The 144,179-nt window shown below is 49.1% G+C and overlaps 1 protein-coding gene across 1 annotated transcript; it reads left to right on the top strand.

Moving 5' to 3' along the window:
* The first annotated feature begins 101,628 nt into the window (after positions 1 to 101,628).
* Positions 101,629 to 142,334, top strand: LOC139229640 (apolipoprotein L3-like). Its single transcript, XM_070861161.1, has 4 exons — positions 101,629 to 101,686; positions 102,515 to 102,608; positions 130,565 to 130,586; positions 138,712 to 142,334. Exons 3-4 carry the CDS (start codon positions 130,576 to 130,578, stop codon positions 139,460 to 139,462), a joined length of 762 nt encoding a protein of 253 aa, XP_070717262.1. The 5' UTR covers positions 101,629 to 101,686; positions 102,515 to 102,608; positions 130,565 to 130,575; the 3' UTR covers positions 139,463 to 142,334.
* The last annotated feature ends 1,845 nt before the right edge of the window (positions 142,335 to 144,179 follow it).

Genomic DNA, 144,179 nt, shown 5'->3' with positions numbered 1-144,179 from the left:
AATGAATGAATGGGGGGATAATAGCAGAGGAATCAAACAAGATTGGCTCTAAGCATGACGAAATAAGGAATTTGAACATATTTCAAAATCCATGTGGGTATTGTCACAAGTTCTCAAGGCTCAATTTAAAACTGCTGACAGTAAGTAGCAAATTATGGAGCATGCATTGACAATCCGAGAGACGGTTTTTCCATAGTACGATGGGAAATCTGCCTTCATTTAAATACTTATGCATAACATGGTACTGATTAAATAACTGGTGCAGAACGTGTCGCGGTCTGTACCTCATCAAAAGTTATTCAGCTCTAAAGTACATCACAAACGCAAGATGTTTTCTGTGATCTAGATTCAACATCATATGTAAATTAATTATATCTCACACTGTTAAGGTCGTTCATTCCATAACACTATTCCATTTCCTCTTCTCAAAGAGCTTGTCAGACTTACCATTTAAATGAAATATTCACGTAGGGTGCCAGCTGATGCAATGGGTTAAAATCAGGCTTCCAGGAACAATTCAAACTCTTGAGGAAAGAAGCTTATCACTTTCCTGATTAGAAAGCTCCCACAAAAACAGAATTGGAGCAATTTCAATCAACTTCTTAGTGACTGACATTCTCGAATGCCTTTCCCACTCCTGGCGCCCTCCCCTGCAGCTAACCACTCTTCTCTGGCTTTGTGCGGCAGCGAGAGGTGGCGGCAGTCCGAGAGGCGGGAGTTTGTGGTGTCGGAGCGGCCTATAAAGGCTCAGCGGCAGCGAGAGGCGGCGGCAGTCCGAGAGGCGGGAGTGCGTGGTGTCGGAGCGGCCTATAAAGGCTCAGCGGCAGCGAGAGGCGGCGGCAGTCTGAGAGGCGGGAGTTTGTGGCGTTGGTGAGGCCTATAAAGGCTCAGCGGCTGCGAGAGGCGGCGGCAGTCTGAGAGGCGGGAGTTTGTGGTGTTGGTGAGGCCTATAAAGGCTCAGCGGCAGCGAGAGGCGGCGGCAGTCCGAGAGGCGGGAGTTTATGGCGTTGGTGAGGCCTATAAAGGCTCAGCGGCAGCGAGAGGCGGCGGCAGTCCGAGAGGCGGGAGTGCATGGCGTTGGTGAGGCCTATAAAGGCTCAGCGGCAGCGAGAGGCGGCGGCAGTCCGAGAGGCGGGAGTTTGTGGTGTCGGAGCGGCCTATAAAGGCTCAGCGGCAGCGAGAGGCGGCGGCAGTCCGAGAGGTGGGAGTTTGTGGCGTTGGTGAGGCCTATAAAGGCCCAGCGGCAGCGAGAGGCGGCGGCAGTCCGAGAGGCGGGAGTGCGTGGTGTCGGAGCGGCCTACAAAGGCCCAGCGGCAGCGAGAGGCGGCGGCAGTCCGAGAGGCGGGAGTTTGTGGCGTTGGTGAGGCCTATAAAGGCCCAGCGGCAGCGAGAGGCGGCGGCAGTCCGAGAGGCGAGAGTGCGTGGTGTCGGAGCGGCCTATAAAGGCCCAGCGGCAGCGAGAGGCGGCGGCAGTCCGAGAGGCGAGAGTTTGTGGCGTTGGTGAGGCCTATAAAGGCTCAGCAGCAGCGAGAGGCGGCGGGAGTCCGAGAGGCGGGAGTTTGTGGCGTTGGTGAGGCCTATAAAGGCCCAGCGGCAGCGAGAGGCGGCGGCAGTCCAAGAGGCGGGAGTTTATGGCGTTGGTGAGGCCTATAAAGGCGTGGCCGGTGCAGCTGCAGCGGGGAGAGAAGGCAAAAAAGAAGTAGAAAGAAACAGAAAGGTGATGTCACAGCCAAGGGGGTAAGTGATTGGCTGGTGATTGGTGAGTAGATTTTCTTTTTATTTTTTATAACAGTAAGTAACCTTTAACATTGTTGTTGCCAATTTAAGGGTATCTAAGGGTTAAGTCATGGCAGCAGAGCTCGGTCACGTGTTATGCTCCTCCTGTACTATGTGGGAATTCAGGGACACTTCCGGTGTCCCTGACGACTACGTGTGCGGGAAGTGTATCCGCCTCCAGCTCCTGACAGACCGCGTTGCAGAATTGGAGCTGAGGGTGGATTCACTCTGGAGCATCCACAATGCTGAGAATGACGTGAGTAGCACGTGTAGCGAGTTGGTCTTACCGCAGGTGAAGGGTCCACAGCCAGCTAGGGAATGGAAGACCAGCAGGAAGAGCAGTGCAAGGAAGGTAGTGCAGGGGTCCCTTGTGGTCATCTTCCTGCAAAACAGATACACTGCTTTGAGTACTGTTGAGGGGGGTAACTCATCAGGGGAGGGCAGCAGCAGCCAAGTTCATGGCACCGTGGCTGGCTCTGTTGCACAGCAGGGCAGGAAAAAGAATGGGAGAGCGATAGTGAGAGGGGATTCAATTGTAAGGGGAATAGATAGGCATTTCTGCGGCCGCAACTGAGACTCCAGGATAGTATGTTGCCTCCCTGGTGCAAGGGTCAAGGATGTCTCGGAGCGGGTGCAGGACATTCTAAAAAGGGAGGGAGAACAGCCAGTTGTCGTGGTGCACATTGGTACCAACGACATAGGTAAAAAAAGGATGAGGTCCTACGAGACGAATTTAAGGAGCTAGGAGCTAAATTAAAAAGTAGGACCTCAAAAGTAGTAATCTCGGGATTGATACCAGTGCCACGTGCTAGTCAGAGTAGGAATCGCAGGATAGCGCAGATGAATATGTGGCTTTAGGAGTGGTGCAGCAGGGAGGGATTCAAATTCTTGGGCATTGTAACCGGTTCTGGGGGAGGTGGGACCAGTATAAACCGGACGGTCTGCACCCGGAGGACCAGAACCAATGTCCTAGGGGAAGTGTTTGCTAGTGCTGTTGGGGAGGAGTTAAACTAATATGGCAGGGGGATGGGAACCAATGCAGGGAGACAGAGGGAAACAAAAAGGAGACAAAAGCAAAAGACAGAAAGGAGATGAGTAAAAGTGGAGGGCAGAGAAACCCAAGGCAAAAAACTAAAAGGGCCACTGAATATAAAGGGGCTGCAGGAGGGGTCAAAACTAAAAATCATGGTTTAAAAACTAGGATTAAAACACTCTACCTAAATGCACGCAGCATTCGAAATAAAGTAAATGAGTTGACGGCACAAATCATTACAAATGGGTATGATTTGGTGGCCATTACAGAAACATGGTTGCAGGGTGGCCAAGACTGGGAATTAAACATGCAGGGGTATCTGATGATTCGGAAAGATAGACAAGAAGGGAAAGGAGGTGGGTAGCTCTGTTAATAAAGGATGATATCAGGGCAGTTGTGAGAGACGATATTGGCTCTAACGAACAAAATGTTGAATCATTGTGGGTGGAGATTAGAGATAGTAACGGGAAAAAGTCACTGGTGGGCGTAGTTTATAGGCCCCCAAATAATAACTTCATGGTGGGGCGGGCAATAATCAAGGGAATAATGGAGGCATGTGAAAAAGGAACGGCAGTAGTCATGGGGGATTTTAACCTACATATTGATTGGTCAAATCAAATCGCACGGGGTAGCCTGGAGGAGGAATTCATAGAATGCATACGGGATTGTCGGAAAATGTAAGGTCATCCACCTTGGAAAAAAAACAGTAAAAGAGAATATTATTTGAATGGGGAGAAATTACAACATGCTGAGGTGCAGAGGGACCTGGGGGTCCTTGTGCATGAATCCCAAAAAGTTAGTTTGCAGGTGCAGCAGGTAATCAGGAAGACGAATGGAATGTTGGCCTTCATTACGAGAGGGATGGAGTACAAAAGCAGGGACGTCCTGCTGTAACTGTATAGGGTATTGGTGAGGCCGCACCTGGAGTACTGCGTGCAGTTTTGGTCACCTTACTTAAGGAAGGATATACTAGCTTTGGAGGGGGTACAGAGACGTTTCACTAGGCTGATTCCGGAGATGAGGGGGTTACCTTATGATGATAGATTGAGTATTCTGGGTCTTTACTCGTTGGAGTTCAGAAGGATGAGGGGTGATCTTATAGAAACATTTAAAATCGTGAAAGGGATAGACAAGATAGAGGCAGAGAGGTTGTTTCCACTGGTAGGGGAGACTAGAACTAGGGGGCACAGCCTCAAAATACGGGGGAGCCAATTTAAAAACGAGTTGAGAAGGAATTCTTCTCCCAGAGGGTTGTGAATCTGTGGAATTCTCTGCCCAAGGAAGCAGTTGAGGCTAGCTCATTGAGTGTATTCAAGTCACAGATAGATAGATTTTTAACCAATAAGGGAATTAAGGGTTACGGGGAGCGGGCGGGCAAGTGGAGCTGAGTCCACGGCCATATCAGCCATGATCTTATTGAATGGTGGAGCAGGCTCGAGGGGCTAGGTGGCCTACTTTTGTTCCTAATGCTTATGTTCTTATGTTCTTATGTTCCAGATGATGACTCAGACGGCCAGGGGCCTGCACATCGGCCTCCCACTGCGGGTGATGGTGGAGAGGACAAGTTGGTGGAGGATACCTCTCTGGAGGTGACCGACGATCCAGCAGTCTCACAGAGTGGGGCCAGCAGCTTTTAGTGAGAAGGCTTGGTCGGGGAGATGGAGTTGGGTGATACTCCGGGACCCAATGGCCTGCAGCAATGCCACGGGGGAGGGGAAATCCGGGGGCCAGCTCCCCAGAGGGTGAGTGCGTACCTGAGTGATGCTCAGCAGCACTCTGATGATGAGACCGACTTCGAGGATCTCGCCAGACAGTCATTGCAGATGCACAGCGATTGGCTGGGTGTTTTGTCAAGACCGAGAGTGTCGATGCACGATGCACTTGCTTTGAGTGTGGTGGAGGCTACCTCAATGATTTCATTTGTATCTCAGTGGACCATCGAGCCCATCCTTGTTAGATACCAATGGATGTTGGATGCAACAAGTGACCATAGGGTCCCAGACATGGTGGCATGGGCTATGGCTGATGTGGCAGTAGTCTTTGAGCAGCAGGCCGATGCTATGTTAGACCTGCAGACTGTCATGGTGTCAGTGCGTGGTAGCATCAATCAGCTCCGTGGTGTGCTGCAGTTGCAGTCTGCCCTGATACATAGCCAACTTGAATCCACGCAGGCACTGACCGCTCCCATCGTGTCTGGGGCCTCATCAGTTGCACGGGGAAGCACGGCTGCAATCTGTGCTCAGCCAGACAGCGCCAGATGCTGAGGCTCTGCCCTAGGGGAGTAGCAGTGTCTCGGGCCTGTTGGAACGTGATGTCCTCTCTCAGGATGACATCATTCCACCTTTGTCCTGGCCGCTCTCTGCAACCCATCCACCACAGAGTGGTCACGCCCATGCTGAGTGATGCAGTCTGCAGCCGGCCTTTCCAGGGATCAAGGTGGTGCGAAACGTACTGCTAGGCCATCAGCTGTGGCAGCGGCGCCAACACAGTGACCTACTACCAGTCTTGCTGCAGGCACTGAGACCCCATTGAGGAGGAGCAGCAGGCCTGGGAGCGGGGAGAAGGGAAGGGATGGGAAAGCACTGAGAAAGAGCCGGTAAAGATGTGCTTGCTCGTGGCCAGAAATGGTCACCTTGCTCTCATGTGAACTAATGTAAATATGTGCAGTTGGATGAGCCAATAAAGAATTGTGTGGTACTACCCGGAGATGCTGTCCTTGTTCTATGATGAAGTAATGTGAATAGTTGCACGTGCATGTAGGTGATAATGTTTCAAACGGATTGGTTTCTGCTGTGGATGATGGCGTCGTTTAGTGCTCTTGACAGCACACTATGGTGTTTTGTTTCAATAAAAATGTGATTAATTCGTCACAATCTTGTGCTGCCGTTTGTATGCACGGAGGCTTGGAGGGTGGGGCACGAAGTCTTCAGCAGATGGCCAGGTGAAGAGGTTAGCCAGGTGAGGTGGGGCCCGCACTACCAGATGAGTACAATCGAAGGATCCCTGAACCCTAGAAAAAGCCGTGATCAAGCCATGGGTGCACTCATCCATGACTGCGCTGGACATGCTGAACTTGATCTAGTTTATGTGTTTCTGTAGACAGCGTCGGTAACCTGGCGGATGCAGCAATGTACTGCAAACTGCAAGATGTTGCAGATATCGCCTACAGGCGACTGGAAGGAGCGGGTACATAAGAACATAAGAAATAGGAGCAGGAGTTGGCCATTTGGCTCCTCGAGCCTGCTCCACCATTTAATAAGATCACAGCTGATCTGATCATGGACTCAGCTCCACTTCCCTGCCTGTTTCCCATAACCCTTTATTCCCTCATCGCTCAAAAATCTATCTATCTCCGAGTTAAATATACTCAATGACCCAGCCTCCACAGCAGTCTGGGGCAAGAATTCCACAGATTTACAACCCTCTAAGAGAAGAAATTCCTCCTTATCTCAGTTTTATTCTGAGCCTATGCCCCCTAGTTTTAGTTTCCACTATGAATGGAAATATCCTCTCTGCATCCACCTTGGTGGGCCCCTCATTATCTTATGTGTTGCGATAAGATCACCTGACCTCCAATGAATATAGGCCCAACCTACTCAACCTATCTTCATAAGTCAACCCCGTCATTTCCGGAATCAACCTAATGAACCTTCTCTGAACAGCCTTCAATGCAAGTATATCCTTCCTTAAATACGGAAACCAAAACTGTTCGCATTACTCCAGGTGTGGCCTCACCAATACCCTGTACAGTTGTAGCAGGACTTCCCTGCTTTTATACTCTATCCCCCCTTGCAATAAAGGCCAACATTCCATTTGCCTTCCTGATTACTTGCTGTACCTGCATACTAACTTTATGTGTTTCATGCACAAGGACCCCCAGGACCCTCTGTACTGCAGCACTTTTGCAATTTTTCTCTATTTAAATTATAATTTGCTTTTCTATTTTTTTCTGCCAAAGTGGATAACCTCACATTTTCCCACATTATACACCATCTGCCAAATTGTTGCCCACTCACTTTGTTATGTATGCAATACCTTGTAACCAGCATTCTACCACCACCAGAGGGCACATCTGTTGGAGTTCCAAGAGATCCCAGCATCCTTTGGGAGCACTGTATATAAGCAGGCCTCCCATGATGTACCTGCACTCTGGAGTCAGAATAAAGAGACTAAGGTCACACTTACTCACGTCTACAGAACTCAGTCACATTGCTTTATTTGAGGCATAACAACTGGCGACGAGTAATAGATAACGAACCATCACGTGAAAATGCAGAGAACTTTTGGTATCCTGGAGAAATTCTCAGAAGGTGACGATTGGGAAGCCTTCGTGGAACGACTCGACCAATACTTTGTGGCCAACGAGCTGGAAGGGAATGAGAACACTGCCAAACGAACGGCGATCCTCCTCATCGTCTGCGGGGCAACAACCTATGGCCTCATGAAGAATCTTCTTGCTCCGGTGAAACCAACAACCAAATCGTATGAAGAACTGTGTACGCTGGTCCGGGAGCACCTAAATCCGAAGGAGAGCGTTCTGATGGCAAGGTATCGATTTTATACATGTCAACGGTCTGAAGGCCAGGAAGTGCGAGCTATGTTGCCGAACTAAAACAACTTGCAGGACATTGCGAATTCGGTGGCTTCCTGGAGCAAATGCTAAGAGACCTTTTTTTGCTTGGCATTGGCCATGAGGTAATCCTTCGCAAACTATTGACTGTTGAAACACCGAACCTGAGCAAAGCCATAACGATAGCACAGGCATTTATGTCTACCAGCGATAACACCAAACAAATTTTGCAGCATAAAGATGCAACGGCAAATACTGTACACAAAGTAACATCGTTTTCAGGCAGGAATGCATATGGCAAAACGTACACGCCTGCAGCTGCATGACCTCAGATGACTCAGAGTCTGCCATCAAGTTTGAATGCGAGGCAATTAACACTTTGTTGGCGTTGCAGAGGTGATCATTGAGCCCACCAATGCCGCTTCAAACACTATAGAAACATAGAAACATAGAAAATAGGTGCAGGAGTAGGCCATTCGGCCCTTCTAGCTTGCACCGCCATTCAATGAGTTCATGGCTGAACATGCAACTTCAGTAACCCATTCCTGCTTTCTCACCATACCCCTTGATCCCCCTAGTAGTAAGAACTACATCTAACTCCTTTTTGAATATATTTAGTGAATTGGCCTCAACAACTTTCTGTGGTAGAGAATTCCACAGGTTCACCACTCTCTGTGTGAAGAAGTTCCTCCTCATCTCGGTCCTAAATGGCTTACTCCTTATCCTTAGACTGTGACCCCTGGTTCTGGACTTCCCCAACATTGGGAACATTCTTCCTGCATCTAACCTGTCTAAACCCATCAGAATTTTAAACGTTCTATGAGGTCCCCTCTCATTCTTCTGAACTCCAGTGAATACAAGCCCAGTTGATCCAGTCTTTCTTGATAGTTCAGTCCCGCCATCCCGGGAATTAGTCTGGTGAACCTTCGCTGCACTCCCTCAATAGCAAGAATGTCCTTCCTCAGGTTAGGAGACCAAAACTGTACACAATACTCCAGGTGTGGCCTCACCAAGGCCCTGTACAACTGTAGCAACACATCCCTGCCCCTGTACTCAAATCCTCTCGCTATGAAATCCAACATGCCATTTGCTTTCTTAAGCGCCTGCTGTACCTGCATGCCAACCTTCAATGATTGATGTGTCATGACACGCAGGACTCGTTGCACCTCCCCTTTTCTTAATCTGTCACCATTCAGATAATAGTCTGTCTCTCTGTTTTTACCACCAAAGTGGATAACCTCACATTTATCCACATTATACTTCATCTGCCATGCATTTTCCCAGTCACCTAACCTATCCAAGTCGCTCTGCAGCCTCATAACATCCTCCTCGCAGCTCACACTGCCACCTAACTTCGTGTCATCCGCAAATTTGGAGATACTACATTTAATCCCCTCATCTAAATCATTAATGTACAGTGTAAACAGCTGGGGCGCCAGCACAGAACCTTGCGGTACCCCACAAGTCACTGCCTGCCATTCTGAAAAGTACCCATTTACTCCTGCTCTTTGCTTCCTGTCTGACAACCAGTTCTCAATCCATGTCAGCACACTACCCCCAATCTCATGTGCTTTAACTTTTCATATTAATCTCTTGTGTGGGACCTTGTCGAAAGCCTTCTGAAAGTCCAAATATACCACATCAACTGGTTCTCCCTTGTCCACTCTACTGGAAACATCCTCAAAAAATTCTAGAAGATTTGTCAAGCACGATTTCCTTTCACAAATCCATGCTGACTTGGACCTATCATGTCACCTCTTTCCAAATGCGCTGCTATGACATCCTTAATAATTGATTCCATCATCTTACCCACTACCGATGTCAGGCTGACCGCTCTATAATTCCCTGTTTTCTCTCTCCCTCCTTTTTTAAAAAGTGGGGTTACATTGGCTACCCTTCACTCCATAGGAACTGATCCAGAGTCAATGGAATGTTGGAAAATGACTGTCAATGCATCCGCTATTTCTAAGACCACCTCCTTAAGTACTCTGGGATGCAGTCCATCAGGCCCTGGGGATTTATCGGCCTTCAATCCTATTAATTTCCCCAACACAATTTTCCGACTAATAAGGATTTCCCTCAGTTCCTCCTCCTTACTAGACCCCCCGACCCCTTTTATATCCGGAAGGTTGTTTGTATCCTCCTTAGTGAATACCGAACCAAAGTACTTGTTCAATTGGTCCGGCATTTCTTTGTTCCCCGTTATGACTTCCCCTGATTCTGACTGCAGGGGACCTACGTTTGTCTTTACTAACCTTTTTCTCTTTACATATTTACAGAAACTTTTGCAATCCGTCTTAATGTTCCCTGCAAGCTTCTTCTCGTACTCCATTTTCCCTGCCCTAATCAAACCCTTTGTCCTCCTCTACTGAGTTCTAAATTTCTCCCAGTCTCCGGGTTCACTGCTATTTCTGGCCAATTTGTATGCAACTTCCTTGGCTTTAATACTGTCCCTGATTTCCCTTGATAGCCACGGTTGAGCCACCTTCCCTTTTTTATTTTTATGACAATTGTTGCAGTTCATCCATGCGATCTCTAAATGTCTGCCATTGCACATCCACAGTCAACCCCTTAAGTATCATTCGCCAATCTATCCTAGCCAATTCACGCCTCATACCTTCAAAGTTACCCTTCTTTAAGTTCTGGACCATGGTCTCTGAATTTACTGTTTCATTCTCCATCCTAATGCAGAATTCCACCATATTATGGTCACTCTTCCCCAAGGGGCCTCGCACAATGGGATTGCTAATTAATCCTCTCTCATTACACAACACCCAGTCTAAGATGGCCTTCCCCCTAGTTGGTTCCTCGACATATTGGTCTAGAAAACCATCCCTTATGCACTCCAGGAAATCCTCCTCCACCATATTGCTTCCAGTTTGGTTAGCCCAATCTATGTGCATATTAAGTCACCCATTATAACTGCTGCACCCTTATTGCATGCACCCCTAATTTCCTGTTTGATGCCCTCCCCAACATCACTACTACTGTTTGGAGGTCTGTACACAACTCCCACTAACGTTTTTTGCCCTTTGGTGTTCTGCAGCTCTACCCATATAGATTCCACATCATCCAAGCTAATGTCCTTCCGAACTATTGCCTTAATCTCCTCTTTAACCAGCAATGCTACCCCACCTCCTTTTCCTTTTATTCTATCCTTCCTGAATGTTGAATACCCCTGGATGTTGAGTTCCCAGCCCTGATCATCCTGGCGCCACGTCTCCGTAATCCCAATCACATCATATTTGTTAACATCTATTTGCACAGTTAATTCATCCACCTTATTAAGGACACTCCTTGCATTAAGACACAAAACCTTCAGGCTTGTTTTTTTAACACCCTTTGTCCTTTTAGAATTTTGCTACACAGTGGCCCTTTTTGTTTTTTGTCTTGGGTTTCTCTGCCCTCCACTTTTCCTCATCTCCTTTCTGTCTTTTGCTTTTGTCTCCTTTTTGTTTCCCTCTGTCTCCCTGCATTGGTTCCCATCCCCCTGCCATATTAGTTTAACTCCTCCCCAACAGCACTGCAAACACTCCCCCGAGGACATTGGTTCCGGTCCTGCCCAGGTGCAGACCGTCCGCTTTATACTGGCCCCACCTCCCCCAGAACCGGTTCCAATGCCCCAGGAATTTGAATCCCCCCCTGCTGCACCACTGCTTATGCAAGCAAAGGCTGTGGAACAATGGGACACCTCCAGTGAATGTGCAGGCGAGCTGCAAACCCTGCAAACCACCACGTTGCAGAGGAAGACCAATCCATGGCAGATCAAACTGAACTAGACACTCGAACCGAGGAGGGAGAAGTGTACGGGGTGCACACCTTCACCATGAAATGTCCACTGATCATGTTAAATGTTGAACTGAATGGAATTCCAGTATACATGGAATTGGACACGGGTGCGAGTCAGTCTATCATGAGCAAAAAGGCCTTCAAGAGGCTGTGGTGAACATAAGAACATAACATAAGAACATAAGAATTAGGAACAGGAGTAGGCCATCTAGCCCCTCGAGCCTGCTCCGCCATTCAACAAGATCATGGCTGATCTGGACGTGGACTCAGCTCCACTTACCCGCCCGCTTCCCATAACCCTTAATTCCCTTATTGGTTAAAAATCTATCTATCTGTGATTTGAATACTTTCAATGAGCTAGCCTCAACTGCTTCCTTGGGCAGAGAATTCCACAGATTCACAACCCTCTGGGAGAAGAAATTCCTTCTCAACTCGTTTTTAAATTGGCTCCCCCGTATTTTGAGGCTGTGCCCCCTAGTTCTAGTCACCCCGACCAGTGGAAACAACCTCTCTGCCTCTATCTTGTCTCTCCATTTCATTATTTTAAATGTTTCTTTAAGATCACCCCTCATCCTTCTGAACTCCAACGAGTAAAGACCCAGTCTACTCAATCTATCATCATAAGGTAACCCGCTCATCTCCGGAATCAACCTAGTGAATCGTCTCTGTACCCCCTCCAAAGCTAGTATATCCTTCCTTAAGTAAGGTGACCAAAACTGTACACAGTACTCCAGGTGCGGCCTCACCAATACCCTATACAGTTGCAGCAGAACCTCCCTGCTTTTGTACTCCATCTATCTCGCAATGAAGGCCAACATTCCATTCGCCTTCCTGATTACCTGCTGCACCTGCAAACTAACTTTTTGGGATTCATGCACAAGGACCCCCAGGTCCCTCTGCACCTCAGCATGTTGTAATTTCTCCCCATTCAAATAATATTCCCTTTTACTGTTTTATCCAAAGGTGGATGACCTCACAATTTCCGACATTGTATTCCATCTGCCAAACCTTAGCCCATTCGCTTAACCTATCTAAATCTCTTTGCAGCCTCTCTGTGTCCTCTACACAACCCGCATTCCCACTAATCTTTGTGTCATCTGCAAATTTTGTTTCACTATACTCTGTCCCTTCTTCCAGGTCATCTATGTATATTGTAAACAGTTGTGGTCCCAGCACCGCACCCTGTGGCACACCACTAACCACCGATTTCCAACCCGAAAAGGACCCATTTATCCCGACTCTCTGCTTTCTGTTTGCCAGCTAATTCTCTATCCATGCTAATACATCTCCTCTGACTCCGCGTACCTTTATCTTCTGCAGTAACCTTTTGTGTGGCACCTTATCGAATGGCTTTTGGAAATCTAAATACACCACATCCATCGGTACACCTCTATCACCATGCTCGTTATATCCTCAAAGAATTCCAGTAAATTAGTTAAACATGATTTCCCGTTCATGAATCCATGCTGCGTCTGCTTGATTGCACTATTCCTATCTAGATGTCCCGCTATTTCTTCCTTAATGATAGTTTCAAGCATTTTCCCCACTACAGATGTTAAACTAACCGGCCTATAGTTACCTGCCTTTTGTCTGCCCCTTTTTTTAAACAGAGGCGTTACATTACCTGCTTTCCAATCCGCTGGAACCTCCCCAGAGTCCAGAGAATTTTGGTAGATTATAACGAATGCATCTGCTATAACTTCCGCCATCTCTTTTAATACCCTGGGATGCATTTCATCAGGACATGGGGACTTTCTACCTTGAGTCCCATTAGCCTGTCCAGCACTACCCCCCTAGTGATAGTGATTGTCTCAAGGTCCTCCCTTCCCACATTCCTGTGACTAGCAATTTTTGGCATGGTTTTTGTGTCTTCCACTGTGAAGACCGAAGCAAAATAATTGTTTAAAGTCTCAGCCATTTCCACATTTCTCATTATTAAATCCCCCTTCTCATCTTCTAAGGGACCAACATTTACTTTAATCACTCTTTTCCGTTTGATATATCTGTAAAAGCTTTTACTATCTGTTTTTATGTTTTGCGCAAGTTTACCTTCGTAATCTACCTTTCCTTTCTTTATTGCTTTCTTAGTCATTCGTTGCTGGTGCAACAAGGCACAAAGGCCCAAACTGAGCCCTATTCATACCAAGCTGAGAACTTACACCAAAGAGCTGATCCCTGTAATTGGCAGTGCAGCAGTAAAAGTCTCCTATGATGGAGCAGTGCACGAACTCCCACTATGAATTGTACCAGGAGATGGCTCCACACTCTTCGGCAGAAGCTGGCTGGGAAAAATCCGCTGGAGCTGGGACAACATTCAAGTGCTTTCGTCAGTCGACGACGCCTCATGTGCCTAGGTTTTGAGCAAGTTCCCGTTGTTGTTTGAGCCAGGCATCGGAAATTTCTCTGGGGCGAAGGTGCAGACCCACTTGGTTCCCGGTACACGACCCACCCACCACAAGGCACATAGAGTGCTATACATGATGCGAGAGAAAGTGGAGATCGAGCTAGACAGGCTGCAACAATAGGGCATCATCGTGCCGGTTGAGTTCAACGAGTGGGCCAGTCCGATTGTTCTGGTTCTCAAGGGCGATGGCACGGTCAGAATTTGTGATGACTATAAACTAACGATTAACTGTTTTTCGCTGCAGGACCAGTACTCACTACCCAAAGCAGACGACCTATTTGCAACGCTGGCAGGAGGGAAGACGTTCACCAAGTTGGCCCTGACCTCGGCCTACATGACACAGGAGCTGGCGGAATCTTCGAAAGGCCTCACCTGCATCAACACGCACAAAGGTCTGTTCATCTACAATAGATGCCCGTTTGGGATTCGATCGGCCGCGGCCATTTTTCAAAGGAACATGGAGAATCTGCTAAAGTCGGTTCCGCGCACAGTGGTTTGCCAGGATGACATATTGATCACAGGTCGGGACACCATCAACACTTGCAGAACCTGGAAGAGGTTCTAAGTACGCTAGATCGTGCGGGACTCAGGTTGAAATGCTCGACGTGTGTTTTCCTTGCGCCAGAGATCGAGTTCTTAGGAAGAAGAGTCACGGCAGACGGCATCAGACCCACCGACGCCAAGACGGAGGCCATCAAGACCGCGCCGAGACCACAGAATGTGACGGATATAAGAATAAAAGAGTTTATTAATGATTAAAATTGATTATGTGTATGTATAAATGTTAAAAGTGTAGATTAACGGAAAGGCCTGTTTGTGTTGAGATAAAATGGAAGCCCACAGATTGCCAGCATGGGCTAAGTTTTATAAGAAACAAAATGAAAGCCCCAGAGCTGCCGCATGGGTTTTGTGTATTGGAAAGTCATTAAACTAATCAGAGATGGCTGAGCCAGACCAGACAGCCACATGTGTGAGGAGAGCCAATAAGGAGCTGCCCTGAAGCCAAGATCCAATCAGGAGGCTTTCTGAGCACAATGGCCTTGATGAATATAAAAAACGCAAGCTAGGAACTTTTCTCCTCCCTCTATTCTCTCTCTTGGATACACGGCACGAGACATCCCTGAAGACCAGCTAAAACAGCAAGCCGTATGTCCAAACAAGCCAGCAAATGGGACGTAACGTATATCACTCGTTATTATAACCTCATTGTAGCTCTGTTATAACATAATAGACAACTGTTGATAATGTGCATGTGTGTCTTTTTAAGATAACTGATTACTGTTGCTAATGTACACGTGAGTATGTTTTTAATAAACCCTTCCAATTGTTTTGAATGAATCGTCTCACTGTCAAATATAAGCCCAGAGAGATTCAGAAATCTTACAAAATTGGTGGAGAATGCGGGCAACTGGCGAGACAGCTTTTTGATGATTTTCTTTTGAACAATTGGAAATCTCGGGAGTTGCGATTCTAATCTGAGTTGCGATTATAATTGAAACAATTAAACGGATCGGGAGTTGCGTCTTAAGGGAGCAGTCATCTTGATAGTTGTAACTGTTTAAGTGAGTTGGGTTGGAACTGTTTAAGTGGGAACCCAACATTAGTTATATGCAAAAGACTTAGGATGAAGGGATCGGTTATGGACAGAAAGCCTGCAATAAAAAGTAAGGTTGAGCAAGTTTATCAGGAGAAGTTGTCCAAAAAGCTCCCGATACAAGATGTCTCAGAGAGGCTGCAGTTCATTTTGAAGGGGGAGGGTGAACAGCCAGTTGTCGTGGTGCATATAGATACCAACGATACAGGTAAAAAACGGGATGAGGTCCTACAAGACGAATTTAGAGAGCTAGGAGCTAAATTAAAAAGTAGGACCTCAAAAGTAGTAATCTCAGAATTGCTACCAGTGCCACGTGCTAGTCAGAGTAGGAATCGCAGGATAGCTCAGATGAATACGTGGCTTGAGGAGTGGTGCAGAAGGGAGGGATTCAAATTCCTGGGACATTGGAACCGGTTCTGGGGGAGGTGGGACCAGTATAAACCGGACAGTCTGCACCTGGGCAGGACCGGAACCAATGTCCTAGGGGGAGTGTTTGCTAGTGCTGTTGGGGAGGGTTAAATGAATATGGCAGGGGGATGGGAACCTATGCAGGGAGACAGAGGGAATGGGGGCAAAAGCAAAAGATAGAAAGAAGAAAAGTAAAAGTGGAGGCGGAGAAACCCAAGGCAAAAAGCAAAAAGGGCCACATTACAACAAAATTCTAAAGGGGCAAAGTGTGTGCCTCAATGCGAGGAGTATTCGTAATAAGGTGGACGAATTAACTGCGCCGATAGTAGTTAATGGAGATGATGTAATTGGCAGCACAGAGACATGGCTCCAGGGTGACCAAGGCTGGGAACTCAACATCCAGGGATATTCAACATTCAGGAAGGATAGACAGAAAGGAAAAGTAGGTGGGTTGGCGTTGTTGGTTAAAGAGGAAATTAACACAATAGTAAGGAAGAACATTAGCTTGGATGATGTGGAATCGGTATGGGTGGAGCTGCGGAATACCAAAGGGCAGAAAACGCTGGTGGGAGTTGTGTACAGACCACCAAACAGTAGTAGTGAGGTTGGGGACAGCATCAAACAAGAAATTAGGGAGCGAGCAATAAAGGTACAGCAGTTATCATGGGCGACTTTAATCTACATAATGATTGGGCTAACCAAACTGGTCGCAATGCGGTGGAGGAGGATTTCCTGGAGTGTATTAGGGATGTCGAGACCAATATGTCGAGGAGCCAACTAGAGGGTTGGCCATCCGAGACTGGGTGATGTGTAATGAGAAAGGACTAATTAGCAATCTTGTTGTGCGAGGACCCTTGGGGAAGAGTGACCATAATATGGTAGAATTCTTTATTAAGATGGAGAATGAAACAGTTAATTCATAGACTAGGGTCCTGAACTTAAGGAAAGGTAACTTCGATGGTATGAGAATGAATTGGCTAGAATAGACTGGCGAGTGATTGTTAAAGGATCGACGGTGGATAGGCAATGGCAAACATTTAAAGATCACATGGATGAACTTCAACAATTGTACATCCCGTCTGGAATAAAAATAAAACGGGGAAAGTGGCTCAACCGTGGCTAACAAGGGAAATTAAGGATAGTGTTAAATCCAAGGAAGAGGGCATATAAATTGGTCAGAAAAAGCAGCAAACCTGAGGACTAGGGGGAATTTTATATTACAGCAGAGGAGGACAAAGGATTTAATTAGGAGGGTGAAAATAGAGTATGAGAGGAAGCTTGCTGGGAACATAAAAACTGACTGCAAAAACTTCTACAAATATGTGAAGAGAAAAAGATTAGTGAAAACAAACGTGGGTCCCTTGCAGTCAGATTCAGGTGAATTTATAATGGCGAATAAAGAAATGGCGGACCAGTTAAACAAATACGATGGTTCTGTCTTCACGAAGGAAAACACAAATAACCTTCCGAAAATACTAGGGGACCGAGGGTCTAGTGAGAAGGAAGAACTGAAGGAAATCCTTATTAGGCAGGAAATTGTGTTAGGGAAATTGTTGGGATTGAAGGCCGATAAATCCCCAGGGCCTGATAGTCTGCATCCCAGAGTACTCAAGGAAGTAAGCCGAGAAATAGTGGATGCATTGGTGGTCATTTTCCAACAGTGTATCGACTCTGGATCAGTTCCTATGGAACACCACTTTTTAAGAAAGGAAGGAGAGAGAAAATGGGTAATTATTGAGCGGTTAGCCTGACATCAGTAGTGGGGAAAATGTTGGAATCAATTATTAAAGATGAAATAGCAGCGCATTTGGAATGCAGTGACAGGATCGGTCCAATCAGCATTCATTTATGAAATCATGCTTGACAAATCTTCTAGAACTTTTTGAGGATGTAACTGGTAGAGTGGACAAGGGAGAACCAGTGGATGTGGTGCATTTGGACTTTCAAAAGGCTTTTGACAAGGTCCCACACAAGAGATTGATGTGCAAAATTAAAGCACATTGTATTGGGAGTAATGTACTGATGTGTATAGAGAACTGGTTGGCAGAATGGCAGGCAGTGACTAGTGGGGTGCCACAGGGCTCAGTACTGGGACCCCAACTATTTACAATATATATTAATGATTTTGATGAAGGAATTGAGTGTAATATCTCCAAGTTTGCAGATGACACTAAGCTGAGTGGCAGTGTGAGCTGTGAGGAGGAAGCTAAGAGGCTGCAGGGTGACTTGGACAGGTTAGCTGAGTGAGCAAACGCATGGCAGATGCAGTATAATGTGGACAAATGTGAGGTTATCCACTTTGGGGGCAAAAACACGAAGGCAGAATATTATCTGAATGGCGACAGATTAGGAAAAGAGAAGGTGCAACGAGACCTGGGTGCCAATGTACATCAGTCATTGAAAGTTGGCAGGCAAGTACAGCAGGCGGTGAAGAAGGCAAATGGTATGTTGGCCTAGGGGATTTGAGTGTTGGAGTAGGGAGGTCTTACTGCAGTTGTACAGGGCCTTGGTGAGGCCTCACCTGGAATATTATGTTCAATTTTGGTCTCCTAATCTGAGGAAGGACGTTCTTGCTATTGAGGGAGTGCAGCGAAGGTTCACCAGACTGATTCCCGGGATGGCTGGACTGACATATGAGGAGTAACATGGGGAGCCATAACAGAGACAGCAGCAGGAGACAAGGGGGAGCCAGCTTGGGAAGAGGAAGGAAGTCAGTGTAATCCCCAGGAGAGTAGTGTAGAATGGGATACCTTGGAGACACAAGAGCCAATCGTAACCGTAGTAACTGCTTCTTCACGACGTAATGTGCATGGCAACATTACCTGTAACTATACCGACTCGTGGCCCATATCTGATGCTGACGCCATGGTGTGTAGCCACGAGTTAGGGCCCATTAATGATGGGGATGACCCACTGGAAGTTACTAGGAGGTGGGCAAATTTCAGGAGGGGTCACCCCGAGTTGGAAGAGAGAGACTTAACACGAGTCCTCTTCTTGGCCTGTTCCACTTCCCTAAAAGATAATCTGCCAAACGCAGTCCTCCAGCCTGCCGCAGTGGCCGATGTACTCATGACCGAGTTTCCTAAACCATTTAGGGATCCGAAACATGAACTTAGTGGCTCTGCTTAATCAGACCAAGCAGCGCCCAGAAGAGACCACTCGAGCCTTCAGTAATTGCCTGTATGATATCTATCAACGTAAGCAGAACCAGGCACCCACAAATGCTACAGCAGAAAAGAATCAGGAACAATTTAAATCGATGTTCCTGACACAACTCCACCCATTAGGTAAAACCACCCTTGGAATAGCCATGAGGCCCACCAATCAGTGGACAGATATCGAGACCAACGCTCAAATTGCCTGGGAGATGGTAAAAGACCAATTAAAGGGGAAGTCAACACCCACTGCAAATAATCCAGTGTCAATGGTGGAGAGATCTCAAAACTACCCCTTTAAGGGACAGTGTTTTAATTGTAAGAAGGTAGGCCACTTAGCAAAAGACTGCAGCAGACCCAGACCAGCACCGAACCATGAAGCAATGCATAGATACCTCCCGAGGGGCGAATCCAAGCCCTCTGGGGCAGATCAATGATTGGATAAATTATCCCTTATACAAACCCAAATTGCCACAGGGAGGATGGAATCGCCGATGCACACTCATTAGAGAGACCCATTCCAGGATCGACTCTATGACAGAGTTTAGCCCCCAAAGATTGGTCTGAAGTGGGGTTCCGACTTGATGGTAGCGGGAGACCAGTAGTCTGTGTTGTCTTAAAAGGGGGCAGGCACCAGATTATGCTTATTGATACTGGCTCAGCCGTTACCATCATCCAGCTCCCATACCTCACGCCATGGGGTATATGACCCTTAAAGGGTTTAACGGTGATACAACCATCGCGTATACAGGGAAGGCCACTGAACTTCAGTTGGGAGGCCTCACCGGTAAGGTCCCAGCACCTACGCTGATGACCACCCCCTGACGGAAGGGGAATTTTAGGGACTGATGTGTTGGATCAGTATAGCGTGATGATAGATTATAATCAGGACTGTGCTTAGATGGGATTGCGAGATAAGGCAGAAGTGATAAAAATTTCAGATGCTCCCTCAGTTTTTGCTATTAAAAAACCATCTGAGTATGACGCACCAGGGAGCGAAAATGAAGCTGTGGCAAAATTAATTCAGGAACACCTAGCGGTGTTTGCCACGTGCAAGTGTGACTGTGGAAAAATGGCAGGCGAGGAATCTATTGAGGGACTCCCCCCCCATTCACTAAACAGTTAAACAGTACCCCATTCCAAGGGAGAATCCCCCTTACATCCAAGACACCATAAAATCCATAGTCGAACAGGGTGTTCTTAGGACAGGCACTTTCACGACCAATTCATCCGCTTGGCCGGTTAAAAAGCCTGATAGCAGCTGGCGACTGACTATTGACTACAGAAAGTTAAATTCTGTAACACCAGCCTGCTCACCGGCAGTAAGAGAAACTCCTACCATATAATCTCAAATTCCTGCTGGTTCCAAGTACTTCTCGATCCTCGACATCGCCAATGGATTCTGGAGTATCCCTGTAACGGGGAAGACCATTACAAATTTGCGTTCACATTTGAGGACCAGAGCTACACCTGGACATGCTTGCCTCAGAGCTTCCACAATGCCCCCACAATATTCCACAAAAGAATGGCTGCAATTTTAAAAGACTTTTCCCGCCTTACCTGCTTGCTGCAGTACATAGATGACCTACTGCTGGCAACCGACAGCATGGAGGAGCATCTGTCCCTTTTGCACAAACTTTTGACATTGTTGGCTCAGACGAGATTAAAGGTGAATCCCCGTGAGGCTCAATTGGTAAACGAACGGGTCACCTTTCCAGGAGTGTCCATTTCTCCAGAGGGATCATCCCCCGACTCTCAAAAGGTGGAGATAATACAGCGACTGCCATTACCCACTTCGAAAACAGCCCTACAATCATTCTTGAGTTTGGTGGTGTACCAAACTTTATCCCAGGCTTTGCAGAGTGTGCAACGCCCCTGTATGATTTAATAAAACTGCAGGGTGATGGCATGGACTGATACCCACACCCAGTCTGTGGCTAAATTAAAAACTGCAGTGATACAGGCCGCATATCTGATCCCTCCTGATTCCACGCAGCCCTTCCATTTGGAGGTCGGGGCCATAGAGCAAAACCTCACTGCAGTTCTGTGCCAAACGCAAGCTGATCAACTGTAGCCCATTGCATATGGGTCTCGAATCCTGCAAGGGGCAGAAAAGATGTATTCCGCATGCGAGCACCACCTACTGGCCGTCTTCTGGTCGGTACATCACTTTAACTTTATTACTGGGTTACAGGCTACAATCCTGCACAGCGGACACACACCTCTGAAACTACTGATGAAACCTGGAGATTCGCCAGTTTCCTCGCAGCGCCTCAGCAAATGGATATTGGAATTTATGGAAAGAGACATTGATACCATTTTCAAACCCACCACCTTGCTGCCACAATTTCTGATCTATGAGGGGGACCCCCATGAATGTCCGTTACCCCTGATTAACTTTGAGACCCATCCTGTGCAGAAAGAGCCCATACAGGATGCCCCAGATGTCTACATCGATGGATCTTCATATCACTTTGAAGGATCCCATCACACCGGATATACTGTGGTATTGCCAGAAAGAACCATTCATCGAAGATGCAACAGACAGTCTTCACAATGTGCAGAAATCGGCACACTTCTAACTGCTGTAAAGGAAACCTCATAGACCCGTGAATATTTGGTCCGATAGTGTCTATGCTATAAACACCTCAAAGTTAGTAATCTCTGGATTTCTACCAGTGCCATGTGCTAATCAGAGTAGAGGGAGCAGGATAGTTAGAATAAATACGTGGCTTGAGCAGTGGTGCAAGAGGGAGGGACTCAAATTCCTGGGACATTGGAACCAGTTCTTGGGGAAGTGGGACCTGTACAAAAGGGACAGTTTGCACTTGGGCAGGACTGGAACTGATGTCCTGGGGGTAACATTTGCTAATGCAGTTCGGGAGTGTTTAAACTAATATGGCAGGGGGATGGGAACCTATGCAGCGAGACAGGACGAAGTAATATGGAGTCAGAAACAGATGGTAGAAAGGTAAAAAGTAATAGTGGAAAGCCGAGTAACAAAGGCAAGAAACAAAAAGGGCCACACTACATCATAATTCTAAAAGGACAAAGGGTGTTAAAAACACAAGCCTGAAGGTTTTCTGTCTTAATGCAAGGAGTATCCGTAATAAGGTGGATGAATTAACTGTGCAAATAGATGTTAACAGATATGATGTGATTGGGATTACGGAGACGTGGCGCCAGGATGATCAGGGCTGGGAACTCAACATCCAAGGGTATTCAACATTCAGGAAGGATAGAATAAAAGGAAAAGGAGGTGGGGTAGCATTGCTGGTTAAAGAGGAGATTAATGCAATAGTTAGGAAGGACATTAGCTTGGATGATGTGGAATCTATATGGATAGAGCTGCAGAACATCAAAGGACAAAAAACGTTAGTGGGAGTTGTGTACAGACCTCCAAACAGTAATAGTGATGTTGGGAAGAGCATCAAACAGGAAATTAGGGGTGCATGCAATAAAAGTGCAGCAGTTATCATGGGTGACTTTAATATGCACATAGATTGGGCTAACCAAACTGGAACCAATACGGTGGAGGGGGATTTCCTGGAGTGCATAAGGGATGGTTTTCTAGACCAATATGTCGAGGAACCAACTATGGGGGAGGCCATCTTAGACTGGGTGCTGTGTAATGAGAGAGGATTAATTAGCAATCTCGTTGTGCGAGGCCCCTTGGGGAAGAGTGACCATAATATGGTCGAATTCTACATTACGATGGAGAATGAAACAGTTAATTCAGAGACCATGGTCCAGAACTTAAAGAAGGGTAACTTTGAAGGTATGAGGCGTGAATTGGCTCGGATAGATTGGCGAATGATACTTAAGGGGTTGACAGTGGATGGGCAATGGCAGACATTTAGAGACAGCATGGATGAACTACAACAATTGTACATCCCTGTCTGCCGTAAAAATAAAAAAGGGAAGGTGGCTCAACCGTGGCTATCAAGGGAAATCAGGGATAGTATTAAAGCCAAGGAATGGCATACAAATTGGCCAGAAGTAGCAGTGAACCCGGGGACTGGGAGAAATTTAGAACTCAACAGAGGAGGACAAAGGGTTTGATAAGGGCAGGGAAATTAGAGTACGAGAGGAAGCTTGCAGGGAACATTAAGACGGATTGCAAAAGCTTCTATAGATATGTAAAGAGAAAAAGGTTAGTAAAGACAAACGTAGGACCCCTGCAGTCAGAACCAGCGCTGCTTCATAGGAAAGGTAGCAGCCCATAGAAAAGGAGGTCCACATAGTGAGTGAAATTCCAGAGCAGACAAGGATTCTGCGATTGATGGGGAGATTGAGGATATAGTAGTTGAGCCCTGCAATGCTGTTAGCAAGGCTTCCCCAACAGATCACCTAGATTTAAAATCCCTGCAGCAGCAATACTGGTCTTATGCTGTTGTAAGCACCTGACACGAGGAAGGCAGACCCCTTCCTCAACCAACATCCTGGGCTCCCAATACCATACTAGGCACTGCCCCTGGCTCAGATGAGCAGTTGCTGATGTTCAAAAGAAAGCCAAACACCTGCCCGGTGGTGTGTGTTCCACCAGAGATGGGTCAGGAACTGCTCTCCCTCTTTCACTCCCACCCCACAACAGAGCACTATTCGGCCCTGGTAACCTTCTACAAGGTAGCATCCACAGCTTGGTGGCCTTCCATGACGGAAACAATCGACCAATATGTGGCACGATTCCTACCGTGCCTGCAACACAATCCTCCCGCATGCACTAACCGAGCCTTGCTTCAAAGCGCACCCCTATCTCAAGGGCCATGGACTCACCGCCAGATAGACTTCATTGGGCCACTTCCACATGCGCAAGGCAATTTTCAGCATGGTCTAGTGGTGGTGGATCAATTCACTAAATGGATCGAAGCATTCCCCTGCCGCTCCAACACTGCAATCACAGCAGCCAAAACAAATTGAATCATGTATTTTGTAGGTGGGGAGTACCAGTACAAGTGGACAGCGATCAAGGTTCACACTTTACTGGTAACATTTTTTGGGGATAAAACACAAATTACATATTGCTCACCACCCCCAGTTATCCGGAGGGGTCGAAAGGGGGAACAGGACCCTCATGTTAATGTTGAAAAAATTGTGCAGACCACCCCACTCAATGGGCTAACATGCTGCCAATGTGCTTAATGGCAATGAGATCCACACCTCATAGAACAACAGGGGTCTCCCCATATCAGGCCATGATGGGGAGGCTCAGGAGAACACCAGGCCAGCTAACACTAACAGGGATGAGTCCTCTGACAATGAAAACATGTAGTTCCAAGTGGCTGGAACAAGTGATAGGTTACACCGATCAGATCAATCGATTTATGGCCACTAAATTGGGGAAGTCAAAAAGACAAATTAAAAGGTACTTTGAGAAAAAAGTACGTCCCTTTGAATACGAGGTGGGAGACTCAGTAATGATTCCAAATTATGGGAAAAGGAAGCTGCCTTTGAGCTCGGGTGGTGGGGACCGCATACAATTATAGACCGATTGAACCCCGCGGTTTATTTGATTCAGTTACCTGGGAAAAAGGGCGTTAAGTACAAGAATTGGTTGCACATTAATCAGTTAAAAACTGCCAAAGAGTAAAGACTGCACTGATCTCGTTTCCCACAGACCATGTTACGGATCCTCACGGTTGTCAGGACGATACCAGTCACAACCGAGGCCGAGGGAAGATGGAGAAGCGTGACTCACGGACATCGTCAATCATCAATGTGCTTCAAGAAGCGATAGTGCGCTGAGGATACGGGAAGGGGAGAGTCTCTGCTGGAGATGTTATCGGACTGTTATTAAATCCTCTGCACCTTACGAGGTGGGGACCAAGTCAGGCCATCCACCTTTCTCTGTCTCCTTCTCAATGTCTATATGTGATCCCTGAGGAGATAAGCCATATGAGGGGTCAATAAGGATATTTCTCCTTCAAGATGGGGAGTTTGTAAGAATAAAAGTGTTTATTAATGATTAAAATTGATTATGTGTATGTATAAATGTTAAAAGTGTAGCTTACCGGAAAGGCCTGTTTGTGTTGAGATAAAATGGAAGCCCACAGATTGCCAGCATGGGCTAAATTTTGTAAGAAACGAAATGAAAGCCCCCAGAGCTGCTGCATGGGTTTTGTGTATTGGAAAGCCATTTAAACTAATTAGAGATGGCTGAGCCAGACCAGACAGCCACATGTGTGAGGAGAGCCAATAAGGAGCTGCCCTGAAACCAAGATCCAATCGTGAGGCTTTCTGAGGACAATGGCCTTGAGGAATATAAAAAACACAAGCTAGGAACTTTTCTCCTCTCTCTCTTGGACACACGGCACGAGACATCCCTGAAGACTAGCTAAAACAGCAAGCCGTATGTCCAAACAAGCCAGCAAAAGGGACGTAACGTATATCACTCGTTATTATAACCTCATTGTAGCTCAGTTATAACAAAATTGACAACTGTTGGTAATGTGTATGTGTTTTAAGATAACTGATCAGTGCTGCTAATGTGCACTTGTGTATGTTTTTAATAAACCCTTCCAATTGTTTTGAACAAATCTTCTCACTGTCAAATATAAGCCCAGAGAGATTCAAAAATCTTACATGGAGCTGCGGTCGTTCCTGGGACTCCTCAATTATTTTTGTAATTTCCTACATTTGTTAAGCACCTTGCTAGAACCTCTACATGTGTTGCTATACAAGAGAGATAATTGGATATGGGGGAAAACACAAGGGACTGCTTTTGAGAAAGCCAAAAATCTGTTATGTTCCAACAAACTGCTTGTTCTGTATGACCCATGTAAACGTTTAGTGCTAGCTTGTGATGCGTCTTCGTATGGGGTTGGGTGTGTGTTACGACAAGCAAACTGTTGTGTATGGAGAAAGAGTTAGACTGAACACTGTGAGGTCAAAGTAAAGTGTGACCTTAGTCTTTTATTGCAGGTCTCCAGAGTGCCTCTCCAACCTGTGAAGCCTCCTTGAATACCTGTGCTCCCAAGGGATTATGGGATTCCTTGGGACTCCAGGGGGTGAGCCCTCTGGTGACTGTACAGAGTAAATACAAGTCCACATATATAACAACACTCCCCCCCCCCCAGGGCTGCCTGGTGTGTTGGGCCCTGCAGGGCTGCTGTTGATGATGGGTTCTGCTTCGTGGTCAACCGTGGTGTCGGTTGCCACTGGTGTGTATGTTGGGGGATAAAAAAAGGTGGGTTGCTCAGGATAGTCCGTGAATCTGAGTTTGATTTGGTCCAAGTGTTTCCGGTGAATGAGTCCATTTGAAAGTTTGACCTGAAACACCCTGCTCTCCTCTTTGGCCACAACAATGCCGGCAAGCCATTTGGGACCTTGTCCATAATTTAATACAAATACAGGATCATTGATTTCAATCTCGCGTGACACATTTGCGCTATCATGATATGCACTTTGTTGAAGCCGCCTGCTCTCTACCTGTTCATGGAGATCAGGGTGAACTAACAAGAGCCTTGTCTTAAGTGTTCTTTTCATGAGCAGTTCAGCAGGTGGGATCCCAGTGAGTGAGTGGGGTCTCATGCAGTAGCTAACCAAGACTCGGGATAGGCGAGTCTGCAGTGAGCCTTCAGTTACCCTCTTCAAGCCTTGATGGTTTTCACTGCACTCTCTGCCTGACCATTGGACGCTGGTTTAAACAGGGCAGATGTGACATGTTTGTTCCCGTTACGGGTCATGAATTCTTTGAACTCAGCACTGGTAAAACATGGCCCGTTGTCGGTCACCAGAACATCGGGTAAGCTGTGTGTGGCAAACATGGCCTGCAGGCTTTCAGTAGTGGCAGTGGACGTGCTAGCTAACATTATCTCACATTCAATCCACTTGGAGTATGCGTCTACAACCACAAGGAACATTTTACCCAAGAACGGGCCTGCATAGTCGACGTGTACCCTAGACCACGGTTTGGAGGGCCAAGACCATAAACTTAGCGGCGCCTCGCTGGGTACATTGCTTAACTGCGAGCATGTATTACATCTGTGAATGCAGGACTCTAAATCAGCATCGATACCGGGCCACCACACGTGGGATCTGGCTATTGCTTTCATCATTACGATGCCTGGGTGGGTACTGTCAAGATAATTGATGAAGGTGTCTCTGTCCTTCTTGGGGACCACTACTCGATTGCCCCACAGAAGGCAGTCTGCCTGTATAGACATTTCATCTTTGCACCGCTGGAACGGCTTTATCTCTTCCTGCATTTCCATTGGGATACTGCACCAGCTCCCGTAAAGCACACAGCTTTTGTCTAGAGATAATAAGGGGTCCTGGCTTGTCCAGGTTTTGATCTACCAGGCAGTGACGGGTAATTGCTCACTCTCAAATGCTTCCATAACCGTGGCTAGAACTGCCGGCTGCGCCATTTCCACCCCCGTGGTGGACAATGCCAGCCTACTGAGAGCATCGGCGCAGTTTTGTGTGCCTGGCCTGTGGCGGATGGCGTAGTTGTGAGCGCCCACCTCTGGATGTGGGCCGATGCGTTGGTGTTTATCCCTTTACTCTCAGAAAACAGGGATATAAGTGGCTTATGGTCAGTTTCCAATTCAAATTTTAGCCCAAACAGGTATTGATGCATTTTCTTTACTCCATCGACGACACAAGCTCACGCTTCTTTTTCAATCATGTTGTAGGCTCTCTCAGCCTTAGACAGACTCATGGATGCATAAGCAACTGGTTGCAGTTTCCCGAAATCATTAGCTTGTTGCAATACACACCCGACGCCATATGACGACACATCACATGCTCGTACCAAACGCTTATAGATCATACAACACATGCAATTTGTTTGAGCATAACAATTTTCTCACTTTTACAAAGGCATTTTCTTGGCTTTTGCCCCAAACCTATTCACCCCCTTTTCATAGTAAGACATGTAGTGGTTCTAGCAGTGTGCTGAGACCCGGTAAGAAGTTACCAAAGTAGTTCAGGAGTCCCAGAAATGACCGCAGCTCCGTCATGTGATGTGGCCTCGGTACGATCTCAATTGCCTCTGTCTTTGCATTGGTGGACCTGATGCCGTCCGGCGCAATCCTCCTTCCCAAGAAGTCCACTTCAGGTGCCAGGAAAACACACTTTGAGCGTTTTAACCTGAGCCCCACGCGGTTGAGTCGACTAAGAAACTCCTCCAGGTTCTGCAGATGCTCGACTGTGTTCCAACCTGTGACCAAGATATCGTCCTGGAAGACCAGGGTATACGGGACCAACTTCAGTAAACTTTCCATGTTTCTCTGGAATATCACCACCGCTGATCGGATTCCAAACGGGCATCTGTTATAAACAAAAAGGCCCTTGTGCGTGTTGATGCAGGTGAGAGCCTTCGATGATTCCACCAGTTCCTGCGTCATGTAGGCTGAAGTCAGATCCAGCTTTGTGAACGTCTTTCCTCTCACCAGCGTTGCAAAGAGGTAGTCGGCCTTTGGTAGTAGGTATTGGTCCTGCAGGGAGAAGCGATTGATAGTTACTTTGTAATCGCCACAGATTCTGACAGTGCCATCTCCCTTGAGGACTGGGACAATAGGACTGGCCCATTCGCTGAACTCGATCGGTAAAATGATGCCCTCTCTTTGTAGCCAGTCTAGCTCGATCTCTACCATCTCATCGTGTACGGTACTGCTCTCGCCTTGTGATGGATGAGGCGCGCCCCCGGAATTAGTTGGATCAGCACTTTTGCTCCTTGGAATTTCCCGATGCCTGGTTCGAACAGCGAAGGAAATTTGTTTAAGACCTGGGGACACGTAGCGCTCGGACATCATCCCAGTTCCAGCGTATCTTTCCCAGCCAGCTCCTGCCGAGCAGCGTGGGACCATCGCCCGGTACTACCCAGAGTGGTAGCTTGTGCACCGCTCCATCGTAGGAGACCTTTACAGTAGCACTGCCGATTACAGGAATCAGTTTTTTCGTGTAAGTTCTTAGGTTCATGCGAATTGGAGTTAAGACTGGCCTTGAGGCCTTGTTGCACCACAACCGTTTGAAAACATTTTTGCCCATGATGGACTGGCTTGCACCTGTGTCCAGCTCCATTGACACCGGGAGTCCATTTAGTTCAAATTTCAGCATTATCGGGGGACAATTCGTGGTGAATGTGTGCACCCCATGTACCTCTGCCTCCTTGATCTGAGGCTCTGATTCGTCGTGATCCTTTGTGGATCTGCCCTCCTTTGCAACATGGTGGTTTGCAGGTTTAACAGGCTTAGCAGCTCACCTGCACACTCGTTGGAGGTGTCCCATTGTTCCACAGCCCTTGCAAACGTACTCTTTGAAACGATGATCACCCCTGAAGCGCCAACAAAGTGTTAATGGCCTTGCATTTATCACCCTTGATGGTGGACTCCGAGTCATCTGCAGACGTGTAGCTGCAGGTATGTGTGACCTGCCCTGTACGTTACGATTCGAAAACAACATCACTTTGTTCACAGTAATTGTAGCAGCATTTGTGTGCTAAGAGATTTGCTTTGTATTGTTACTGGTGGCAATGAACGCCTGGGCTATCGCTATGGCCTTACTCAAGGTTGGGGTCTCTACAGCGAAATGTTTGCGAGGTATGGTTTTGTGGCCAATGCCATGTACGAAAAGTCTCTGAGCATGTGCTCCAAATGTCCTTCAAATTCACAATGTCATTCAAGGCGTCTTAGCTCGGCAACATAACTCGCCACTTCCTGGCCTTCAGACCTTTTGTAGGTGTAGAACTGGTACCTCACACAGAGAACTGAGCTGATGCTCTCAGTCAGCTACCATTTCCCACCACCGGGTTGGAAATGGCACAGCCTGCAGACTTGCTCTTGGTGATAGATGCATTTGAAAACAAAAGGTCACCCGTTGCGGCCCGCCAGATCAGGACCTGGACCAGCCAGGATCCTTTACTGTCCATTGTAAAAAAACTGTGTCCTCCATGGGAGCTGGTCCAGTGTCCCAGCGGAGATACATGAAGAGATCAAGTGGGGCAAAGATGAAATGTCCATAAGGCGGACTGTCTTTTGTGGGGTAATCGTGTGGTGTTGCCTAAGAAAGGCAGGGAATCATTCATATGCGACCTACACAGTACCCACCCAGACATAGTAATGATGAAAACTATAGCCAGATCCCATGTGTGGTGGCCCGGCATCGACTCAGATTTGGAGTCTTGCGTGCGCCAATGCAACACTTGCTCTCAACTGAGCAATGCACCCAGGGAGGCACCGCTAAGTTTGTGATCATGGCCCTCCAAACCATGGACTAGGATCCATGTTGACTTCGCTGGCCCGTTTCTCGGCAAAATGTTTCTGGTTGTTGTGAATGTTTATTCAAAATGGATTGAGTGTGTAATAATGTCTGTAAGCACGTCCACTGCCACCATCGAAAGCCTACGAACCATGTTTTCCATGCACGGCCTGCCTGATGTCCTTGTCATCGACAATGGGCCGTGCTTCACCAGCGCTGAATTCAAGGAATTCATGACCCGCAATGGCATCAAGCACGTCACATCTGCCCTGTTCAAGTCCACATCTAACAGCCAGGCAGAACGAGCAGTCCAAACCATCAAGCAAAGCTTGAAACGTGTGTCGGAAGGCTCCCTGCAGACCTGCCTGTCCCGAGTCCTGCTTAGCCACCGCACAAGACCCCACTCGCTCACCGGGGAACCCCCTGCCGAACAGCTCATGAAAAGGTCACTAAAAACAAAGCTCTCTCTAGTCCACCCTGTTCTCCGTGATCATGTTGCGGGCAGGCGGCATCAACAAAGCATGTACCATGATCGCACAAATTTGTTACGCGATATTGAAGTCAATTACCCTGTATTTGTACTCAATTATGGACATGGTCCCAAATAGCTTGCTGGCACTGTCGTAGCCAAAGAAGGGAGTAGGGTGTTTGAGGTCAAACTTGCAGAAAGCATTTGGACCAAACCAAACTGCGATTCACAGACAGCCACGAGCAACCTGAAGAGGACACCACCAACTTCGACCCTCCGATACACACACAATGGCAACCGACATCACGGTTGACCACGAAGCTGAACTCATCATTCCCAGCAGCCCAGCAAGGCCAGCTGTGCAGCAGCCCAGCGAAGGCCCAACCAACTCACCTGCACCTGTGTTTGTACCGAGACGATCGACTAGGGAGCGGAAAGCTCCAGATCGTCTCACCCTGTAAATAACTGTACTATTGACTTTGGTGGGGGCAGCGGGCGAGTGATGTTATGTATGCAACACCTTGTAACCAGCATTCTACCGCCACCAGAGGGCGCATCTGTTGGAGTCACAAGGGATCCCAGCATCCCTTGGGAGCACTGCATATAAGCAGGCCTCCAATGCTGCGCCAGCACTCTGGAGAAGAATAAAGAGACTAAGGTCACACTTACTCAAGTCTACAGTACTCAATCACATTGCTTTATTTGAGACATAACACACACAGCCTGTCTATATCCTTTTGCAGATTTCTTGTGTCCTCACAATTTGCTTTCCCACCCAGCTTTGTATCATCAGCAAACTTGGCTACATTACACTCGGTCCCTTCATCCAAACTATTAATATAGATTGTAAATAGTTGAGGCCCCAGCACTGATCCCTGCGGCACCCCACTAGTTACTGATTGCCAACTGGAAAATGACCCATTTATCCCGACTCTTTGTTTTCTGTTAGTTAGCCAATCCTCTATCCATGCTAATATATTACCCCCAAAACTGTGAGATTTTATCTTGTGCAGTAACCTCTTATCGAGGGGTGCCATAGAAGTTGAGTGCTGCTGTCACTTTCACTGCCACTGACAGTGAACTCCTGGTGCCGATGTCATTTTCCAGGTATGTCTGCAGAAGGTTGAAAAGCTCCGTGACCACCTCCTTGAGGAACCTCAGCCTTCTTAAGCAGTTCCCCTCGGATATCTCAAGATAAGGGTAATGCGCACGGTAAAGCCTGTGTCTGTACAGTCTCCTGCCCCTCTACCTGGTGTGCCTGCTCTGGGGAGGATCCATATTTGCCCTAAGCTGTCTGCAGCCGGAACCTCTCAAGTCATTGCTGCAGGATGACATAGTGTGCAATCACTACCCCCATAACTTTGCAGAGGTCACAGCGAAATCCAACATTCATTATTTTCCGATATTGAACCCAGTAATGTGTCCGAGATACGAATAATCAATCTGATGAGTCAGCAGCAGGACGAAGCCAACACCCTACTGTCTGTGCGAGGATTAAACGCAGCACTTGTCATGTATCCTACTTGGTTACTGCTAGTACTATTATAAGGTGTGCCACCAGAGGGCAATGCAGTGGGAGACTTGTAGGTTACCTGTACAGGTGTGCCTGGCCTAGTATAAAAGGCAGGCCACCAGATGTGATCCACACTCTGGAGTTATCAATAAAGGACTAAGGTCACTACAGTTCAAGTACAACACATTGCCTCATGCAGTCATTATCAGGGCACCTTAAGACATAACTGTTGAGTATGGAGAAAGAGTCAGACTGAACGTTGTGAGCTCAAAGTAAACTGTGACCTTAGTCTCCAGAGTGCCTCTCCAACCTGTGAAGCCTCCTTAAATACCTGTGCTCCCAAGGGATTATGGGATCCCTTGGGACTCCAGGGGATGAGCCCTCTGGTGGCTGTACAGAGTAAATACAAGTCAACATATATAACAACACTCCCCCCCCACCCCCCAAAGTCAATAGTGTAACTATTTACAATGTGAGTCGATCTGGGGCCCTTCTTGCCCTGGTTGATCATCTCGGTGTGAAAGGTGGTGTTGTTGAATCATTTGTTGGGCCCTCGCTGGGCTGCTGTGCAGCTGGCCTTGCTGGGCTGCCTGGTGTGTTGGGCCCTGCAGGGCTGCTGTGGATGATGGGTTTTGCTTCGTGGTCAATCGTGGTGCCAGTTGCCACTGCTGTGTATGTTGGGGGATCAAAAAAGGTAGGGTCCAAGGTGGGTTGCTCAGGGTAGTCCGTGAATCTGAGTTTGATTTGGTCCAAGTGTTTCCGGTGAATGAGTCCATTTGAAAGTTTGACCTGAAACACCCTGCTCCCCTCTTTGGCCACAACAGTGCCGGCAAGCCACTTGGGACCTTGTCCATAATTTAATACAAATACAGGATCATTGATTTCAATCTCGCGTGATACATTTGCGCTATCATGGTCTGCACTTTGTTCAAGCCACCTGCTCTCTACCTGCTCATGTAGATCAGGGTGAACTAACAATAGCCTTGTTTTAAGTGCTCTTTTCATGAGCAGTTCAGAAGGTGGGATCCCAGTGAGTGAGTGGGGTCTTGTGTGGTAACTAAGCAGGACTCGGGATAGGCGAGTCTGCAGTGAACCTTCAGTTACCCTCTTCAAGCCTTGCTTGATAGAAACATAGAAACATAGAAAATAGGTGCAGGAGTAGGCCATTCGGCCCTTCTAGCCTGCACCGCCATTCAATGAGTTCATGGCTGAACATTCAACTTCAGTACCCCATTCCTGCTTTCTCGCCATACCCCTTGATCCCCCTAGTAGTAAGGACCTCATCTAACTCCTTTTTGAATATATGGTTTGAATGATGGTTTGCACTGCTCTCTCTGCCTGACCATTGGACGCTGGTTTAAACGGGCCTGATGTGACATGTTTGATCCCGTTTGTAGGGGGTTTTATTATGACCTTTGAGCCCCCACAGCTTATGCCTGGCCTGTGGGAACTTCTCTGAGCAGTTTCGAAGTGCTCCTAACCCCTGGTTCTAGACACTGGACTTATCACAGAAGTAATAAAGCAAAAGGCAGACAAGTGTGTGTTTGGATTGAGTCTAAGGTATTTATTAGAAAATTGAAGGCACCAAAACTTTATTTCAGACAAGTGAAAACTACCAAACTTTAATGCAATGTAACAATCACGGTCAGGTAGAGCTAGAAGGGAGGAAAAAGAACAGTGTATCAGTCTAAACCAAAAACCCACCTCCCAACTACCAAACCTTACTGTCTAGGTCTATGTTTTTAAGGTCAGAATTATACTTGCCAATGCAGCTTTACATGTTGTCTTCAGGGCTTTGTTTTCCAGCGACGGGAGAGTTGTTTTATTGTCGTTGGGGACCCCGGTTGATTCGACCACTCGTAGCGGGTGGGTGGTCGGCTCGATCGCCGCTGGTTGGCCCCTGGTAATCTGGTGGCAGGTTCTTCTGTTGGTTTTGATGAGCCCACTTGGGTTTTAATCCCAAGCTGGACCTTGGTGGAGTTCGGGGCCTGGTTGCGGCTGACCGAGCTGAGTGGCACGCTCCTGGTTGCGGCTTTTACTTGGCCCCCTTTTGGTTGGAGCGAGGTTGCTTGTTGGTCCTTTGCTGTTCAGCAAATCTTTGGGCACCCTGTGCGGAGGGGAGCGGGTAGGTCCGAGGGCCTCCTCGTAGGACTGCTCCTGGGCACGGCCAAGGGTGCCATCAGCCGGTCCAGGCAGCGGGCGGTCGAGGGGGTCGTTCAGCCTGACTGCCTGCCTCTCTTCCGCGCCTACATCCGGGCCAGGGTGTCCCTAGAGATGGAGCACGCAGTGTCCACCAGTACGCTCGCGTCCTTCCGCGAGAGGTGGGCGCCGGAGGGACTGGAGTGCATCATCACGCCCGGCAAACAAATTTTAATTTGATTTTATGTTTTAAAGTTTAATTTGTTTTAATTGCCGGGGTTTTTAGTGTCCCCCTCCCCTTTTATAGGGGGCACTTGTAAAATTTATGATTTTATTGCCCCCAAAAAAATCACAAAAAAAACAAAAAAAAAGTCCAGAAAAAAACAAAAAAAGGGCAGTTGAAAAATGTTTGGAGTGTCCCCCAGATCGAGGGGCACTTGATTTAATGTTTATTTTGTCTCCCTCAAAAAGAGTTGTGTTCTTTTACCCTGTCCCTCCTGTTCAGGCTTTTTGCAGTCTTTTCCAGAAAAATCCACAGAATATACCGATAAGACCACAAAGTCCTCTAAATCTTTCACAAGAATCTCCAGACAGTCCAGCACAAAGGTTCTTCAAGGCCAAGTCTCAAGGTCCCAAAACTTAGTCCAGGTTTCCACACAAGGTGTACACACACATGCTGTTTTCGGGGCTCCAGGCTTCAGATCCTGAACAGGGGTTTTAAACTGGCACAGTCCGAGACCAAGATGGATTCCCCAAACCATGGAATTTTGGTCAATCCTTACAGTCCCCCAACTGGTACAATAATCACCACTATCACAATAATCAACATTCCATAGACTCTGGATCAGTTCCTATCAAGTGGAGGGTCGCCAATGTAACCCCACTTTTTAAAAAAAGGAGGGAGAGAGAAAACAGGGAATTATAGACCGGTCAGCCTGACATCAGTAGTGGGTAAAATGATGGAATCATTTATTAAGGATGTCATAGCAGCGCATTTGGAAAGAGGTGACATGATAGGTCCAAGTCAGCATGGATTTGTGAAATCATGCTTGACAAATCTTCTGGAATTTTTTGAGGATGTTTCCAGTAGAGTGGACAAGGGAGAACCAGTTGATGTGGTATATTTGGACTTTCAGAAGGCTTTCGACAAGGTCCCACACAAGAGATTAATGTGCAAAGTTAAAGCACATGGGATTAGGGGTAGTGTGCTGACATGGATTGAGAACTGGTTGTCAGACAGGAAGCAAAGAGTAGGAGTAAATGGGTACTTTCCAGAATGGCAGGCAGTGACTAGTGGGGTACCTCAAGATCCTGTGCTGGGGCCCCAGCTGTTTACATTGTACATTAATGATTTGGACGAGGGGATTAAATGTAGTATCTCCAAATTTGCGGATGACACTAAGTTGGGTGGCAGTGTGAGCTGTGAGGAGGATGCTATGAGGCTACAGAGTGACTTGGATAGGTTAGGTGAGTGGGCAAATGCATGGCAGATGAAGTATAATGTGGATAAATGTGAGGTTATCCACTTTGGTGGTAAAAACAGAGAGACAGACTATTATCTGAATGGTGACAGATGAGGAAAAGGGGAGGTGCAACGAAACCTGGGTGACATGGTACATCAGTCATTGAAGGTTGGCATGCAGGTACAGCAGGCGGTTAAGAAAGCAAATGGCATGTTGGCCTTCATAGCGAGGGGATTTGAGTACAGGGGCAGGGAGGTATTGTTACAGTTGTACAGGGCCTTGGTGAGGCCACACCTGGAGTATTGTGTACAGTTTTGGTCTCCTAACTTGAGGAAGGACATTCTTGCTATTGAGGGAGCACAGCGAAGATTCACCAGACTGATTCCCGGGATGGCGGGACTGACATATCAAGAAAGATTGGATCAACTGGGCTTGTATTCACTGGAGTTCAGAAGAATGAGAGGGGATCTCATAGAAACGTTTAAAATTCTGACGGGTTTAGACAGGTTAGATGCAGGAAGAATGTTCCCAATGTTGGGGAAGTCCAGAACCAGGGGTCACTGTCTAAGGATAAGGGGTAAGCCATTTAGGACTGAGATGAGGAGAAACTTCTTCACCCAGAGAGTGTTGAACCTGTGGAATTCTCTACCACAGAAAGTTGTTGAGGCCAATTCAGTAAATATATTCAAAAAGGAGTTAGATATAGTCCTTTCTACTAGGGGGATCAAGGGGTATGGCGAGAAAGCAGGAATGGGGTACTGAGGTTGCATGTTCAGCCACGAACTCATCGAGCCTGCACCGCCATTCAAAGGGCCGAATGGCCTACTCCTGCACCTATTTTCTATGTTTCTATGTTTCTATGTTTCTATGGTGTCATGGTACATGAAGCAAAATTCTGACCCTAAAGTAAAACCTTCCCCAAATGATCAAGCTAAACCCAGAAACACTTCTTTCCCCCTTCAACAAGAAAAATTACACAGTGTCTGAGTTGATAATTTGGGCCTTACTGCAACACATCCTTTCCTGGGCTTCCATGGGCTCTGACCCCCATTGCCAGGAAATATACTTTAAAACAACAGAACAGATACATTTATGCATGCATTTTAAACTTTATAGGTTGCATGCAGGCTCTTAACTTAAAGCACTTTATACCACAACTATATACATGGATAAAGTCTCCTGTAGAATTGCAGGAGAAGTGACCTGGTTATTTTACAAAGTATTGCACATTTCTTTCCATCCAAACATTCCCATGCTTCCCCTTAGAGAAATGCAGAAAACTTAGCAGGGTTACAAAGGTCTAGGGTTCCTGGTATGCCCTAGAATGTCGTCTGCAATGCCTCCTATGCCTCATTCTGCACCCTGTGTACAGGAGGTACAGGACAATTATTAACTGGCATAAAACCAACACATGAGACCCAATCGTGATCCAAGGGGGGATTTCAACACTCAAGCCCAAGTCCCACCAAGAGGGGGCTTCTATCTGAGAGATCTCTGTCCCCACCTCAACTGTCTTTTGCTCCAAGATGTAAAAATGCTTTTGTGATAATTGTGTTGCCTTCAGTAACTCCGTCAACTGTTCTGGGAGTGGGGGTATTTCATAACCAAAGTGTGCAACATAATCTTGCAAATATGACATGTTATTTTGCACAGTGATATGAATGGTAGAAGTTCAGGGATGGGGGGATTCCAGCCTACACGGGTGCACAGTCCCGCACTCCCCACTCCCAATTAGCACCACCGAACTAAGAGCACACATTAAGAAACCCCTACCCACGACCCCGCCAATACTCACAGCCATAGAAAGGTGTCCTACCACCACAAAGGGACCTGGGAACGGATTAGTATTGGTACCGACTGAAAAGGTGTTATACCAGGGGGTACCTTATGCAGTAGCTTCAGTAATTTTAAACCTTACCGAGGTACACCTACCTGCATGGTGCCCGAAGAAAATAGAGCTGCTATACCAGGCCCTACTTAGAGAAATGTTCAAGAAATTTTATGAGTTAGACTTTGGAAATGTAGACAAAGCAGACCTATACACCCTAAACGCTAGGGACACCATGGGTTCGGGGAGACCTAGAAGTTGAATCATAAATGATGTTTTCACTGCCTACAATACAGGATCCTCTGTAATAAATAGCCTAGATGACATAGAACTGCAAACACAGATAAATGGTTTAAAGAACCAATTGAGGAAAATCCTGAAACAAGAGAACACAGTAGTAGGCTCAGAACTACACAAGGACCAGGCTATGACTGTCCGTTTGAAAGAAATAGTGGCTGAGCTGGAAAAACATGCACAGACAGTGAATGCACTCATACGGGAGGATAGAAACGCTTCTGACCAGGCTGCACAGAACAAGGGTGTGCATATTGTCTGAGGCATGGTTGTTGGGCGAGGGCCGCAACAACCTGGAGGATTTAAAACAAGGTTTAGTCCCCTCCTGGATCAGTAACAAGCACCTCGCAGCCCTCCACCCATACAGCAATTCACTAAGCCCGTGCCAGCTCCGCCTAGCCTCTGAAGCCTACCCTGTCCCAGTAGACTGTGGGAAATCTAACCACACCATTATGGGAATAGTATTAAGGATGCTGGTCATGGGTGGGACAGCCCGACCCGCACCGGTATACCGGGTGGAGAACATTGGAGTTATTCAGGGAGGTGCACACATTCGTTTCGCAGCGGTCCCACCCTATGTCATATAGTGGGAGCACGCTGTAACGGGTACTGACCTCTCCGGGTACCAGAGCCGGGTTGCACACGTAATACTGTGTCCCCAGTACTTGAGTACCCCATTCAAAGTCACAGTGTGGGTTTAAAGCTGCTGGTGCATAGCCTATTAACTGCACCATGGAAGTAATGGCAGAAGACCATGTCCCTCCACAGGTAGCATACCAGTGTGCCCCACTACCAACATGGACACTTCTGGTGTCCGGTAAATGACAGCAGTTTTTGCTTCAAACCTGAGGCATCAGTTCAAGTGGCCCAGGAACGGACTGTCCCCATTCCTGAACCCTCCACTGTCCACCTCACTGTGAAAGAAAACATTACAAACCTGCAGGGTTATGTTGTACATTTTGGCTATGCAATTCCCCCTCTACCCGAACATCTTACTGCTCTGCTAAAAGCTGCAATTATCTCACAAAAACACTTCTACACTCTAGAACAGAAAACAATTGAGATGGGGAAAAAGATTCTCGAGATCACCATTCCGCCTTGGTGGGACCTTTTCAGAAATATAGAAGTTCCAGTCTGGATCCGAATTGCTTCCCACACTTTAGGAAACAGATTTAGAAGAGCAACCCACCTAAAACATATTAACTTTTAACGAGCCCGCCAAAATATTACAAAGCAATGTCAAGCCCGCCAAATTTAAACAACGAATTCTGGACTGATTTGGTGCGAAGATTAGGACAACTCAAACAGTATAATTGGCCCCCTGTTTTAACAAAGGGTATGCCATACTGCGACTATGCCATCGAGAAGGGAGAGAAACCAATGCGGCAGTTGAAAACCAACTTCTCCAGCCTCAAAGTCCTGAAGTCCAAAAAGGAAGGAAGAACATCATCATCGCGGCAGCAACCAACCACAGCCAACGTGGCACCTACAAAACCACCGCGATCGACCAAACTCGAAATAAAACTCCAACAGAAAGAAACCGAAGAATTGAAAGTTTCCACTCTACAAGCTGTTCCTGAGCTACCAATGGGTAAAATATTACCTAAAGAACTGTAAAAACCTACTTCTAACGAAAGAAAACGGGTATTTACCCCACAAATCCAAAACGCGCTTTACCGCATCAGCGGACTCAACCCAACTGAAGATTGCGCAGTAAGAAGTCTCCTCCGACATTCGGGGTACAGCAAGCAGAACCCACAGAATTCAACGAACCCCGAAATCGCGAACTACCGCTAACTGACCAGAAAGGATTGGTAAGCATAGTCCCTGCCTGCCCTGGAGTCTAACCTAGCTAGGATTAGGTATTGGGAGGTAGGAGGTGTAATTTTTACTGTAACCCCCTTTAAATGTGTAATGTATTGTTCTTTATTAGAGTGATTATAAGTTTGACATTGTACTTTCTTGTCTGTAATAAAATCAAAGTTCTTTTGCATCAGACCAGTGTCCTTTGCACTTTATCACACCCCACAAATAAATCCAGAGTCTAGAACCCAAGGGAGTGGGAGCGATTCGAACCGTTCAAGTAGGTCAGAGGTGAACCTGACCCCCCAGGACTACCCCTTACACGTTACTGGTCATGAATTCTTTGAACTCAGCACTGGTAAAACATGGTCCATTGTTGCTCACCAGGACATTGGCAAAGCTGTGTGTGGCAAACGTGGCCCGCAGGCTTTCAGTAGTGGCAGCGGACGTGCTTGCCGACATTCAATCCACTTGGAGTATGCGTCGACAACCACAAGAAACATTTTACCCAACAACGGGCCTGCATAGTCGACGTGTACCCTAGACCACGGTTTGAAGGGCCAAGACCTTAAACTTAGCGGCGCCTCCCTGGGTACATTGATTAACTGCGAGCATATATTACATCTGTGAACGCGGAACTAAGTCCGCATCGATACTGGGCCACCACACGTGGGATCTGGCTATCACTTTCATCATTACGATGCCTGGTGGGTACTGTGGAGATAATTGATGAAGGTGTCTCTGCCCTTCTTGGGGACCACTACTCGATTGTCCCACAGAAGGCAGTCTGCCTGTACAGATATTTCATCTTTGAGCCACTGGAACGGCTTTATCTCTTCCTGCATTTCCACTGGGACACTGGACCAGCTCCCATGAAGCACACAGCTTTTGATTAGAGATAATAATGGGTCCTGGCTTGTCCAGGTTTTGATCTGCCAGGCAGTGATGGGTGATTGATCACTCTCAAATGCTTCCATAACCATGGCTAGATCTGCGGGCTGCACCATTTCCACCCCCGTGGTGGGCAATGGCAGCCTATGGAGAGCATCGGCGCAGTTTTCTGTGCCTGGCCTGTGGTGGATGGCGTAGTTGTATGTGGACAACGTGAGCGCCCATCTCTGGATGCGGGCCGATGCGTTGTTATTTATCCCTTTACTCTCAGAAAACAGGGATATAAGTGGCTTATGGTCAGTTTCCAATTCGAATTTTAGCCCAAACAGGTATTGATGCATTTTCTTTACCCCATAGACACATGCTAACGCTTCTTTTTCAATCATGCTGTAGGATCTCTCAGCCTTAGACAGACTCCTGGATGCATAAGCAACCGGTTGCAGTTTCCCAAAATCATTAGCTTGTTGGATGGATTGGCTCGCACCCGTGTCCAGTTCCATTGACACCGGGAGTCAATTTAGTTCAACGTTCAGCATTATCGGGGGACAATTCATGGCGAATGTGTGCACCCCATGTACCTCTGCCTCCTCGATCTGAGGCTCTGGTTCGTCATGATCCTCCATGGATCTGTCCTCCTCTGCAACATGGTAGTTTGCAGGTTTAACAGGCTTTGCAGCTCGCCTGCACACTCGTTGGAGGGGTCCTATTGTTCCACAGCCCTTGCAAACTTACGCTTTGAATCGGCATGAATGGAAACGATGATCACCCCCGCAGCGCCAACAAGGTGTTAATGGCCTTGCATTCTTCACCCTTGATGCTGGATTCTGAGTCATCTGTGGACATGCAGCTGCAGGTATGTGTGACCTGCCCTGTACATTACGATTCAAAAACAACATCACTTTGTTCATAGTACTTGCAGCAGCACTTGTGTGCTGAGAGATTTGCTTCGTATTGTCACTAGTGGCAATGAACGCCTGGGCTATCGCTATGGCCTTACTCAAGGTTGGGGTTTCTACCGTCAAAGGTTTGTGAAGTATGGTTTCGTGGCCAATGCCAAGTACGAAAAAATCTCTGAGCATGTGCTCCAAATGTCCTTCAAATTTGCAATGTCCTGCAAGGCGTCTTAGCTCGGCGACATAACTCGCCACTTCCTGGCCTTCAGATCTTTTGTAGGTGTAGAACCGGTACCTCGCCATCAGAACGCTTTCCTTCGGGTTCAAATGCTCTCGGACCAATGTGCACAAATCGTCATACGATTTCTCCATGGGTTTCACTGGAGTGAGCAGATTCTTCATGAGGCCATATGTTGGTGCCCCACAGACGGTGAGGAGGATCGCCCTTAGTTTGGCAGCTCTCTCTTCCCCATCTAGCTCGTTGGCCACGAAGTATTGGTCGAGTCGCTCCACAAAAGTCTCCCAATCATCTCCTTCTGAAAATTTCTCCAGGATGCCCACTGTTCTCTGCATCTTTGGATTCGCTATCTGTATCTCGTCGCCAGTTGTTGAGTATGGAGAAAGAGTCAGACTGAACACTGTGAGCTCAAAGTAAAGTGTGACCTTAGTCTTTTATTGCAGGTCTCCAGAGTGCGTCTCAAACCTGTGAAGCCTCCTTAAATACCTGTGCTCCCAATGGATTATGGGATCCCTTGGGACTCCAGGGGATGAGCCCTCTTGTGGCTGTACAGAGTAAATACAAGTCCATATATATAATAATAACAATTGGCGACGAGATTACGGACTTTCATGCGAAAATGGCTACCCTTGGTACGATGCAACAGTTCGGCGATGGTGATGATTGGAACGCCTTTGTGGAGAGACTTGACCACTTCTTCACAGCAAATGACTTGGCAGGCGATAATCCAGCCACACTGGCTGATAAGCGCAGAGCTATCCTGCTAACCAGTTGTGGGCCAATTGTCTATGGCCTCGTCAGGGACTTGCTGGCACCAGCAAAGACAACGACCAAGATGTACGAAGAGCTTGTAACGCTGATCCAAGAGCAACTCAAGCCCAAAGAGCGCATCCTCACAGCCAGACACCAATTCTACACACATCGACAGCCAGGAAATCACAAAATATGCTGCAGACCTCAGGAGGCTGGTGGCACCATGTGATTTCGGCAACCACCACACCGAAATGCTGCGGGATAGCTTCGTCATTGGAAATGGCCATGAAGGCCTTCTTCATAAGTCACGCTGCAGAAGGCCATCTCCATGAGCCAAGCATTTATGACCTCGACCTGCGGCTCGAGGCAAGGCAAACGACTCATCCTTAGGACTCAAACCTGGTCAAGTACTGTGCACAGAGTGGCGCCTTTTAGATGCTGGACTTTAGAATGTGAACCTTCAGGGAAGAGAGAACAGGCCCCCGAGTCCTTTAACTCAGAGTCCGCCAAGGGGGGGCTACTCGAGTAGCTCCATGCCGGCGTTGCGGAGGGAATCACAGGGCTCATCAGTGCCGCTTTAAAGATTGTGTAAAGGCTGCAGCACAAAGGGTCACCTCCAGTGAATGTGTAAAAGAAATGTGACTCACTGTGTTGATGAATCCAGCATGGATTATGAAACGATAGGCAGAGAGGTAGCTCAGCCCCACAATGAGGAATACAGCATGTTTACCTGCACCACCGACTGTTCCCCGTTGAGGATGGAAGTCAAGATAAATGGTGTTCCAGACTTCATGGAAGTGGACATGGGGACGAGCCAGTCAGTAATGAATCAGGAAGCCTTTGAGAGGCTATGGGACAATCAGGCTGAATGACCCAAGTTGGTCCCGGTTCAGGCAAAGCTGCGCACCTACACCGATGAACTTATCCCAGTCGATGGTAGTGCGGATGTAAAGGCACTCCATCATGGCGCGGTGTACAAGTTACCTCTGTGGATTGTTGCAGGTGATGGACCAACACTACTCAGAAGAAGATGGATGGAGAAGATCCTTTGGAGTTGGGAAGACTTCATCCCTCCAACGATTGACGTCCTCCGTGCTCAGAGGCAAAGCAAGCCTCACCTGAGGGTGGACCCGGCACCAGAGAGCACAACACCCGAGGCACAGACCACCCAGCATGACTGCATGGAGATGAGTCAGCTGAGATGACCCGAACGCACCTTCCGGGCTCTAGTGGCAGGACTCCGGAGGAAGAAAATCAGATCCAAAGGCCACTTCCCAGTTTCGGTGGGAGAACCCGGGGAGAAGAGAATCACCGCAGTCGACATCGTGGATGGAGGAAAGATGGCGGCCAAACCACGAGGTGATGCCCTGATGGAGCAACACGTGGCACCAAACAGAGAAGAGGATTGGGGTAAAGATGGCAAGGCTCTCTTAAAGGAGGCCTGCAACCCACCACACTTAAAGGGACAGTTCCACATTTTCAATCAATGTAAGAGCAACTGTGAGCTAGATGTAAAATGTGCAATTGATGATCAGAATTGTGTATGTGCAATAAGCAAAGAAAAGTCTCAATGTAATAGCAATTGTGAATTAGATGTAAGATGTGTAACTGATGAGCAGTGTTGTGTACATGCAATAAGCAAAGAAAAGACACGTGATCGCGATCGGAGCCACAGGATATTTACAATGAGTAATGGCACGTTGTGCGATGTAGGATTTCAACTGCATTCAGTCAATGCAGCGGGCAGACACCCATCTGGGGTGCACAGGTCCAGCGAGCTATCCAATGTAGTAGCCTGTGTCCCTGGGACCAGAGTTATGCACCATGGAGTGTGGCCACAAGCAGCCAATACATATAGCTGCAGAGCAAGCGATCTCAGGAGGGCAACGGCACCAGTATCGATACCCTGCCCCTGAAAGAACAAACTGTGCCAAGACGCAGCCCCCAGATCCTATCTGAGGGGCCAGCATTGTGAGAGGAGTGGCACGGGAGGATAAAGGACGGCGGCAGCGACTGAGAACAGCGGCAGTCCGAGGGGCCAGCTGGTGCAGAGGCCGAAGGTAAAACAAAGAAGTAAAAAGAAATCGAAAGGTGATGTCACAGCCAAGCGAGTAAGTGATTGGCTCGTGGATTGGTGAGTATTTAATCTTTTTTTATCTTCATTATCTTCATTTTATTTCCTTATCAGTAGGTAACCTTTGACATTGTTGCCAAATTAAGTTAATCTAAGGGTTAAGTCATGGCAGAAGAGTGTCATGCTCCTCCTGTGCTATGTGGGAAGTCAGGGACGCTCCCAATGTCCCTGACTGCTATGTGTGCAGGAAGTGCATCCAGCTGCAGCTCCTGACAGACCGCATTGCGGCACTGGAGCAGTGCATGGATTCACTCTGGAGCATCCGCGATGCTGAGGATGTCGTGAATAGCACATTTAGTGAGCTGGTCACACTGCAGGTAAAGGTTACTCAGGCAAATAGGGAATGGGTGACCATCAGGCAAAGCAGCGGAAGGAAGGTAGTGCAGAGATCCCCTGTGTGCATCCCCCGCCAAAACATATACACCACCTTGGGTGCTGTTGGGAGGGATGACTCATCAGGGGAGGTCAGCAGCAGCCAAGTTCATGGCACCATGGGTGCCTCTGCTGCACAGGAGGGCAGGAAAAAGAGTGGGATAGCTATAGTGTTAGGGGATTCTATTGTAAGGGGAATAGATAGGCGTTTCTGCGGCCTCAATCGAGACTCCAGGATGGTATGTTGCCTCCTGGTGCAAGGGTCAAGGATGTCTCGGAGCGGCTGCAGGACATTTTGGAGGGGGAGGGTGAACAGCCAGTAGTCGTGGTGCATATAGGTACCAACGATATAGGTAAAAAATGGGATGAGGTCCTACAAGCTGAATTTAGGAAGCTAGGAATTAAATTAAAAAGCAGGACATCAAAAGTAGTAATCTCAGGATTGCTACCAGTACCACATGCTAGTCAGGGTAGAAATAGCAGAATAGCTAAGATGAATACGTGGCTTGAGGAGTGGTGCAGGAGAGAGAGATTTAAATTCCTGGGACATTGGAATCAGTTCTGGGGGACGTGGGACCAGTACAAATTCGACGGTCTGCACCTGGTCAGGACCAGAACCAATGTCCAAGGGGAGTGTTTGCTAGTGCTGTTGGGGAGGGGTTAAACTAATATGGCAGGGGGATCGGAACCTATGTATGGAGACAGAGGGAAGTAAAATGGGGGCAGAAGCAAAAGATAGAAAGGAGAATAGTAAAAGTGGAGGGCAGAGAGATCTAAGGCAAAAATCAAAAAGGGCCATTTTAAGCAAAATTCTAAAGGGACAAAATGTGTTAAAAAGACAAGCCTGAAGGCTCCTTGCCTCAATGCGAGGAGTATTCATAATAAGGTGGCCAAATTAACTGCGCAGGCAGCTATTAATGAATGTGATATAATTGGGATTACGGTGACATGGCTCCAGGGTGACCAAGGCTGGGAACTCAACATCCAGGAGTATTCAACATTCAGGAAGAATAGGCAGAAAGAAAAAGGAGGTAGGTAGTGTTGCTGGTTAAAGAGGAAAGTAACACAACAGTAAGGAAGGACATTAGCTTGGATGATGTGAAATCTGTATGGGTAGAGCTGCGGAATACCAAAGGGCAGAAAACGCTAGTGGGAGTTGTGTACAGACCACAAAACAGTAGTAGTGAGGTTGGGGACAGCATCAAACAAGAAATTAGGAATGCGTGCAATAAAGATACAGCAGTTATCATGGGCTACTTTAATCTACATTTAGATTGGGCAAACCAAACTGGTAGCAATATGGTGGAGGAGGATTTCCTGGAGTGTATTAGGGATGGTTTTCTAGACCAATATATCGAGAAACCAACTAGAGGGCTGGCCATCCTAGACTGGGTGATGTGTAATGAGAAAGGACTAATTAGCAATCTTGTTGTGCGAGGCCCCTTGGGGAAGAGTGACCATAATATGGTAGAATTCTTTATTAAGAGAGTGACACAGTTAATTCAGAGACGAGGGTCCTGAACTTAAGGAAAGGTAACTTCGATTGTATGAGGCGTGAATTGGTTCAAATAGACTGGTAAATGATAGTTAAAGGGTTGACGATGGATAGGCAATCACAGACATTTAAAGATCACATGGATATATTTCAACAATTGTACATCTCTGTCTGGAGTAAAAATAAAACGGGGAAGGTGGCTCAATCGTGGCTAACAAGGGATAGTGTTAAATCCTAGGAAGAGGCATATAAATTGGCCAGAAAAAGCAGCAAACCTGAGGACTGGGAGAAATTTAGAATTCAGCAGAGGAGGACAAAGGGTTTAATTAGGAAGGAGAAAATAGAGTATGAGAGTAAGCTTGCTGGGAACATAAAAACTGACTGCGAAAGCTTCTATAGATATGAGAAGAGAAAAAGATTAGTGAAGGCAAATGTAGGTCCCTTGCAGTCAGAATCAGGTGAATTTATAATGGGAAACAAAGAAATGGCAGACCAATTGAACAAATACTTTGGTTCTGTCTTCACGAAGGAAGACACAAATAACCTTTTGGAAATACTAGGGGACCGAGTGTCTAGCGAGAAGGAGGAACTGAAGGAAATCCTTATTAGTCAGGAAATTGTGTTAGTGAAATTGATGGGATTGAAGGCCGATAAATCCCCAGGGCCTGATAGTCTGCATCCCGGAGTACTTAAGGAGGTGGCCCTAGAAATAGTGGATGCATTGATGGTCATTTTCCAACAATCTATCGACTCTGGATCAGTTCCTATGGACTGGAGAGTAGTTAATGTAACACTTTAAAAAAGGAGGGAGAGAGAAAACAGGGATTTATAGACCGGTTAGCCTGACATCGGTAGTGGGAAACATAGAAACATAGAAAATAGGTGCAGGAGTAGACCATTCGGCCCTTCGAGCCTGCACCGCCATTCAATGAGTTCATGGCTGAACATGCAACTTCAGTAACCCATTCCTGCTTTCTCACCATACCCCTTGATTCCCCTAGTAGTAAGGACTTCATCTAACTCCTTTTTGAATATATTTAGTGAATTGGCCTCAACAACTTTCTGTGGTAGAAAATTCCACAGGTTCACCACTCTCTGGGTAAAGAAATTCCTCCTCATCTCGGTCCTAAATGGCTTACCCCTTATCCTTAGACTGTGTCCCCTGGTTCTGGACTTCCCCAACATTGGAAACATTCTTCCTGCATCTAACCTGTCTAACCCCGTCAGAATTTTAAACGTTTCTATGAGGTCCCCTCTCATTCTTCTGAACTCCAGTGAATACAAGCCCAGTTGATCCAGTCTTTCTTGATAGGTCAGTCCCGCCATCCCGGGAATCAGTCTGGTGAACCTTCGCTGCACTCCCTCAATAGCAAGAATGTCCTTCCTCAGGTTAGGCGATCAAAACTGTACACAATACTCCAGGTGTGGCCTCACCAAGGCCCTGAACAACTGTAGCAACACCTCCCTGCCCCTGTACTCAAATCCCCTCGCTATGAAGGCTAACATGCCATTTGCTTTCTTAACCGCCTGCTGTACCTGCATGCCAACCTTCAATGACTGATGTACCATGACACCCAGGTCTCTTTGCACCTCCCCTTTTCCTAATCTGTCACCATTCAGATAATAGTCTGTCTCTCTGTTTTTACCACCAAAGTGGATAACCTCACATTTATCCACATTATACTTCATCTGCCATGCATTTGCCCACTCACCTAACCTATCCAAGTCACTCTGCAGCCTCATAGCATCCTTCTCGCAGCTCACACTGCCACCCAACTTAGTGTCATCCGCAAATTTGGAGATACTACATTTAATCCCCTCGTCTAAATCATTAATGTACAGTGTAAACAGCTGGGGCCCCAGCACAGAACCTTGCGGTACCCCACTAGTCACTGCCTGCCATTCTGAAAAGTCCCCATTTACTCCTACTCTTTGCTTCCTGTCTGACAACCAGTTCTCAATCCATGTCAGCACACTACCACCAATCCCATGTGCTTTAACTTTGCACATTAATCTCTTGTGTGGGACCTTGTCGAAAGCCTTCTGAAAGTCCAAATATACCACATCAACTGGTTCTCCCTTGTCCACTCTACTGGAAACATCCTCAAAAAATTCCAGAAGATTTGTCAAGCATGATTTCCCTTTCACAAATCCATGCTGACTTGGACCTATCATGTCAGCTCTTTCCAAATGCGCTGCTATCACATCCTTAATAATTGATTCCATCATTTTACCCACTACTAATGTCAGGCTGACCTATCTATAATTCCCTGTTATCTCTCTCCCTCCTTTTTTAAAAAGTGGGGTTACATTGGCTACCCTTCACTCCATAGGAACTGATCCAGAGTCAATGGAATGTTGGAAAATGACTGTCAATGCATCCACTATTTCCAAGGCCACCTCCTTAAGTACTCTGGGATGCAGTCCATCAGGCCCTGGGGATTTATCGGCCTTCAATCCCATCAATTTCCCCAACACAATTTCCCGACTAATAAAGATTTCCCTCAGTTCCCCCTCCTTACTAGACCCTCCGACCCCTTTTATATCCGGAAGGTTGTTTGTGTCCTCTTTAGTGAATACCGAACCAAAGTACTTGTTCAATTGGTCCGCCATTTCTTTGTTCCCCGTTATGACTTCCCCTGATTCTGACTGCAGGGGACCTACGTTTGTATTGACTAACCTTTTTCTCTTTACATATCTATAGAAACTTTTGAAATCCGTCTTAATGTTCCCTGCAAGCTTCTTCTCGTACTCCATTTTCCCTGCCCTAATCAAACCCTTTGTCCTCCTCTGCTGAGTTCTAAATCTCTCCCAGTCCCTGGGTTCGCTGCTATTTCTGGCCAATTTGTATGCCATTTCCTTGGCTTTAATACTATCCCTGATTTCCCTAGATAGCCACGGTTGAGCCACCTTCCCTTTTTTATTTTTACGCCAGACAGGAATGTACAATTGTTGTAGTTCATCCATGCAGTCTCTAAATATCTGCCATTGCCCATCCACAGTCAACCCCTTAAGTATCATTCGCCAATCTATCCTAGCCAATTCACGCCTCATACCTTCAAAGTTACCCTTCTTTAAGTTCTGGACCATGGTCTCTGAATTAACTGTTTCATTCTCCATCCTAATGCAGAATTCCACCATATTATGGTCACTCTTTCCCAAGGGGCCTTGCACAACAAGATTGCTAATTAATCCGCTCTCATTACACAACACCCAATCTAAGATGGCCTCCCCCCTAGTTGGTTCCTCGACATATTGGTCTAGAAAACCATCCCTTATGCACTCCAGGAAATCCTCCTCCACCGTATTGCTTCCAGTTTGGTTAACCCAATCTATGTGCATATTAAAGTCACCCATTATAACTGCTGCACCTTTATTGCACACACCCCTAATTTCATGTTTGATGCCCTCCCCAACATCACTACTACTGTTTCGAGGTCTGTACACAACTCCCACTAACGTTTTTTGCCTTTTGGTGTTCTGCAGCTCGACCCATATAGATTCCACATCATCCAAGCTAATGTCCTTCTGAACTATTGCCTTAATTTCCTCCTTAACCAGCAATGCTACCCCACCTTCTTTTCCTTTTATTCTATCTTTCCTGAATTGTTTGAGGATGTAAATAGTCGAGTGGACAAGGGAGAACCAGTGTGTGTGGTGTATTTGGACTTTCAAAAGGCTTTTGACAAGATCCAACACAAGAGATTGGTGCACAAAATTAAAGCACATGGTATTGGGGATAATGTATTGATGTGGATAGAGAACTGGTTGGCAGACAGGAAGCAGAGAGTCGGGATAAACGGGTCCTTTTCAGAATGGCAGGCAGTGACTAGTGGGGTGCCGCAGGGCTCAGTGCTGGGACCCCAGCTATTTATAAGATACATTACTGATTTCGATGAAGGAATTGAGTGTAATATCTCCAAGTTTGCGGATGACACTAAACTGGGTGGCGGTGTGAGCTGTGAGGAGGATGCTAAGAGGCTGCAGGGTGACTTGGACAGGTTAGGTTGTTGAGTTCACATATCCACAAGGTGAGTGGGCAAATGCATGGCAGATGCAGTATAATGTGGATAAATGCGAAGTTATCCACTTTGGTGGTAAAAACACGAAGGCAGAATATTATCTGAATGGCGACAGATTAGGAAAAGAGGAGGTGCAACAAGATCTGGGCGTCATGGTACATCAGTCATTGAAAGTTGGCATGCAGGTACAGCAGGCGGTGAAGAAGGCAAATGGTATGTTGGCCTTCATAGCTAGGGGATTTGAGTATAGGAGCAGGGAGGTCTTACTGCAGCTGTACAGGGCAGTTGGTGAGATGTCACCTGGAACATTGTGTTCAGTTTTGGTCTCCTAATCTGAGGAAGGACGTTTTTGCTATTGAGGGAGTGCAGCGAAGGTTCACCAGGCTGATTCCCGGGATGGCAGGACTGACATATGAAGAGAGACTGGATCGACTGGGCCTGTGTTCACTGGAGTTTAGAAGAATGAGAGGGGATCTCATAGAAACATATAAAATTCTGACGGGACTGGACAGGTTAGATGCAGGAAGAATGTTCCCGATGTTGGGGAAGTCCAGAACCAGGAGTCACAGTCTAAGGATAAGGGGTAAGCCATTTAGGACTGAGATGAGGAGAAACTTCTTCACTCAGAGAATGGTTAACCTGTGGAATTATTTACCGCAGAGAGTTGTTGCTACCAGTTTGTTGGATATATTGAAGAGGGACTTAGATATGGCCCTTATGGCTAAAGGGATCAAGGGGTTTGGAGACAAAGCAGGAAAGGGGTACTGAGATGAATGATCAGCCATGATCTTATTGAATGGTGGCGCAGGCTCGAAGAGCCGAATGGCCTCCTCCTGCATCTTTTTTCTATGTTTCTATGTTTCTATCGCCACCAAGGCCATACCCGGGAATGAAGGGTCACCCGCAACAGTTCTCCCAAATGGGACCAGCCAGGATCCCAAACCAAACAATGCCCAGGCAAGCGAGTCAGCAGTTCCCTGTGCACTGCTAGACAACGGCTCCTCAGGGAACAGCAGCGACCCAGGGCGCAAGGAAAGGACAGGGAGCTCACAGGCGTCTGTGAACCTGCCCGATGCTAGGAGTAACGGCAAAAGCCCCAAGAGCAGTCAACTCGAGCCAACCGGGTTCCCACTGCCAGCACTGGGCACATCGCCACCACCAGACTACCTGGACACCATCCAGCAGTTCTGGAACTAGCTTGTCCTCATGCACCGGTGCTGACACCTGCACCGATTCCTAGTATGTATCAAGAATGTATCTCACCAGTCGAATGTACTTGCCTCACAACTGAACCAAAAATGTGATGATGTTAGTGGAAAAAACATTTCTGTACTTGAATGTATATGAATGTAATGAGCCTCCGGCATAATCTATATGTGGCAGATGGTGCAGGGGAGAGAATGGAGTGGTCATGGACACACAAACAGAAACCACCAGCAGTCTAATGCCAATGAAACACCCTCCACTCACCCAAGATAGAAACGACCTGCCAAGGGTCAACTAGATAGAGCTAAGCCCAGAGAACAGTCAATGCAGAGGCAATTTGCTCTAAAGGCTTGGTAGAGAGTGATGTCATGTACCTACATGGTTACTGCTAGTACTATTATAAAGTGTGCCACCAGAGGGCACCACAGTGGGAGACTTGTAGGTTACCTGTACAGGTGTGCCTGGCCTAGTATAAAAGGCAGGCCACTATGTGTGATCCTCACTCAAGTTATCAATAAAGGACTAAGGTCACTACAGTTCAAGTATAACACATTGCCTCGTGGAGTCATTATCAGAGCATCTAAAGACATAATAGCACTGACCGAGACCTCTGAGCCCCAGCTGCAATTCCCTTTAAATAATGCCCCGGATTCCTTTTCCGGCTTGTGCAGTCCAACTTTATCAGGCATTATGGACGCCAGCCGTTAAGTCAGGCGGCAAAAGTGAATGTAGCGAGAAGGGCGCGAAGGAAGCGTTGCACGCAAACTGACGTCATGATTTCCATGGCATTAGCTGGCGGGAGGTTACATTCTTATGCACCTAAAAAATTTCAAGCAAATTTTGCATCAGGCTTGAAGAGCACCGAGCGCTACTCCCAGACTCCTAACTCCCAGTTAACACCTAACACCGGCGTTATCAGTATTCATTATCAACCGAATTTTGACTGCTCTGTTTGTTCCCTTGAGTAGTAACTAAATCAGTCTTCTGGTTATATTCATTTTATTCTTTTCCATCAGCATTAAAAGCATCTTACAAGTGGAGTATAGTCACAGATAGAACATGTGAACCTAGGCACGGGTCTTTTTGTGCTGCTTGACCAAAGGAAATAGCTTATATTTAAACACTGTTTTCTTATTAAACTAGAGCAGGCGTTGCCGAGTTATGTTAGTCTCTGGCTACTGCATAATTCAGAGACACAAGTCTACATTTTCATCAACATATGTCAACAACATAAAGGGCAATATAAAGAAAAAAAGGGAAGCTTATGACAGATACCAAGAACTCAACACTCCAGAAATTCTGGAGGAGTATAAAAAGTGCAGGGGTGCAATTAAAAAAGATATCAGGAAAGCAAAGAGAAAACATGAAAGAATGTTGGCAAGTAAAATTAGGGGAAACCCAAAGATGTTTTATAAATACATTAAGAACAAGAGGATAACTAGAGAAAGAGTAGGGCCCATGAGAGACCATGGGCCCAATTTTGGCCAATCTGTTTTTTTGGCTCACTGACCCTTTATGTGTCGACTTTGTGCGCTGGAAAGGGCACCAAAAAACGTATTTAATATCCTGGCCCCTCTGTCGAGTGTCCCGGGTCCTGGCACAGTGTCCATGGTGAAGTGGTGGGGGGGGTGCAGCTACAGCCCTGCGCTGAAAATACTGCCGGCAGCTGTCTCACGCGCAGTGGAGTCTGCACGCATGCTCCTCGCCCTCCCAGTGTGTCCTGCAAGCTGTCAGCAGGACCCGATGTTCGGCGTCCCTAGTTGTAGCCGAATGGTGGTCCACGTCTGTATGCAGCCCAGGCTGCTAGAACCCTACCCGAGATGACGCCGAGCCCAGCCTTTCCTCTCCCTCTCCCGCTCCCGCTCCCGGTGAGCCCAGCCTTTCCTCTCCCTCTCCCGCTCCCGCTCCCGGTGAGCCCAGCCTTTCCTCTCCCTCTCCCGCTCCCGCTCCCGGTGAGCCCAGCCTTTCCTCTCCCTCCCCCCTCTTCTGATGCTGTCCCCCGATAACGGTGAGCCCAGCCTTTCCTCTCCCTCTCCCGCTCCCGGTGAGCCCAGCCTTTCCTCTCCCTCCCCCCTCTTCTGATGCTGTCCCCCGATAACGGTGAGCCCAGCCTTTCCTCTCCCTCCCCCCTCCCGATGCCATCCCCCGATGATGCCAAACCGAGCCTTTCCTCTCCCTCCCCCCTCCCGATAACGGTGAGCCCAGCCTTTCCTCTCCCTCCCCCCTCCCGATGCCGTCCCCCGATGACGGTGAGCCCAGCCTTTCCTCTCCCTCCCCCCTCCCGATGACGGTGAGCCCAGCCTTTCCTCTCCCTCCCCCCTCCCGATGCCGTCCCCCGATGACGGTGAGCCCAGCCTTTCCTCTCCCTCCCCCCTCCCGATGACGGTGAAACCAGCCTTTCCTCTCCCTCCCCCCTCCCGATGACGGTGAGCCCAGCCTTTCCTCTCCCTCCCCCCTCCCGATGACGGTGAGCCCAGCCTTTCCTCTCCCTCACCCCTCCCGATAACAGTGAGCCCAGCCTTTCCTCTCCCTCCCCCCTCCCGATGACGGTGAGCCCAGCCTTTCCTCTCCCTCCCCCCTCCCGATAACGGTGAGCCCAGCCTTTCCTCTCCCTCCCCCCTCCCGATGCCGTCCCCCGATGACGGTGAGCCCAGCCTTTCCTCTCCCTCCCCCCTCCCGATGACGGTGAGCCCAGCCTTTCCTCTCCCTCCCCCCTCCCGATGACGGTGAGCCCAGCCTTTCCTCTCCCTCCCCCCTCCCGATGACGGTGAGCCCAGCCTTTCCTCTCCCTCCCCCCTCCCGATGACGGTGAGCCCAGCCTTTCCTCTCCCTCCCCCCTCCCGATGACGGTGAGCCCAGCCTTTCCTCTCCCTCCCCCCTCCCCCCTCCCGATGCCGTCCCCCGATGACGGTGAGCCCAGCCTTTCCTCTCCCTCCCCCCTCCCGAGAAACGGTGAGCCCAGCCTTTCCTCTCCCTCCCCCCTCCCGATAACGGTGAGCCCAGCCTTTCTTCTCCCTCCCCCTTCCCGATAACGGTGAGCCCAGCCTTTCCTCTCCCTCCCCCTTCCCGATAACGGTGAGCCCAGCCTTTCCTCTCCCTCCCCCCTCCCGATGACGGTGAGCCCAGCCTTTCCTCTCCCTCCCCCCTCCCGATGCCGTCCCCCGATGACGGTGAGCCCAGCCTTTCCTCTCCCTCCCCCCTCCCGATGACGGTGAGCCCAGCCTTTCCTCTCCCTCCCCCTTCCCGATGCCGTCCCCCGATGATGCCAAACCCAGCCTTTCCTCTCCCTCCCTCCGCCTCCTCCCCACCCCAAGCCTCCTGATGCGTCTTTGCCGGCCCCCCCTATCCCATGCCGAATAGCCTCCTGTACAGGCCGGCCCGCAGCCTTCCCCGGCCCAAGGTAGGATTTACTTCAAATATTTAATTGTTAATCAATTGTTTACCTGAGTTCTTTATTTTTATTTAGTTATTTTAACTTTTACTTGGAATGTTTGGTGCTTGGTGCGTGGGTGCAGGTCCTTACTTACTTACCTGTGCCGATTTCTTACTGCCCACAATGTTTTTCAGAGCTGGCCACATACACTGACCGAAGTGGATTTGGAGTAAGTTTTAGCTGGCCAAAGTGGCATAAATGGCCAAAACTGGCGTAAGTGTCTGGGAACGGCCCTTTGAAAAAAAAAAGAAAAAAAAATCATACCTAACTGACTTACTCTGGAGCAAGTTTATTGGGGAAAATGAGTTTTTTTAAACTTACGTCAGAAAAACCAACTTACTCCAAAAAAATTGATGCAAGTCATGGCCAAAATTGGGCCCTAAAAAGAAAATCTGTTTGTGGAGGCAGAAGATGTGGGTAGGATTCTTAATCAATACTTTGCATCTGTTTTCACAAAAGGGAGGGGTGATGCAGACTTTGCAATGAGAAAGCAGAAGTGTGAAATATTAGACAAGATAATCATAGTAAGAGAGGAAGTATTATGGGGCTTAGCAGCTTTGAAAGTGGATAAATTCGATGAAATGTATCCCAGGCTGTTAAGAGAAGCAAAAGAGGAAATAGCAGAGCTCTGACCATCATTGTTGTCATGTATTCAACTATCATTGTAACCCATGTATAAGCTGACCTAAGTTGTACACCTTGAGAACATTGACCACAAGGGAGTGAACTTGTGGGAGACACTCCTAACCTGGACTTTCCAGGTATAAAAGGGGAAGCTCCACCCACCTTCATCACTTGAGGTCTTGGTAATAAAGGTAACTGGTCACAGAGTGCATTCTCTCAAGTATGGGCTTCGTGTGCATTTATACTGCATAGTAAGGACATATCATTGGCGACGAGAAGCTGGGATTTAAACCATGCGAGCATGGCCACTAGCAGCACAGAAGAGAGGTACTGTGTTGGTGATGATTGGGACGATTTTATTGAGAGACTACAGCAAAGTTTTGTCACTAAGGAATGGTTGGGATAGGATTCGGCCGACAAACGCAGGGCTCATCTCCTGACGGTTTGTGGATCCAGAACGTACTCCATGATGAAGGACCTTCTAGCGCCAGAGAAGCCAGTGGACAAGACGTTCGAAGAGCTCAGTAAGTTGATCGGGGAACACCTTAAACCTGCGAGCAGCATGCACATGGCGAGACACCGGTTTTACACGCACCGGCGGCGGGAAGGGCAAAGCATTTCCAGACTTCGTGGCAGATCTCCGGCGATTGGCGAGCCTATGTAAGTTCACAGATGCATGCAGAGCGGAGATGCTGTGAGACTTTTTTATTGAGGGCATCGGGCACGCTGGGGTTTTCAGGAAACTGACTGAGACCAAAGACTTGATCTTGGAAGAGGTGGCTCTGATAGCCCAGACATTTATCTCAGGGGAGGAAGAGACCAGAATGATGTATGACAAAAATCTTGGCTCAAATGCGGCAAACAACCAGGGAGTCAACATTGTTAATGCGGCACACAGTTCTCTAGGCAGACAAGGGCAATCAGACATGCCCCAGCATGTAGTCAAACCCAAAGGGGGAATTCAACAGAGACAATGGCTAGCTGAACGGCGACTCATGCCATCGCAATGGACAATGCAGCCAGTAATGGGGCCATCAACACCTGTTAATGGTGCGCTTAAGGACAGTTACAGAGACAGTCAGAGACGATCGACTGGTAATGGACCTTTTGTTTCCAACAACGGGGCCTCCAGCTCATGCTGGAGGTGTGGAGGCAAACACCCAGCCAGAGCTTGCAGGTATCAGCAATATACCTGCAGAAACTGCAACGTCAGCGGTCACTTGACGCATATATGCAGGAAGCCTGCAGCCAGGTTGATGTATGAGGAGGACGGGCCCGATGTAAGGCCTACGAGGCCAAATGAATACTGGGGGAAATTGCTGGAAGCTGAAGTTCAGCGAGTTCATGTGGAGCCCATATACAGTTCATATACCAGGACACCAGCGATAATGATGAAAGTGCTCCTCAATGGCATCCCAGTATCAATGGAGCTAGACACGGGGGCCAGCTCAGTATCAATGGAGCTCGACACGGGGGCCAGCCAGTCCCTGATGAGTATCAAACAGTTCTGGGTGTCCAAGGCCAGGAGGCCAAAATTATTGCTGATTGACGCACAGCTACGGACATATACAAAGGAGATCATTCCGGTGCTAGGCAGCCCCACGGTAGTCGTGACCCACAAAGATTGCCACACTGGGTTGTCCCAGGGGACGGTCCCGCACTACTGGGGAGGAATTGGCTTGCTGTCATGTACTGGAAATGGGGCGATGCCAATGCAATTTCCTCTGTGGAGCGAGCTCACAGTTCCTGGACAAATTTGACTCATTATTTCAACCCGGCATCGGCACTTTCATGGGGGCCAAGATAGTGATTCACATAAACCCAGACGCCAGGCCACTACACCACAAGGCCAGAACGGTGCCGTACGTGATGCGGGAAAAGATAGAATGCGAATTGGACCGCCTACTGAGGGAAGGCATCATCTCGCCAGTCGAATTCAGTGATGGGGCGAGCCCGATCGTGCCGGTACTCAAGGCGGATGGGTCGGTCAGGATATGTAGCGATTACAAGGCCACCATCAATCGGGTGTCTCTCCAAGACCAGTACCCGCTACCGAGAGCGGAGGACCTCTTTGCGACGCTATCCGGTGGCAAACTTTTTTCAAAATTGGACCTGACCTCAGCTTACATGATCCAGGAGCTGGCGAGTGAGTCAAAGAAGCTGACCACCATCACGACACACAAGAGGTTGTTTGAGTTTAACAGATGTCCGTTTGGGATTCGTTCGACCGCCGCGATCTTTCAGCGAAATATGGAAAGCCTCCTCAAGTCGATTCCAAGGACGGTGGTTTTTCAAGACGACATCCTCATCACGGGTCGTGATACTGAAGAACACCTCCACAACCTGGAGGAGGTGCTACACAGATTGGACCGGGTAGGGCTGCGACTGAAAAAGGCGAAGTGCGTCTTCTTAGCTCCAGAGGTAGAATTCCTGGGGAGGAGGGTAGCAGCAGACGGGATCAGACCTACTGCGTCCAAAACGGAAGCGATCCAGAGAGCACCCAGACCCCGTAACACGACGGAGCTGCGTTCGTTCCTGGGGCTCCTGAACTAGTTTGGTAACTTTCTTCCAAAATTGAGCACGCTGTTAGTGCCACTACACGTGTTCCTAGGCAAAGGTCGCGATTGGGTCTGGGGGGACAGCCAGGAAAGGGCTTTTGATAGAGCACGCAATTTGTTATGCTCCAAAGAACTGTTAACGTTATATGACCCATGTAGGAAACTTGTTCTAATGTGCGATGCATCGTCCTATGGGGTCGGGTGTGTGTTGCAGCATGTGAATGCCAATGGTCAATTGCAGCCGGTAGCTTATGCCTCCAGAAGTCTGTCCCAGGCAAAAGAGGCTACGGGATGGTATAAAAGGAAGCGCTAGCATGTGTATATGCAGTAAAAAAAATGCACCAGTACCTGTTTGGTAGGAAATTTGAGCTGGAGACAGATCACAAACCCCTAACGTCTCTTTTGGCCGACAACAAGGCCATAAATGCGAATGCATCGGCTCGCATACAGAGGTGGACACTCACGTTAGCTGCCTATGACTACACAATTCGGCACAGACAGGGCACTGAAAACTGCGCCGATGCACTCAGCAGGCTCCCACTAGCCACCACTGAGCGGGAAACTGAGCGTGATGCTGAGATGGTCATGGCTGTTGAAGCTTTCGAAAGCGAAGGCTCAGCTGTGACAGCCCACCAGATTAACGTCTCGATAAATAAAGACCTGCTACTGTCTTTAATTAAGAAATGTGTCCTGAATGGGGACTGGGCAGCCACGCACGGGGCATGCCCTGAGGAATTTAAACCGTTTCATAAGCGCAAGGATGAACTCTCGATTCAGGCCGATTGCCTACTGTGGGGAAACCGAGTAGTCATGCCCCAGATGGGCAGAGAGGTGTTTATCAGAGAACTTCACAATGAGCACCCGGGCATTGTCATGATGAAGGCAATTGCCAGGTCACACGTTTGGTGGCCAGGGATAAATGCAGACCTGGAACTTTATGTTCGCAGGTGCAACACGTGTGCTCAGCCGGGCAACGCACCCAGGGAAGTCCCACTTAGCCCCTGGTCCTGGCCCGCCAAGCCATGGTCACGCATCCATGTGGACTACGCAGGTCCTTTCATGGGAAAAATGTTTTTGGTTGCAGTAGACGCCTCCTCCAAATGGATTGGGTGTGCCATTTTTTAAATTCAAGCACATCCTGTGCCACGGTAGAAATTCTACGGGCAATGTTCGCCGTCCATGGTATACCAGATGTCTTGGTCAGCGACAATGGCCCGTGCTTCACAAGCACTGAATTCCAGGACTTCATGGCAGGCAATGAAATCAACCATGTCAGAACGGCACCATTCAAGCCGGCCTCAAACGGCAAGGTGGAACGAGCAGTGCAGATAATCAAACAGGGGATGCTCAGAATCCAAGTGGGTTCCTTACAAAGCCGCTTATCACGCCTCCTGTTGGCCAATAGATCCCGACCACACTCGCTCACAGGGGTTCCACCCACAGAGAGTCCTTAATTACGCTGCAGGGCCCAAATAGCTTGCAGGCACTGTGATTGCCAAAGAGGGGAATAGGGTTTTGGTAGTTAAACTTACCAATGGTCAACTCTGCCGCAAACACATGGATGAAGGTGGGTGGAGCTTCCCCTGTTATACCTGAAAGTCCAAGTGCTGATGAAAAGGACGCTCAAAACCAGGTTATCCCTTATACACCCTACTATGAAAGAAATTGTTGAGAGCAGGAGTCAGTCACAATGTGACGACCATGACAGGAATACGAGGGCGCGATGTATTGATGTCAATGACCCTGTTTTTGTCCTTAATTACGCTGCAGGGCCCAAATGGCTTGCAGGCACTGTGATTGCCAAAGAGGGGAATAGGGTTTTGGTAGTTAAACTTACCAATGGTCAAATCTGCTGCAAAAACGTGGATCAAACTAAAAGGAGGTTCAGCAACCCCATAGAAGAAGCAGAGGAAGAACACGACGTAGAGTTTACTCCACCACAGGTGACCGAACACCGGAACCAAGTGGAGGAGAGCCCAGTCACTGTGGGCAGTCCGGACAGGCCTGAGGCACCGCAAACAGCAGACAATCAGGCCAGCGCCCAACAACCGGAGCCCCAACTCAGGCGCTCTACAAGGGAGCATAAACCACCAGAGAGACTTAACCTGTGATCCCAATAAGACTTGGGGGGGGGAGGTGATGTCATGTATTCAACTATCATTGTAACCCATGTATAAGTTGACCTAAATTGTCCAACTTGAGAACATTGACCACAAGGGGGTGAACTTGTGGGAGACACTCCTAACGGGGACTTTCAGGTATAACAGGGGAAGCTCCACCCACCGTCATCACTTGAGGTCTTGGTAATAAAGGTAACTTGTCACAGAGTGACATTCTCTCAAGTATGGGCCTCGTGTGCATTTATACTGTAAAGTAAGGACATATCAATTGTGTTTGTTATAGGTCGACAATGCTTACAGTAAAACAAATGTGTAAACATAGAAACATAGAAAATAGGTGCAGGAAGTAGGCCATTCGGCCCTTCGAACCTGCACCACCATTCAATGAGTTCATGGCTGAACATGCAACTTCAGTATCCCATTCCTGCTTTCTCGCCATACCTCTTGATGTGGATAACCTCACATTTATCCATATTATACTTCATATGCCATGTATTTGCCCACTCACCTAACCTATCCAAGTCACTCTGCAGCCTCATAGCTTCCTCCTCACAGCTCACACTGCCACCCAACTTAGTGTCATCCGCAAATTTGGAGAAACTACATTTAATCCCCTCGTCCAAATCATTAATGTACAATGTAAACAGCTGGGGCCCCAGCACAGAACCTTGCGGTACCCCACTAGTCACTGCCTGCCATTCTGAAAAGTACCCATTTACTCTTACGCTCTGCTTCCTGTCTGACAACCAGTTCACAATCCATGTCAGCACACTACCCCCAATCCCATGTGCTTTAACTTTGCACATTAATCTCTTGTGTGGGACCTTGTCGAAAGCCTTCTGAAAGTCCAAATACACCACATCAACTGGTTCTCCCTTGTCCACTCGACTGGAAACATCCTCAAAAAATTCCAGAAGATTTGTCAAGCATGATTTCCCTTTCACAAATCCATGCTGACTTGGACCTATCATGTCACCTTTTTCCAAATGCGCTGCTATTACATCCTTAATAATTGATTCCATCATTTTACCCACTACTAATGTCAGGCTGACCGGTCTATAATTCCCTGTTTTTTCTCACTCTCCGTTTTTAAAAAGTGGGGTTACATTGGCTACCCTCCACTCCATAGGAACTGATCCAGAGTCTATGGAATGTTGGAAAATGACTGTCAATGCATCCGCTATTTCCAAGGCCACCTCCTTAAGTACTCTGGGATGAGTCCATCAGGCCCTGGGGATTTATCGGCCTTCAATCCCATCAATTTCCCCAACACAATTTCCCGACTAATAAGGATTTCCCTCAGTTCCTCCTCCTTACTAGACCCTCTGACCCCTTTTGTTTGTGTCCTCCTTAGTGAATACCGAACCAAAGTACTTGTTCAATTGGTCTGCCATTTCTTTGTTCCCCGTTATGACTTCCCCTGATTCTGACTGCAGGGGACCTATGTTTGTCTTTACTAACCTTTTTCTCTTTACATATCTATAGAAACTTTTGCAGTCCGTCTTAATGTTCCCTGCAAGCTTCCTCTCGTACTCTATTTTCCCTGCCCTAATCAAACCCTTTGTCCTCCTCTGCTGAGTTCTAAATTTCTCCCAGTCCCCAGGTTCACTGCTATTTCTGGCCAATTTGTATGCCATTTCCTTGGCTTTAATACTATCCCTGATTTCCCTTGACAGCCACGGTTGTCCCTTTTTTATTTTTACGCCAGACAGGGATGTACAATTGTTGTAGTTCATCCATGCGGTCTCTAAATGTCTGCCATTGCCCATCCACAGTCAACCCCTTAAGTATCATTCGCCAATCTATCCGAGCCAATTCACGCCTCATACCTTCAAAGTTACCCTTCTTTATGTTCTGGACCATGGTCTCTGAATTAACTGTTTCATTCTCCATCCTAATATAGAATTCCACCATATTATGGTCACTCTTCCCCAAGGGGCCTCGCACAATGAGATTGCTAATTAATCCTCTCTCATTACACAAAACCCAGTCGAAGATGGCCTCCCCCCTAGTTGGTTCCTCGACATATTGGTCTTGAAAACCATCCCTTATGCACTCCAGGAAATCCTCTTCCACCGTATTGCTTCCAGTTTGGTTATCCCAATCTATATGCATATTAAAGTCACCCATGATAACTGCTGCACCTTTATTGCATTCACCCCTAATTTCCTGTTTGATGCCCTCCCCAACATCACTACTACTATTTGGAGGTCTGTACACAACTCCCACTAACGTTTTTTGCCCTTTGGTGTTCTGCAGCTCTAGATTCCACATCATCCAAGCTAATGTCCTTCCAAACTATTGCATTTATCTCCTCTTTAACCAGCAATGCTACCCCACTTCCTTTTCCTTTTATTCTATCCTTCCTGAATGTTGAATACCCATGGATGTTGAGTTCCCAGCCCTGATCATCCTGGAGCCACGTCTCCGTAATCCCAATCACATCATATCCGTTAACATCTATTTGCACAGTTAATTCATCCACCTTATTATGGATACTCCTTGCATTAAGACACAAAGCCTTCAGACTTGTTTTTTTAACACCCTTTGTCCTTTTAGAATTATGATGTAGTGTGGCCCTTTTTGTTTCTTGCCTTTGTTTACTCGGCCTTCCACTATTGCTTTTTACCTTTCTACCATCTGTTTCTGGCTCCATATTTCTTCGCCCTATCTCGCTGCATAGGTTGCCATCCCCCTGCCAAATTAGTTTAAACACTCCCAAACTGCACTCGCAAATGTTACCCCTAGGACATCAGTTCCAGTCCTGCCTAAGTGCAGACCGTCCCTTTTGTACAGGTCCCACTTCCCCCAGAACTGTTTCCAATGTTCCAGGAATTTGAATCCCTCCCTCTTGCACCACTGCTCAAGCCACATATTTATTCTAACTAGCCTGCTCCCTCTACTCTGATTAGCACGTGGCACTGGGAGCAATCCAGAGATTACTACCTTTGAGGTCCTACTTTTTAATTTAACTCTGAGCTCCCTAAATTCAGCTTGTAGGACCTCTTCCCGTTTCTTCCCTTTATCGTTGGTACCTACATGTACCACGACAACTGGCTGTTCACCATCCCTCTCCAGATCTGTAAGTTCTGATATATAGAAAGAGAACAGTTTGTTGCTTATATAAAGCATACAATTAACTTGAAAATAATGTACTGCTGAAAAATAATAAGGAAAAGAACCTTGAGGATCGTTAAAAATGACCAATAAAGGAAGAGAGCATAGTAAAGCAAGTGAGTTATAAAAGTTTGAAATAAATAGCATTACCTTTGCTGAATTCCTCACCATCAACATTCAAGGGTTCACTATTGACCAGAAACTTAACTGGACCAGTCACATAACTGCCGTGGTTACTAGTGCAGGTCAGAGGCTGGCTATTCTGTGGTGAGTACATCATCACCATCATCATCGGCGAAAATATTCACCGCACCTCCGCCACAATCTCTCTCCTCTCCTCCACCAGATTTCTTGCCGCTTTTCCACCACAAAACATTCGCCGCACCTCCGCCACAATCTCTCACCTCTCCTCCACCACCATCTCTCACCGCTCCTCCGCCACAAAACATTCACTGCACCTCCGCCACAATCTCTCACCTCTGCTCCACCACGTTCTCTCACCGCTCCTCCGCCACAAAACATTCATCGCACCTCCACCACGATCTCTCACCGCACCTTCGCACTAAACATTTGCTGCACCTCCGCCACGATCATTCGCCGAATCTCAGCCACGATCCCACACCGCTCCTCCACCTCAATCATCTGCCGCTCTCCTCTACGATCCCTTGTCACTCATCCGCCTCGACCTTCCTGCTCCTCTGTTGTACCTGGGCCCCGTCAATGTTCCTGCCCACGCTTCAAACGGCGACCTGGTTTTGATGATGTCACCCAGTCGCCCACCAGGAAGTCATCACACACTTGGAGCAGCTCGCGCTGGAAGTTGTAGTAGTACGCTCCAGTTATTTTATCCTCCCGACCAGTGGTGGTGTCCTCTTGCAGGACGGGGTGGCTCACTGTGGTGAGTTACTAACCTGCTGACTCTCAAATTCTGTTTACTACCAACAAGGCACAAGTCAGGAGTGTGATGGAATACTCTCCAAATAGGTGCAGATGCAATAACACTCAAGCAGCTCAACACAGTGTAGGACAAGGCAGTCCACTTGATCAGCACATCATCCACTAAATATCCACCCCCACCATCAGCAGTGTACAGTGAGTGCAGTATGCACTCTCTATAGTATATACAGCAGCAACTCACTAAGGCTTCTTTAATGGTACCTTTCAAACCCGCACTCTCCAACACCTAGAACGGCAAGGGTAGCAGGATTCCCTCCAAGTGCTATACCATCCTGATTTGGCTGTTCCTTTATTGTCACTGGGTCAAAATCCTGGAATTCCCTACGTAACAGCACTGTGGGATCAGCTTCACCACATGGACTGTAGCGGTTGAAGAAGGCAGCCCACCACCACCTTCTCATGGCAACTAGGGATGGGCAATAAATGCCGGCCTTGCCAGCAACGTCCACATCCCGAGAATGAATTACAAGAAAAGGTGAAAATGCTACCATGCAAGAGGAGCCAGTGATAGGCCAGGATTGTCAAACACAGGTTAAACAGTTGGTGCAAAAACTCATGGATGGAGAATAAGATGGAGTAATAGCTCATTCGGGCAAAGAGATACAACTTCTCTCGCAGCAAGGCAAGCAGAAGGATGTATATAATTTACTGTGAAACAATGATGAATAAATTCAAAAGCAAAAGCAGTTACAGTTTCTGTCTCCTTCTGTTCCTGAGTAATTTCGAAACCTAAATAAGCTACCGAAAATTTCACAGCTGTTTTTGCAACGTATTTCTGCAGACTGTCAAACGATAGTTATTGATTGTTTAGGTTAGTGCAACCAGATGTCTGACAGAACACCCCAACCCTGCATTGTATTTTACAGATAATACCAATACTTCCACTCTGCCCTCTTATCAAAAAAGATTTTACACTAGGAATCTCATCTTGCAACATTTATCCTTTCGTCTTTTACTTTAACAATATGTTACTGTTGTAAGATTTTTAAAATGTAATTATTTGAATGAAAAACATTTTATTTTTTGATCGCAAGATGCAATGAAGTAAATTCAGAACATCTGGGTGCATCACAGAAATATAGAAACGTACAACACAAAAACATAGAAACATAGAAAATAGGTGCAGGAGTAAGCCATTCGGCCCTTCGAGCCTGCACCACCATTCAATATGATCATGGCTGATCATTCACCTCAGTATCCCTGTCCTGCTTTCTCTCCATACCCCTTGATCCCTTTAGTCGTAAGGGCCATATCTAACTCTCTCTTGAATATATCCAATGAACTGGCATCAACAACTCTCTGCAGTAGGGAATTCCACAGGTTAACAACTCTCTGAGTGAAGAAGTTTCTCCTCATCTCAGTCCTAAATGGCTTACTCCTTATCCTTAGACTATGTCCCCTTTTTCTGGACTTCTCCAACACCGGGAACATTCTTCCCGCATCTAACCTGTCCAGTCCCGTCAGAATTTTATATGTTCCTATGAGATCCACTCTCATCCTTCTAAACTCCAGTGTATAAAGTCCCAGTTGATCCAGTCTCTCCTCATATGACAGTCCAGCCATCCCTGGAATCAGTCTGATGAACCTTCGCTGCACTCCCTCAATAGCAAGAACATCCTTCCTCAGGTTAGGAGACCAAAACTGAACACAATATTCCAGGTGAGGCCTCACTAAGGCCCTGTTCAACTGCAGTAAGACCTCCCTGCTCCTATACTCAAATCCCATAGCTATGAAGGCCAACAGGCGTCGCAGTGGCTCAGTGACCTACCGTTGAGGTTTCAATGACTAAACTGTCACTATTGCCTTGTTAATGTGTCGTTCTTTGCACTGCAAGGAAACTACTTCATAAAATCTGTTCTGATTCATCACAAAAGACCTGTACCCAGCGTGCCTTATCGTGGTGATGGATATAAGTCAATTCTGAGAGATGTAATTAATCTGACACATTGAATGACCCACACATGACGTTAAAATCAGACACTGACCAAGAGAGGTTACAATATGAGTGTACTTACAAGTGCGCAATAACAAAGGTTACATAACATTATTACATTTACAAATATTTACACCGCCAACACTCCTCTACCTGGCACCGTCACCTCTCTTTCCCGCCCCCCCTCACCCCTTGAAGCCATGCCCAAGCTCCTCTTCCTTGCCCAGCCTACACCACGGCGTCCCGCTCCACTGCCCCTCTCTGCCTCTGGTTGACGAGCTTGTGCAGGAGGGCAGCGGGATGTCTGCAGATGTGTGCATCTTGGTGAGAAGGTAGGGGGCATGACCGAAGGCGCTGGGATCTCCTGCTCCTCCAGACCTGTCTGCCTTGAGGGTGTGGGCTCGGGGGCTTGCACTATGCGTCCAGAAGCCATCTCTTGCCTCATCGCCTCACATTCTCTCGGTCGTGTGCTCCAACACAGCGATGAGCTGGTCCACCTTGTCATCGTTCTGCTGGGTGAAGGTGGCCATGCTGCCAGCTATCCCAGTCATGGTCTGGAGCATATCGCAACCTACCTGCACGCTCATCTGTGATAGCTGGACCATCTCCTGAATTGCAGAGAGCCGTGGTGGATCCTCAGGTGGTTGCTTGCTCCTGGTGGGTTTTAGCGCCTTGCTTGCCTTCGCACCGTGGCCTTGGCACTTGATTGAGCTTGCCAGTGTGGAGTCCGTCCCAGGAACTCGGAGGCCGACACTGAGGTTCTGCTGACACCTGGCTCACATGGTAGGAGGCTGCTGTCATCCTGTTCCAGCTCCTCGAGCTCAAGGGGCTCAAAGATGGGTCCTTCTCCCCCCTCTCTCTCCTCTTCTTTGTGGCTCAGGGTGGCGGAGATGAGAGCCGTGGAAATGGGTGATCTGGGGGGCAGGGGGGTGGAGGAGGGATCTGCTGGTCTTGGGCTGGAGGCGACGTCGGCGTGGGAGACTTTGGGTCTGACGGCTTCTCTGAAGGTCAGAGGTCGATCCGTGCTGTCCGAGTCAACATCTGCAAGTAGAGGATGACATTTCAGTCTGTAGGGGGTGGGTTGGGATGGTGTGGTGGTGTTGGTCAACCTGAGATGTGAGCCGTGTCATCTCACATTCTGCCTGCAAGGAGTTGCATCTCCACATGGGCACACCAATACTCAGCAACAAAGTGTGCGTTAAACCGCGATTGCCTTAACATTGCATGACCTTTCATGCCATCAGCATGGCTCAGACCGTAGATTACTATAACCTTACCATGCTTGTGGTTGCACATAGAAACATAGAAACATAGAAAATAGGTGCAGGAGTAGGCCATTCGGCCCTTCTAGCCTGCACCGCCATTCAATGAGTTCATGGCTGAACATGCAACTTCAGTACCCCATTCCTGCTTTCTCGCCATACCCCTTGATCCCCCTAGTAGTAAGGACTTCATCTAACTCTCTTTTGAATATATTTAGTGAATTGGCCTCAACTACTTTCTGTGGTAGAGAATTCCACAGGTTCACCACTCTCTGGGTGAAGAAGTTTCTCCTCATCTCAGTCCTAAATGGCTTACCCCTTATCCTTGGACTGTGACCCCTGGTTCTGGACTTCCCCAACATTGGAAACATTCTTCCTACATCCAACCTGTCTGAACCCGTCAGAATTTTAAACGTTTCTGTGAGGTCCCCTCTCATTCTTCTGAACTCTAGTGAATACAAGCCCAGTTGATCCAGTCTTTCTTGATAGGTCAGTCCCACCATCCCGGGAATCAGTCTGGTGAACCTTCGCTGCACTCCCTCAATAGCAAGAATGTCCTTCCTCAAGTTAGGAGACCAAAACTGTACACAATACTCCAGGTGTGGCCTCACCAAGGCCCTGTACAACTGTAGCAACACCTCCCTGCCCCTGTACTCAAATCCCCTCGCTATGAAGGCCAACATGCCATTTGCTTTCTTAACCGCCTGCTGTACCTGCATGCCAACCTTCAATGACTGATGTACCATGACACCCAGGTCTCGTTGCACCTCCCCTTCACGGCGGCAGTCACCCACCAATGCCAGCGCACACTCCACCAGCCTACTCAATTCGACCACCTCTGCTGGTCCCCCTCCCATCCCACGCAGGCTTGCTGCCTTGGATGCATTTTTCTTCTGCACAAAGAAACGTTGCAGCCTTTAGCCCCTTTGCTGATACACATACTCCCACACACACACACATCTGGCGCATAACCCTTTTGGCGTTGGAGAGGAGAGGACAAATAAATTTTTTACTCGCTCTTTGCTGCCGCCACAAATTGTTCCTATGTTTCCAGCATTGGTCTCCATCTCACGCAACATTACCCATTGCGGACACAATCTCAACGATCTCCCTCCAGATGTGTCGGTGTTGGGGTGATGGAGGTGGGAGCCGTGGGAATGGGTGATCTGGGGTGGGGCGGGGGGGGGGGGGGAAAGAGGGGGGTGGAGGAGGGATCTGCTGTCCACTCATGACCATCCCAGGTGAGGTCTTTGTACCTGCGCTCCACCTCCATTACTAGCTCCTCCAATTCCTCCTCATTAAACCATGGAACTCTGGGCCTGGTTTTGCCAGTCTTCATTGTTGGTTTTTGGCCACTTATCGTCAATGATGAAACAAATGAGTGCTCAACAGTTTGTGTGTCTCAATTTATCCAACTCTCTCTCCTCTCCAACCTTCAAGTCTCTCCTCCACAGCCTTCAACTCTATCTCCTTTACAACCTCCTATTCTCTCCTCTCACATGCCACCTCTAATTGTCCTCTCCAATCTCCACCTTTCTCTTTTCGAATGCCACCTTTCTCCTCTCAAATGTCAACTTTGTCCTCTCAAATGCCAACTCTCCCCTCTCCCCTCTCCCACTCACAGGTGGAATAAAGTGGTGTGCCTTTATGCACATGTGCAGTACAGCAATCAGCCTCAAACGGCCCCGAAATGACGGCACGTCTGAAGAGAAAAACTACAAAAAAAATTGCGAAGTATCCCGCATGTGCATTGGAGGCCCTCCGAAGATCCCTGAGTGGAGAGGCCTCCAACTGCTGCACACTGATGACGCCGGCTGCCCACTCCCTCCCGCTGCCTGCCACTGCCGCTGCCACCCACACAACGGAGCTGAAAGTGACTCCCGACGGCACCCGGCAGTAGCGGGTGGCAAAAAGGTAGGTGCCGTCCAGGGGGCCGACGAGAAATGGGCAGCGCCCAAATTCAGCCCCCATATCTCTCTAAATTTAGAGATTCATTTCCTCATGCTTGCAGCAAGTTGGATATTAAACTGCGCCCCTTCTGGATTTAAAGCTCTCGATAGCATTCAAAGAAGAACATGCAGTTTCATTTGTATCCTGACCAACGTTCATGCCTGAATTCAACAACATGAAAAAAATAATTAAATAGTTATTGCTTTCATTACTGTTTGTGGGAACTTGCTGCGAACAAAAGGACTCATACAATTACATAGAAGGTACAGCACGAAACAGGCCATTCGGCCCAACCAGTCCATGCCAGCGTTTATGCTTCACTCAAGCCTCCCCTCATTCTTCCTTATCTAACTCTATCAGCATAACCCTCGATTCCCTTCTCTCACACATGATTATCTAGCTTCCCGTTAAATACATAAGAACTTAAGAGCATAGGAACAAGGGTAAGTCATTTAGCCCCGCTGAGCCTGTTTAGCCATTCAATATCTTGGCTGATATTACTCGCTAACTCGCCTATACTATTCACCTCAAATACTCCCTATGGTAGCAAGTTCCACATTCTCACCACGCTCTAGATAAAGAAACTTCTTCTGAATTCCCTATTTAATTTCTTGATGGCCTCTAGTTTTGCTCTTCACCACAATTGGAAACACTCTGTATCCACTCTATCAAAACCTTTTCGAATTTTAAAGACCTCTATTAGGTCACCCCTCAGCCTTCTCTTTTCAAGAGAAAAGAGACGCAGCCTGTTCATCCTTTCCTGTTAGGCATAACCTCGCAGTTATCCTCATAAATCTTTTTTGTATCCTCTCCAGTGCCTCTATATCCTTTCTTTAATATGGCGACCGAACTGTACACAGCACTCCAAGTGCGGTCTAACCAAGGTTCGATACAAGTTTAGCATAACTTCTCTACTTTTCAATTCTATCCCTCTAGATATAACCCCGAGTGCTTGTTTTGCCTTTTCTATGGCATTAATCTTTTATTGATTTGTGTATTTGTACACCCTGATTCCTTTGCTCCTTTACCCCATTTAAAAATCTTAATTTCTAAGTAATATGTGACCTCCTTATTTTTTTTACCAAAATGTAATACCTCACACTTGTCTATGAATAGATTTATTTACAAGTTTCTGCAAGTTTATTAATGTCTTCTTGTTATTTATTGCAGTCCTCCTCAGTATTGACTATGCCCCCCAATATGGTGACATCTGCAAATTTAGAAATTGTGTTTTTGATTCCAAAGTCTAAATCATTAATGTAAATTATGAATAACAGTGGTTCCAGCACTGATCCTTGTGGAACACCACCACCCACCTTCTGTCACTCTGAATAGCTACCTTTTATCCCTACTCTCTGCTTTCTGTCTTCATCATCATCATAGGCAGTCCCTCAAAATCGAGGAAGACTTGCTTCTGCTCTAGAAGTGAGTTCTCAGGTGACTGAACAGTCCAATACAGGAATTACAGTCTCTGTCACAGGTGGGACAGACAGTGGTTGAAGGAAACGGTGGGCGGGGAGCCTGGTTTGCTGCTCGCTCCTTCCGCTGCCTGCGCTTGTTTTCTGCATGCTCTTGGCGACGAGACTCGAGGTGCTCAAGCCCTCCCAGATGCTCTTCCTCCACTTAGGGCAATCTTGGGCCAGGGACTCCCAGGTGTTGGTGGAGGGTGTCCGTGAAACGTTTCCTCTGCCTACCTGGGGCTCGCTTGCCGTGTAGGAGTTCCGAGTAGAGCGCTTGCTTTGGGAGTCTTGTGTCAGGCATGCGAACAATGTGGCCCTCCCAGCAGAGCTGGTCGAGTGTGGTCAGTGCTTCGATGCTGGGGATGCTGGCCTGATCGAGGACGCGAATGTTGGTGCGTCTATCTTCCTAGGGGATTTGCAGGATCTTGCGATGGCATCGTTGGTGATATTTCTCCAACGATTTGAGGTGTCTACTGTATATGGTCCACGTCTCTGAGCCATACAGGGGGGTGGGTATCACTACAGCCCTGTAGACCTTGCAGCCAGCTAGCTATCCATTCTATTACTTTTCTCCTGACTCCACATTCCCTGACTTGAGACCTTTTGGAAATCTAGATATATTACATCTACTCTCTCTGTTACCTCTTCAAAGAATTTAATGAGGTTGGCTAAGCAAGTCTTTCCCTTTTGAAATCCATGCTGACTATTCATTATTATATTTTTAGTTTCTCGGTGCACAATTTTCCCCAAAGCTGTTTCTTGGCATACTTGAAGAGTTACACCCATTTTTTGGGGCCCAAGTATGCCCCAAAAAAATCTTCCCAGTTTCCCCGTTTGATTTCTTCATTTTGGTGCTGTCTGGCCTGTTGTTTAGTTTTGGGGGTGGAGCCTTGATCTGTGCCAAAAGGATTGGGTTGCCACAGTAACCAGGGGCACAATGCTGGCTGGAAAGTGACACTTAGGTCCAAGTCAGCATGGATTTGTGAAAGGGAAATCATGCTTGACAAATCTTCTGGAATTTTTTGAGGATGTTTCCAGTAGAGTGGACAAGGGAGAACCAGTCGATGTGGTATATTTGGACTTTCAGAAGGCTTTCGACAAGGTCCCACACAAGAGATTAATGTGCAAAGTTAAAGCACATGGGATTGGGGGTAGTGTGCTGACATGGATTGAGAACTGGTTGTCAGACAGGAAGCAAAGAGTAGGAGTAAATGGGGACTTTTCAGAATGGCAGGCAGTGACTAGTGGGGTACCGCAAGGTTCTGTGCTGGGGCCCCAGCTGTTTACACTGTACATTAATGATTTAGACGAGGGGATTAAATGTAGTATCTCCAAATTTGCGGATGACACTAAGTTGGGTGGCAGTGTGAGCTGCAAGGAGGATTCTATGAGGCTGCAGAGCGACTTGGATAGGTTAGGTGAGTGGGCAAATGCATGGCAGATGAAGTATAATGTGGATAAATGTGAGGTTATCCACTTTGGTGGTAAAAACAGAGAGACAGACTATTATCTGAATGGTGACAGATTAGGAAAAGGAGAGGTGCAACGAGACCTGGGTGTCATGGTACATCAGTCATTGAAGGTTGGCATGCAGGTACAGCAGGCGGTTAAGAAAGCAAATGGCATGTTGGCCTTCATAGCGAGGGGAGTTGAGTACAAGGGCAGGGAGGTGTTGCTACAATTGTACAGGGCCTTGGTGAGGCCACACCTGGAGTATTGTGTACAGTTTTGGTCTCCTAACCTGAGGAAGGACATTCTTGCTATTGAGGGAGTGCAGCGAAGGTTCACCAGACTGATTCCCGGGATGGCGGGACTGACCTATCAAGAAAGACTGGATCAACTGGGCTTGTATTCACTGGAGTTCAGAAGAATGAGAGGGGACCTCATAGAAACGTTTAAAATTCTGACGGGGTTAGACAGGTTAGATGCAGGAAGAATGTTCCCAATGTTGGGGAAGTCCAGAACCAGGGGACACAGTCTAAGGATAAGGGGGAAGCCATTTAGGACTGAGATGAGGAGGAATTTCTTCACCCAGAGAGTGGTGAACCTGTGGAATTCTCTACCACAGAATGTTGTTGAGGCCAATTCACTAAATATATTCAAAAAGGAGTTAGATGAAGTCCTTACTACTAGGGGAATCAAGGAGTATGGTGAGAAAGCAGGAAGGGGGTACTGAAGTTGCATGTTCAGCCATGAACTCATTGAATGGCGGTGCAGGCTAGAAGGGCCGAATAGCCTACTCCTGCACCTATTTTCTATGTTTCTATGTTTCTATGTTTCTTACAACCAGCTCATAGCAACCAAGCACAAATACATTACAGCAACCGGTGCCGGTCCCCGCATCTATCCCTGGCCAAATGGCCTCCTCCCTCCGGGTCCTCAATCCTATCCCTGGCCGAATGGCCCCTCCCTCCCGTTCCCCGCACCTATCCCTGGCCGAATGGCCCCCTCCCTTCCAGTGCCCGCACCTATCCCAGGCTGAATGGCCTCCTCCCTCCCGGTCCTCACCCCTATCCCTGGCCCCCTCCCTCCCGTTCCCCGCATCTATCCCAGGCCAAATGGCCCCCTCCCTCCCGGTCCCCGCACCTATCCCTGGCCGAATGGCCCCCTCCCTCCCGGTCCCCGCACCTCTCCCTGGCCGAATGGCTTCCTGCCTCCTGGTCCCCGCGCCTAACTATACCCCAAAGGCTACCCCCTCTCTCTCACACTCTTACCTCTCCTACTGCTGCTGTCTCAGCATCTGCTGCGCTGATCTACTTACCTGTGCCGATTTTCTTAACTCACCTGAAGGTTTGTTCTACAGAGGCCACATACGCCGGCCTAAGAGGAACTGGTGTAACTCTGAGCTGGCCAAACTTGCCTAACTGGCTAGAATTAGCACAGGTGGCAGGTTGCACCCTGTTTGACTAAAAAAAAACCTTAAAAAAAACGGAGTTACGCTGGTGCAAATTGATTGGGGAAACTTGCATTTTTTAAACTTAGGCCAAAAAAAACGGCACAAATCACTGGGGAAAATTGAGCCCTACCTAGGTGCCCAAAATTGCACACATTATTGCAGCTGAGGCCTTACAGTGATTTGCAAATGTTTAGCATAACTTCCTTGCCTATGTCCTTGCAAGAGGATAACCCCAGAGAACAAGCAGAACACGATTAACCTAGGGCCATTCACTATGTTGCGTTATATTTGTGCTGCCTGCTGTTTGAAATGATTGCTGTGTGCAGCCAGCTTTACCTGTTTTGGCAGGGGCCCCAATATTGCGGGTGGCTAGCGCTACTTAAAGGCAGCATGCACCTTTAAAGGGGGTGTGCATTGTGGCTGGAAGAAATGGTGTGAGTTCTTTGTTAACTGAATCTGTGCTGTGAAAAATTGAAGAATGACTGAACATTCACCAAAGTTTTCTGAGAATGCACTGGAGATCTTGGTGCAAGATGTGAAGAGAATGAGAGACATCCTGTATCCACAGGGTATCCTGTATTGTGGAGGCCCGAAACACACATGTTGAGGAGATAGTGGGAAGAAGTAATGATAGAGGTCAATGGCAGGAGAGTAGCTCCAAAAATATGTGCAAGGAGAATGTTAACAATCTGACATGAGTTGTCAAGGTGAATGAGTTTAATCTTCAAATGGCAAATCCTACCAACTGCACCATTAACCTCATCCACTACTCAATTCACTACACGCACAGCACCCACCGACCAACAATCTCGATCAATCAGTACTCAACCCTTTAACTGGGTTGAATATATTTCAATACGGTTCACCTCACCCTCACACACATAGCACTGTCGCAAGTCTTGCATCTACAACTCACAGCTCGCACACACTGACAGCCATTCAACCATGATAGCCACATCACCCAATCATATTACAGGGCACTCACTGACATACTTCCCTCTTTCTTGCAGGAGAAGGTGGCACACAACATGAGGCAGCATGAACGAACTAGAGGAGGACAAGCCCGCTTGCATGGTTTAACCCCCATGGAGGCGACCGTGCTGGCCATCATGGGAAGGAGCATCACTGAGGCCGTGGCCACTGGTAGCGCTGGACAAATCGATGGTGAGGGTATTTGCATAGCAAACCTTCCTTCTCTCACCTCATCATCATCATAGGCAGTCTCTCGAAATCAAGGAAGTCTTGCTTTCACTCTAAAAGTGAGTTCCCAGGTGACTGTACAGTCCAATGCAGGAATTACAGTCTCTGTCACGGGTGGGGCAAACAGTGGTTGGAGGAAAGGGTGGGTGGGGAGTCTGGTTTGCCGCACGCTCCTTCCGCTGTCTGCGATTGGTTTCTGCATGCTCTCGGCGGGGAGATTCGAGGTGCTCAGCCTCCACTTGGGCCAGGGACTCCCAGGTGTCGGTGGGGATGTTGCACTTTATCAAGGAGGCTTTGAGGGTGTCCTTGAAACGCTTCCTCTGCCCACCTGGGGCTTGCTTGCCGTGTCGGAGCTCAGAGTAGAGCGCTTGCTTTGGGACTTTCCAATTCTCCCTCATCCCACAATCTCTTCTCACTCACAAGCCGCAGATGGTTTATGCATTCACTTGTTACTTTATCCTCTCCTCTCACCACAACCCAACCCAACCCTTGTCCCTTTTTCATTTCAGATACCCAAGAACCGAAGCCTTCTCAGTCAGAGGAGGAAGAGCAAGAAGACAGCGAAGATGAAGAGATACCATCACTCGGTCTTACCAGCTCAGAGACTGACACTGCACCTTTTTTTTTGAAGAGGCGAGGCTAGAGGAGGGTTCTGCACATGGTGAGACACTGAGCACAAGTGTGCAGCAGCCAGGACTGGGGGCTGGGGATACGGGGAAACAAAAGTCAGCTGCCAGCTTGCTGGAGGGTGAGGTAGCAGACTAGTTTTGCTGCAGAGGAGTCAGATGAAACTTCGATGGGCCCGGCTACAGAAGAAGATTGATAGGTGTACATACCCAAATGCTTGGTGCACTGGAAAGCCTGTCAGATAGCCTGAGCACAATGTCAAGGAGGATGGAGGAGTCCAGCTTCAACTTGGCACAGGGCTTTGCGCAGAACTTGGAACGGATGATCACCTCCATCAGCACACCTGTGGAACGTACCTTGATGCGGCGTCCATTGCAGCACAAACACCTTGCAACAAAGTTGCTGCAGTGGACTCTCAGACTGCTGCCATCATGGCTCTGGACACCACTGTTAGAAACATAGAAACATAGAAAATAGGTGCAGGAGCAGGCCATTCAGCCCTTCTAGCCTGCACCGCCATTCAATGAGTTCATGGCTGAACATGAAACTTCAGTACCCCCTTCCTGCTTTCTCGCCATAACCCTTGATCCCCCGAGTAGTAAGGACTACATCTAACTCCCTTTTGAATATATTTAGTGAATTGGCCTCAACAACTTTCTGTGGTAGAGAATTCCACAGGTTCACCACTCTCTGGGTGAAGAAGTTTCTCCTCATCTCGGTCCTAAATGGCTTACCCCTTATCCTCAGACTGTGACCCCTGGTTCTGGACTTCCCCAACATTGGGAACATTCTTCCTGCATCTAACCTGTCTAAACCCGTCAGAATTTTAAACGTTTCTATGAGGTCCCCTCTCATTCTTCTGAACTCCAGTGAATATAAGCCCAGTTGATCCAGTCTTTCTTGATAGGTCAGTCCCGCCATCCCTGGAATCAGTCTGGTGAATCTTCGCTGCACTCCCTCAATAGCAAGAATGTCCTTCCTCAAGTTAGGAGACCAAAACTGTACACAATACTCCAGGTGTGGTCTCACCAAGGCCCTGTACAACTGTAGCAACACCTCCCTGCCCCTGTATTCAAATCCCCTCGCTATGAAGGCCAACATGCCATTTGCTTTCTTAACCGCCTGCTGTACCTGCATGCTAACCTTCAATGACTGATGTACCATGACACCCAGGTCTCGTTGCACCTTCCCTTTTCCTAATCTGTCACCATTCAGATAATAGTCTGTCTCTCTGGTTTTACCACCAAAGTGGATAACCTCACATTTATCCACATTATACTTCATCTGCCATGCATTTGCCCACTCACCTAACCTATCCAAGTCACTCTGCAGCCTAATAGCATCCTCCTCGCAGCTCACACTGCCACCCAACTTAGTGTCATCCGCAAATTTGGAGATACTACATTTAATCCCCTCGTCTAAATCATTAATGTACAATGTAAACAGCTGGGGCCCCAGCACAGAACCTTGCGGCACCCCACTAGTCACTGCCTGCCATTCTGAAAAGTACCCGTTTACTCCTACTCTTTGCTTCCTGTCTGACAACCAGTTCTCAATCCACGTCAGCACACTACCCCCAATCCCATGTGCTATAACTTTGCACATTAATCTCTTGTGTGGGACCTTGTCGAAAGCCTTCTGAAAGTCCAAATATACCACATCAACTGGTTCTGCTTTGTCCACTTTACTGGAAACATCCTCAAAAAATTCCAGAAGATTTGTCAAGCATGATTTCCCTTTCACAAATCCATGCTGACTTGGACCTATCATGTCACCATTTTCCAGATGCACTGCTATGACATCCTTAATAATTGATTCCATCATTTTACCCACTACTGAGGTCAGGCTGACCGGTCTATAATTCTCTGTTTTCTCTCTCCCTCCTTTTTTAAAAAGTGGGGTTACATTGGCTACCCTCCACTCCACAGGAACTGATCCAGAGTCAATGGAATGTTGGAAAATGACTGTCAATGCATCCGCTATTTCCAAGGCCACCTCCTTAAGTACTCTGGGATGCAGTCCATCAGGCCCTGGGGATTTATCGGCCTTCAATCCCATCAATTTCCCCAACACAATTTTCCGACTAATAAAGATTTCCCTCAGTTCCCCCTCCTTACTAGACCCTCTGACCCCTTTTATATCCGGAAGGTTATTTGTATCCTCCTTAGTGAATACCGAACCAAAGTACTTGTTCAATTGGTCTGCCATTTCTTTGTTCCCCGTTATGACTTCCCCTGATTCTGACTGCAGGGGACCTACGTTTGTCTTTACTAACCTTTTTCTCTTTACATACCTGTAGAAACTTTTGCAATCCACCTTAATGTTCCCTGCAAGCTTCTTCTCGTACTCCATTTTCCCTGCCCTAATCAAACCCTTTGTCCTCCTCTGCTGAGTTCTAAATTTCTCCCAGTCCCCAGGTTCGCTGCTATTTCTGGCCAATTTGTATGCCACTTGGGGCTTCCTGGGTACCATAGCAGTCGATCAATCTGTTCTCCAACAGATCAGCAGGATTACGGAGACACCGTCCCAGGAGAGTGGATCACGAACTTGCTGTCCGCTCTCAGGATGTCGGCATTCCTGCTCCCACTCCTGCCTCTCTGTCAGTGCCCTTGCTGTTGCCTGTCAGCCAGCCAGCTCAGACTGCCGCAGCCCAGACCAAGGTGGTGCAGTTGGAAGCAGGGCCTTCTAGGCCCAGAGCTGCCTGAGGTCATCCTCCAAGGCCATCTGCAGTGTCCTCAAGGTCAGAATGTCAGCACCCTTCCCCACCCATGCTGCAGCCACTGGGGAAGTACCTCATAGGAGCACTAAGATAAGGAAAGCCACACAGAAGACAGGCACTAAGAAAATATACAAGGGTGATTAGTTTCATTTTATATGCATTATTTAATGATTGAATTTTTAAAATTGAATTTGAATTTTCATTTTATTTTTGTGTTGCCAGTCAGAGGACCATGTGATGATCAGTGACAGAGGAAACGTGGAACTGTTGGTGAATGGGGGGTTGTCGTCGAGGTTACTGTTACTGCTCAAGAATAATTTAATCCCATAGAGCCCTGACAGAAATGGGCTTTCGTCTGCCCGATGAGCTGCCTGTGGCTGTCAACCAGCTGCTCATTGATGGAGCGGAATCCCTTTCAGTTGATGAAAATGGACAAGTTCAGATGAGGGGCATGCAAGGCAATGTGTGTGCAGTCAATGGCTTCCTGCACCTTTGGGAAGCCTGCAGTCCATGCAAACCCTTGTGCTTGCTCTGCCTACTTGTCTCTGCCGAGAAGAAATTAGATGAAGCTGTCTCCCTTGGTATAGAGAGCAGCAAACTGCAAGATGTTGCTTATATCTCCAGCCGCAGCCGTTCTCTCAGGATCTCACTCAGGATCTCTTTTGTGAAACAAAGGCTCCTCGTGCATTGGTCCTCGCTGAAGTTGAGGTAACAGAATTGCTTGCCTCATTGAAGACCCTCGGCAAATATGGCCTCCTGCTGTTAGCCCTTCTCGCCAACCCCCTCCCCCCTCCTCCTTCTCCTTCTTCTAGCAGTATGTTCTGCTCTGCGTGGCCACTCTTTACTCTCCCAGTCATGTACAATTCCCAGGAAGTAGTCCTACCAGGCCACCCAGTTCTGAAAACAACTTCTGTCAGCACAATATTTTATATGACCAAAAAGGTACTTCAAGACCAGCCAGACCACTCCCTGTCGACTATTTGAATTTTAGACAAGTATAGGAAACCTCAAAAAAAAACGTCAAGTTGTACCAGCAGCTAGAAGAAATAACCCAGTAACTAATCTGTAAGTACTTCATGATTAGATTTGGCAGATGGAATACAATGTCGGAAAATGTGAGGTCATCCACCTTGGAAAAAAAAAACAATAAAAGGGAATATTATTTGAATGGGGAGAAATTACAACATGCTGCGGTGCAGAGGGACCTGGGGGAAACTCTTTTGGGGTTTACCTGAAAAACATAAACATTAATCCGTGCCCCTCGACCTGGATGACACACCAGACATTTACAAGGCCCTTTTTTTTTGTGTTTTTCTTTTTTTTGGGGCACTAATATCACATTTTTTTCCAGTGCCCCCTATAAAAGGGGAGGGGGACACTAAAAGCACCGGCAATTAAGACAAATTAAACTTTAAAACGTAAAATCAAATTAAAATTTGGTTGCCGGGCGTGATGATGCACTCCAGTCCCTCCGGTGCCCACCTCTCGAGGAAGGCCACGAGCGTACCGGTGGACACCGCGTGCTCCATCTCCAAGGACACCCTGGACCGGATGTAAGAGCGGAAGAGAGGCAGGCAGTCAGGTTGAACGACCCCCTCAACCGCCCGCTGCCTGAACCGGTTGATGGCACCCTTGGCCGTGACCAGGAGCAGTCCTACGAGGAGGCCCTCGGACCTACCCGCTCCCCTCCGCACAGGGTGCCCAAAGATCAGGAGAGTGGGACTGAAGTGCAGCCAGAATTTCAGGAGCAGCCCCTTTAAATAATAAAACAGGGGCTGCAACCTTGTGCACTCAATAAAAACATGGAACACGGACTCCTCCAGACCACAGAAATTGCAGGCGGCCTGGGAGTCCGTGAACCGGCTTAAAAATTTGTTGCACGGCACTGCTCCGTGCACCACCCTCCAGGCCAAGTCCCCGATGAATAGTGGGAGGACTCCCGCATAGAGTGCCCTCCATCGGGGACCCCCGCCTCCTCCGGACGGCAAGATGGTACGCCATGGCGTGTCCGGACGGCCGGCGAGGATGGCAAAGTTGAGAGTGTGCAGGAGCAGCCCGTACAGGAAATCCCTCCGCGCGGGTGGTGGTCCGAACACGGCACCGGTCGCATGGAGGCCGCCGGGACGCAGGAAACGTGCGCCCGAGACACGTAAAGGCGGTCAACTCTGGACCATCCTACTCCAGGCCTCACCCAAGTAAAGGCGCTGGAGTCGGGGTGGAGATTTCGCCAGACGTCCACCAAGTCGAAGGACCCGACCAGGTCCCTCAACTTCTCGATCGCCGTCATGCTCTGCGGGGCACCAGAGCGGTCCCTCGCCTCGAGGGTGCAGTTAAAATCCCCCCCGAGGACAATGCAGTCGCCGACGTCGACGGAGCCAAGAAGACCGGACACTTCTTCGAAGAAGCGCGCTTGCTGCGGGCCAGGCTGAGGGGCGTACACGTTCACGAGATGGAGCGGCACGTCCCCCAGGCGAACCGTTAAGTGCAGCAAGCGGCCTGGCATGGGCTCCTCGACCCCCAAGAACTCCGGCTGAAAATGCGGGCCCAGCAAGATGGCCACCCCACTAGAAGTGGCGGTGAGGTGGCTCATGCGGACCTCTCCTTGCCATTCCAGGAGCCACGTGGCTTCGTCTCCCGGAACGGTGTGTGTTTCTTGCAGGAAGCACACCGCATATTTCCCCTCCCGCAGGAGCGAAAAATTGTCAAATCTACGACGTGCCCCTCTGCCGCCGTTGATGTTGAGGCTGACTATGGTTATCTTCATGGCAAAAGCATAGTGCAACCTCTACCTTAACCTATTGCGGGGGAGGGAGCGGAGTCTTTTGTTGAACTCCACTCCCTCCGCAGCCCAGCGAAGAGTCCCTCGAACTCGCGCTGCTCAAGGTATTGCGCCTTTGTCAAGGGCCCGCCCGCGGCCAAGGTTTTAGCGGCGGCGCGGACGGACCCCTTGATCAGCTCTGGCTCGGACCATTTTTCCAGGGCCAGATGGGCTCGGTTGCGGCGACCCTGGCTCTGGGCCAAAAGGTCCCGGAGTTCCTTTGCAGGAATGAGGAGGGTCTCAGCGGCGATCGCGAGCAGATCACCACCTCACTGACGGTGGACTCTAGATCTTCTCCCGCGTCCCCCACCGAGTCTCCGTCCTCCTCCAGGAGGTGGCCGCCAGCAGCCGGCCCATCGACCGCACAAGGTATGGCAAACGACCCGGCCGCTCCAAACGGCCCAGGCTCTGCCCCGATCCCACCCCCAGGATCATCAGCAGAGGAGTCCCCACTGGGCTCTTTAAAAATTGGTGCTGGGTCGGGAAACGACAGCGGAAGGGGTTCCCCCTCCGCCCCAGGAACCGGGGAACAAGGAGAGACCCGGCCATAGGAAATCCCCAGGCCCTCCAAGTGCTCCAGCTCCAAAGTAGGGGGCGAGGGTGGGGGTTCCTCCCCCTCCCCGCTGCCACCCTCCGGCCCAGCGTGTACGGTTTCTTCAAAACTAAAATTTAAATTAAAGTTAACGTGTTCATTTTCAGCCGGGTCGAGCAAATCCCGGGAGAAGTTGGATATTGGCTGGGCGGGCTCAGGTACGGCCTTTCCAGCCCCGCCCGCCTCAGTCCCCGGGACGCTCGACCCGGCGGTAACGCATTCCTCCGCCGACCCCACGTCCCCCGCGACAGGCAGTTCTTCCACTCCAACCCCGGGAGGCAGAGGCTGGGCAGCCTCGACTGTCTCACCCTCCCCGGGGACAGACTCCTCTCGCCTTCGGCACAATTTGGGGGCGCTGGTGGGGGACGCAGGATGCGCGGCGGGCACCGACTCCTCCGCGGGGGGGTGATGTTCCTCCTCCTCCTCATTGGAGCGGCGCCTCCTTTTGTTACTGGGGAAGCGCGGAGGCAGGGAGACCTCCATGTCTGCCGAGGCCTCCCGCTCCACTCCCCCCTTTTCCTTTTCTTGCCCACGCCCGAGCCCCTCTACGGTGTTGTTCAAAGGCTCGGCACGGGCTCAGGGCACCCCGCGCTCGCCGATGACAAGGTTGGGCCGAGCGCGGTGATCGAGTTGTCTGGCGCACCGAGGGGGCCCGCCTTGAGTTGTTTCGCTTTTCCCCGCGCCTTCTTTCCGGTCGGACGCTCTCCCTTCCCCCCGCCGGAGGCCATGAATTCAAAGGCCTCCGACGATGCCCGCGCACCTACGGCATCCGGTACTCGGTCGCGACTAGGGAGAGGGGTGGCGGCGGCGGCGCCAGCCTTTGCCGCCTTCGGTGGTTTGGCGGCCTTGGAGGCGGGGCAGTTCTTGCGGACGTGCCCCACCTCCCTACACGCATGGCACCGCACACCGTCCGATGTCCAAAAGACGCGGTAGGCAGTCCCCTCGTGCGCCACATCAAAGTGGCCCTCTGTCGTCTCCTCCCGCTCCAGCCGGACAAGAAACTGGCGGCGGAAGGAGGACACGTGGCGCAGGCGGCTCTCCCTTAGGCCGAGCGGTATGGGGTTGATCCCCGACCTTACCTCCCCCAGTTGTTGTATGTGAGGGAGGAGGAGCTCAGCGGGAACAAAGGGCGGGACGTTCGACAGAACGACCCTCTGCGCGGTGGCCTCGAGAGGGTCGACCGGCAGGAACGCTCCACTCACCGTGAGCCCCTTCTCGATGGCCAGGGACACCGCCCGCTCCGACCCCAGGAAGAACACCGCCTTCCCAGACATCTTGGAGGCCGCGACAATGGCCGAGGGGCCGACCACCCCAGCCATCGCCCGCACGCACTCCTCGATGCTCATTGTGGGGTGAGTGTAGCTCTTGACCCCGTGCTTTATCGTTATTAATCTGAAAGGTGGCAGGGCAGCAGGAGGCACAGGAGGCACCGTGGTTGCGGATGCCGCCTGCGCATACGTCCTTGCTGGCCCTGCCACCGACGTGGATGGGGTCGCCATCGCGGGGTCCCTTTAAGAACTACACCCACCCCAAAGTCTCAGGCCTTACTGGTCTTTAATGGCCTCGTTCAAAAGACTGAGCAGAGGAGCTCTTAACGAGGCACAATTCTCCCCTAGTTGACAATTGGGGAGGGGCCTTGCTCCCTCTGCTCAGTTGTCTTAATTGTTTTTGTAATTTAAGAATAAAGCGGCTCTCAGAGAGAGAGGGGAGAAACAGAGAGTAACAGAGAAAGTGAGTGGGGGTGGGAAGGGGGGAAACTGCGAGGGCAGGTCTCCCCTTGCAGCTGTGGGTGGGTGCAATCCCCAGATGGCAAACAAAAATCGTCTTTGGGGTGGTCTTCAGGTGAGGGGAGAAGATGTCTTCACCTGGTGCAGCTGGAGCCACACAGGTACACACTCCCAACGATGTTAATTAGGGTGGATTAATTGTTTCTTCAGCCTGGTAGCTGCAGCTATCCCAGGCTAGGCAATGGGGGAGAGGTGCTTCAGTGGTGTGTAGGGCCCAGCTGTAAGCGAGACCCCCACACACACTTCCACACACACACACCCCCCGCGATGTTCCGGCCCCCGACTGGTCTTCTTTCCTCCCCCCACCGATACAACAAAGTCTTTTAGGGACTGCACCAATACACCCACCTGTAGAATGGTCGAGTCTCCCTCCCTCCACACTGGATGTTGTTGTTGGTCTTTCCCCCTCTCTCCAACTCTTTGTAGAAATGGTAAAGTTGTTAAAGTTTTCTGCTTTCCTCCTCTCCCTCTGGGTGAATGTTGGTGGTGAAGCCCCTTCCTTCCTTCTCTTCCTGGGCTGATTCACAGGCCCAGCCAGGAGCTACAACAGGAGCTGCTCTCCTCACTGCTCACTCAGCCAACTGAGCAGGACACGCCTCCAAAGCTCCACAATTGGTCCTTGTGCATGTAACTCTTTTAGGAGTTAACAGAAAAACATTAAACCGTGTCCCCTGATCTGGGGGAAATTTCACGCAGTGAGGGAAGTTTACCGCGCCAGGACTCGAACCTGCAATCTTTTCATAATTTTGCGGTTTGTGATCGAACTCAGACACCTTATCCATTAGGCCACGCGATCCCAAAAAGTTAGTTTGCAGGTGCAGCAGGTAATCAGGAAGGCGAATGGAATGTTGGCCTTCATTGCGAGAGGGATAGAGTATAAAAGCAGGGAGGTCCTGCTGCAACTGTATAGGGTATTGGTGAGGCCGCACCTGGAGTACTGCGTGCAGTTTTGGTCACCTTACTTAAGGAAGGATATACTAGCTTTGGAGGGGGTACAGAGACGATTCACTAGGCTGATTCCGGAGATGAGGGAGTTACCTTATGATGATAGATTGAGTAGACTGGGTCTTTACTCGGAGTTCAGAAGGATGAGGGGTGATCTTATAGAAACATTTAAAATAATGAAAGTGATAGACAAGATAGAAGCAGAGAAGTTGTTTCCACTGGTCAGGGAGACTAGAACTAGGGGGCACAGCCTCAAAATACGGGGGAGCCAATTTAAAACCGAGTTGAGAAGGAATTTCTTCTCCCAGAGGGTTGTAAATCTGTGGAATTCTCTGCCCAGGGAAGCAGTTGAGGCTAGCTCATTGAATGTATTCAAATCACAGATAGATAGATTTTTAACCAATAAGGGAATTAAGGGTTATGGGGAGCGGGCGGGTAAGTGGAGCTGAGTCCACGGCCAGATCAGCCATGATCTTATTGAGTGGCGGAGCAGGCTCGAGGGGCTAGATGGCCTACTCCTGTTCCTAATTCTTATGTTCTTATGTTTCTTTAAATAGCTCTGGTGGGAGGTCCCTCATTCTGTTTAATGTCATGTTCAGCTGTGCGCCGTTAAGACTGGGCTGGAGTGTGGCATTGGAAAATGGCAACACTGGCGTCAAATCAGCGTACCGCACTATTCGCATCATCATCTTCCTGCTCTGTTTGCCAACAGCGGTTGTTAGGTATACTCGAACTACAAAATACAAACAAAAAAAAAGGGCCTTGGGAAATGTTTGTTGTGTCCCCCAGATTGGGGGGCACTTGATCTAATGTTTGTTTTGTTTACTTTAAAAGAGTTGTTAGGTATACTCGCAAAGCCCTTTACCAAGATGCCGTTCTGCGCATATCCTGTTGGAACTGAGCACATGCATCTCGGAGCCCATTTTCAAGTCTTATGTGGCCGCGTAGCACCTAAAAACCGGGTACTACATAGCCCAATTTAGCCCCCTATGCTTCTATTTATAAATCCCAGGATTCCGTATGCTTTTTAAACAGCCATATCAATTTGTCCTGCCACCTTCAAATATTTGTGTATGTGAATGCCCGATATCTCTATTCCTGCACCCCCACTAAAATTGTACCATTTAATTTACATTGCCTCTCCTCGTTCTATCTCCCAAAATGTATCATTTCACACTTCTCCATGTTAAATTTTGACAACCTGCCATATGGGCTGAAATAATTGCATAAATGTAATCTTGAAAGAAAATCTTCACATAATACTTCAGCCAAGCATGTCACAGAAAATGTCTATGGGGAGGATAAAAAGCTTTTAAACGCCTGGAATTTCCGTGAAAATTTCCTCGTACAAAAGTCTAAAGAACATGAGTTTCCTGTATTTACATCAGTTCAGAATGGGCTGTAAATGTACACCTAAAATATCAGGTGCAGCTGGACCCAAAATCATATTTCTAGTGTTTCTTGTTTAAGCTTTTTAAAAGTTGCTCATCACTAAGACCTACACTTGATTTTCTGTATCTTTAAATGCATCTTCAACCATCGGAATTAAAGTTGAATTAAAAAATTAAAAGAAACTTCTGCAATTGCATTTTCTACACAAATGCACAAATGATGGTTTGATAGCTTCAGACTTTAATTTTTATACACAAAAGAGGGACTTTGAGAAGGTATTTGATGCAAGATCCATGTTTTCCTCGGGCCTGATTGGTTATGCTTGATTTTCCACTTGTTTTCTGGCATGGTTTACGCTCTGGCATAACCTAATGAGATTCTCAGGAAATTTCAGAGTAACATGCCGCAGACAAAATTGGCGTCTATTTCGGTGTAAATTTTGGTGTAAGAATCACAGAATAGACTACTACAGCACAAAAGGAGGCCATTCGACCCATCGAGTCTGTGCCGGCTCCTTCAAAAAGAATAATCCAGTTAGACCGACTCCCCCGCTCTTTCCCCATATCCCGGCAATTTTTTCTTCAAGTATTTGTCCAATTCCCTTTTGAAGGCGACTATTCAATCTGTATCTACCACCCCTTCAGACTGTGCATTCCGAAGCCTAACCACTCATTATGTAAAAAAGCAAAAGTGGACATGGAAGTGGGAACTCCACTCAAGGCGCTCCCCACTTTTCACCCGTTGCCCCACTCGCTCCAGCCAATACCCAACATGCTGCCTCATCTCACAATGGCTGTGCCTGTGTCTGCACAAATGTAGATGCAGCAGTCTTTGGCGTAGCCTGATATGGCGGCATTGTGGTTATTTCAGTGGTCTGGACTAATGATCTGAAGACACGAGTTCAAATCCCACCATGGCAGCTGGGGAATTTAAATTCAGTTAATTAAATAAACCTGGCATTAAAAAGCTAGTATCAGTAAAAGTGACCATGAAACCAGAAGATTGTAATAAAAACGCATCTGGTTCACCAATGTCCTTTTGGGAAGGGAATCTACCATCCTTATCCATCCTGCCCGATATGTAACTCCTGATGCGTTTGACTCTTAACTGCCCTCTGAAAGGGCCGAGCAAGCCATTCAGTTATATAAGGCGGCTCACCCCACCTTCTCAGGGGCAATAAACGCTGGCCTTGCCAACGATGCCCACATCCCTTGAACGAATCAATAAAAGAAAAAGCCCTCAGAACATAGGCCAAGAGCCTCTTCATCCTCCTCCACCTGCATTTCTCTCTGCTGCGCAGTGTTGAGCAGGACGCAGCACACCACGGTTATTATGGACACCCATGCCAATGAGTACTGAAGGGGGCCTCTAGATCTATCTAGGCACCTGAAGCACTTCTTCAACATTCCGACAGCTTGTTCTTTGACACAACTAGTGGTATTGTGGTTCTTGTTGTCACACTCCTGCTCCTCATTTATGCGTTGCCTCACAGGTGTCATGAGCCAAGTTTGAAGGGGGTATCCCTTGTCTGCCAAGAGCCAGCCATTAAGCCTGCTTCCTGGAACAAAAAGGTCTGGAATGTTGGGGCTGCCGCAGCAGGAATGCATCATGACAGCTCCCAGGGACTCTGGCGCGGACCTGCATGAACCACTTCTTGTGGTCGCACACCAACTATGTATTGATGGATAAATATCTGTTGCAGTTCATAAAAATTCTTGGATGCTGTGATGGTGCCTGGATTGCCTTGTGTGAGCAATCGATGGCACCCTGTACCTGTGGGAATCCAGCGAGAGGCAAATCTGAGTGCCCGCTCATTCGGGCTATTGTCAACACAGGGGAAGTTTACATAACTCCCAGCCCAACAAACAATCTGTCACCTGACTGATGTATTTATGTGCAGCAGACTTAGAGACCCTCAAGTGGCCTCAGGTAGGGCCCTGGAAGGAACCAGAGGCAAAACAATTGAGAGCGGTGCTGACTTTCACAGCCACTGGTAAAGCAAGTTTGTCAGGTCCAGAAGGTAGCAGGTCTTCATCTATTAGACTGCAGGGGGCCAAAATTGCCCCTTTCCTGAAGGAATGTTACCACTGCAAATCGACGGCCACGCTGCGGAGTGGTGTTGCCGCCGACTTTTGGTGGAATGGTTGCTGCTAGTCCAATTTCCCCCCCAAGTTTTCCGGGCAGCGCCCCGATTCTCCCCCCCCCACCCCCCCTGCTGCCGATCAGTGTTAAGCATGTCATCACCGTGTGCACCGCCGATCTACCCCGCCGATGGTGACATTCCCCTCAGCCACGTGGTGCCAAAATAACCTTTTCCCCGGTGGTCCAGTGAGGCTGTGGGCCTTCTGCAGCGGTGGTACAGCTTCCCTTAAAAGGGAGGATTCACCGCATCTGCCGCCATGATTTTTCTTGTCGGCTGACTACCAGGTCAGCCCGACAATGATGCCCCTGGGTTCGGCCAGGCCCCCTCTAAGATGCCAGGCCGCTGGCCCAGCAGAAACTCTCCCTGGTGGCCCAGTGGGCCGAAGTTTATAAATTGCGGCGGCTCTCCCCTTTAAGTGAAGGGGTGAGCCGTGGTGAGGCAGCGCCGTGATGACGTCATCGCGGTGGTGAATTCGCACCGCCCCCAACCCCGCTACGTCGTTGCCGTAACCGCAGTGTTTTTGCCCCTCAGGTGTAGTCACTACCCCCCATTATGACTGACTTCTGGATCAAAACAAAACAAAGAGCGCAATTTCCCGAAAGAGTCGACCTGAACTGCAGCTGCTGTAAAAAAAACATCGAAACGGGGTGAGAGCGCCCCGTTTCAGGCCGGGGGGCAATTTGTGACCCCAGATGTCAGCCACCAGCTGACGGGTCAACCTCAGCTTGCGAAAGCACTACTCTTCTGAGATGTTCAGGATGCTGAGCCTCTGTCGGTAAATTCTGTAGTACCTCCAGCGCCCTCGCCCCCTCTCCTGTGCACCTCCCTCCCGCGCATGTGCTGATCCCACCAAACCATGTTGTTGCAGCTGTGGATGGTCATGGGCCTCCTCTTCTGATACTCAAACACATGCAACGCGCCTCCCATCCTGATCCTCTCAGTTTGAAAACCTCCAAAATAAAGAAAAAGCTGTGTCCACAAAAGAACTATTTGCCAAACATTTGCCAGAGGGAACTGAGACACGTGATGTTGAAAGTGTGTTATTCAAATAAGGCAATCACAAGTTTAAATACCCATCCGAAACTACAGCTCAATCTCGTCGGCATTTCTCTGGTCAGTTTCCTGAGCCCGGAAAACCCGTGCTGGATCCGTTAAATTTAAAACTAAGTAAAATTCAAGTTAAAATCCACTATGGACGTTAACTGCACAATAATACCCGCCTGCCTGCACTAGTTGAAGCCCTGACTTCAGCGGGTAAGTTACACGCAGGTATCCAAACACCCTCCGTTAAACCCTGCAGTGGGCGCGTTGGAGCCGTGTTGCAAACACGGACCAAAAATCAATTATTTGAATTACCCACCCGCCCTGAAAGCACCTGTTCCTGGGCGGTTAAAATTCTCTCCTGTGGTGCCGGTGGTAATTGGTGTCACAATATTCTGTTCCAGTAAATGCAGTCAATGAGTCACATGGTTTCAAAGAAATGTTGGGACATCGCTTATCAAATCTATAATTGCATAAAGTATAGTTCACTACCTATCCAGTGTCTGTTATTGTGTAACTTTTATTGATATTTTATATATGTCTAGTTTATGTCCTATATTCCCTCATTCCCTCTCTGAGCTCATCTGATCAATGACCCACCTTCTGTTCCCTTGACCCTATTTCCACTAAACTGCTGACCATCCAATTTCCCTTTGAGGCTCCCATGTTAACAGTTAGCTCTCCTCAGTAACTGTTCCCTTCTCCAAATCTGTCATCATCACCCCTTGCCTCAAAAAAATCCCTTGAACCCTCCCGTCCTTGCGAACTACTGCCCACCTCCAACCTATCTTTCCTCTCAAAGTCCTTCAATGAGCTGTCAACTCCCTAATTCTTGCCCATCTTTCCCGAAGCTCCATGCTTGAATCCTTGCAGTCAGGTTTCCACCCCTGCCACACTACCAAACACAGCTCTCGTCGAAGTCACAAATGAAATGCAATGTGACTGTGACAACAGTAATCTCTTCCTCCTCGTCCTTCTCAACCTGTCTGCAGCCTTTGACACGGTTGACCACACCATCCTCCCCCAACACCTCTCCACCATCTGGGAGCGACTGCTCTTGTCTGGTTCTATTCTTAGCTAAATAATCATAGCCAAGGAATCATCTGCAATGGCTTCCCTTTCCTCTCCTGCACCATAGAAACATAGGAACAGGAATAGGCCATTCAGCCCCTCGAGCCTGTTCCGCCATTCAATGAGATCATGGCTGATCTGTGATCTGACTACCTTTGGTTAACAAAAAGCTATCAAATCTCTGATTTAAAATTAACAATTGATCTAGCATCAGTTGCTATTTGCAGAAGAGAGTTCCAAACTTCGCCCACACTTTGTGTGTAGGTGTGTTCCCCGATTTCACTCCTGAAAGGTCTGGCTCTAATTATTAGACTACGCTCCCCTAGTCCTAGAATCCCCAACCAGCAGAAATAGTTTTTCTCGATCTACCCAATCTGTTCCCCTTTAATATCCTGAAAACTTTGATCAGATCACCACTTAACCTTCTAAATTCTAGAGAAAACAACCCTAATTTGTGTACTCTCCTCGTAATTTAACCCTTGAAGTCCGGGTATCATTCTGCACTCCTACCCTGCACTCCCTCCATGGCCAATATATCCTTCCTAAGGTGTGGTGCCCAGAACTGCTCACAGTGCTCCAGGTGTGGTCTGACCAGGGCTTTGTACAGCTGCAGTATAACTTCTACCCCCTTGTACTCTGGTCCTCTAGATATAAAGGGCATTAACCTTTTTGATTATTTTCTGCACCTGCTCATGACACTTTAATGGTCTATGTACCTGGACATCCAAGTCTCTTTGGACCGCCACTATTTTTAGCTTTTTACCATTTAGACAATATCCTGTTCTATCCTTTTTCGATCCAAAATAGATGACCTCACCTTTGCATACATTGAAATCCATTTGTCACAGTTTTGCCAATTCACTTCATCTATCAATATCCCTTTGTAATTTTATGCTTCCATCGACAGTGCCTGTAATGTCGCCCATCTTTGTGTCATCGGCAAATTTGAATATATGACTTTCTATGCTATCATCTAAGTTGTTAATAAATACTGGGACTAGTTGAGGCCCCAACACAGATTCCAGCGGGACATCACTAGTCACATCCTGCCAATCAGAGTACCTATCCATTATCTCTGCTCTCTGCTCAGCCAATTTCCTAACCAGGCCAATAATTTACCGTCAATTCCATGGGCTGCTATCTTGGATAACCGTCTCTTATGTGTGACTTTATTAAATGCCTCCTGGAAGTCCATATAATTAACATTCATAGACGTTCTCTCAGATCCAACCCTTACACTGTCATTAAACCTGCTGATAAGGGTGGTGCTGTTGTTGTTTGGCGAACCGACCTCTACCATGCAGAGGGCAAACACCAACACTCTGACACCTCCTCCTACCTCCCCATGGACCATGACCCTATTACCGAACATCAAGACATAGTTTCCAAGACTGTCACTGACCTCATCTCCTCTGGAGATCTTCACTCCAAGGCCATCAACCTCATAGTTCCCCAACCCCACACAGCCCACTTCTACCTCCTTCCCAAGATCCACAACTGGACTGCCCTGGTAGACCCATTGTTTCAGCCTGTTCTTGCCCCACAGAAATTATCTCTTCCTATCTCAACTTTCTTGATTCTCCCCTTATCCTGTTTCTTCCCACTTACATCCACGACTCTTCCGACGCCCTCTGCCACTTTAACAGTTTCCAGTTACCTTGCCCCAACCGTCTCCTTTTCACTGTGGGCGTCCAATCCCTCTACAACTCCATCTCCCACCAGGACAGCCTGAGAGCACTCCACCCAACCAGTCCCCATCCACCACCACCCTCCTCCTCCACCTGGCTGAACTTGTTCTCACATTGAACAACTTCTCCTTTGATTCCACTCATTTCCTCCAAATTAAAGATGTTGCTCTGGGAACCCACATGGGTCCTATCTATGCCTGCCTTTTTCTGGAATATGTGGAACATTCTTTGTTCCAGTCCTACTCAGGTCCCCTCCCTCACCTCTTTTTCCAGTACATTGATGACTGTATCGGTGCCGTTTCCTGCTCTCGCCCTGAACTTGAAAATGTCATTCACTTTGCATCCAATTTCCACCCTTCCCTCAACTTCATCTCTGACTCTTCCCCTCCCTTCCTCAACTTCTCCGTCTCCATCTCTGAGGATAGACTATTGACAAACATTCACTATAAGCCCACTGACTCCCACAGCTACCTGGGCTACACTTCCTCCTATCCTGCTTCCTGTAAAGGCTCCATTCCATTCTCCCAGATTCTCCGCATCTGTTGGATCTGCTCTGACGATACCACCTTCCATACTAGTGCTTCCGATATGTCTTCCTTTTTCATCAAATGAGGATTCCCCTCGATTGTGGTTGACATGGCCCTCGACCATGTCTGTTCTTTTTCCACACTTCTGTTTCACCTCTTCCCCTCCCTACCAGAACCGGGATAGCATTCCCCTTACTTTTCACCCCACTAGCTCCACATTCAACGGATCATCCTCCCCCAATTCCACCATCTCCAGCATGATCCCACCACTTAAACACACCTTCCCCTCCTCTCCGCTTTCAGCATTCTCCCTCCGTGACACCCTGGTCCACTCTTCAATCATCCCCAACAACCCTTCACCTTCCCACACCACCTACCCGTGCAAGCGGAGGAGATACACCACCTGCCCGTCTACCTCCTCCCTTCCCATTGTCCAGAGGCCAAACATTCCTTCCGCGTTAAAACAGCAATTTGCTTGTACTTCTTGCAATTTAGTGTACTGTACTGTACTCGCTACTCACGATGCGGTCTCCTCTACACTGGGGATACTAAATGCAGGTTGGGTGACTGCTTTGCGGAACACCTTTGTTCAGTCCCTAAGCATGACCCCGAGCTTCCAGTTGCTTGTCACTTTAATTCTCCACTCCACTCCCACTCTAATCTTTTCATCCTCAGCCTCTTACACTGTTTCAATGAAGCTCAACATAAGCTCGAGGAACATCTTTCAATTAGCCTTCTGGACTCAACATCAAGTTCAACAATTTCAGACCATAACCTCTCACATGGCAGCTGTTGCTGATTCTGCCATGCCCATTTACACCTCTTCTCGAGTCATCTTTTCTTTTTTAACGTCCCATTACCATTTCCTTTTGCCTTGCACCATCATCCCTTTTGTCTTTTGATCTCTCCTGCCTTCCATCCTATCACAGACCTTCCCTTTTGTTCTTCCTCCCCTCCCTTTTCCTGCCCCTACACTTGCTTAAAATCTGTTACATCTCTAATTTTTCCAGTTCTGATGAAGGGACATTTACCTGAAACATCAACTCTCTTTCTCTCTCCACAAATGCTGCTTGACCTGCTGAGTATTTCCAGCAATTTCTGTTTTTATTCCATTGATATTCCCCTTTCAACTACTTTAGACACCTCTTCAAAAAATTCATCCAGGTTTGTCAGGCATGCTGGCTCTCTCTGATCCACTGAAAATTTGCGAGGTGTTCATCCACCCTATCTTTTATTATAGACTCTCATCATAGACAGTCCCTCGAAATCGAGGAAGACTTGCTTCCAGTCCAAAAGTAAAATCTCAGATGACTGAACAGTCCAATTCGGGAATTACAGTCTCTGTCGCAGGTGGGATAGGCAGTCGTTGCAGGAAAGGGTGGATGGGGAATCTGGTTTGCCGCACGCTCCTTCCACTGCCTGAGCTTGTTTTCTGGATGCTCTTGGCGACGAGACTCTAAGTGCTCGGTGCCCTCCCAGATGCTCTTCCTCCACTTAGGGCAGACTTTGGCCAAGGACTCCCAGGTGTCAGTGGGGATGTTGCACTTTATCAAGGAGGCTTTGAGGGTGTCCTTGAAACCTTTCCTCTGCCCACCTGAGGCTCGCTTGCTGTGTAGGAGTTCCGAGTAGAGCGCTTGCTTTGGAACAATGTGGCCCACCCAATGGAGCTCGTCGAGTGTGGTCAGTGCTTCGATGCTGGGGATGTTGGCCTGATCGAGAACACTGACGTTGGTGCGTCTGACCTCCCAGGGTATTTGCAGGATCTTGCAGAGGCATCGTTGGTGGTATTTCTCTAGTGATTTGAGGAGGTGTCAAATGTATATGGTCCATGTCTCTGAGCCATACAAGAGGGCGGGTATCACTACAGCCCTGTAGACCATGAGCTTGGTGCCAGATTTGAGGGCCTGGTCTTCGAACGCTGTCTTCCTTAGGCAGCCAAAGGCTGCACTGGCACACTGGAGGCAATGTTGAACATAGAAACATAGAAAATAGGTGCAGGAGTAGGCCATTCGGACCTTTGAGCCTGCACTACCATTCAATAAGATCATGGTGATCATTCACCTCAATACCCCTTTCCTGCTTTCTCTCCCTTGATCCCTTTAGCCGTAAGAGCCATATCTAACTCCCTCTTGAATACATCTAACGAACTGGCATCAACAACTCTCTGCAGTAGAGAATTCCACAGGTTAACAACTTTGAGTGAAGAAGTTTCTCCTCATCTCAGTCCTAAATGGCTTACCCCTTATCCTTAGACTGTGACTCCTGGTTCTGGACTTCCCCAACATCAGGAGCATTCTTCCTGCATCTAACCTGTGCAGTCCCGTCAGAATTTTATATGTTTTTATGAGATCCCCTCTCATTCTTCTAAACTCCAGTGAATACAGACCCAGTAGGCCCAGTCGATCCAGTCTCTCCTCATATGTAAGTCTTGCCATCCCGGGAATCAGTCTGGTGAACCTTCACTGCACTCCCTCAATAGCAAGAACAACCTTCCTCAGATTAGGAGATCAACACTGAATACAATATTCCAGGTGAGGCCTCACTAAGGCCCTGTACAAGTGCAGTTAGACCTCCCTGCTCCTATACTTAAATCCCCTAACTATGAAGGCCAACATGCCATTTTCCTTCATCACTGCCTGCTATACCTGCATGCCAACTTTCAATGACTGATGTACCATGACACATCTGCACCTCCCCTTCTCCTAATCTGTCGCCATTCAGATAATATTCTGCCTTTCTGTTTTTGCCACCAAAGTGGATAACCTCTCATTTATCCACATTATACTGCATCTGCCATGCATTTGCCCACTCACCTAACCTGTCTAAGTCACCCTGCAGCCTCTTAGCATCGTCCTCACAGCTCGACCGCCACCCAGCTTAGTGTCATCTGCAAACTTGGAGTCCCAGCACTGAGCCCTGCGGTGCCCCACTACTCACTGCCTGCCATTCTGAAAAGGACCCGTTTATCCCGACTCGCTGCTTCCTCTAACCAGTTCTCTATCCATGTCAATGCATTACAGCCAAAACCATGTGCTTTAATTTTGCACACCAATCTCTTGTGCGGTACCGAGTCAAATGCCTTTTAAAAGTCCAAATACACCACATCCACTGGTTCTCCCTTGTCCACTCTACTAGTTACATCCTCAAAAAATTCTAGAAGGTTTGTGAAGCATGATTTCCATTTCATAAATCCATGCTGACTTGGACCGATTCTGTCACTGCTTTGCAAATGCACTGCTATTTCATTGTTAATGATTGATTCCAACATTTTCCCCACTACCGATGTCAGGCTAACCGGTCTATAATTCCTTGTTTTCTCTTTCCATCCTTTTTTAAAAAGTGGTGTTACATTAACTACCCTCCAGTCCATAGGAACTGATCCAGAGTCAATAGAATGTTGGAAAATGGTCACCAATGCATCCACTATTTCTAGGGCCACTTCCTTAAGTACTCTGGGATGCAGACTATCAGGCCCTGGGGATTTATTGGCCTGCAATCCCATCAATATCCCTAACGCAATTTCCTGACTAATAAGGATATCCTTATCGTCGCTGTCTGCCCTTCCTTGTCGTTGATGTTTGCCCTTGCTGATAATAGGCTCCCGAGGTATGGAAAGTGGTCCACATTGTCTAGGGCCATGCCGTGGATCTTGATGACTTGGCGGGAAGCGGCGAGGCGGGGGCAGGGTGCGGGGAAGACAGTGCTGTGTGACAGGGTCAGATTGGCAGAGAACCTTTGTCTTACGGATGCAATTTACCGACAACAGATGTTAGGCTAACTGGTCTATAAGTCTCTTGTTTCTCTCTCTCGCCATTCTTAAGAAGTGGAGTGACTTGTGCAGTTTTCCAATCTAAAGGAACAGTTCTTGAATTGAGATAACTTTGGAAGATTATAGTTAGGGCACCTGCAATCTGCTCACCTACTTCCTTTGAATTCTTGGATTGAAAACCATGTGGCCCTGGGGATTTGTCACTGTTTAGTGCCATTATTTTCTTTATTATTGTTAATTTACTTCCGTTAATTTTATTGCGTCTGTATCACCGATTCAATATTTGTTTCTTTGGGATTTCTGGCAGGTTATCCTCTTTTTCTAGCCTACACCATTACCTCTGATGTCGCCCAAGGATCTATCCTAGGCCCCCTCCAATTTCTAAACGACCTGCTGCCCATCAGCGACAACATGTGATAACATGGCATCAGTTTCCGGTTGTGACGAAACGTCATCGACTTGAAACATTAACTTTGTTTCTTTCTCCATAGATGCTGCCCAACCTGCTGAACAATTCCAGCACTTTGTATTTTTATATTAGTTTGCTCATAAGAACATAAGAAATAGTAGGAAATTTGGCCCCTCGAACCTGCTCCGCCATTTAATAAGATCATGACTGATAAGATCATGTATGCTGACAACACCCAGCTCTACCTCACCACTTCTCTCGACCCCGCCACTGTCTCTAAGTTGTCAGACTACTACTACATCCTGCAACTAAATATTGGGAAGACCGAAGCAATTGTCTTCAGTCCTCAGTTCCCTCGCCAATTCCATCCCTCTCCCTGGCAACTGTGTACAGTCGAACCACACTGTCCGCAACCTTGGTGTCATATTTGACCCTGAAATGAGCTTGTGACCACATATCCCCAGCAGAACTAAGACTGCCCATTTTCACCTCCCTAATCTCGCCCGTCTCTGCCCTTGCCTCAGCTCACCTGCTCCTAAAACCCTAATGATGATTCCAATAGACTCCTAGCTGGCGACTCTCGTTTTACCATCTGTAAACTTGTTGTTGTGGGAGTGAAAGCACGCATTTCTGAAACTTCGACGCAGTTTGGAGAAATCGAAAGGGTTAAAAGTTGAAGGTTGAAGTTTGGATTAAAACAGAGGATGTTTGGATTGAAACAGGCTGCTCGACGAAATGGAGCCATGTAGCCATTCAAATGTGACTATCTGATCACCTGTGTGTATACAGTGAAGATGTTGACTATGACTTGGAGTTCAGTCTCTGAATGTGCGCAGATGCAAGCGTCTTCCGCGTACTGTAGTTCAACAACAGAGATTGGGACGGTCTTGGATCTGGCCTGGAGACGGCGATGGTTGAACAGGTTCCCATTGGTTCTGCAGTTTAGTTCCACTCCAGCGGGGAGCTTACACTAAGGCCTTACACTAAACATCCATAAGACAAAGGTCCTCCACCAAGGTGACCCCGCCACACAGCATTGTCCCCCAGTCAAATCCACGGCGCGGCCCTGGACAACGTGGACCACTTTCAAGACGTCGGGAGCCTATTATCAACAAGGCAGACATAAACGACAAAATTCAACACTGCCTTCAGTGCGTCAGTGCAGCCTTTGGCCCCCTGACGAAGAGAGTGTTCGAAGATCAGGCCCCCAAATCTGGCACCAAGCTCATGGTCTACAGGGCTGTAGTGATACTCACCCTCCTGTATGGCTCAGAGATGTGGACCATACACAGTAGACACCTCAAATCGCTGCAGAAATACCACCAACAATGTCTCTGCAAGATCCTGCAAATCCCTTCGGAGGACAGACGCACCAATGTTAGCGTTCTCGATCAGGCCAACGTCCCCAGCATCGAAGCACTGGCCGCACTCGACCAGCTCCGTTGGGTGGGCCACGTTGTTCGCATGCCTGACACAAAACTTTCAAAGCAAGCGCTCTACTCGGAACTCCTACACGGTAAACGAGCCCAAGGTGGGCAGAGGAAACCCTCAAAGCCTTCTTGATAAAATGCAACATCCCCACCAACATCTGGAAGTCCCTGGCCAAAGATCGCCCTAAGTGGAGGAAGTGCCTCCAGGAGGGCACTGAGCACCTCGAGTCTCGTCGCCGAGAGCATGCAGAAAGCAAGCGCAGGCAGCAGAAGGAGCGTGCGGCAAACCAGACTCCCCACCCACCGTTTCCTTCAACGACTATCTGTCCCACCTGTGATACAGACTGTAATTCCCATATTGGACTGTTCAGTCACCTGAGAACTCAACTTTAGAGTGGAAGCAAGTCTTCATCGATTTCGAGGGACTGCCTATGATGATGATGATGATGATGATACAGTACTTCATGGTGGGAGTCGATTTATGGCAGTGAGACTTGACTTCAGGATAATGAATAGCTGGTCATTTATCTGTATGTTAACTATTTGTATGTATCATCAATACTATCTATGCATGGAATCAAAGAAACTCCTCTGTTTCTGATCACTTGGTTTGTGTACAGTAATTCATGACATCATCTGCATGTTAATTGTTTGTATGTACTAGGCAAGGAAACAAAGGTTTTTAAGTATAAGAGATATAACTGGTTTTTGTTAGACACACACACTGGACACTGGACATTCGGAATGTGTGTGCCTCACAAGCAGCCACTGGAAACCGAAACAAGCAGAAAGTTGGCTTGTGTAGTGTTTGTGTCTCAGTAGCATTCATATTGGGTTTGTTAGTATGAATGTTTAAATAAAAGACCTGATTCTGCCATTACTACAACTGAGTGTGTGTGTAATTCGACGCTTAAAGCTACAAAGCGAAAAGAACAACAAAGCTGTACAACAATTGGCATCCAAAATTCTGCTCCCTGTGTCCTAACTCGCACCAAGTCCTGTTCACCCATCACCCCTGTGCTTACTGATCTGCACTGGCTTCCAGTTAAGCAATGACTCAATATGAAAATTCTCATCCTGGTTTTCAAATCCCTTCATGGCTTCACCCCTCCCGATCTCTGTAATCTCCTCCAGCCCGACAACCCTCCGAGATCTTTGCGCTCCTCCAATTCTGGCCTCTTGTGCATCCCCATTTATAGTTGTTCCACTATTGGTGATCATGTCTTCAGCTGCCAAGGCCCTAAGCTCTGGAATTACCTCTCTATTCTCCTTCAAGCTGCTTCTTAAAACCTACTTCTTTCATCTGCCCTAATATCTCTATGTGGCTCTCTGTCAAATTTTGTTTGAAAATGCGTCTTGGGATGTTTTACTCCATTAAAGGCGCTAGATAAATACAAGTTGTTGTAATCTTAAAAGAGATTGTGATCTGTCTTTTGGCTAAGAATACTGTGGTTTAGGTTTTGTATGAAATGTGTCAGTTTCACAGTACATACGTGCTAAATCTCTAGTATGCACAGAGATCACCCTAAGTGGAGGAAGTGCATAAGAACATAAGAATTAGGAACAGGAGTAGGCCATCTAGCCCCTCGAGCCTGCTCCGCCATTCAACAAGATCATGGCTGATCTGGCCGTGGACTCAGCTCCACTTACCCGCCCGCTCCCCGTAACCCTTAATTCCCTTATTGGTTAAAAATCTATCTATCTGTGACTTGAATACATTCAATGAGCTAGCCTCAATTGGTTCCTTGGGCAGAGAATTCCACAGATTCACAACCTTCTGGGAGAAGAAATTCCTTCTCAACTCGGTTGTAAATTGGCTCCCCCGTATTTTGAGGCTGTGCCCCTTAGTTCTAGTCTCCTCTACCAGTGGAAACAACCTCTCTGCCTCTATCTTGTCTATCCCTTTCATGATTTTAAATGTTTCTATAAGATCACCCCTCATCCTTCTGAACTCCAATGAGTAAAGACCCAGTCTACTCAATCTATCATCATAAGGTAACCCCCTCATCTCCGGAATCAGCCTAGTGAATCGTCTCTGTACCCCCTCCAAAGCCAGTATATCCTTCCTTAATTAAGGTGACCAAAACTGCATGCAGCACTCCAGGTGCGGCCTCACCAATACCCTATACAGTTGCAGCAGGACCTCCCTGCTTTTGTACTCCATCCCTCTCGCAATGAAGGCCAACATTCCATTCGCCTTCCTGATTACCTGCTGCACCTGCAAACTAACTTTTTGGGATTCATGCACAAGGACCCCCAGGTCCCTCTGCATCTCAGCAAGTTGTAATTTCTCCCCATTCAAATAATATTCCCTTTTACTGTTTTTTTTCCCAAGGTGGATGTCCTCACACTTTCCGACATTGTATTCCATCTGCCAAACCTTCGCCCATTCGCTTAACCTATCCAAATCTCTTTGCAGCCTCTCTGTGTCCTCTACACAACCCGCTTTCCCACTAATCTTAGTGTCATCTGCAAATTTTGTTACACTACGCTCTGTCCCTTCTTCCAGGTCATCTATGTATATTGTAAACAGTTGTGGTCCCAGCACCGATCCCTGTGGCACACCACTAACCACCGATTTCCAACCCAAAAAGGACCCATTTATCCCGACTCTCTGCTTTCTGTTCGCCAGCCAATTCTCTATCCATGCTAATACATTTCCTCTGACTCCGCGTACCTCTATCTTCTGCAGTAACCTTTTGTGTGGCACCTTATCGAATGCCTTTTGGAAATCTAAATACACCACATCCATCGGTACACCTCTATCCACCATGCTCGTTATATCCTCAAAGAATTCCAGTAAATTAGTTAAACATGATTTCCCCTTCATGAATCCATGCTGCATCTGCTTGATTGCACTATTCCTATCTAGATGTCCTGCTATTTCTTCCTTAATGATAGTTTCAAGCATTATCCCCACTACAGATGTTAAACTAACCGGCCTATAGTTACCTGCCTTTTGTGTGCCCCCTTTTTTAAACAGAGGCGTTATATTAGCTGCTTTCCAATCCGCTGGTACCTCCCCAGAGTCCAGAGAATTTTGGTAGATTATAAAGAATGCATCTGCTATAACTTCCACCATCTCTTTTAATACCCTGGGATGCATTTCATCAGGACCAGGGGGCTTTTCTACCTTGAGTCCCATTAGCCTGTCCAGCACTACCCCCCGAGTGATAGTGATTGTCTCAAGGTCCTCCCTTCCCACATTCCCACATCTGGGTCTCATCGCCGAGAGCTTGCAGAAACCAAGCGCAGGCAGCGGAAGGATTGTGCGGCAAACCAGACACACCCATCCTTTCCTTCAACGACTGTCTGTCGCACCTGTGACAGAGACTGTAATTTCCGCACTGGAATGTTCAGTCACCCAAGGACTCATTTTTAGAGTGGAAGCACGTCTTCCTCGATTTTGAGGGACTGCCTATGATGATGGCTATGCAAGGAAACAAGAGTTCAAAGGCTTTTGCGGTATAAGAGATGGAACTGTTTTTTGTTGGACACTTACACTACACACTAGGAAGGTGTGTGTCTCACAAGCAGCAAGTTGGCTTGTGAAGTGTTTGTGTCTCAGTAGCATTCATACTGGGAATACTGTGTTTTAGGTTTTCTGTGAAATGTGTCTGCTTCCCGGAAATATTGAGGTTTCACTTTCACAGTAATATGTTTACATACAGCCCCAGGTCTATAAATGCTAAATCTCCAGTATGCATAGAGGCAGCTGCATCCGCAACAAGTGCAGGTCACTGTGAATCCGCAATCGTTGTTGTTTCAGAACAGGTAAGTACAGGGCATTTTGCTATCAGTGGGGAAATGAGAGTTTGTAGTTACGGTCTCCTTCTAATAACTGTCAATTAAATCCAGATTAAAATGGATTGTAAACAATTAAAGAAACAAATACTGATTAGAACTACAACGAATATGTATGCTATCCTATTGTGATTGCTACTTTTCGGTGAGTTTGCGCAAAAGGGATACCAGGAACAACATAAATTCACGAATTGCAGTGCAGTTATACTAATCCGAGTAACTATTTGGGCAGAGATTGCTGTCGAAGTAACAGTCAGACGAACAGTGAGCGCTCAGTTACTTGTGTGCAAATTGGGCAGCAATTTCCTGCGACCACACATACGCAGTTAAACATGGAAATCCGGAAGTGGCTGGCCGAGATGTCCAGCTCCTTCAAAAGCTGTGGCAAAGCGGCATCTCGCCATCTGACTCATTAATCATAAGTATTGAATGGCGTGAAGTTCCTGTACTTACCGCACAGATATGGACTAAACTCGCCACAAAAATGTTAGGGCGTGTCTATTGCAGTCTAAGTACCCTATTAACAGCGTGATATTCACTGTTCTGACACTTGATATTTATGGGATGAGATGGGATGATTTCGGAGCCGTGGGCGGGAATTCCGGGAGTAGGTATTTCCCACACGTCCTGCAGTTTTTAACTACAGGAAGCCTTTAAAACATTTCCCCAGATTTCCCGCCCGACAGCCAGGCTGATTCATTGTTGCCTGATTATGTTTATATGAAGTGCTGTTGGTATATTTTTCCATGCTAAATGCACTGTATAAATGCAACTTGTTGATTTTGATTCATTCCTCAGATTCGAAGAATTCGTTTGAAGTCATTATTCAATATCAATTGTGTGCAAAGAGGGGCTGTTTTCTTTCTTATCATAGAAACGGATTCAACAATCGGTAATGTTAAACATTTTATTTGAATTGACAAAAAAGCAAGATTGCCTGCCATGTCGGGTCTTTTTCATTCTTCAAATAGGAAGCATCCTCCACCCCTGGCTTGAGATGAGCCGGCTGATCAACTATTCTGGGGAACCCATCAGTTGGGCAATGCTGCCCAGTGATGTTTTTAACATGTGAATGTCAGATGACAACGCAGCCCTGATCCACATGGTTGCCCTCACATTTGCCCATATAAGAACATAAGAAATTGGACCAGGAGCAGGCAATTTGGCCCCTCGAGCCTGCTCCACCATTTAATAAGATCATGGCTGATCTGATCTTGGACTCAGCTCCACTTCCCTGCCGGCTCCCCATAACCCTTCACTCCCTTATCTTGCAAAAATCTCTCTCTATCCACGTTAAATATATTCAATAACCCAGCCTCCACAAGTCTCTGGGGCAGAGATCCATAGATTTACGTTCCTCTGAAAGAAGAAATTCCTCCTCATCTCAATTCAGATCCCTTATTCTGAAACTATGCACCCTAGTTCGAGATTCCCCACGAGAAGAAACATCCTCTCTGCATCAACTTTGTCAAGCCCCCTCAGTATCTTGTATGTTTCAATAAGATCACCTCTCATTCTTCTAAACTCCAATGAGTATAGGCCAAACCTGCTCAACCTTTCTTCATAAGTCAACCCCTTCATCTCCGGAATCAACCTAGTGAACCGTCTCTGAACTGCCTCCAATGGAAGTATATCCCTCCTTAACTAAGGAGACCAAAACTGTACGCAGAACTCCAGGTGTGGCCTCACCAATACCCTGTACAGTTATAGCAGGACTTCTCTGCTTTTGTACTCCATCCCCCTTGCAATAAAGGACAGCATTACATTTGCCATCCTAATTACTTGCTGTACCTGCATGCTAACTTTTTGTGTTTCATGCACAAAGACTCCAGGTCCCTCTACTGCAGCATTTTGTAACCTCTCTCCGTTTAAATAATAATTTGCTTTTTCAGTTTTCCTGCCAAAGTGAATAACCTCACACTTTCCCACATTATACTCCATCTGCCAAATGTTTGCCCACTCACTTAGCCTGTTTATATCCCTTTGCAGATTGTTTGTGTCCTCCTCACAACTTACTTTCCCACCTAGCTTTATATCATGAGCAAACTTGGCTACATTACACTCGGTCCCTTCATCCAAGTCATTAATATAGATTGTAAATAGTTGAGGCCCCAGCACTGATCCCTGCGGCACCCCACTAGTTACTGTTTGCCAATCGGAAAATGACCCATTTATCCTGACTCTCTGTTTTCTGTTAGTTAGCCAATCCTCTATCCATGCTAATAGATTACCCCCAACCCCGTGAGCTCTTATCTTGTGCAGTAACCTTTTATGTGGCACCTTATCGAATGCCTTCTGGAAATCCAAATACACCATACCCACTGGTTCCCCCTTTTCCACCCTGCACGTTACATCCTCAAGGAAATCCAGAAAATTTGTCAAATTTGTTTTCCCTTTTATAAAACCATGCTGACTCTGCTTGTCTGTTTTATGCTTTTCCAAATTGTGATGTATGTAGCACTCAAATCACTGACTCCACACAATCTGGTGTTGTAGTAACTGCTGTGACCTTAGTCCTTTATTGTGTAACTCCAGAGTGCCTCTCAGGTGTGGTGGGCAGCCTTTTATACCCTGTCTTGCAGGTACTTTTCTGCCTCCTGCCACAACGCCCCCTGTGGCGCACCATTGTAACTATACATTTAATGTACATGGACAATACATAACACAAATATCCTGCTACTGCTTCCTTAATAATGGACTCCAGCATTTTACCAACAACTGATGTTAGGCTAACTGGTCTATAGTTTCCTGATTTCTGTCTCCCTCCTTTTTAAAATAAGGGCGTTACATTTGCGGTTTTCCAATCCACTGGGATCTCTCCAGACTCCGAGTCAGTTTGGTAGATTACAACCAATGCATCCACTATTTCTGCAGCCACTTCTTTTAACTCCCTCGAATGCAAGCCATCGGGTCCAGGGGACTTATCCACCTTTTAGTCTCATTATTTTACTGAGTACTTTTTCTTTAGTGATATAAAGTCCTGTACATACATGAGTGGCAGTGCATTTTCAACTATATGAACGAATACTTTGCCCCTTTCCTTTATGAAAACAGATGCAATGTAGATACTGCTATCGAGGAGGAGTGTGATATTCTAGATGAAATAAATATAGTGCGAGAGGAAGTATTAAGGGGTTTAACAGCTTTGAAAGTAGATAAGTCCCTAGGCCCGGATGAAATGCATCCCAGGCTGTTGAGCGAAGTAAAAGAAGAAATTGGCCTTGACCATTATTTTCCAGTCCTCTTTGGATCTGGGCATAGTGCCAGAGGATTGGAGGACTGCTAATGTAGTACCCTTGTTTAAGAAGGGGGAACGGGATAGGCCGAGTAATTACAGGCTTGTCAGCCTAACCTCAGTGGTGGGAAAATTATTGGAAAAAATACGGAAAGACAGGGTTAAATCTGAATTTGGAAAGGCAAGGATTAATTCGGGACAGTCAGCACGGATTTGTAAAGGGAAAATCGTGTCTGATTAACCTGATTGAATTTTTTGAGGAGGTAACCAAGAGGGTCGATGAGGGTAGTGCGTACGATGTAGTATATATGGACTTTAGCAAAGCTTTTGATAAGGTCCCACATGGTAGACTGGTCATGAAGGTTAAAGCCCATGGGATACAGGGCAAAGTTGTCAAGTTGGAACCAAAATTGGTTTGGAGGTAGGAAGCAAAGGGCAATGATTGATGGATGTTTTTGTGACTGGAAGGATGTTTCCAGTGGGGTTCCGCAGGGCTCAGTACTGGGACCCTTGCTTTTTGTGGCTTATATCAACGATTTAGATTTGAATATAGGGACTATGATTAAGAAGTTTGTGCGGTTGATAATGAAGAGGAAAGTCATGGGCTGCAGGGGGCTGCAGGAGGTTATCAATCTACTGGTCAGGTGGGCAGAGCAGTGGCAAATGGAATTTAATTCAAAGAAGTGTGAGGTGATGCACTTTGGGAGGGCTAATAAGGAAAGGGTGTTCACATTAAGCGATAGGCCACTTAATAGTGTGGATGAACAAAAGGACCTTGGAGTGCTTGTCCACAGAACTCTTTTGGGAGGAAACTAAAACATTAAATCGTGGCCCCTTGATCTGGGGGACGCACCAAACATTGACAAGGCCCTTCTTTGTGTTTTTTTGTGTTTTTTTGGGGGGTTTGTTTGGGCACTAAAATCATATTTTTTTCTCCAAGTGCCCCCTATAAAAGGGGAGGGGGACACTAAAAACACCGGCAATTAAAACAAATTAAACTTTAAAACATAAAATCAAATTAAAATTTGGTTGCCGGGCGTGATGATGCACTCCAGTCCCTCCGGTGCCCACCTCTCGCGGAAGGCCGCGAGCGTACCGGTGGACACCGCGTGCTCCCTCTCCAAGGACACCCTGGCACGGATGTACGCGCAGAAGAGAGGCAGGCAGTCGGGCTGAACGACCCCCTCGACCGCCCGCTGCCTGGACCGGCTGATGGCACCCTTGGCCGTGCCCAGGAGCAGTCCTACGAGGAGGCCCTCGGACCTACCCGCTCCCCTCCGCACAGGGTGCCCAAAGATCAGGAGTGTGGGCCTGAAGTGCAGCCAGAATTTCAGGAGCAGCCCCTTTAAATAATAAAACAGGGGCTGCAACCTCGTGCATTCGGTAAAAACATGGAACACGGACTCTTCCAGACCGCAGAAATTGCATGCGGCATGGGAGCCCGTGAACCGGCTTAAAAATCTATTGCACAGCACTGCTCCGTGCACCACCCTCCAGGCCAAGTCCCCGATAAATAGTGGGAGGACTCCCGCCTAGAGTGCCCTCCATCGGGGACCCCCGCCTCCTCCGGACGGCAAGATGGTATGCCATGGCGTGTCCGGACGGCAGGCGAGGATGGCAAAGTTGAGAGTGTGCAGGAGCAGCCCGTACAGGAAACCCCCTCCTCGCGGAACTGAAAGGCACGGAGGGGATTTCCCCGAGGCGGCTCAAGTTGTGAGGCGCTGGCTCCCGAGGGAGGTTCCGGGGTTTGGCGCCGATGAAGAATTCCGTCCGGACGGGGGTCAGTTCGGACGGGATCTCCCCACGTGCTTGAGCCTCCTCGATGCACCTAATGGTGTCAGGGCCCAGAGCTGTTTTTAGCGACTCGATGGCATCGGCCTCGCGGCGGACGTTGGCGGAATTTAGGCGCCGCGCCAGCGTGTCTGGCGCCATCCAGCCCGCTCCTCCGCCATCGAGCAGGTCCCTGACCCTGGTCACCTCACCAGCCACAGCCCTCTCGTCCGACCGCCACCTAAAACCTCGGTCGTGGAGCTACGGATTCCTGAGCAGCGGCTCCTGCAGGACAGCCGCCACTCCAGCCGGTGGAGAGCTGCGCTTGGTGGAGACTTTGTTCCAGACCCTGGTGAGTTCCTTGTAAAAGACAGGCAGCTCCTGGAAGGCGGTCCTGACACCCCCCAAGCTCACAAACAGGAGCTGCGTGTCGTAGTTGAGGCCGTGCTGCTGGCGGAAGAAATACGTCGCCAGAGCACGCCACCTGGGAGGGGGCTCGACGTAAAGGTATCTCTGCAGGGTCTGAAGACAGAAAGTCACGAGCTGGGTGCTGACACACACCAACGACTGACCGCCCTCCCCCAAGCGGGAGACTCAAGACCGCAGCAGAGACCCAGTGCTTCCTGTTGTTCCAGAAGAAGTCCACCAGATTCTTCTGTATCTTGGTGACAAACGCAGGGGGAGGGGTCAAAGTGACCAGCCGGTACCACAACATGGCCGCCACCAGCTGGTTTATGACTAGCGCTCGACCCCTGTAGGACAGCACTCAGAGCAGTCCTGTCCAGCGCCCTAGGCGAGCGGCGACCTTGGCCTCCAGCTCTTGCCAGTTCGCCGGCCAGGCTTCCTCGTCGGGGCTAAGGTCAACTCCCAGATAGAGGAGATGGGTCGTGCTCCAGGCAAAAGGCCTGAGCTCCTCCGGCAGGGAGTCCACCCGCCACTGACCCACCAGGAGTCCGGAACATTTCTCCCAGTTGATCCTGGCAGAGGATGCGGCCGAGTAAATCTCCTGGCACTCACGCATCCTCCGCAGGTCAGCGGGATCCTCTACCGCGAGGAGCACGTCATCGGCGTAAGCCGAGAGGACGACCTCGACGCCCGGCCCTTGCAGAGCCAGTTCCGTCAACCTCGTCCGCAGGAGGCGCAGGAAAGGCTCCACGCAGATGGCATATAACTGGCCGGACATGGGGCATCCCTGGCGCACCCCTCTCCCAAAGCGAAGGGGCGCCGTCAAGGACCCGTTAACCTTTATCAGACACTCTGCGGCGGCGTACAAAAGTCGGATCCGGGCGACGAAATGCGTCCCGAACCCGAAAGCGCGCAGAGTTCCGAACAGATAGTCGTGATCCACCCTGTCGAACGCCTTCTCTTGGTCGAGAGATAGGAAGGCGACCGACTGACCAGCCTCCTGGGAATGATGAATGAGGTCCAGGACCAGACGGATGTTATTGTGGATTGTCCGGCTTGGGACCGTGTAGGACTGGTCGGGGTGGATCATGTGGTCCAGCACGGCGCCAAGGCGAGCAGACATCGCCCCGGTGAAGATTTTGTAGTCCATGCTGAGGAGGGAGACCGGGCGGCAGTTCTTAAGGAGGCGGAGATCGCCCTTCTTAGGCAGCAGGACGATGACTGCCCTGCGCCAAGAGAGGGGCATCTCCCCGGTCGCCAGACTTTCCCCCAGGACCCGCGCGTAATATCCCCCCAGTATGTCCCAGAACGCCCTGTGGAACTCCACGGTCAGCCCATCCAGCCCCGGGGCTTTTCCCCTCGAGAGCCGGTCGAGGGCGCCGGTCAGCCCCGCCAGGCTTAGCGGAGCTGCCAGATTTTCGGCGCCCTCTGGGCCGACCTTCGGCAGGTCCTCCCACAAAACTCTACGCGCTTCCTCGCTGGACTGCTCCGGAGAGAACAGAGCCCCGTAATATTCACGGGCCCTGTTGTTGACGCCCTCCGGATCCGAGACGAGAGAGCCATCGTCGGCCAGCAGCGTCAAGAGCTGCTTACGGACACTCTGTCTTTTTTCTAGCGAGTAGAAGAAGGGGGAGCCGCGGTCCAGATCCCGCAGGAACCGGATCCGCGACCTCACGAACGCGCCTCGGGACCCGACGAGCTGCAGGTCCTTCAGCGCGGCCTTCTTCACTTGGTACACCATCCGCAGGGCCGGGTCCTCGACGACTTGACCGAGACGGGACTCCAGGTCGAGCACCTCTTTTTCTAGGCGCCCAACCCTGGCCGCCAGCCTCTTGGTCGACCCCCTCGCGTACTCTTGACAGAAGACGCGGATGTGAGCCTTGCCCACGTCCCACCATAGCCTCAAGGAGGGGAAGCCCCCCTGCTTCCTTCTCCAGTCGGCCCAGAAATGACGGAACTAGTCCTGGAACCGCACGTCCTCCAGCAGCTGGTTGTTAAAATGCCAGTACGCGGACCCCGTCCTCGCGCGGAGCGAAGCGAGCTCCGCCCACACCAGTTGTTGGTCTGAACACGGCACCGGCCGCATGGAGGCCGCCGGGACGCAGGAAACGTACGCCCGAGACACGGAAAGGCGGTCGACTCTGGACCATCCTACTCCAGGCCTCACCCAAGTAAAGGCGCTGGAGTCGGGATGGAGATTTCGCCAGACGTCCACCAAGTCGAAGGACCCGACCAGGTCCCTCAACTTCTCCATTACCGTCATGCTCTGCGGGGCACCGGAGCGGTCCCTCACCTCGAGGGTGCAGTTAAAATCCCCCCCGAGGACAATGCAGTCACCGACATCGACAGAGCCAAGAAGAGCGGACACCTCTTCGAAGAAGCGCGTTTGCTGTGGGCCGGGCTGAGGGGCGTACACGTTCACGAGATGGAGCGGCATGCCCCGCAGGCGAACCGTGATGTGCAGCAAGCGGCCTGGCACGGGCTCCTCGACCCCCAAGATCTCCGGCTGAAAATGCGGGGCCAGCAAGATGGCCACCCCACAAGAAGTGGCGGTGAGGTGGCTCATGCGGACCTCTCCTTGCCATTCCAGGAGCCACGTGGCTTCGTCTCCCGGAACGGTGTGGGTTTCTTGCAGGAAGCACACCGCATATTTCCCCTCCCGCAGGAGCGAAAAATTGTTAAATCTACGGTGTGCCTCTCTGCCGCCGTTGATGTTGAGGCTGGCTATGGTTATCTTCATGACAAAAGCATAGTGCAACCTCTACCTAACCTATTGTGGTGGGCGAGTGGAGTCGTTTATTGACCTCCACTCCTTCAGCAGCCCAGCGAGGAACCTTTTGAGCCGGCGCAGCTCAAGGCCTTGAGCCTTTGATAAGGGCCCGCCCGCGGCCATGGCTTTAGCGGCGGCGCGGACGGACGCGACGAGCAGCTCCGGCTCGGATCATCTTTCCCGGGCCAGATGAGTTCGGTTGAGGCTACCCTGGCTCTGGACCAAAAAGTCCCGGAGTTACTTTGCAGGAATGAGGGGGGACCCAGCGGCGGGTACGAGGAGATCCACCACCTCACTGGCGATGGACTCGAGATCTTCTCCCTCGTCCCCCACCGAGTCCCCGTCCCCCTCCGGGAGGTCGCCGCCAGCAGCCGGCCCGTCGACCGCACGAGGTACGGCAAACGGCCCGGCCGCTCCATCCGGCCCTGGCTCTGCCCCGATCCCACCCCCCGGAATCGTCGGCAGAGGAGTCCCCACTGGACTGGGCTCTTTTAAAAGCGGTGCTGGGTCAGGAAGTGACAGCGGAAGGGGTTCCTCCTCCGCCCCAGGAGCCGGGGAACGCGGAGAAACCTGGTCAAAGAAATGTTCCAGGTCCTCCCCAAGTACCCCAGCTCCAAAGTAGGGGGCGAGGGTTGTTGTTCTTCCCCCTCCCCGCCGCCACCCCCCGGCCCAGCGTGTACAGAATCATTAAAATTGTTAACATATTTTGTTTCTTCAGGCCGAGCGACTCCCGGGGGAAGTTGGGTATTGGCTGGGCGGGCTCAGGTTCGGCCTTTTCGGCTCCGCCCTCCTCAGTCCCCGGGAACGCTTGACGCGGCGGCAACGCATTCCTCCGCTAGCCCCACGCCCCCAACGACAGGCAGATCTTCCACGCCATCCCCGGGAGGCAGAGGCTGGGCAGCCTCGACTGTCTCACCCTCCCCGGGGACAGACTCCTGTCGCCTACAGCGCAGTTTGGGGGTGCTGGTGGGGGACGCGGGACACGCGCCGGGCACCGACTCCTCCGCGGAGGGATGTTGTTCCCCCTCCGCCTCATTGGAGCGGCGCCTCCTTTTGTTCCTGGGCGGGGGGCGCGGAGGCAGGGAGACCTCCATGTCTGCCGAGGCCTCCCGCTCCACTCCCCCCTTTTTCTTATCTTGCCCGTGCCCGAGCCCCTCTGCGATATTGGTCAAGGGCTCGGGCACGGGCTCAGGGCACCCCGCGCTCGCCGGTGACAGGGTTGGGCTGAGCGCGGGGATCAAATTGTCTGGCAAACTGAGGGGACCCGCCTCGAGATGTTTCGCCTTCCTCCGTGCCTTCCTTCCGATCGGACGCTCTCCCTCCCCCCCGCCGGAGGCCGTGAAAACAAAGGCCCCCGACGATGCCCGTGTACCCACAGCTCCCGGCACGCGGACACTACTAGGGGGAGGGGTGGCGGCGGCGCCAGCCTTGGCCGCCCTCGGTGCTTTGGCGGCCGTGGAGGCGGAGCAGCTCTGAGAAACATGCCCCACCTCCCTACAGGCATGGCACCGCACGCCGTCCGACGTCCAGAAGACGCGGTAGGCAGTCCCCTCGTGCACCACATTAAATGATCCCTCCATCGTCTCCTCCCGCGCCAGCCGGACAATGAGCTGGCGGCGGAAGGAGAACACGTGGCGCAGGCTGCTCTCCCTGAGGCCGAGCGGTATGGGGTTGATCCCCGACCTTACCACCCCCAGTTGGTGTAGGTGAGGGAGGAGGAGCCCAGCGGGAACAAAGGGCGGGATGTTAGAAAGGATGACCCTCTGCGCGGTGGCCTCGAGAGGGTCCACCGGCAGGAATGACCCGCCCACCGTGAGCCCCTTTTCAAGGGCCAGGGACATCGCCCGCTCCGACCCCAGGAAGAATACAGCCTTCCCAGACATCTTGGAGGCTGCAACAATGGCCGAGGGGCCGACTACCCCAGCCATCGCCCGCACGCACTCCTCGATGGTCATTGTGGGGTGAGTGTAGCTCTTGACCCCGTGTTTTTTTGTTATTAGTCTGAAAGGTGGCAGGGCAGCAGGAGGCGCAGGAGGCGCCGTGGATGTGGACGCCGCCTGCGCATATGTCCTAGCTGGCCCTGCCACCAGCGTGGATGGGGTCGCCATCACGGGGTCCCTTTAAGGGCTACACACACCCCAAAGTCACAGGCCTTAATGGTCTTAAATGGCCTTGTTGGTGTTTGAACAGAGGGAGCTCTAAAAGAGGCACACCTCTCCCCTAATTGACAATTGGGGAGGGGCCTTGCTCCCTCTGCTCAGTTGTCTTAATTGGTTTTTCAATTAGGAGGAAAGGGGCTCTCAGAGAGAGAGGGGAGAGACAGAGAGAGAGAGAGAGAGACACAGAGAAAGTGGGGGTGGGAAATAGGGAAGCTGCGAGGGCAGGTCTCCCCTCACAGCGATGGGTGGGTGTTTTTCTTGGGGTGCACTCCCCAGATGATGGAAAAACAAACACAGTCTTTGTAGATGGTCTTCGGGTGGGGGGAGAAAATGTCTTCACCTGGGACAGCTGGAGCCACCCAGGCACACACTCCCAACGATGTTAAATAGGTGATTAATAGTTCTTCAGCCAGGTAGCTCCAGCTATCCCAGGCTAGGCAATGGGGGAGGGGTGCTTCAGTGGTGTGTGGGGCCTAGCTGTAAGCAAGACCCCCACACACACTTCCACACACACACACCCCCCGCGATGTTCCGGCCCTCTAACAAGTCTTCTTTCCTCCCCCCACCGATACAACAAAGTCTTTAGGAGAATGCACCAAAACACACCCACCTTTGGTTGATGAAGTTTCTCCCTCCTTCCACACTGGATAGTTGTTCTTTTTTCCCCCTCTCTCCAACTCTCTGCAGCAGTATTAAAGGTTGTTGAATTTGCAGCTCTCCTCCTCTCCCTCTGGATGAATTGGAATTGTAGAAAGCCCCTTCCTCGTCTTCCTGGGCTGTTTCACAGGGCTCACTCCAGGCTTTCCAGGCAGGAGCAGCAGCAGGAAGTTCCTTCTCTCAGCAACAGAGCTCCAAGTGAATAGGCCACGCCTCCAAAGCTCCACCATTGGTCCACAGAACTCTTTTTGTGAGAAAATTAAAACATTAAATCATAAAATCGTGTCCCCCCCGATCCGGAGGGGGCACCAAACATTTCCAAGGCCGTTTTTTTTTTGGTTTTTTTAAAAAGTTTTTTTTTGGGCACTAAAATCTTATTTTTTTTGTCTCCAAGTGCCCCCTATAAAAGGGGAGGGGGACACTAAAAACACTAGCAATTAAAACAAATTAAACTTTAAAACATAAAATCAAATTAAAATTTGGTTGCCGGGCGTGAAGATGCATTCCAGTCCCTCCGGTGCCCACCTCTCGCGGAAGGCCGCGAGCGTACCGGTGGACACCGCATGCTCCATCTCCAAGGACACCCTGGCGCGGATGTACGCGCGGAAGAGAGGCAGGCAGTCAGGTTGAACGACCGCCCGCTGCCTGATCCGGCTGATGGCACCCTTGGCCGTGCCCAGGAGCAGTCCTACGAGGAGGCCCTCGGACCTACCCGCTCCCCTCCGCACAGGATGCCCAAAGATCAGGAGTGTGGGACTGAAGTGCATCCAGAATTTCAGGAGCAGCCCCTTTAAATAATAAAACAGGGGCTGCAACCTCGCGCCTTCCATAAAAACATGGAACACGGACTCTTCCAGACCGCAGAAATTGCAGGCGGCCTGGGAGCCCGTGAACCGGCTTAAAAATTTATTGCACAGCACTGCTCCGTGCACCACCCTCCAGGCCAAGTCCCCGATAAATAGTGGGAGGACTCCCGCGTAGAGTGCCCTCCATCGGGGACCCCCGCCTCCTCCGGACGGCAAGATGGTACTCCATGGCGTGTCTGGATGGCAGGCGAGGATGGCAAAGTTGAGAGTGTGCAAGAACAGCCCGTACAGGAAACCCCTCCGCGCGGAACTGAAAGGCACGGAGGGGATTTCCCCGAGGCGGCTCAAGTTGTGAGGCGCCGGCTTCCGAGGGAGGTTCCGGGGTTTGGCGCCGATGAGGAATTCCGTCCGGATGGGGGTCAGTTCGGACGGGATCTCCCCACGTGCTTGAGCCTCCTCAATGCACCTAATGGAGTCAGGGCCCAGAGCTGTTTTTAGCGACTCGATGGCATCGGCCTCGCGGCGAACATTGGCGGAATTTATGCGCCGCGCCAGCGTGTCTGGCGCCATCCAGCCCGCTCCTCCGCCATCGAGCAGGTCCCTGACCCTGGTCACCTCACCAGCCACAGCCCTCTCGTCCGACCGCCACCTAAAACCTCGGTCGTGGAGGTACGGATTCCCGAGCAGCGGCTCCTGCAGGACAGCCGCCACTCCAGCCGGTGGAGAGCTGCGCTATGTGGAGACTTTGTTCCAGACCCTGGTGAGTTCCTTGTAAAAGACAGGCAGCTCCCGGAGGGCGGTCCTGGCACCCCCCAAGCTCACAAACAGGAGCTGCGTGTCGTAGTTGAGGCCGTGCTGCTGGCGGAAGAAATACGTCGCCAGAGCACGCCACCTAGGAGGGGGCTCGACGTAAAGGTATCTCTGCAGGGTCTGAAGACGGAAAGTCGCAAGCTGGGTGCTGACGCACACCAACGACTGACCGCCCTCCCCAAGCGGGAGACTCAAGACCGCGGCAGAGACCCAGTGCTTCCTGTTGTTCCAGAAGAAGTCCACCAGATTCTTCTGTATCTTGGTGACAAACGCAGGGGGAGGGGTCAAAGTGACCAGCCGGTACCACAACATGGCGGCCACCAGCTGGTTTATGACTAGCGCTCGACCCCTGTAGGACAGCACTCGGAGAAGTCCTGTCCAGTGCCCTAGGCGAGCGGCGACCTTGGCCTCCAGCTCTTGCCAGTTCGCCGGCCAGGCTTCCTCATCGGGGCTAAGGTAGACTCCCAAATAGAGGAGATGGGTCATGCTCCAGGCAAAAGGCCTGAGCTCCTCCGGCAGGGAGTCCACCCGCCACTGATCCACCAGGAGTACGGAACATTTCTCTCAGTTGATCCTTGCAGAGGATGCGGCCGAGTAAATCTCCTGGAACTCACGCATCCTCCGCAGGTCAGCGGGATCCTCTACCGCGAGGAGCACGTCATCGGCATAAGCCGAGAGGACGACCTCCACGCCCGGCCCTTGCAGAGCCAGTCCCGTCAACCTCGTCCGCAGGAGGCGCAGGAAAGGCTCCACGCAGATGGCGTATAACTGGCCGGACATGGGGCATCCCTGGCGCACCCCTCTCCCAAAGCGAAGGGGCGCCATCAAGGACCCGTTAACCTTTATCAGACACTCCGCGGCGGCGTACAAAAGTCGGATCCGGGCGACGAAATGCGTCCCGAACCCGAAAGCGCGCAGAGTTCCGAACAGATAGTCATGATCCACCCTGTCGAACGCCTTCTCCTGGTTGAGAGATAGGAAGGCGACCGACAGACCAGCCTCCTGGGAATGATGGATGAGGTCCCGCACCAGATGGATGTTATCGTGGATTGTCCGGCCTGGGACCGTGTAGGACTGGTCGGGGTGGATCATGTGGTCCACACGGCGCCAAGGCGAGCAGACATCGCCCTGGCAAAGATTTTGTAATCCGTGCTGAGGAGGGAGACCGGGCACCAGTTCTTAAGGAGGCGGAGATCGCCCTTCTTAGGCAGCAGGACGATGACTGCCCAGCGCCAAGAGAGGGGCATCTCCCCGGTTGCCAGACTTTCCCGCAGGATGCGCGCGTAGTCGCCCCCCAGGACGTCCCAGAACGCCCTGTGGAACTCCACGGTCAGCCCGACAAGCCCCGGGGCTTTTCCCCTCGAGAGCCGGGCGAGGGCGCCGGTCAGCTCCGCCAGGCTTAGCGGAGCTTCCAGATTATCGGCGCCCTCCGGGCTGACCTTCGGCAGGTCCTCCCACAAAACTCTACGCGCTTCCTCGCTGGACGGCTCCGGAGAGAACAGAGCCCCGTAATATTCACGGGCCCTGTTGTTGACGCCCTCCAGATCCGAGACGAGAGAGCCGTCGTCGGCCAGCAGCGTCAAGAGCTGCTTACGGACACTCTGTCTTTTTTCCAGCGAGTAGAAGAAGGGGGAGCCGCGGTCCAGATCCCGCAGGAACCGGATCCGCGACCTCATGAACGCGCCTCGGGACCCGACGAGCTGCAGGTCCTTCAGTGCGCCTTCTTCGCTTCGTACACCATCCGCAGGGCCGGGTCCTGGACGACTTGACCGAGACGGGATTCCAGTTCGAGCACTTCTTTTTCTAGGCGCCCGACCCTGGCCGCCCGCCTCTTGGTCGACCCCCTCGCGTACTCTTGACAGAAGACGCGGACGTGAGCCTTGCCCACGTCCCACCATAGCCTCAAGGAGGGGAAGCCCCCCTGCTTCCTTCTCCAGTCGGCCCAGAAACGACAGAACGAGTCCTGGAACCGCTCGCCCTCCAGCAGCCGGTTGTTAAAGTGCCAGTACCCGGACCCCGTCCTCGCGCGGAGCGAAGCGAGCTCCGCCCACACCAGGTGGTGGTCCGAACACGGCACCGGCCGCATGGAGGCCGCCGGGACGCAGGAAACGTACGTCCGAGACACTTAAATGCGGTCGACTCTGGACCATCCTACTCCAGGCCTCACCCAAGTAAAGGCACTGGAGTCGGGATGGAGATTTCGCCAGACGTCCACCAAGTCGAAGGACCCGACCAGGTCCCTCAACTTCTCCATTGCCGTCATGCTCTGCAGGGCACCGGAGCGGTCCCTCGCCTCGAGGGTGCAGTTAAAATCCCCCCCGAGGACAATGCAGTCGCCGACGTCGACGGAGCCAAGAAGAGCGGACACCTCTTCGAAGAAGCGCGTTTGCTGCGGGCCGGGCTGAGGGGCGTACACGTTCACGAGATGGAGCGGCACGTCCCCCAGGTGAACCGTGACGTGCAGCAAGTGGCCTGGCATGGGCTCCTCGACCCCCAAGATCTCCGGCTGAAAATGCGGGGCCAGCAAGATGGCCACCCCACAAGAAGTGGTAGTGAGGTGGCTCATGCGGACCTCTCCTTGCCATTCCAGGAGCCACGTGGCTTCGTCTCCCGGAACGGTGTGGGTTTCTTGCAGGAAGCACACCGCATATTTCCCCTTCCGCAGGAGCGAAAAATTGTTAAATCTACGGCGTGCCCCTCTGCCGCCGTTGATGTTGAGGCTGGCTATGGTTATCTTCATGACAAAAGCATAGTGCAACCTCTACCTAACCTATTGTGCTGGGCGAGTGGAGTCGTTTGTTGACCTCCACTCCTTCAGCAGCCCAGCGAGGAACCCTTTGAGCCGGCGCAGCTCAAGGCCTTGCGCCTTTGATAAGGGCCAGCCCGCGGCCATGGTTTTAGCGGCGGCGCGGACAGACGCGACGAGCAGCCCCGGCTCGGACCATCTTTCCAGGGCCAGGTGGGCTCGGTTGCGGCGACCCTGGCTCTGGACCAAAAAGTCCCGGAGATCCTCTACGGAAATGAGGGGGGACTCAGCGGCGGGCACGAGGAGATCCACCGCCTCACTGGCGATGGACTCGAGATCTTCACCTGTGTCCTCCACCGAGTCCCCATCCACCTCCAGGAGGTCGCCGCTAGCAGCCGGCCCGTCGACCGCACGAGGTACGGCAAACGGCCCGGCCGCTCCATCTGACCCTTGCTCTGCCCTGATCCCACCCCCAGGATCGTCGGCAGAGGAGTCCCCACTGGGTTCATTTAAAAGCGGTGCTGGGTCAGGAAGCGACAGCGGAAGGGGATCCTCCTTCGCCCCAGGAACTGCGGAACACGGAGAGACCTGTCCAAAGTAATGTGCCAGGTCCTCCAAGTACCCCAGCTCCAAAGTAGGGGGCGAGGGTTGTTGTTCTTCCCCCTCCCCGCCGCTACCCCCCAGCCCAGCGTATAGATGTTCTGTAAAATTATCATTTTCAGTTTCTGCCGAGTCGAGCAAATCCCGGGGGAAGTTGGATATTGGCTGGGCGAGCTCAGGTTCGGCCTTTTCGGCCCCGCCCGCCTCAGTCCCCAGGACGCTCGACCCGGCGGCTACGCATTCCTCCGCTGGCTCCCCGCCCCCCACGACAGGCAGATCTTCCACGCCATCCCCGGGAGGCAGAGGCTGGGCAGCCTCGACTGTCTCACCCTCCCCGGGGACAGACTCCTCTCGCCTACAGCGCAGCTTGGGGGCGCTGGTGGGGGACGCAGGACACGCGGCGGGCACCGACTCCTCCGCGGAGGGATGTTGTTCCCCCTCCGCCTCATTGGAGCGGCGCCTCCTTTTGTTCCTGGGGGGGCGCGGAGGCAGGGAGACCTCCATGTCTGCCGAGGCCTCCTGCTCCACTCCCCCTTTTTTCTTATCATGCCCGCGCCCGAGCCCCTCTGCGGTATTGGTCAAGGCTCGGGCACGGGCTCAGGGCACCCCGCGCTCGCCGGTGACAGGGTTGGGCTGAGCGCAGTGATCAGACTGTCTGGCGCACCGAGGGGACCCGCCTCAAGATGTTTCGCCTTCCTCCGCGCCTTCTTTCCGATCGGACGTTCTCCCTTCCCCGCGCCGGAGGCCGTGAAAACAAAGGCCCCCGACGATGCCCGCGCACCTACGGCTCCCGGCACGCGGACGCTACTAGGGGGAGGGGTGGCGGCGGCGCCAGCCTTGGCTGCCTTCGGTGGTTTGGCGGCCTTGGAGGCGGGACAGTTCTTGCGAACGTGCCCCACCTCACTGCAGGCATGGCACCGCACGCCGTCCGACGTCCAAAAGACGCGGTAGTCAGTCCCCTCGTGCACCACATTAAACGATCCCTCCGTCGTCTCCTCCCGCGCCAGCCGGACAAAGAGCTAGCGGTGGAAGGAGAACACATGGCGCAGGCTGGTCTCCCTGAGGCCGAGCGGTATGGGGTTGATCCCCGACCTTACCTCCCCCAGTTGGTATAGGTGAGGGAGGAGGAGCTCAGCGGGAACAAAGGCTGGGACATTTGAAATGATGACTCTCTGCGCGGTGGCCTCGAGAGGGTCCACCGGCAGGAACGTCCCGCCCACCGTGAGCCACTTTTCAAGGGCCTGGGACACCGCCCGCTCCGACCCCAGGAAGAATACAGCCTTCCCAGACATCTTGGAGGCTGCGACAATGGCCGAGGGGCCGACTACCCCAGCCATCGCCCGCACGCACTCCTCAATGCTCATTGTGGGGTGCGTGTAGCTCTTGACCCCGTGTTTTTTTGTTATCAGTCTGAATGGTGGCAGGGCAGCAGGTGGCGCAGGAGGCGCCGTGGATGTGGACGCCGCCTGCGCATATGTCCTAGCTGGCCCTGCCACCAGCGTGGATGGGGTCGCCATCACGGGGTCCCTTTAAAGGCTACACCCACCCCAAAGTCACAGGCCTCAATGGTCTTAAATGGCCTCATTGGTGTTTGAACAGAGGGAGCTCTAAAAGAGGCACACCTCTCCCCTAATTGACAATTGGGGAGGGGCCTTGCTCCCTCTGCTCAGTTGTCTTAATTGGTTTTTCAATTAGGAGGAAAGAGGCTCTCAGAGAGAGAGGGGAGAGACAGAGAGAGAGAGAGAGAGAGAGAGAGAGAGAGACACAGAGAAAGTGGGGGTGGGAAAGAGGGAAGCTGCGAGGGCAGGTCTCCCCTCACAGCGATGGATGGGTGCTTTTCTTGGGGTGCACTCCCAGATGATGGAAAAACAAACACAGTCTTTGTAGATGGTCTTCGGGTGGGGGGGAGAAAATGTCTTCACCTGGGACAGCTGGAGCCACCCAGGCACACACTCCCAAAGATGTTAAATAGGTGATTAATAGTTCTTCAGCCAGGTAGCTCCAGCTATCCCAGGCTAGGCAATGGGGGAGGGGTGCTTCAGTGGTGTGTGGGGCCTAGCTGTAAGCAAGACCCCCACACACACTTCCGCACACACACACCCCCCGCGATGTTCCGGCCCTCTAACAAGTCTTCTTTCCTCCCCCCACCGATACAACAAAGTCTTGAGGGGAATGCACCAAAACACACCCACCTTTGGTTGATGAAGTTTCTCCCTCCTTCCACACTGGATAGTTGTTCTTTTTTCCCCCTCTCTCCAACTCTCTGCAGCAGTATTAAAGGTTGTTGAATTTTCAGCTCTCCTCCTCTCCCTCTGGATGAATTGGAATTGTAGAAAGCCCCTTCCTCGTCTTCCTGGGCTGTTTCACAGGGCTCACTCCAGGCTTTCCAGGCAGGAGCAGCAGCAGGAAGTTCCTTCTCTCAGCAACAGAGCTCCAAGTGAATAGGCCACGCCTCCAAAGCTCCACCATTGGTCCACAGAACTCTTTTTGTGAGAAAATTAAAACATTAAATCATAAAATCGTGTCCCCCCCGATCTGGAGGGTGCACCAAACATTTCCAAGGCCCTTTTTTTTTGGTTTTTTTTAAAGTTTTTTTTTGGGCACTAAAATCTTATTTTTTTGTCTCCAAGTGCCCCCTATAAAAGGGGAGGGGGACACTAAAAACACTAGCAATTAAAACAAATTAAACTTTAAAACATAAAATCAAATTAAAATTTGGTTGCCGGGCGTGAAGATGCATTCCAGTCCCTCCGGTGCCCACCTCTCGCGGAAGGCCGCGAGCGTACCGGTGGACACCGCGTGCTCCATCTCCAAGGACACCCTGGCGCGGATGTACGCGCGGAAGAGAGGCAGGCAGTCAGGTTGAACGACCACCTCGACTGCCCGCTGCCTGAACCGGCTGATGGCACCCTTGGCCGTGCCCAGGAGCAGTCCTACGAGGAGGCCCTCGGACCTACCCGCTCCCCTTCGCACAGGGTGTCCAAAGATCAGGGGTGTGGGACTGAAGTGCATCCAGAATTTCAGGAGCAGCCCCTTTAAATAATAAAACAGGGGCTGCAACCTCGCGCCTTCCATAAAAACATGGAACACGGACTCTTCCAGACCGCAGAAATTGCAGGCGGCCTGGGAGCCCGTGAACCGGCTTAAAAATTTATTGCACAGCACTGCTCCGTGCACCACCCTCCAGGCCAAGTCCCCGATAAATAGTGGGAGGACTCCCGCGTAGAGTGCCCTCCATCGGGGACCCCCGCCTCCTCCGGACGGCAAGATGGTACTCCATGGCGTGTCTGGACGGCAGGCGAGGATGGCAAAGTTGAGAGTGTGCAAGAACAGCCCGTACAGGAAACCCCTCCGCGCGGAACTGAAAGGCACGGAGGGGATTTCCTCGAGGCGGTCAAGTTGTGAGGCGCCAGCTCCCGAGGGAGGTTCCGGGGTTTGGCGCCGATGAGGAATTCCGTCCGGATGGGGGTCAGTTCGGACGGGATCTCCCCACGTGCTTGAGCCTCCTCGATACACCGAATGGAGTCAGGGCCCAGAGCTGTTTTGAGCGACTCGATGGCATCGGCCTCACGGCGGACGTTGGCGGAATTTATGCGCCGCGCCAGCGTGTCTGGCGCCATCCAGCCCGCTCCTCCGCCATCGAGCAGGTCCCTGACCCTGGTCACCTCACCAGCCACAGCCCTGTCGTCCGACCGCCACCTAAAATCTCGGTCGTGGAGGTACGGATTCCCGAGCAGCGGCTCCTGCAGGACAGCCGCCACTCCAGCCGGCGGAGAGCTGCGCTTGGTGGAGACTTTGTTCCAGACCCTGGTGAGTTCCTTGTAAAAGACAGGCAGCTCCTGGAAGGCGGTCCTGACGCCCCCCAAGCTCACAAACAAGAGCTGCGTGTCGTACTTGAGGCCGTGCTGCTGGCGGAAGAAATACCTCGCCAGAGCGCACGCCACCTAGGAGGGGGCTCGACGTAAAGGTATCTCTGCAGGGTCTGAAGACGGAAAGTCGCGAGCTGGGTGCTGACGCATACCAACGACTGACCGCCCTCCTCAAGCGGGAGACTCAGGACCGCGGCAGAGACCCAGTGCTTCCTGTTGTTCCAGAAGAAGTCCACCAGCTTCTTCTGTATCTTGACGACAAACGCAGGGGGAGGGGTCAAAGTGACCAGCCGGTACCACAACATGGCGGCCACCAGCTGGTTTATGACTAGCGCTCGACCCCTGTAGGACAGCACTCGGAGCAGTCCTGTCCAGCGCCCTAGGCGAGCGGCGACCTTGGCCTCCAGCTCTTGCCAGTTCGCCGGCCAGGCTTCCTCATCGGGGCTAAGGTCGACTCCCAGATAGAGGAGATGGGTCATGCTCCAGGCAAAAGGCCTGAGCTCCTCCGGCAGGGAGTCCACCCGCCACTGATCCACCAGGAGTCCGGAACATTTCTCTCAGTTGATCCTGGCAGAGGATGCGGCCGAGTAAATCTCCTGGCACTCACGCATCCTCCGCAGGTCAGCGGGATCCTCTACCGCGAGGAGCACGTCATCGGCGTAAGCCGAGAGGACGACCTCCACGCCCAGCCCTTGCAGAGCCAGTCCCGTCAACCTCGTCCGCAGGAGGCGCAGGAAAGGCTCCACGCAGATGGCATATAACTGGCCGCACATGGGGCATCCCTGGCGCACCCCTCTCCCAAAGCGAAGAGGCGCCGTCAAGGACCCGTTAACCTTTATCAGACACTCCGTGGCGGCGTACAAAAGTCGGATCCGGGCGACGAAATGCGTCCCGAACCCGAAAGCGCGCAGAGTTCCGAACAGATAGTCATGATCCACCCTGTCGAACGCCTTCTCTTGGTCGAGAGATAGGAAGGCGACCGACAGACCAGCCTCCTGGGAATGATGGATGAGGTCCCGGACCAGATGGATGTTATCGTGGATTGTCCGGCCCGGGACCGTGTAGGACTGGTCGGGGTGGATCATGTGGTCCACACGGCGCCAAGGCGAGCAGACATCGCCCTGGCAAAGATTTTGTAATCCGTGCTGAGGAGGGAGACCGGGCGCCAGTTCTTAAGGAGGCGGAGATCGCCCTTCTTAGGCAGCAGGACGATGACTGCCCAGCGCCAAGAGAGGGGCATCTCCCCGGTCGCCAGACTTTCCCCCAGGACCCGCGCGTAGTCGCCCCCCAGGACGTCCCAGAACGCCCTGTGGAACTCCACGGTCAGCCCGTCCAGCCCCGGGGCTTTTCCCCTCGAGAGCCGGGCGAGGGCGCCGGTCAGCTCCGCCAGGCTTAGCGGAGCTTCCAGATTATCGGCGCCCTCCGGGCCGACCCTCAGCAGGTCCTCCCACAAAACTCTACGCGCTTCCTCGCTGGACGGCTCCGGAGAGAACAGAGCCCCGTAATATTCACGGGCCCTGTTGTTGACGCCCTCCAGATCCGAGACGAGAGAGCCGTCGTCGGCCAGCAGCGTCAAGAGCTGCTTACGGACACTCTGTCTTTTTTCCAGCGAGTAGAAGAAGGGGGAGCCGCGGTCCAGATCCCGCAGGAACCGGATCCGCGACCTCATGAACGCGCCTCGGGACCCGACGAGCTGCAGGTCCTTCAGCGCGGCCTTCTTCGCTTCGTACACCATCCGCAGGGCCGGGTCATCGACGACTTGACCGAGACGGGACTCCAGTTCGAGCACCTCTTTTTCTAGGCGCCCGACCCTGGCCGCCCGCCTCTTGGTCGACCCCCTCGCGTACTCTTGACAGAAGACGCGGACGTGAGCCTTGCCCACGTCCCACCATAGCCTCAAGGAGGGGAAGCCCCCCTGCTTCCTTCTCCAGTCGGCCCAGAAACGACGGAACGAGTCCTGGAACCGCACGTCCTCCAGCAGCTGGTTGTTAAAATGCCAGTACGCGGATCCCGTCCTCGCGCGGAGCGAAGCGAGCTCTGCCCACACCAGGTGGTGGTCCGAACACGGCACCGGCCATATGGAGGCCGCCGGGACGCAGGAAACGTACGTCCGAGACACGTAAAGGCGGTCGACTCTGGACCATCCTACTCCAGGCCTCACCCAAGTAAAGGCGCTGGAGTCGGGATGGAGATTTCGCCAGACGTCCACCAAGTCGAAGGACCCGGCCAGGTCCCTCAACTTCTCCATCGCCGTCATGCTCTGCAGGGCATCGGAGCGGTCTCTCGCCTCGAGGGTGCAGTTAAAATCCCCCCCGAGGACAATGCAGTCGCTGACGTCGACGGAGCCAAGAAGAGCGGACACCTCTTCGAAGAAGCGCGTTTGCTGCGGGCCGGGCTGAGGGGCGTACACGTTCACGAGATGGAGCGGCACGTCCCCCAGGCGAACCGTTACGTGCAGCAAGCGGCCTGGCACGGGCTCCTCGACCCCCAAGATCTCCGGCTGAAAATGCGGGGCCAACAAGATGGCCACCCCACAAGAAGTGGTAGTGAGCTGGCTCATGCGGACCTCTCCTTGCCATTCCAGGAGCCACGTGGCTTCGTCTCCCGGAACGGTGTGGGTTTCTTGCAGGAAGCACACCGCATATTTCCCCTCCCGCAGGAGCGAAAAATTGTTAAATCTACGGTGTGCCTCTCTGCCGCCGTTGATGTTGAGGCTGGCTATGGTTATCTTCATGACAAAAGCATAGTGCAACCTCTACCTAACCTATTGTGGTGGGCGAGTGGATCGTTTGTTGACCTCCACTCCTTCAGCAGCCCAGCGAGGAACCCTTTGAGCCGGCGCAGCTCAAGGCCTTGCGCCTTTGATAAGGGCCAGCCCGCGGCCATGGTTTTAGCAGCGGCGCGGACAGACACGACGAGCAGCCCCGGCTCGGACCATCTTTCCAGGGCCAGATGGGCTCGGTTGCGGCGACCCTGGCTCTGGACCAAAAAGTCCCGGAGATCCTCTACGGGAATGAGGGGGGACTCAGCTGCGGGCACGAGGAGATCCACCGCCTCACTGGCGATGGACTCGAGATCTTCACCTGCGCCCTCCACCGAGTCCCCATCTACCTCCAGGAGGTCGCCGCTAGCAGCCGGCCCGTCGACCGCACGAGGTACGGCAAACGGCCCGGCCGCTCCATCTGACCCTTGCTCTGCCCTGATCCCACCCCCAGGATCGTCGGCAGAGGAGTCCCCACTGGGTTCATTTAAAAGCGGTGCTGGGTCAGGAAGCGACAGCGGAAGGGGTTCCTCCTTCGCCCCAGGAACTGGGGAACATGGAGAGACCTGTCCAAAGTAATGTTCCAGGTCCTCCAAGTACCCCAGCTCCAAAGTAGGGGGCGAGGGTTGTTGTTCTTCCCCCTCCCCGCCGCCACACCCCAGCCCAGCGTGTAGATGTTCTGAAAAATTATCATTTTCAGTTTCTGCCGAGTCGAGCAAATCCCGAGGGAAGTTGGATATTGGCTGGGCGAGCTCAGGTTCGGCCTTTTCGGCCCTGCCCGCCTCAGTCCCCAGGACGCTCGACCCGGCGGCTACGCATTCCTCCGCTGGCTCCACGCCCCCCACGACAGGCAGATCTTCCACGCCATCCCCGGGAGGCAGAAGCTGGGCAGCCTCGACTGTCTCACCCTCCCGGGGACGGACTCCTCTCGCCTACAGCGCAGCACCGACTCCTCCGCGGAGGGATGTTGTTCCCCCTCCGCCTCATTGGAGTGGCGCCTCCTTTTGTTCCTGGGGGGGCGCGGAGGCAGGGAGACCTCCATGTCTGCCGAGGCCTCCCGCTCCACTCCCCCTTTTTTCTTATCATGCCCGCGCCCGAGCCCCTCTGCGGTATTGGTCAAGGCTCGGGCACGGGCTCAGGGCACCCCGCGCTCGCCGGTGACAGGGTTGGGCTGAGCGCAGTGATCAGACTGTCTGGCGCACTGAGGGGACCCGCCTCAAGATGTTTCGCCTTCCTCCGCGCCTTCTTTCCGATCGGACGTTCTCCCTCCCCCCCGCCGGAGGCCGTGAAAACAAAGGCCTCCGACGATGCCCTACGACTGCACATAGTGGATAGTAAGGGTCTATTTCCATTGGTGGAGGGGTCTATAACAAGGGGGCATAGTTTTAAGGTGGTTGGTGGAAGGTTTAGCGGAGATTTGAGGGGGGGGCTTCTTTACGCAAAGGGTTGTGAGGATTTGGAACTCGCTGCCTGGAAGAGTGGTGTATTCAGAAACCTTCACCACTTTTAAGACATGTTTGGATGGGCACTTAAAGTGCAAACGTGCAGGGTTACGGACCTCGAGCTGGTAACTGGGATTAGACTGGATGACCTTTTGTTGGATGGAGCAGATATAATGGTAAGTACTGCAGGGAATAGAATACGACCAGGGTGATCTCCTGGACGAGTTTCGATCGCCTGGATGGGTCGGAGAGTAATTTTCCCAGATTTTTTCTCCCTAAATTGGCCTGATATTTTATCTGGTTTTTGTCTCTCCCAGGAGATCACATGGCTCCGGTTGGGGTGGAGTGCAGAATGTTTTGGGATAGGGGTTGTCGCAGTTGTGGTGTGGCGGATTGGTTGGGCTGGGTGCTCTTTGGTTTTCCGTCATTGTTCATAGGTTTATATGTAACCTTCAGGGCTGCTGACCAAGGGCCGTGTGGCTCTTTGTCGGCCGGCGTGGACACGATGGGTCGGAATGGCCTCCTGTGCTGTAAATTTCTATGTTTCTATATTGTAAAATGTTACAAGCTGAAAGAAATCAACCCAAAGGAGATGGGTGCTGTGGTGATGGAACCATATTCTGTGAGAGTGGGCAGAGCCAGTATTAAACAAGGGGGGGTTGAAGGGTGATGGAACTATGGGCTGCGAAAGTGGGTAGGTCCAAAATTAAACTAAAAGAGAATGGTGGAAGAACAACTGGACTGCGAGAGTGGGTAGAAGTAGTATTCAAGAAGTGGGTGTAAAGGTGCTGGAACCATGGTTGGTGAAGATGGATTGGGCCAGTATTAAAGGAGAGGGATGAAAGGACAGAAAAAGACTTGGAGGATTACAGAAAGCAATAAATGGAGACCATGAAAATAATGCAGATGATTTCAAAGTCACTCGTACAGGTTATTCTAAATACATCCAGAAAAAGAATATCAAAGGAGGGGTGGGTCCGTTACAAGAAAAACAGATAGTAAAAGCTTTTACCGATATATAAAATGGAAAAGAGTGACTAAAGTAAATGTTGGTCCCTTAGAAGATGAGAAGGGGGATTTAATAATGGGAAATGTGTAAATGGCTGAGACCTTAAAGAATTATTTTGCTTCGGTCTTCACAGTGGAAGACACAAAAGCCGTGCCAAAAATTGCTGGTCACGGGAATGTGGGAAGGGAGGACCTTGAGACAATCACTATCACTAAAGGGGTAGTGCTGGACAGGCTAATGGGACTCAAGGTAGACAAGTTCCCTGGTGCTGATGAAATGCATCCCAGGGTATTAAAAGAGATGGCGGAAGTTATAGCAGATGCATTCGTTATAATCGACCAAAGTTCTCTGGACTCTGGGGAGGTACCAGCGGATTGGAAAGCAGCTAATGTAACACCTCTGTTTAAAAAAAGGGGGCAGACAAACGGCAGGTAACTATAGGCCGGTTAGTTTAACATCTGTAGTGGAGAAAATGCTTGAAACTATCATTAAGGAAGAAATAGCAGGACATCTAGATAGGAATAGTGCAATCAAGCAGACACAGCATGGATTCATGAAGGGGAAATCATGTTTAACTAATTTACTGGAATTCTTTGAGGATATAACGAGCATGGTGATAGAGGTGTACCGATGGATGTGGTGTATTTAGATTTCCAAAAGGCATTCGATAAGGTGCCACACAAAACCTTACTGCAGAAGATAGAGGTACGCGGAGTCAGAGGAAATGTATTAGCATGGATAGAGAATTGGCTGGCAAACAGAAAGCAGAGAGTCGGGATAAATGGGTCCTTTTCGGGTTGGAAATCGGTGGTTAGTGGTGTGCCACAGGGATCAGTGCTGGGACCAAAACTGTTTACAATATACATAGATGACCTGGAAGAGGGGACAGAGTAGTACAACAAAATTTGCAGATGACACTCAGATTAGTGGGAAAGCGGGTTGTGTAGAGGACACAGAGAGACTGCAAAGAGATTTGGATAGGTTAAGCGAATGGGCGAAGGTTGGCAGATGGAATACAATGTCGGACAAGGTTCCACCTTGGGGAAAAAAACCAGTAAAAGGGAATATTATTTGAATGGGGAGAAATTACAACATGCTGAGATGCAGAGGGACCTGGGGGTCCTTGTGCATGAATCCCAAAAAGTTAGTTTGCAGGTGCAGCAGGTAATCAGGAAGGCGAATGGAATGTTGGCCTTCATTGCGAGAGGGATGGAGTACAAAAGCAGGGAGGTCCTGCTGCAACTATATAGGGTATTGGTAAGGCCGCACCTGGAGTACTGCGTGCAGTTTTGGTCACCTTACTTAAGGAAGGATATACTGGCTTTGGATGGGGTACAGAGACGATTCACTAGGCTGATTCCGGAGATGAGGGGGTTACCTTATGATGATAGAGTGAGTAGACTGGGTCTTTACTCGTTGGAGTTCAGAAGGATGAGGGGTGATCTTATAGAAACATTTAAAATCATGAAAGGGATAGACAAGATAGAGGCAGAGAGGTTGTTTCCACTGGTAGGGGAGGCTAGAACTAGGGGGCACAGCCTCAAAATACAGGGGAGCCAATTTAAAACTGAGTTGAGAAGGAATTTCTTCTCCCAGAGGGTTGTGAATCTGTGGACTTCTCTGCCCAAGGAAGCAGTTGAGGCGAGCTCATTGAATGTATTCAAGTCACAGATAGATAGTTTTTTAACCAATAAGGGAATTAAGGGTTACGGGGAGAGGGCGGGTAAGTGGAGCTGAGTCCACGGCCAGATCAGCCATGATCTTATTGAATGGTGGATCAGGCTCAGGGGCTAGATGGCCTACTCCTGTTCCTAATTCTTATGTTCTTATGTTCTTACAAGAAGATCTAGTTGTGAATATAGTAGATGATAACAATCTGGCAGAAGTGCTAAATGAAGTGTCTTCATCACGGGGAAGGGTATAACACCAGATAGATAGCGAGGCGGGACAACGTCTCAGTGATTTACATTTAGGCATAAAATAGTTTTTGCACCTGCTTAAAAATAAGTGGGAAAACAGGTGCAAATTTGCATTTCTGAAATATTCACATGTTCGGACTCCATGAAAAGATACCAGAGGTACAGAGTGGATGAGAGATTTGTGAAGGGATTAATTGCAAACAAAAAAAACTGTAATGGATAATATAAATGAGATTGAAGCCAGTTAAATGTTCAGGCCTAGACATTTCCCCCTCAAATTTACTGGGACCAATGTTACTCTCTAACTGTGGTTGGCCTTGCAGTGCTGTTAGAATGAACAAAAGGGGTAGGAAAACATGTGAGTGTGAGGTGGTTGAACAGAAGGTTTCTGTGTGTTGCAGACACGCCATTACGGTACATTGTAAATGGTGCAGCAGTCAGTTGACAAACCTCTTCAGGGTATTGATTTTCTTACTCAGCTGTGTGAATCGCTTTATAGCACTGACATGGTCTCTGTATTTAAGGAAGGATATACTTGCATTGGAGGCTGTTCCAAGAGGTTCACTTGGTTGATTCCGGAAATGAGGGGATTGACTTATAAAGGTAGGTTGTGCCTTTACTCATTGGGGTTCACAAGAATGAGAGGTGATCTTATCGAAACATATAAGCTAATGAGGGGGCTCGATAAGGTGGATGCAGAGAAGATATTTCCACTCATAGGGGAAACTAAAACTAGGGCATAGTCTCAGAATAAGGGGCTTCCCATCTAAAACTGAGATGAGGAGAAATTTCTTCTTTCAGAGGGTTGTAAATGTTTGGAATTCGCTGCCCCAGAGAGGTGTGGAGGCTGGGTCATTGAACATATTGAAAGCGGAGATCGATAGATTTTTGAGCGATAAGGGAATAAAGGGTTATGGGGAGCAGGCAGGGAAGTGGAGCTGAGTCCATATTCAGATCAGCCATTATATTAAATGGTGGAGCAGGCTCGAGGGGCCAGGTGGCCTACTCCTGCTCCTATTTCTTATGTTATAGCAACTTCTTGCTAGGCAGCCCTCCTTGCTATTACCGGCCATGACATAACCTCCAAGACTTTCTCAAAATTAAACTGCTGACCCCACACTTTTAAGGTTAACAAAGTTCATAACGCAGGTCAACAAGGCCATAAAAATGCAAACAAAGCACTGGGGTTCATTTCTAGAGATATAGAATTGAAAAGTTATGTTAAACTTTTAGATCACACTTTAGAGTACTGTGCATAGTTCTGGATATTATGAAAATGATAAAGAGGCATTGGGGAAGGTGCAAAAAAGATTTAAGAGGATGATACTAGAACTGTGAGTTTATAACTGTCAGGAAAGTCTGACCAGGCTGGGATCTTTTCTCCAGAAAAGAGAAGGCTGAGGGATCATCTAATAGACGTCTTTAAAATTTTGATAGGTTTGATAGGGTGATTGTAGAGAAGATATTTCCACTTATGGAGGAGTCTAAAACTCAAGGCCATCAATAAATGCAATAAGGAATTCAGGAGAAACTTCTTTACTCAGAGGGCAGTTAGCATGTAGAACTTGCTACCACAAGGAGTAATTGAGAAGAACAACATAGATGCATTTCAGGGGAAGCTAGCTGCATACATGAGGGAGAAAAAAATAGAAGGATATGCTGATAGGTTAGATGAAGTAAGCTGGGAGGAGGCTCATGTGGAGCATAAACACTGGCATAGACCAGTTGGGCCTAATGGCCTATTTATGTGCTGTAAAATCAGTGTAATGCTATGTAAAATAGACATCAAACTGACACTCGAGCTCTCCTACTGTACTGCAAGAAAATCTGTCTACAGAATGTGTTTTTCTGATAGTAATGCTGTTTATTTTTGTTCAATTCCTTTTACAGATAAAGATACAATGGAGCTCAGGTATATAAACATTTATGTAGCCCTTGTGTGAATGAGCTGTTCTAAATTATAAATGAATTATTCATCTTTTCTTTTATCAAACTGTCTAATCGAAGTTACAGCATAGACACAGGCCATTCAGCCAGGAAATGGATCAGAAGTTACTTGGCTTATGTGGGTGGGCTGCCTGATTGTGCAAGTGATCCGAAAGGCAGCAAGTTCTTCAAATTGTAATAAGGCCCGAGAGTGAAAGCAGCCCAGGCCACGACAACATCATGGGGCTTGCCATCCAACCACCTGCTGTATTCCTGGCCCAGGTTAATATCGAGGCTATACTGTGGACTGTAATCACGTGTTGGCTAGACTAGGTACGGGTGGCACATTCCCTTTCCTGAAGGACATTAGTGAACCAGTCAGGATTGAGATGCAGACAAGTGACCTGTTTTCATAATCCTGTAGGAGTCTGTGAGCAAGGATGTGGAAGCTGATATTGGAGTTTGCCCTCTCTGTTTTTGTTTTTATTCATTCATGCGATGTGCACTTTTCTAGCAAGGCCACATTTATTGCCCATCCATAATTCCCTTTGAGAAACATAAGAAACATAAGAAATAGGAGCAGGAGTAGACCATTTGGCCCCTCGAGCCTGCTCCGCCATTCAAAAAGATCATGGCTGATCTGATCATGGACTCAGCTCCACTTCCCTGCCCACTCCCCATAACTCTTTACTCCCTTATCGCTCAAAAATCTGTCTATCTCCACCTTAGATGAACCACCCTCTACATCTCTCTGGTGCAGAGAATTCCAAAGATTTACAAACCTCAGAGAAGCAATTTCTCCTTATCTCAGTTTTAAATGGGCGGCCCCTTATTCTAAGACTATGTCCTAGTTTTAATTTCCCTTATGAGTGGAAATATCCTTTCTGCATCCACCTTGTCAAGCCCCCTCTTATCGGTTTCGATAAGATCACCTCTCATTCTTCTGAACTCCAATGTGTATAGGCCCAACCTACTTAACCTATCCTCATAAGTCAACTCCCTCCGCTCCGGAATCAACCTAGTGAACCTTCTCTGAACAGCCTCCAATGCAAGTATATCCTTCCTTAAATAAGGAGACCAAAACTATACGCAGTACTCCAGGTGTGGCCTCACCAACACCAATACAGTTGTAGCAGGACTTCACTTATACTCTCTTCCCCTTGCAATAAAGACCAACATTCCATTTGCCTTCCTGATTACTGGCTGTTTCTGCATACTAACATTTTGTGTTTCATGCAGAAGGACCCCCAGGTCTCTCTGTACTGCAGCACTTGCAATTTTTCTCCATTTAAATTATAATTTGCTTTTCTATTATTTCTGCCAAAGTGGATAACCTCACACTTTCCCACATTATACTCCATCTGCCAAATTTTGCCCACTCATTTAGCCTGTCTATATTATACCTTTTGCAGATTTTTTGTGTCCTCTTCACAATTTGCTTTCCCACCCATCTTTGTATCATCAGCAAATTTGGTTAAATTATACTCAGTCCCTTCATCCAAGTCATTGATATAGATTGTAATTAGTTGAAGACGCAGCACCGATACAATCTTTATCGACTGATAATTCATTCATACGAATGAAGAACGGATGAATATCTTTGTCTGTTACCTGGTTTGGCCAGCCATTTGCAATATAGCCATACACCTTTGACATAACTGGGTCACGTTTGGTTGCTCTACCAATCTCTTCAGCTGTGACTTGCAGTTCATCAATGTATGAAAAATAGAATACTTCTTCCTTATTGGGTGTAACTTGTGATGGGGAAGGCAATCTAGACATAGCATCAGCATTACTGTGATCAGCTGATCGTCTGTATTCAATATCATATGTATATGCTGACAAAATCAAAGCCCATCTCTGCATTCGGGCTGCAGCTAATGTTGGAACTGGGATCTTTGGATGGAGGATTGCTATCAGTGGCTTATGGTCCATAATGATAAACTTATGACCATACAAGTATTTGTGGAACTTCTTGACCCCAAAAATTAATGCCAAAACTTTCCTTTCTATTTGCGCATAATTACGCTCACTGCCACTGAGAGTGCATGAAACAAAAGCAATTGATCTCTCCTCCCCACTACGTGATACATGAGAGATCACTGCCCCAACTCCATACAGAGAGGCATCACATGCTAGCTTGATCTCCTTAGATATGTCATAGTGAACTAACATGGTGCTCTCTACCAATTTGCTTTTACACTCCTTGAATGCTGTATCGCGTTCTTCTGCTCACTTCCAATAGATCTGTTTTTTTTTCAATCGTTTATTCAGTGGATGTAATACTGTAGCCAAATTTGGTAGGAACTTCCCATAATAGTTCAAAAGACCCAAAAATGATCGAAGTTCAATGACATTCTTGGGAGTGGGTGCATTTTTGATTGCATCCTGCTTTCCCTTGGTTGGATGTAAATCATCTTTATCTACTCTGTGCCCTATGTACTCCACTGCGTTTTGAAATAACTCACACTTGCAAGCAGATACTCGTAGTCTGTGCTTCATTCAATCCGATTGAATCGACAGTTCGTCTTTGCGACGAATGTAAGGTTTGGTCTCCTCGCACATTTGCTTGGGTATAGCAGACCAATCACCTTTGAGGATGCAACCCTTCATCGCCGATAAAATCGGGTCCTGGCTGGTCCAGGTCTTAACTTGTTGAGTCTTGACAGGGGTTCCTTCATTCTCAAAAGCATCCATAACTAACAATAGGTCCACTGGTTGTGGCATTTCCACCTCTGGTGTGGGCATTGGCAACTGGCTCAAAGCATTGGCACAATTCTCGCTGCCAGATCTGTGGCGAATGACATAATTATAGGCAGATAATGTCAGCGCCCACCTTTGGATGCAGGATGAAGCATTGGTATTGATACCCTTGTCCTCCGAGAACAGTGAAATTGAGCGGCTTGTGATCTGGCGCTAGTTCAAACCGAAGACTGAACAGGTATTGATGCATCTTTTTTACACCATACACATACGCTAAAGCTTCTTTTTCTACCATGCTGTAGGCTCTTTCTGCTTTGGACAAACTTTTAGATGCATACGCGAAAGATTGAAGTTTACCCGACTCATTAGCTTGTTGAAGTATGCAACCAATTCCATATGACGAAGCATCATAGGCCAATACTAAACGTTTACATGGGTCATAAGCAGCTTGTTAGAGCAAAGCAGATTGGTGGCTTTCTCAAAAGCTCTGTCATGCAATGTGCCCCACACCCAGTTGTCACCTTTTCTTAGCAGCATGTGCAGTGGTTCTACTAAGGTGCTCAATTTAGGTAGGAAGTTACCGAAGTAATTGAATAGACCCAGGAACGAACACAGCCCCGTCACATTCTGCGGCTTGGGTGCATTCTTGATGGCTTTGGTTTTCACGTCTGTGGGCCTGATGCCTCAGCAGCAATTTTCCTCCCCAGGAATTCGACCTCCGATGCCATGAAGATGCACTTCGAGCATTTCACTCTGAGTCCCACTCTGTCCAGGCGAAGTAGAACCTCTTCCTTGGAGTCACGACCTGTGATCAGGATGTCATCTTCGAACACAACGCTTCTGGGAATGGACGTCAGTAGACTCTCCCTATTCCTCTGGAATGTTGCTGCAGCCGAGCGAATTCCGAAAGGGCAACTGTGGTAAATAAACAGTTCTTTATGCGTGTTAATGCACGTAAGTCTCTTCGACGTCTCGACCAGCTCCTGTGTCATGTAGGCCGACGTCAAGTCCAATTTTGTTAACGACTTCCCCCTGGCTAGCGTTGCAAACAAGTCATAAGCCTTCGGTAATAGGTACTGATCCTGTTTCAAAATCCTGTTGATCGTAGCCTTGTAGTCACCACAGATTCTGACTGTGCCATCACATTTCAGCACAGGAATGATGGGGCTGGCCCATTCATTAAATGCAACTAGTGATCCACGCTGGAGTCTGTCCAGTTCGATTTCGACCTTCTCCCTCATCATATACAGAACTGCCCGAGCTTTATGATGGACGGGTCTTGCATCTGAGTCCACGTGGATCTGCACTTTAGCTCCTGTGAAGTTGCCGATGCCCGGTTCGAACAGCGAGGGAAGTTTGCTCAGTACTTGGGCACATGTGTCTTCCTCCGACGACAATGCCGTTATGTCGTTCCAGTCACATCTGATTTTTTTCAAGCCAGTTCCTGCCGACCAGCATTGGGCCATTGCCTGGAAACAATCCATAGCGGTAACTCATGAACCGCACTGTCATACGACACAGTAATTTTTGCACTGCCAATCACCGTTATCAGTTCCTTGGTGTACATATGCAGCTTGGCATTAACTGGGCTCAGCTTGGGCCTCACAGTATCCCACAGCTTGTCGAATGCCCTCTGGCTCATTATCGATTGACTCGCCCCCATGTCCAGTTCCATTGATACCGGTACCCTATTAAACTTCACGATCATTATTGATTTGCTCTTGGTTAGGAATGAGTACAGTCCATACACTTCCTCCTCTGGTATCTCGGATTGCGTATCCGGATCCGCGCTAGTCTGACCCTCATCCTCCACGTGGTGTGTCGCACACTGGTGCTGGAGATGCCCTAATCTCAGACAGCCCTTGCAACTATATTGCTTAAATCGGCACTGCTGGTGCCGGTGATTTCCCCCACAACGCCAACACGGAGAAATCAGATGCATTCCCGCTGGCAGACTTTGGGCAGCCACAGGTTTCGCATATGCTGCCGGATAGGCCCTGCCATGTGCCGCTCTGCCGAACGCCAAATCAATCACATTTACACTTGTCGAGGTTTGTGGTTTTCCAATCTGCTGGGACCGCCCCAGAATCCAGGGAATTTTGGTAGATTACAACCAATGCATCCACTATCTCTACAGCCACTTCTCTTAAGACCTTGGGTTTAAGCCATCAGTTCCAGGGGACTTGTCCGCCTTTAGTCCCATTATTTTACCTAGTACTACTTCATTAGTGATAGTGATTGTATTAAGTTCCTCCCTACCTATAACCCCTTGAATATCCACTATTGGGATGTTTTTAGTGTCCTCTACCATGGAGATCGATACAAAATATTTGTTCAACGTCTGCCATTTCCCTGTTCTCCATAATTAATTCCCCAGTTTCATCCTCCAACATTTACTTTAGCCACTATTTTTTTCTTTTTATAAACCTATAGAAAATCTTGCCATCTGTTTTTATATTTCGTGCTAGTTTATTTTCACAGTCTATCTTCCCTTTCTTAATCACTTTTTTTTTAGTCATCCTTTCCTGGCTTTTAAAAGCTTTCCAATCCTCTGGCCTCCCACTAGTCTTGGCTACATTGTATGCCTTTGTTTTCAATTTGATACCATTCCTTTATTTCCTTAGTTAGTCACGGATGGTTATCCCTTCTCTTACAGTCTTTCCTTCTCATTGGGATATATTTTTGCTGCGAGTTATGAAATATCTCCTTAATTATCTGCCACTGCTTATCAACTGTCCATATCTTAATCTATTTTCCCAGTCCACTTTAGCCAACTCTGCCCTCATATCTTTGTCGTCTCCTTTATTTAAGCTTAGGACCCTGGTTTAAGAACCAACTTTCTCACCCTCTATAATATGGTTGAATTTCAAATTCAGTTGGTCACTCATTCCTAGAAGATCTTTTACTAAGAGATCATTTATTAATCCTACCTCATTACACAATACTAGATCTAAGATAGCCTGCTCCCTAGTTAGTTCCGCAACGTATCCTTCAAGGAAACTATCCCAGAAACACTCTATGAACTCCCCCTCAAGGCTACCCTGGCCAACTTGTTTTGTCCAATTAATATGAAGGTTAAAATCACCCATAATTATTGCCATTCTTTATTACAAGTTGCCATTATTTCTTGATTTATATTCCGTCCAGCAGAGTAGCTACTGTTAGTGGGCCTATAGACTACGCCCACCAGCAACTTTTTTCCTTTATTGTTCCTTATCTCCACCCAAACTGATTCAACATCTTGATCCTCTGAGCTTTATTAACAGAGCTACCCCACCTCCTTTTCCTTTCTGTCTGTCCTTCCGGATTGTCAAATACCCCTGAATATTTAGATCCCAGTCCTGGTCACCTTGCAACCATGTCTCTGTAATGGCTATCAGATCATATCCATTTGTATCTATTTGTGCCGTCAACTCATCTGTTTTATTACGAATGTTATGTGTATTTAGACAAAGAACTTTTAAATTAGATTTTTTTTCCTGCTTGCTTCCTCTGTCCTTCAAACTCACTTTCTACATTTTGCTTTCTAATTCCAGCTTTACTCCCAGCCCTACTGAATCTATTCTCAGGTTACCATCCCCTTGCCAAGCTAGTTTAAAAGCTGCATAACAGCACTAGCAACTCCACCCCTCCCTCCCCTGCCCCGGTGAGGATATTGGTTCCAGCTCTATTGAGGTGCAACCCATCCGGCTTGTGCAGGTCCCACCTCCCCCAGAAGCAGTCCAATGCCTCAGGAATTTAAAACCCTCCCTCGTGCACCATCTCTCTAACCACACATTCATCTGCTCTATCCTCCTATTTCTGTGCTCACAAGCTTGTGGCACCGGGAGTAATACAGAGATTACTACCTTTTGCGGTCCTGCTTTTTAATCTCTCTCCTAGCTCCCTAAACTCTGTCTGCAGGACTTCATCCTTCTTTCTACCTACATCATCGGTCCCGATATAGACCATGACGTCTGGCTGTTCACTCTCTCCCCCCAGAATTTCCTTCCTGCTTGGTGAGCCGCTTTCTTGAACTGCTGCAGTCCGAGTGGTGAAGGTACTCCCACAGTGTTGTTAGAGAGGGAGTGCCAGGATTTTGACCCAGCAATGATGAAGGAACAGCGATATATTTCCAAGTCAGTATGGTGTGTGATTTGGAGGGGAACTTGCAAGTGGTGGTGTTCCCATACGCCTGCTTCCCTCGTTCTTCTAGGTGGTAGAGGCCGCGGATTTCAGAGGTGCTGTAGAAGAAGCCTTGGTGAGTTGTTGCAATGCATCTTGTAGATGGTGCATACTGCAGCCACGGTGCGCCGGTGCTGTATGGAGTAAGTGGTCAAAATTTGGTCCAGCTATTTTTGAAGCAGTGACACCGGCTGAGTGCTGATTTTAACAGCCTCAAAGTGCAAAATTCAGATTTGCTGCCGAAAGATGAGGGAGCAGCGCTAAAAGTGGCACTGCCCACTCATCTTCGGGCACCAATGGAGCAGGAGCTCAGGAGACCAACCGAATTTCCCCACGGTCGCCTGCTGGCATGCGAGATGAAAGAAAAGCTTCCGACAATTTCCCTCACCCACACCCACACTTTCCCACTGGTCCCATTAATACATACATGCAAAAAAAGACTTAAGCACTTACCTTGATCCTTGGATGCTCCTGCCCCGGGAAACCCGATGTCCCACCACCTTTCCCAGGCTTTACGGATGCCTGCCAGTAAGGCCTCTGTACTCACCTAATTTCGCGGCGGTAAGGGGGCGTTGTACACTCGATGATGTCACCAGCGGGATGTTTTGCTGCCTCCCCCACTGCCCAAATAAATTTCACGTCAGCCAAGGAACCTGGTTGCCGCTGACAGTAAGTACTTCGCCATCCATTAGCCGCCCCTCTCCGGCGATAACGGGCAGCGTTAGAAACAGAATTTCGACCCCTAAATGTTCAAGGTGATAGATGGGGTGCTAATCAAGTAGGCTGCTTTGTCCTGGATGGTGTCGAGCCTCTTGAGTATTGTTGGAGCTGCGCTCATTCAGGCAAGTGGAGAGTATTCCATCACACTCCCGACATGTTACTGGGGCAGCAACTGCATTCACTACCTGCCAGACTGGCTGAATTTGATTATTCACAGATTGATAATTGCAGCTACATCCAGCATTGTAGCTCACATTAATCAACAGTTTGGCTGCCTACACCCCCATCTACTATACTCACAAGCAATGCTTTGAATTCTCAAACTAGTATTACTGAAATGAAAACTTATCATCTAACAGTTCTGATATTCAGGCTGAAACTACAAAATGCTTAATGACGAGGGATGCTCCTATTTCTTATGTTCTTATAAGCTGCAGTTTTGTTCCTATTTGATGTGTATCGTTTTCTTTATGTCAGTAAGTGTCAAAATAAGTTAGTAAAAATTTGTGTTTTCAACCTTACAGCCGAGACTCTGAAAAGAGAGCAGCGATTGTTCAGAATTTTATGATTCGGTTCCCCAAGTGGCAACGACAGATGACAGAATACAGCGTAGAGCTACAAGTGATTGCGAAGGATATTGACAAGGTTCACAAAGGTGCCACTATTGCAAATGTCACAGGGTCTTCTGCAGGTATTGCAGGAGGAGCTCTAACCATTGCAGGATTAATTGCTTCTCCTTTCACATTAGGTATCTCGTTAGTGCTCACTGGGGTGGGAATTGGGGTGGGTGTAGCTGGTGGTTTCACGAACATTGCAGCCAATGTTACTGATGCTGCTACACAAAAGAATAAACAGAAAAGAGTAAAAAAAATCCTAAATCGGTATCAAAATTTGAGCAAAATCATGTCAGACCAATTAGCTCAGGTCCACTGTGTAATTAAAGAATGGAGTGAGTGCAGTGTGGAAGATATACCAAAAAATATAGTTTTGCATACAGCTGAGAGTGTCATGAAAAGCTTGAGTGTTATAACTGTAGTGGCTTCAGCAGTGACCAAGAACACTTTAAAAGCATGCAAGTCTGTTTCAGGAATTCTGTCAGGACTCCTTATATTCTGGGATATCTATTCTGTATATAAGGATGCGAAGGAGCTTGATTGTGGATGTAAGACTGAAATTGCTCAAAGGATACAAATGGTAGCTAAAGATATAGAGGAGGAAACACTGGCGAATGAAAAGGTTTTTATAGAACTGATGAAAACTTTCAAATTTAATTGATGGCATAGAGGTTGAATTTAAACTATCAATATTCTGAGTATACTCTCCCCAAATTATCAGAAATATTTTTTATTCTTTGTAAGCTATATTTACTTTAAACTTTACAAATTCAGTTTTGATTTCCGTTGGCGAAATGGTTGAATGGAAAATCTAGCTCACTTCCCTTAACTTGGGCTGATCCAAATCTCTGCTTGTATCCTAACTCACACCAAGTCCCGCTCACCCATCACCATTGTACTCCCTGCATTGGCTCGTAATCCATCAACGATGCAAATTTAAAATTCTCATGTTTGTGTTCAAATGCCTTTATCTCTTGACCCTCCCTATCCATAAGAGGAATGTTGCCTGGACTGGAGAATTTTAGCTATGAGGAAAGATTGGATAGGCTGGGGTTGTTTTCTTTGGAACAGAGGAGGCTGAGGGGAGACTTTATTGAGGTGTATAAAATGATGAGGGGCCTAGATAGGGTGGAGAGGAAGGACATATTTCCCTTAGCAGAGAGGTCAACAATCAAGGGGCATAAATTTAAAGTAGTTGGTAAGAGGTATAGAGGGGATTTGAGAGGAATTTTTTTAACCCAGAGGGTGGTGGGGATCTGGAATTCACTGCCTGAAAGGGTGGTAGAGGCAGAAACCTTCATCACATTTAAATAGTACCTGGATATGCATTTGAAGTGCCGTAACCTACAGGACTACGGACCAAGAGCTGGAAAGTGGGATTAGGCTGGATAGCTCTTTGTCGGCCAGCACTGATATGATGGGCCGAAATGCCCTCCTTCCGTGCTGTAAATTTCTATGGGCCCAAGTTTTGACTGACCCGTAGAACGGCGCACCCCCGTCAGGTGCGCCAAGTTTTGGAACCAAAAGCACGCCAAATGCTTACCGAGGAATTCTCCACGCTCCTAAGGACGTCTTCAGGCTTGGCGTAGCGCACCAAATCCAGTGGGGGGCGGAGCCAGGTCCTTGCGCTGAAAACAGTGTCGGAACCTCTACACATGCACGCTAGAGTGCGCGCACATGTGCAGTAGCTCCTCGCCCCCACAATCTCTGCAGGCTATGTGGGAGGGGCCCGAAGCACGTCCCCCCAGCCCTGGCCGAATGGGCTCTCTCATTGGCGGCCTGTTGTCTTATCCAGCCACACACACACATTGACCTGGGAAACCCGGCTGCTGAAGGGAGATGAGATCAGCTGGATAAAACAGATTAAGTGTCTTTCCAGCACTGCTTGTGGGTCAGGAGGAGCAGGAGTGCTACCCCCGGCCCACCAAACTTACCTGTAAACCACCCGTGATCAGACCCCCATAATCAGCCGACCCCCCCCCCCACGATCGGACATGCCTCCCCCCACTCTTCCCGATGTCAGCTCCCCTCCCGATTGCAGACGCCAGCAGCGGCCTGGAGCCGCAGGCCTATCCCCCCTACAGCTAGGGGGGGTGCATCGGAGGCCAAAATCGGTCAAAGAACCCGGCATGGCCAGGGACATGGAGGCCCTGCCCACCCAGCCCGCTCACAGGCCTCCCTGCCTCCCCGTCCAACCGGTAGCTTCCCCCCCCCCCCATCCCCAGGTCTCCCAATCGACGGCATCCCCCTAGCCTTTCTAATCGCCGACCAAGGCTGATGCTCGCTTCTCTCCCGCCAACCACCCCCTCTCCCCACCCCTCATTGACAGAAACAGAGAGAGAGAGAGAGAGAGAGAGAAACGTTGACAGAAACACCTTCCCTTCACATAAAGGAAGGACTTTTATTTTTTATTTATTATTGATTATTACTTTGGTCTTGGTCTAAGTGGCTGGTAACACCCCCTTAAGAAAAAAACTGAACTAAAAAGAAACTGAACCACCTCACAAACTGGAGCAAACTAAATGTGGAGAATTACAATTTTTAAGATACTCCAAAAACAACTAGTTGCTCCAAAAAAATAGGAGCAACTCCTGTCGAAACTTGGGTCCTATGATTCTATGATCTCTGTAAACCTTCTCCTACACATCCCCCATTCTCTTCATGCCTTTAACAGTCTAGGCCCCAAGTGCTGAAACTTCCTCCCTAAACACCTCTGTCTCTCTACCTATTTCTCCTCCTTAAGACACTCCTTAAATCCTCCCTCCTAATATCTCATTCTTTGGTTCGGTATTAATTCTTGTCTGATTATGCTTTTGTGAAGTGCCCTTGGACATTTTCCAATATTAAAGGTGCTATATAAATGCAAGTCATTGTTGTTTCATCTGATTGTTCACTCAAGGGGAGAAATTGGTTAGTACCTGAAACGGCTGCCGTGACTGCAATGTGTTCCTGAAGAGGTCGGTTTGAGGATCACCCGAAAATAGTCCTCTAGCCTCATTACCATGAAACTGGTGAGCTGCAGGCACCAATTGGTCTCAATGCAGCTTGGCTGCCAGCAGGAGCCGTCGGCTATGTCCTGGGGGTGGGGCATGGCGGTAAATGGGTCGGGTTGATTGTGGGCCAGCAGCATCCTGCACTATTGCTGTGGAGCACAGAGCAACACTCCCATTGGCGCAGAACTTCAGATCAGAGTCCGAAAACAGGAGGTAGGTGCCTGATTAGCGTACGCAAGGGGCCTAACATCTTAAAAACTGCCCGATCAAATTTTGTGTGCCAGCCTTCAGGGGTGACTTGCACCTGTTTTATGCCTGAAAAATAGGCACACTGCAAACCAATTTCTTCCAATGATCTCTGTCTGAATTATATATAGTACTGAAATGTGTTGGTTCCTATTAAACTGATCTAAACTGTACTGAGACATGCAATGCACCATTAGACTCTACAATAAGATATCTGATAATTACACATATATACTGTATTAATATTTTCTGCATTATTTTTCAACTTCTAATCCTAACCCATATAAGGGTTGTCAGATGTTAAGATGTTTAGAGAAGCAATTAAGAAAATGTATTCAATGGTATTAAAGCTATTTTAATTGCATTTTTTCTTTAAAATTATTTTCGCATCCACTTAAATTCTCATGAGGCTTTGGCCAATTGTTTTTTTTTTGCCCTCAATCCCATTATTGGCTTCAATGGGTTTTCCAGTGGGAATTCCCTATCTAATGCACCAGGAAGTAGAGGAAAAAGTCTACCACAGGGATGCCACATGGGTCAAGCTGTACGACGTGCTCTGCTTAACCACTAGCACATCTGCATGAACACCTACAGACAGAGGTGAACATGCCTCAATCTGGCAGAATATTAGAGCATGCAAAGGCTCCAGCTCTGAAGATAAATTATGGCAGCAGACCCAAAGACATAGGCCGCACCCGCCCATCAGCGGGCTGGTACACCTCATCTCACTTTGTGTATTGGCATTCACACTGCCTTTGAGGGTGAGGGTGTGGGGTCTCCCCTCCCAACAGTTTTAAATAGGAGGTGGGTGGGGGGCCTGCCCCGTCCACCTCCATGGCACGAACCTGGTATTGCAGTACTTCCAGGAACGGTGCAGCTTTGGCTCTAGGCCTTTTGGCTAAGAGCAAAATCATTGGCGCAGAGTGATCCTTGAATGGGCCCAAGGTGACCTTTGGCGTTTATGATCTGACAAGTTGATCTGACAAAGAATTGGAAAGATTGGCAACGAATAAAACATTAAAAAAAACAGTTTTCGTCTATGTCAGTGGCCATGTTTTTGGCAGGCAGAGGAGTTTGGGGCTGTTTTACCAAATAGCTGCTGTAGTTGTGATGAAGTGTCAGAACTAAAGCTTTATTTTAGGTAATCTGACTAATCAATAATTTCTTATCAAAATTAGAACTTGATTAACTACAAAAATATGCCTGTAAAGTTTGGCTGAATTATATTTTTTTTCTGCAAGATTCCTAACATGTCTGTTTAACTAAAAGCTATGAACAGAATTGGATTTTCTGTGCATGAATAGATGTCATTGAATAAAATAGATTTTAACAGTACAATGAATTGTGTCACATCCCGTCCTCAATATCTCTGAACTGAGCTAAGAATTAACAGTGCATACCAGTTTTAATATCATTCAGAGAACTTCAATCAGTTGATAACATACAGGAAAAGCAGTTTGTTCCACAAAGGAAAACATCTGGGTTGACTTGTACAAAATGCTACTTAATCAAAGACAGACTTAGAATTGTTTCACTTAGTGAAGTAACAATTCCATAAGATAACAAAGATCTGCAGAAAAATAACTCATTAAAATTAAAGTTATTGATAAGGGATAGGTCAAGTAAATTCTCCTTATATGGCATTGTAATTTAACATTGATATAAATGTGTAATGCAGAATTATGTGGATTGTCACATGGAAGGGAGTAAGAGGAATGTATAAAAATGGCTTGGCGACAGAGGGCTCGAAATTGGTTGATACGTAAGGTCCGCCCATTTCTCGGCAGTATGTCGTTTCACACTGCCGTCATACCGCCGAGACCGAAGAGGACAAAATTGGACAAAATTTTTCCGGTGGTATGTCAGTAGTCCACATTGGGCGGTATGTGTCCGAGGAGTCAATCGAGATCAACTTTCTGTTTGATGGGCGGTGTGGCATGGAACTGCGCATGCGCAAATTTTTTTTTACACAAGCGTTTTACCTGTGAATTTGGGGGTCAGGGATCACCCGTGCATGCGCAGTGAGTTGACGAGGAGAGAGAATGAGAAGGAGCAGCAAGGTAGTCTATGGGCAGTTAGTTTAAAAAAAGACATAAAACAGTGCAATTATATTGGCCCAGAAATCCCGGCTTCCCCAGG

Source organism: Pristiophorus japonicus, chromosome 2, assembly GCF_044704955.1.
Source record: "Pristiophorus japonicus isolate sPriJap1 chromosome 2, sPriJap1.hap1, whole genome shotgun sequence".
In the NCBI taxonomy this organism is placed as follows: Eukaryota; Metazoa; Chordata; class Chondrichthyes; family Pristiophoridae; genus Pristiophorus; species Pristiophorus japonicus.
This window is presented reverse-complemented; position numbering and strand designations above follow the sequence as displayed.